This window comes from Ovis canadensis, chromosome Y, assembly GCF_042477335.2.
Source record: "Ovis canadensis isolate MfBH-ARS-UI-01 breed Bighorn chromosome Y, ARS-UI_OviCan_v2, whole genome shotgun sequence".
NCBI classification, from domain to species: Eukaryota; Metazoa; Chordata; class Mammalia; order Artiodactyla; family Bovidae; genus Ovis; species Ovis canadensis.
Genome location: NC_091271.1, coordinates 9,300,710 through 9,444,888, shown reverse-complemented (window position 1 = coordinate 9,444,888; position 144,179 = coordinate 9,300,710). Strand labels below are relative to the sequence as shown.

Sequence of the window (144,179 nt, the reverse complement as noted above, 5' to 3'; positions counted from 1 at the left end):
AGAAGTGTCGACATTCTTTGGCATTGCCTTTCTTTGGGATTGGAATGAAAACTGACTTTTTTCAGTCCTGTAGCAACTGCTGAGTTTTCCAAATTTGCTGGCATATTGAGTGCAGCACCTTCACAGTATCATCTTTATCATCTCTTGAAATAGCTCAACTGGAATTCCATCACCTCCACTAGCTTTCTTCATTGTGATGCTTCCTAAGGCCCATTTGACTTCACACTCCAGGATGTCTGGCTCTAGGTGAGTGATCACACCATTGTGATTATGTCGGTCATGAAGATCTGTTTTTGTATAGTTCTTCTGGTATTCTTGCCACCTCTTCTTAATAATCTTTTGCTTCTGTTAGGTCCATACCATTTTTGTCCTTTATTGAGCCCATCTTTGCTTGAAATATTCCCTTGGTATCTCTAATTTTCTTGAAGAGATCTCTAGTCTTCCCCATTCTATTGTTTTCCTCTATTCCTTTGCATTGATCACTGAGGAAGGCTTTCTTATCTCTCCTAGCTATTCTTAGAAATCTGCATTCAAATGGGTATATCTCCTTTCCCCTTCGTTTTTCACTTCCCTTCTTTACACAGATATTTGTAAGGCCTCCTCAGACAGCCATTTTCCTTTTTTGCATTTCTTTTTTCCTGGGAATGATCTTAATTCTTATCTCCTGTACAATGCCATGAACCTCTGTCCATAGTTCATCAGGGACTCTGTCTATCAGATCTAGTCCCTTAAATCTATTTCTCACTTCCACTGTATAGTCATAAAGGATTTGATTTAGGTCGTACCTGAGTCGTCTAGTGGTTTTCCCCACTTTCTTCAATTTCAGTCTGAATTTGGCAATAAGGAGTTCATGACCTGAGCCACAGTCAGCTCCCAGCCTTGTTTATGCTGACTGTATAGAGCTTCTCCATCTTTGGCTGCAAAGAATATAATCGATCTGATTTTGGTGTCAACCACCCGATCATGTGTAGAGTCTTCTCTTGTGTTGTTGGAAGAGGGTGTTTGCTATGAGCAGTGTGTTGTCTTGGCAGAACCATATTAGCCTTTGCCTGCTTCATTCTGTACTCCAAGGTGTTTGGAGTGCAAACACCTTGCTACTCCAGGTGTTTCCTGACTTCCTACTTTCACATTCCAGTCCCCTATAATGAAAAGAATATCTTTCTCGGGTGTTAGTTCTAGACGGCCTTGTAGATCTTCATAGAACTGTTCAACCTCAGGTTTTTCGGCATTACTGGTCAGGGCATAGAATTGGATTACTGGGATACTGAATGGTTTTCCTTGGAAATGAAGAGATCATTCTGTCATTTTTGAGACTGCATCCAAGTACTGCCTTTCATATTCTTTTGTTGACTATGATGGCTACTTCATTTCTTCTAAGGGATTCCTGCCCACAGTAGTAGATACAATGGTCACCTGAGTTAAATTCACCCATCCCAGTCTATGTTAGTTAGAGGATTCCTAGGATGTCGATGTTCACTCTTGTCATCTCCTGTTTGACCACTTCCAATCTGCCTAGATTCATGGACCTAGCATTCCAGGTTCCCAAGAAATATTGCTCTTTACAGCATCGAACCTTGCTTCTATCTCCAGTCCCATCCACAACTGGGTGTTGTTTTTGCTTTGGCTCCATCCCTTCTTTCTTTCTGGAGTGGTTTCTCTACCAATCTCCAGTAGTATATTGTGTATCTACCGACCTGAAGGAGTTCATCCTTCAGTGTCGTAAATTTTTGCCTTTTCATACCGTCATGGGGTTCTCAAGGCAAGAATACTGAAGTGATTTGCCATACCCTTTTCCATTCAGGAGGGATACATGACAAATCCCTGACAAGCAGGGTTGGGGTTTCATAGCTTACTTATGTGGATCATAATTCACCCTGTATCTACCTCTCTGGCACAGTGCTGCCAAATTCAGGGTGCTGGAAGTAGGAAGAAGGAGGATGGCTGTTGGACAGGTAACAGCTTTAGTCAGTGGTTGCGTTTTCTGGTGAAGAATATGCAGTCAAATTTTTTCTCTGGAGTCACAATTTCTATGTGCCCCAGTCTCCTCATTTGTAAAACAAGATAGACATAGCATACAGCAAGTATTGGGTGCATTTTACAGACAAGCAGCAAAGAAAATCACCCAAGGTTACCTAGCTAATAAAGGTAGAACAGAGCTTTGAGAAGGGCACTCTTAAATATTTAACCTTCACTCTATGGCAGTGTTTCACAAATTTCTCCTTTCACATGAGTGATTTATTTCCATAATCAACATAGTAATTTTTACACCAATTAAAACTTCTGCTGTATCTGCATGCTGCCTGTACTATCATCTACTTTATGTGTCCCTTTAAGTCAACGCATTTATGTTTAAAATGAAAAGCTTCACTGCATGACAATAACACAGAGCAGGCATCACCTGATGTAAAGAAGATAAAAACAGCCTCTGGGACCAGACCTATCTGTCCACATGGATATTAGTGAGTGTTAAGGAGGGGTTGAAGGCACAGTAGCATCTAGCCAAGACTTTCTATCTGAAATGTCATGATTGAGAACACATTTTAAGATGGAATAGCTTTCCTGCTGTGTGATTTGATGCCATGTTAGTGCACTGCTTCCCTGGAGGCTCAAATGGTAAAGAATCCTTCTCCAGTGCTGGAGACTCAGGCTCTATCCCTGGGTCGGGAAGATCCCCTTGGAATAGGAAATCACTACCCACACCAGTGTCCTTGCCTGGAGAAGTCCATGGACAGAGGCGTATGACAGGATATAGTCCATGGAGTTGCAAAGAGTCAGACACAACTGAGTGACTAACACTTTCACTTTCAGCACACCAGAACATTCAGCACACGGTGGCTGCAATGGAAGGGAAAGGGGTCAGTCAGTCCCCATGTTGGACAGTGCAGGATAAGCTATCAGAACAGGCTCAGAAGGAGACTTCCCTGGTGGTCCAGGGACTAAGACTCCACACTCCCAATACAGGGGGCACAGGTTCCGTTGCTGTTGGGGAACAAAGATTCCCCCGTGCCACTGGGCAAAGGCCAAAAAGAAAAAAATAATAAAAATTTTAAAAAGCTTCCAAAGAAACAGAAAGGATGACCAGAACAGTAGGTACTGACCACATGGGGATTCCAGCATGATGTTTTGAGTTGGTGACTTCTCCTAAGTGTCTCACCACAGGCACCGGATCCAGGGAGTCTGCAGGAGGTACCAGCACAGCTGTAACCACGTATCTGACGTTCTATGTTCCAGCACAACATGCCTTTCTGGAGGCTATCCTGCCGTGAGGACCTGAAGGTGCAGAGGCACTCCCTGGAGCAGGATTACTTATAGCAGCACCCACAGGTTCACCACCTCCCATCAGAGATGCCGCCCACCAGCCCAGGCCCCTGGTTTTCCTCACCTCCCCTAGCAGATGATGGACACTAAGCAAGGTCCCTCCAGCCAAGAGGTGTCTAGTGACCATCTCAGAAATTGTTCTTTGAGCCCCAACATGGGTCCTAAGAAACAGTGCACCCAGCAGTGATTTTAGAATATTTAACTTTGGGGAAGAGGGCTGGCTTGGAGTCGAGACATTTCTACAAGACTCACAGAAGAAAAGCAAGGAAATGCTGATCTGGGGGAGGGCTGGTTGATGAGAAGGGAACAGGCTTTGAGATTTTTGTTTTTGTCTTTTTCCTCTTTAATATATGGACTAATCTCATTACTCTGGTATCATGCTCTTGAAACTGTGTTGCTTTCCTTAGCTGTAGATTTTTTCTCAGCTGGCACGGGGGTGGTGCACAGTTCTAACTGAAGCCTCTCTGCTCCGAGTTGTGTTTTGGGGGGACTAGCAAGACAGGCAATTCAGGACTGTGGGGAAGACTGTTGCTTACTTTGCTTTTAAGGACCTAATCTGACATCATGTGAACAGTGCATGTGTCTTAGGCTGTCATCTTGTTTCCTGGGAAGAGAGGACTCTTGGGAGGAGGTGGTATTTTGCAACAGAAAGAGGCATTAAATAAAACCTTATTTACATTTTGAAATGGAGGAGGGTGTCACTACTTGATGGCTACCTTTGAGGCTTCTGAATATGTTGATCTTTTCCTCTTTCATTGCAGAAGTATAAAGTCCAACTAAAACTGGCTTAAGCAAAAAAAAAAAAAAAGTGTCTCCAGGACCTTTAGTTCACATATGTCTTTAGGCATAGCTGGATCCTTGTGATCAAGTGACTTTCTCCTGGGTGGTTTTACTTCTCAGGCAGGCTCGTCCCTGTTGTGCCAGAAATGGCTCCAACAATCTTTCAGCAAAACGACACCAGTAGAAAGAACTGCCTCTGCCTCGAGCTTCTAACAAGAGCCTCTGGATTGCATCTCATTGGCCAAACCTGAGTCCTGAGCTACACATGGAGCTGAATTTAGGGTTCATTCTCTCATGAGCAGAAAGTTGGAGACTGCTGGTTCCCCAAAGGAGGAATCAGTAAGCTACTACTAAGAGAACTTGGGGGCTTGTATAGAAATAGAACTAACTTCCATGCCAATGGTAGTAGTTTATTTTCTGGTGGATGAACGGAGAATTTGGTGTAAGAAACAGAAAGGGAGCAGTTCCAAGGACATCTTGAGCTCTGTTGTTTGCCCACAGAGTTGAAAGTAGAGCATGGATCCATTTGACTGGATGCTAAGCCTAAGTATAAGCTCCTCCCTCTATTCATATTGGTAAAATCCAGGGTCTTCAATGGGTTGGCATCCATGTCAGTGGAGATGGAAAAATGACCTAATGATTGGAACCTCAGAGCTAGAATCTGAAAATAGAAAGCCACCACCAATTGTGAGAGAGACTCCTCGCTAGGCTCTGAGCTCCCTGGGGGCAGGTGCTATTTATTTCATCTGTGTTTCCCCCAAAATCAAGCATGGAATGATAGTCTTGGAATCAATCCACAGAGTGGATACTACCACAAATTGGAATCCCATTATAGATGAGGTTCCTAGGACAAACCTACAAAGTATATTAAAAACATTACTTTGCCAACAAAGGTCCACTGAGCCAAACCTGTGGTTCTTCCAGTAGTCATATATGGATGTGAGAGTGAAAGGTTAATTTTAAATCACGTGAAGACACCAGGATTCTTGGCCCCCAGAGGAGAAGAATTCAATCCGGGGCCAGAGATGAGGCTTGATCACTCAGAGCTTTTGTGTAATAAAGTTTTATTCAAGTATAAAGGAGATAGAGAAAGCTTCTGACATAGGCATCAGAAGGGAGCAGAAAGAGTACCCCCTTGCGAGTGTTAGCAATGAAGTTATGTACTCTCTAATGAATCCAAAGAATGTCTGGAGGTTGTAAAGACCTCACCAGACCTACTCCCATAATTTACATTTTAAAATAACAGAATTAGCCAGAAGGTTTAATCAGAGACTGTCCTCAGGCAGGATACATTAGTGTTATATAATCCTAACGAATGTAAAGAAGGGGGAAAAAATTTGTCCTTTCTTCCTCCTTGAGAATTCCAGAACCCTCTCTCCTTGGGGGCCCCTAGACTTCTTATCAACGAGCCCAGGAAATGACCCTCTCAAGAGTTGGACCATGAAGAAAGCTGAGCACCGAGAATTGATGGCTCTGAACTGTGGTGTTGGAGAGGACTCTTAAGAGGCCCTTGGACTGCAAGGAGATCGAACCACTCAATGCTAAACGAAATCAGTCCTGAATCTTCATTTGAAGGACTGAGGCTGAACCTCCAATACTTTAGCCACCTGATGCAAAGGACTGGCCCACTGGAAAAGACCTTGATGATTGGAAAGGTTGAAGGCAGGAGGAGAAGGGGATGACAGAGGATTAGATGGTCGGATGGCATCGCCAACTCAATGGATATGAGTTTAAGCAAGATCCAGGAGCTGGTGATGCACAGTGAAGCCTGGAATGCTGCAGACCATGGGGTCACAGAGTTGGACACAACTGAGCGACTGAACTGAACTATAGATGAGATAAAAGGATGATGGAAGTATCACTGAAATCAGAGTCAGTAAGGTAATTGGTTAGGCGAATGGGATATTTGTAAAAATGATGAATAGATGTTTAAAGATTGGGTAGGTTCATGTCTGTTTAGGCGATTGGAGAATGGGTGGATAAATGGCTGCATAACTCTTAGGATGAATAGATAGATGGTTATATAGATTATGAGTGGTTGGATGATTTAATAGATAACTGAATTGATGACCAAATGGTGATATGATGAGATGGATGGATGAATAAATGCTTGTCTGGATGAGCGAATGGTTGCTTGGTGAGATGGAAAGCTGGATAGATGGTTAAGTGGGTGAATGAGTGGCTAAATGGGTGGGTGGGTAATCAAGTGAGTAGTTGGATAGAATGACTAATGGTTGATGAGAGGTTGATAGTAATACTGTGATGGTTGGATATGTAGTTGCAAGAATGGTAAAACAGTTAGATGGACAGATGGTTAAACGAAGGTAAAGAATCCCTAGGATTAGCTGCCAGAAACATGGGTCCACCTCACTATAATCTGCCGAATTAGGTTTCTTCTAATGTGTGGAAGAGTTGTACTGGATGAATTGACATCTGGCTAGAGAAGAAAAAGAGACTGGAGCAGAGCCACCCAGGGAATCAGTGATGTGAATGCTCCTGAATCCTCCCTGTTTTCTCAATTGTTTGGTACCCTAGCCACTTAGGTACCCACTTGAAATCACGTGCTATCCACCCTTCCCTTCCAGCCACCATCACAACCTGCTCTCAGATAGACAACAGAGTTGTGGTTGCCAAGGATGGAGGGGAGAGGGGTGGGCTGGGAATATGGGGTTGGTTGATGCAAACTACTACATTTACAGTGGATAAACAACAAGGTTCTAACGTATAGTACAGGGGACAATATTAAATACCCTATGATAAACCATAATGGAAAATAATGTAAAAAAAGAATGTGTACATGTGTATAAACGAGACACTCTGCTGATTTGCAGACTGGGATAGCACTGTAAATCAACTATATATATGTATATAAACTATATATATATATATTTAATTTTTATTTTTACTTTATTTTACTTTACAATATGTTGAATCCGCCACGAGTGTACGTGAGTTCCCAATCCTGAACCCCCCTCCCACCTCCCACCCCATATCATCTCTTTGGATCATCCTTATGCACCAGCCCCAAGCATGCTGTATCCTGTATTGAACATAGACTGGCGATTTGTTTCTTACATGATAGTATACATGTTTCAGTGCCATTCTCCCAAATCACCCCATCCTCATCCTCTCCCTAGGAGTCCAAAAGTCCGTTCTATACATCTGTGTCTCTTGCAATCTCGCATACAGGGTCATCATTACCATCTTTCTAAATTCCATATATATGTGTTAGTATACTGTGTTGGTGTTTTTCTATCTGGCTTACTTCACTCTGTATAATTGGCTCAAGTTTCATCCACCTCATTAGAACTGATTCAAACGAATTCTTTTTAATGGCTGAGTAATACTCCATTGTGTATATGTACCACAGCTTGCTTATCCATTCATCTGCTGATGGACATCTAGGTTGTTTCCGTGTCCTGGCTATTATAAACAGTGTTGCGATGAACATTGGGGTACACGTGTCTCTTTCAATTCTGGTTTCCTCGGTGTGTATGCCCAGAAGTGGGATTGCTGGGTCATAAGGCAGTTCTATTTGCAGTTTTTTAAGGAATCTCCACACTGTTCTCCATAGTGGCTGTACTAGTTTGCATTCCCACCAACAGTGTAAGAGGGTTCTTCCCTTTTCTCCACACCCTCTCCAGCATTTATTCCTTGCAGACTTTTGGATCACAGCCATTCTGACTGGTGTGACATGGTACCTCATTGTGGTCTTGATTTGCATTTCTCTGATAATGAGTGATGTTGAGCATCTTTTCATGTGTTTGTGAACCATCCGTATTTCTTCTTTGGAGAAATGTGTATTTTGTCCCATTTTTTGATTCGGTTGTTTATTTTTCTGGAATTGAGCTTCATAAGTTGCTTGTATATTTTTAAGATTAGTTGCTTGTCAGTTGCTTCATTTGCTATTATTTTCTCCCATTCAGAAGACTATCTTTTCACCTTGCTTATACTTTCCTTTGTTGTGCAGAAGCTTTTAATTTTAATTAGATCCCATTTGTTTGTTTTTGCTTTTATTTCCAGTATTCCGGGAGGTGGATCATAGAGGATCCTGCTGTGATTTATGTTGGAGAGTGTTTTGCCTATGTACTCCTCTAGTTTTATAGTTTCTGGTCTTACATTTATATCTTTAATCCATTTTGAGTTTATTTTTGTGTGTGGTGTTAGAAAGTGATCTAGTTTCACTCTTTTACAAGTGGTTGACCAGTTTTCCCAGCACCACTTGTTGAAGAGATTGTCTTTACTCCACTGTATATTCTTGCCACCTTTGTCGAAGATATGGTGTCTATAGGTGTGTGGATTTATCTCTGGATTTTCTATTTTGTTCCATTGATTATTTCTGTCTTTGTGCCAGTACCATACTGTCTTGATGACTGTGGCTTTATAGTAGAGCTTGAAGTCAGGCAGGTTGATTCCTCCAGTTCCATTCTGCTTTCTCAAGATTGCTTTGGCTATTTGAGGTTGTCTGCATTTCCATACAAATCGTGAAATTATTGGTTCTAGCTCTGTGAAAACTACCGCTGGTAGCTTGATTGGGATTTCATTGAATCTGTAGACTGCTTTCGGTACTATCCTCATTTTCACTATATTGATTCTTCCATGAACATGGATCTCCATCTATTAGTGTCCTCTTTGATTTCTTTCATCAGTGTTTTATAGTTATATATATATAGGTCTTTAGTTTCTTTAGGTAGATATATTCCCAAGTATTTTATTCTTTTCGTTGCAATGGTGAATGGAATTGTTTCCTTAATTTCTCTCTCTACTTTCTCATCATTAGTGCATAGGAATGCAAGGAATTTCTGTGTGTTGATTTTATATTCTGCAACTTTACTATATTCATTGATTAGCTCTATTAATTTTCTGGTGGAGTCTTTAGGGTTTTCTATGTAGAGGATCATGTAATCTGCAGACAGTGAGAGTTTCACTTCTTTTCCAATTTGGATTCCGTTTATTTCTTTTTCTGCTCTGATTGCTGTGGCCAAAACTTCCAGAACTATGTTGAATAGTAGCGGTGAAAGTGGACACCCTTGTCTTGTTCCTGACTTTAGGGGAGATGCTTTCAATTTTTCACCATTGAGGATAATGTTTGCTGTGGGTTTGTCATATATAGCTTTTATTATGTTGAGGTATGCTCCTTCTATTCCTGCTTCCTAGAGAGTTTTTTTTTTTATCATAAATGGATGTTGAATTTTGTCAAAGGCCTTCTCTGCATCTATTGAGATAATCATATGGCTTTTACTTTTCAATTTGTTACTGTGGTGAATTACATTGATTGATTTGCGGCTATTGAAGAATCTTTGCATCCCTGGGATAAAGCCCACTTGGTCATGGTGTATGATCTTTTTAATGTGTTGTTGGATTCTGATTGCTAGAATTTGTTGAGGATTTTTGCATCTATGTTCATCAGTGATATTGGCCTGCAGTTTTCTTTTTTTATGGCATCTTTGTCAGGTTTGGGTATTAGGGTGGTGGTGGCCTCATAGAATGAGTTTGGAAGTTTACCTTCCTCTGCTATTTCCTGGAAGAGTTTGAGTAGGATGGGTATTAGCTCTTCTCGAAATTTTTGGTAGAATTCAGCTGTGAAGCCGTTTGGACCTGGGCTTTCGTTTGCTGGAAGATTTCTGATTACAGTTTCAATTTCCATGCTTGTGATGGGTCTGTTAAGATTTTCTATTTCTTCCTGGTTCAGTTTTGGAAAATTGTACTTTTTCTAAGAATTTGTCCATTTCTTCCACGTTGTCCATTTTATTGGCATATAATTGCTGATAGTAGTCTGTTATGATACTTTGTATTTCTGTGTTGTCTGTTGTGATCGCTCCATTTTCATTTCTAATTTTATTGATTTGATTTTTCTCTCTTTGTTTCTTGATGAGTCTGGCTAATGGTCAATTTTATTTATCCTTTCAAAGAACCAGGTTTTGGCTTTGTTGATTTTTGCTATGGTCTCCTTTGTTTCTTTTGCATTTATTTCTGCCCTAATTTTTAAGATTTCTTTCCTTCTACTAACTCTGGGGCTCTCCATTTCTTCCTTTTCTAGTTGCTTTAGGTGTAGAGTTAGGTTATTTACTTGACTTTTTTCTTGTTTCTTGAGGTTAGCCTGTATTGCTATGAACTTTCCTCTTAGCACTGCTTTTATAGTGTCCCACAGGTTTTGGGTTGTTGTGTTTTCATTTTCATTAGTTTCTATACATATTTTGATTTCTTTTTTGATTTCTTCTGTGATTTGTTGGTTATTCAGAAGCGTGTTGTTAAGCTTCCATATGCTGGAATTTTTAATAGTTTTTCTCCTGTAATTGAGATCTATTCTTAAAGCATTATGGTCAGAAAAGATGCTTGGAATGATATCGATTGTTTTGAATGTATCAAGGCTAGATTCATGGCCCAGGATGTGATCTATCCTGGAGAAGGTTCTGTGCGCACTTGAGAAAAAGGTGAAATTCATTGTTTTGGGGTGAAATGTCCTATAGATGTCAATTAGGTCTAACTGGTCTAATGTATCATTTAAAGTTTGCGTTTCTTTGTTAATTTTCTGTTTAGTTGATCTGTCCATAGGTGTGAGTGGGGTATTAAAGTCTCCCACTATTATTGTGTTACTGTTAATTTCCCCTTTCATACTTGTTAGCATTTGTCTTACATACTGCAGTTCTCCTATGTTGGGTGCATATATATTCATAATTGTTATATCTTCTTCTTGGATTGATCCTTTGATCATTATGAAGTGGCCTTATTTGTCTCTTTTCACAGCCTTTGTTTTAAAGTCTATTTTATTGGACATGAGTATTGCTACTCCTGCTTTATTTTGGTCCCCATTTGTGTGGAATATCTTTTTCCAGCCCTTCACTTTCAGTCTGTACGTGTCCCTTGTTTTGAGGTGGGTCTCTTGTAGGCAGCATATATAGGGATCTTGTTTTTGTATCCATTCAGCCAGTCTTTGCCTTTTGGTTGGGGCATTCAACGTTTAAGGTAATTACGTTTAAGGTAATTATTGATAAGTGTGATCCCATTGCCATTTACTTTAGTGTTTTGGGTTTTGGTTTATATGCCCTTTTTGTGTTTCCTGTCTAGAGCATATCCTTTAGCATCTGTTGGAGAGCTGGTTTGGTGGTGCTGAATCCTCTCAGCTTTTGCTTGTCTGTAAAGCTTTTGATTTATCCTTCATATTTGAATGAGATCCTCGCTGGGTACAGTAATCTGGACTGTAGGTTATTTTCTTTCATCACTTTAAGTATGTCTTGCCATTCCCTCCTGGCCTGGAGAGTTTCTATTGAAAGATCTGCAGTTATCCTTATGGGAATCCCCTTGTGTGTTATTTGTTGTTTTTCCCTTGCTGCTTGTAATATTTGTTTTCTGTGTTTGATCTTTGTTAATTTGATTAATATGTGTCTTGGGGTGTTTCTCCTTGGGTTTATCCTATTTGGAACCCTTTGGGTTTCTTGGACTTGGGAGATTATTTCCTTCCCCATTTTAGGGATGGTTTCAACTATTATCTCCTCAAGGATTTTCTCATGGTCTTTCTTTTTGTCTTCTTCCTCTGTGACTCCTATAATTCGAATATTGGAGCATTTCATATTTTCCTGGAGGTCTCTGAAATTGTCCTTATTTCTTTTAATTCGTTTTTCTTTTTTTCTCTGTGATTCATTTATTTCTACCATTCTATCTTCTGTTTCACTAATCCTATCTTCTGCCTCCGTTATTCTACTATTTGTTGCCTCCAGAGTGTTTCTGATCTCATTTATTGCATTATTCGTTATATATTGACTCTTTTTAAATTTCTTCTAGGTCTTTGTTAAACCTTTCTTGCATCTTCTCAATCCTTGTCTCCAGGCTATTTTTCTGATTCCATTCTGATTTCAAGATTTTGGATCATTTTCACTATCAATATTCAGAATTCTTTCTCAGGTAGATTCCTTATCTCTTCCTCTTTGGTTTGGTTTGGTGGGCAACTCTTCTGTTCCTTTACCTGCTGGGTATTCCTCTGTCTCTTCATCTTGGTTATATTGTTGCATTTGGGGTGGCCTTTCAATATTCTGGGAAGTTGTGGAGTTCTCTTTATTGTGGAGTTTCCTCACTGTGGGTGGGGTTGAATCAGTGGCTTGTCAAGGTTTCTTGGTTAGGGAGGCTTGTGTTGGAGTGCTGGTGGGTGGAGCTGGATTTCTTCTCTCTGGAGTGCAATGAAGTGACCAGTAATGGGTTATGATACGTCAATGGTTTTGGAGTAACTTTGAGCTGCCTGTATATTGAAGCTCAGGGGTGTGTACCTGTGTTGCTGGCGAATTTGCATGGTATGTCTTGCTCTGGAACTTGTTGGCCCTTGGTGGTGCTTGGTTTAAGTGTAGGTATGGAGGCATTTGATGAGCTACTATCGATTAATGTTCCCTGGATTCAGGAGTTCTCTGATGTTCTCAGGATTTGGACTTAAGCCTCCTTCTTCTGGTTTTCAGTTTTATTTTTACAGTAGCCTCAAGACTTCTCCATCTATACAGCACTGATGATAAAACATGTTGGTTAAAGACAAAGAGTTTCTCCACATTGAGGGACACCCAGAGTGGTCCATTGAGTTACATGGAGAAGAGAAGAGGAAGAGGGTAGTTAGAGGTGACTGGAATGAGATGAGGTGGGATCAAAAGAGGAGAGAGCAAGCTAATCAGTAGTCACTTCCTTATGTGCACGCCTCAGTCTGGACCACTCAGAGGTGTTTACGGAGTTATACAGGGAAGAAGAGAGGGAGGAAGTAGACAGAGGTGGCCAGGAGGATAAAAGAGGGAAATGAAAAGGAGAGAGACAGATCTAGCCAGTAACCAGTTCCCTAAGTGTTCTCCACTGTTTGGAACACATAGGGATTCACAGAGTTGGGTAGAGAAGAGAAGGGGGAGGGAAGAGACAGAGGTCACCCGGTGGAGAAAAAGGAGAGTCCAAAGGAGGAGAGAGTGGTCAGCCAGTAATCTCACTCTCAGGTAAAACGGTACTGAAGATTGGGTTTTTAAATGTACAAAATTGACAACAACTACCAAAAATAAAGATAAAAAATCTAGAGTAGAGGTTGGATTTTCAAAAATACAATATTAAAGAAAAGAAGAAGAAGGAGAAGAAAGAAAAAAAAGCCACAAGAATTATTTTAAAACAACAACAACAACCACAAAGTGTATATACAGCGCTTGCTTTAAAACTAGGGTCTTTTTTTTTTTTTGAAAAGTAATAGTAGGTTATAAAAATAAAAATTAAAGGAGAAATGTAGGATTAAAAAATTTAAAGAGGTTAAAAAAAGAGGAAAAAGAAAAGAAAAAGCAATCACACAACAATATAAAAAAATGATCACAAAAATAGTAAAGATATATCTAGCCCTTTCTCTGGTGTTGTGGGCAGTGTGGGGTCACTTCCAAGGTGGTTCCCTCTGTTTTATTTCTTCTCTTTGCTTGTCTCTTCAGTGTCTGATTTCTACTTTGTCACGGGGAGCGGGGGCAGTGGTGGACAGGTTTTTTCCTTTTTTTAGGCTTACTTGTTCAGTCGTGCTGTGGGGAGGGAGGGATGATGCAAACAAGTAACACTGGCATGTGCTTGCAGTGTCTCAGCCCCGCGGGGCCTGCCCCTGCTCATGGTGCACACCGCTCAGGCTCTACGTTGCTCTGCTGGGAACCATCTGAGGCTGGCCCTAGGCTGCATGCACCTCCCCGGTCTAAGCCGCTCAGGTTTGGTGTTCAGATAGCCCTCAGAGGTGCAGATTTGGTTGGGCCTGCATTTTGTGCCCTTCCCACATCCGAGTAGCTCAGGTGTTTGGCGAGCGCAGTCGCTGCAACTTATTGCCTTTCCCATCTCTGCTGCTCAGTTTTCTGGGTGTATCGCTGGCATCCCTTCTCCGGTGGCTGATGACTGTCTAGAACCCAAAGAAGTCTTAGTTAGCAAAGAAGCCTGCTTGCATTTTGGTAGGTAATGTCTCTCTTGGCCTGCGATTGCCCCCTTCCAGCACTTATGGCTCTGGCTGCCTGTCACAGGAGGGGGATGGTCTGCAGCCGGCTATTTCTGTTCCATCCTTTGTTCTGTGCACAGTCCTGGCGGTGTCTTATGTTCGAGCTTTTCACGTGGTAGCTATCCCACAGTCTGCTTTACTAGCCCAAGTTAGTTCTCTCTGGCTACGCGCGGGGTGTTCCAGCCCAAATCTTACAAAGCACTGCAGCCCACGCCTCCCGTGCCTCTCTGCCCAGCCCGCACTTGCTAGTAGTGGATGCAGGCATTTGCGCTGCTTTTCCACTGGGGGAGTTACTGTTAGGCTCACAATCTGTTGGTTTTAATTATTTATTTATTTTTCCTTCCTGTTATGTTGCCCTCTGTGCTTCTAAGGCTTGCCACAGACTTGGCAGCAAGAGTGTTTCCTGGTGTTTGGAAACCTCTCTTCTTAAGATTCTCTTCCTGGGATGGAGCTCCCTCCCTACCTCCTTTGTTTCCTTTTTTGTCTTTTATATTTTTTCCTACCCATTTTTGAAGACAATGATCTGCTTTTCTGGGTGTCGGATGTCCTCTGCCAGCATTCAGAAGTTGTTTTGTGGAATTTACTCAGCGTTGAAATGTTCTTTTGATGAATTTGTGAGAGAGAAAGTGGTCTCCTCTTCCTATTCCTCTGACATCTTAGGACCGCCCCTCCAAGAAATTTTATGTTTAAAAGGCTTCCATTAGTCGCACTAGTAGTGGATTCTTCCAGCTGTCCACAAAGAAAGAGGTTTGGGGTGAAACAGACTTGTTCCTTAATCCTGAAATTAACTACCCAGGTGGTCAACTACTTTTCTATTGTGATGACTGAAGGTTGAAGGCTGGTGCTGATAGTCCAGTCTGTAAATGTTTCATTCTGAATTCTGGATGACTCAGAGCTCTCCGTGGGTAAAGATACTATCTTTCTCATTCTGTAAGAGAGAGCAACTAATACATTTTGGATGATAGATCCATGGATGAATGGATGGTGGATGGACTGGTGGATGGTGGGTAGATGGATGGATAAATGGATGCGTGGATGGATGGGTAATTAAGATTCATTTGTCCCAGGCTTCTTGCTTTCACTGTTTATCCAAAAGTATCTTGCAGACCTCTGGAACCCTCTTAGAAGTAGAGTAGCTGGACTATGAAATACTCCCAAAGAAAAACCCTTTGGCCTTCTAGGAGTCTGAGCATGACACCAGAACTTCCTGGGCAGCTCAGGAGAAGGATAGAAAATCAAAGAAGTCTTCAGGTCAACCTCCAGGGCTGATGGTATTTGTTTCACAAGGGACTTAGAAGTTACAGAACTAACATGGGAATTTGTCAGTTGCAAATAGCATAAATACCACCAAAATGGCTTATAAGGAAAAAAAAAAAGATATTTGGCCTACTTGACTGAAAGGTTCAGAAATGAGTGATCTCCCACCCCATGACCACCAACACCCCAGGTTCAGAATTCAACAAATATCTTTAAATTCAGTCTCTGTCTCTATCCCTGCATATTGTTTCCTCTAACTTGGCTTCATTTGTAGACAATAATCCATATGGGGTAAAAAAATATGGCAGGAGTGATTCAACAAAGATTTCTATTGATTGAACATTGGTTAATTCTTAGAAGGATAATTGCTTAGAAAGATTGGTTAAATTTATCATGTGAGATTAAAATGTCCTTATGGTTGAAATATCTTGAGTTCCTTCTTCCTTAGTTATTTGCAGCCAAAAGCATCTCAGCATATATAGCACATAATAAACCATAGTCATGGTATTATACCACGTGGACTCAGATATCTACTCAGGAAATCAATCATTCAAGTGGAATGGATATTTTTTCCATCAGATATTACTTGAGCATCTATCATGAACTGACAGTGTCCCAGGCACAAGACACATATTTGAATAAGACATGGTGCTTGCGAAACAAACAAGCAAACAAACACACAAATAAGAAACTTGACCACCTTAAAGAACTTACTAAAAAACATAAGTAAGTCTTCCCTGGTGGCTCAGTGGTAAAGAAGCTGCCTGCCAATGCAGGAAATGCCAGTTCAATACCTGGTTTAGGAAGTTATTACCCGTCCAGGGGCAACTAGACCCATGCACTACAACTTACTGATCCTGTGTTCAGAGCCCAGGAGCCCCAACTACTGAAGCCCACTTGCCCTACAGCCTGTGATCCACAAGAAAAGCCACTGCAGTGATAAGACCGTGCAACACAACTAGAGAGGAGGCCCACTCTCCACAACTAGAGATAAGCCCTGGCAGCAATGAAGACCCAGTACAGCCATAAATAGATACTTATTATAAAAATTAAAACATGAGACAAAAGTCAAATTGAAGTTCAAATCACAGACAACAGTAAGTGTTAATCCCTCTTGATATATAAAAACCTCTTAGAAATAAATAATAGACCAACAACACAAATAAAAACGATCAAAGGGCATGAACAGACATCTTAATATATACATTTTTAAGTGCAACTGGTTCTTAAACATATACAAAAATGTTTAAGTTCCCTCATAGTAAGAGAAATGATATATTGAGATATCACTTTTCGCATCAGATTGACAAAAGCTTGAAAGTTTTAGGACTCACAGTGCTGGTGGAGCTGTGGAGCTTCATGCATTACTTGTGAAGGCTGAAATTGGCACAGCGCCTAAGGAGAGAAAGTGGGCAATATTTACCCAATTTGTAAGTTTGACTCAATAATTCCACTTCTGAGAATCTATCTACAGATATATTTATGTAAGCATGCATGTTTTGTATAGAGTTATTTTTTACAATACTGTCTGTAATAGCAAAGAATGAAAACAAACAGAATATCCATCAGCAGAGGGCTGATATTTACTGGCTGTGGGACTTTTTATTCCATTGGATGTTGCATCTTATTCAAAATCCAGTGAGAAGATGCCAAACAGTTTAAAGCAGGAGAAGGGCATAATCTGACTTCTATTTTTAAGAATTATGCTGATCTGGGCGATGGGTACCCAAGTATAATCATCTGTAAGAAAATATCATGATGCACATTTGAGCTTTGTTCAGTAAACTGTGTGTAGGTTATGAAATGAGAAAATACATTCACGATCATGAGAATGCCCATGATCAGCTGTTTTGGACCAGACACCCTGCCTCCATCCCTCCAGCTGGAAACTGTTCTCCCCGAAGCAGATGAGGAGGGACAGCGTCCCTCCTAAAGGGAGGTCCCCTAAAGGGCCCCTCGTGGTCCTTCCTCTCCTCTCCCCAGCCTTCCACCTCTCTCCTGATTTTGGTCCCCTCAGATCTCCAAGCTCCTATAAATGGACCCACACAGAATGCAGCTTGGCCCCTTTATGCACAAGGATTTGGGGAGACAAACAGTTCGTTCCGGGCAAAGGGAAATCTGCGTTCAGAGCGCTCAGGCGTTCTTTCACTGCGTATACAGCACCGACGGTGTTGCGGGCTCAGCACCCGTGAAGCTGTGCTCACCAGTGACTACCTGAGGGCAGTGCGACACTGCCATTGGCCCGAACCTACAGGAATTCAGTTCAGTTCAGTAGCTCAGGCCAGTGTGATTCTTTGCGACCCCAAGAACTGCAGCACGCCAGGGCTGCCTGTCCATCACCAGCTCCAGAGTCCACCCAAACCCATGTCCATTGAGTTGGTGGTGCCAAGCATCTCATCCTCTGCCGTCCCCTTCTGCTGCCCTCAATCTTTCCGAGCATCGGGGTCTTTTCCAATGAGTCAGCTCTCCGCATCAGGTGGCCAAAGTGTTGGAGTTTCAGCTTCAACATCAGTCTTTCCAATGAACACCCAGGACTGATCTCTAGGATGGACTGGTTGGATTTCCTAGCAGTCCAAGCGACTAGCGTCTATTAATTTCATGGCTGCCGTCACCATTTGCAGTGATTTTAGAGCCCATAAAAAAGAGTCTGACACTGTTTCCCCATCTAATTGCTGTGAAGTGACGGGACCAGATTCCATGATCTTAATTTCCTGAATGTTGAGCTTTGAGCCAACTTTTCCACACTCCTCTTTCACTTTCATCAAGAGGCTCTCTAGTTCTTCTTCACTTTCTGCCATAAGGGTGATGTCATCTGCATGTCTGAAGTTATTGATATTTCTCTCGGCAATCTTGATTCCATCTTGTGCTTCCTCCAGCCCAGTGTTTCTCATGATGTACTCTGCATAGAAGTTAAATAAGCAGGGTGACAATATACAGCCTTGACATACTCCTTTTCCTATTTGGAACCAGTCTGTTGTTCCATGTCCAGTTCTAACTGTTGCTTCCTGACCTGCATACAGGCTTCACAAGAGGAAGGTCAGGTGGTCTGGTATTCCCATCTCTTGAAGAATTCCCCACAGTTTATTGTGGTTCACACAGTCAAAGGCTTTGGCATAGTCAATAAAGCAGAAGTCGATGTTTTTCTGGAACTCTTTTGCTTTTTCCATGACCCAGTGGATGTTGGCAATTTGATCTCTGGTTCCTCTGCCTTTTCTAAAACCAGCTTGAACAACTGAAAGTTCACCATTCAGGTATTGCTGAAGACTGGCTTGGAGAATTTTGAGCATTACTTTTCTAGCATGTGAGATGAGTGCAATTGTGCAGTACTTTGAGCTTTCTTTGGTATTGCCTTTCTTTGGGATTGGAATGAAAACTGACCTTTTCCAGTCCTGTGGCCACTGCTGAGTTTTCCAAATTTGCTGGCATATTGAATGTAGCACTTTGAGGCCTGGGGTCAGAGCCCAGCTATTTCTTTTCCCGTTTGTGGGGAACTTCAGCTTTCTCACCTGCAAAATGGGATTGAAGAGAAAAGCCACCTCACAGACAAGTTTCCATCATTGAATGCATTCAGACATGAACAACACTTTGTTTGAAAGCTTCCTTTTCAGTCTCTCTGTATAAGAAATGCCTATTCCATCAAGACCCAGCTTAACACAGATATATGTGTGTATGCATATTATGTGTGTAAAACTAAAATATGTTCCACAAAGCAATGCTGACCTATAATACTATGACACATCCTCTTATTTTCCATCCTGTCCTGTTTTCTATTTGAAAGACGCAGGTTGACTCCATGACCCACTGTTTAGAAAAGATTAGTTTAGTAAAAGGCTCTGCAGACCATGTCGTTCTCAGAAGTCCCATTTTACAGCAGGGGAAACTGAGGCCCAGACAGTGTCATTTGCTTGTCTGTGAGCCCCACCTGCTGGAAGGTAGCAGAACTCAGACCCCCAACCAGGATCACTGATGCCTAAATTAAGGCTCTTCTACACAAGATGCAAACTGGCAGCTCACAGGCCAGAACTGACCCATAGAGAAGTCTGACTAATTTTTACAATATGTTTGCAAATTTATTACAACTATATAAAACATAGTTGGAAGACATAACACAAAATATGAATTTTCAACTTATCATTAAAAGTGGGCAATCTGGCAACACAGGCACCTAAGTATGCACCTGACCAGGAGGTGCCACACCAGAGCTGCCACTTTGAGCTGCTCTCCAGGTTCATTAGTTTGCCCCAGTCCCCAACGTGCATGGACAGAGGAGCCTGGTAAGTTACAGACTCAGAGTCAGACATGAATCTCAGAGTTGGGTCTCAGAGTCAGACACGACTTAGCAACTAAAAAATAACAATCACCATGCCATTTTGTGACCCAGACATGGAAACAAACCATCAATTCCCATAGTCTGTGCTTTTTTCAGAACGGATAAATATTTTCAGAATGGAGGGGAAAAAAGGGAAAACAGGACTTAAGAATCTGCCTGTCAATATAGGGGACACAGGTTTGATCACCAATCTGGGAAGATTCCACATGCTCTGGGACAACTAAGCCTGTGAAAACTACTGAACTTGCATTCTAGAGCTCATACTCTGGAACAAGAGAAGCTGCCACAAGGAGAAGCCCATGCACTGCAACTAGAGAAAGCTCTCTCATGGCAACAAAGATCCAGCACAGCCCAAAATAAATATATTTTTCAAAAAGGCAAAACAAAAACTAAGGCAAGGGAAATATTTTTTATTACAAAAAAATAGATGCACAGATCTTTTCCCACATACTGAAATACAAAGAAAACACAGCTATATCAGCTTAAGCCCAAATCTGTTTCACTTGTTCTATTCCCTGACTTGTTTAGAGTTTACAACCCCCATTTTAACCAATACCCTTTATCAATCTCCACGTGTTTTGCCCACCATCATGTCCCCAGCACCTGAAACTGCTCAGCCAAGAAAAAATGCTTAATTAAGAATGAGTGGCTTTTATACAAAAGCTTCTCCCAATATTAGCAGATATACAGTAATGGTGAAGAGCAGGCATTCTTTGGTCAACAGGATAGCTCCAGTCCAGCTTCTGCCAGAAGTAGCTGTGTGACCTCAGGCAGCTTCCTCAGGCTCTCTTGGCCTGATGCGTCCTCAGCTGCAAGAGGTAGGTCATGAGGCACCATGTACCTAAGTGACCAGGAATGTGAAAAATGCTGGATAAATGAAGTTCCCTTCTCCTCCTTCATTTCATCAAGGTGAACCAAGGTCTGTAGTTGATCATGTTAACAAGTCATCTGGTAATCAGTTAGCCTGGCCTTGGGTTATCTGCAGGGCTAGAGGAGGCAACTGTCTCCTGTTAACATCAGGGCATGTAAAGGAAGCCCTGGGCCAGATGGCAACATCAAAGATTCGATCCTCAGGCACATCTTTGGGTGAGAACTGGCTTTTCAACATCCAAGCATTCCTCTTGCTGCTCACCTCTTGAACTGAAGAGGCCAGAGAGCTGAAAATTCCATTTCCCAGACTCCCTTGCAGCCAGGGATCTGAAGCCTTTAAGGGCCCACTCATCAGCTGTGTCCACGAGACACCTGTACTTATGCAGAGTTAACAAAGGGAAAAGGGCTGGGCAAACGACACTGGCCTACAAATGAGGAGGGCCTGCTGATCCTGTGGCAGTAGTCCCTTGGGGCCCAGTCCTACAGTGTGGCTTCCTCAGCCCTCCTGTGATTCTGTAAATACTCATATTTTTATCAGTCATATCCCAGGAAATTTGAACAAACTCAGGGACAAAGTGGAGGAGAGAGCAGGCTGAGGTGCTGCAGTCCACTTGATTGCAAAGAATTGAAAAGACTTGGTGACTGAAGGTGGAGAAGGCAATGGCACCCCACTCCAGTACACTTGCCTGGAAAATCCCATGGACAGAGGAGCCTGGTAGGCTGCAGTCCATGGGATCGCTAAGAGTCAGACACAACTGAGTGACTTCACTTTCATTTTTCGCTTTTATGCATTGGAGACGGAAATGGCAACCCACTCCAGTGTTCTTGCCTGGAGAATCCCAGGGACAGGGGAGCCTGGTGGGCTGCCGTCTATGGGATCACAGAGAGTCAGACATGACTGAAGCGACTTAGCAGCGGCAGCAGTGACTGAAGGACAATCAGTCTCACGCAATCAGGGAAGCAGCTAGATCCAGCCCATGTGTTTGGGGTATGGTATTAGTGATGAAGAAGCTGCGTGCAGAAGATGCAAAAGATGCGAGTTCAATCCCTGTGTGGAGAAGATTTCCTGGAGGAGGATAGACATGGCAACCCACTGCAGTATTCTTTCCTGAAGAATCCTATGGCCAGAGGAAGCTTGGTGGGCTACAGTCCATAGGGGCGCACAGAGTCGAACATGACTGAAGCGACTTAGGACACACACATGCATGCACAATTTATTATGGGAATTATTAATAGGCCTCATAGGTCAGCTGTGGGAGGAGGTTGAGAAGTGAGGCCTGAAAAGGGAGCCACCAACCAGGTAAACTGAGAGGCCATAGGGTCTAACTAGTCACCAAAGTGAAGCTGCCGAGGGCCAACAGTAGAGAAATGGATAGGGAACCACTGCCTCTGCAGCCAAGCATCCAGTGACAGACCAGGTGCTGATGCCCAGGAGTCAGGAGGAACTTTTGGATGCATCCCAGAGGACAGTAAGGACATGCCAGAACCTGTAGGCATGTCTGCAGCTACTTGTCACCACACAGAAACCTTGCAAGAGGAGAGACTGCTGCTCCCTTTCCACTTTCAAACTCTCTCCCAAGTTACCCTTTTGGTCAGTTCTACCTCGGAACTTTTTCATACTTTTCAGGGGGTTCTCAAGGCAAGAATACTGTAGTAGTTTGCAGTTCCCTTCTCCAGCAGAGATCACATTTTGTAGAACCTCATGAACGGTATGAAAAGGCAAATAATAATAGTAGGACAGTGAACTATGAACTCCCCAGGTCACTAGGTGCCCAACCTGCTACTAGAAATCAGTGGAGAAATTATTCCAAAAGAATGAAAGGAAGAAGCCAAAGTGAATACAACACCCAGTTGTGGATGTGACTGATGATGGAAGCAATGTCCAATGTTGTAAAGAGCAATATTGTGTAGGAGTCTGGAACATTAGGTCCACCAGTCAAGGCAAATAGGAAATGGTCAAACAGGAGATGCAAGAGTGAGCACTGACACTTTGGGAGTCAGAAAACTAAAATGGACCTGAATGGGTGAATTTAACTCAGATGACCATTATATCTACTACTGTGGGCGAGAATCCCTTAGAAAAAATGGAGCAGCCATCATAGTCAACAAAGGAGTCCAAAATGCAGTACTAGGATGCAGTCTCTGAAAGGACCAATAGATCTGTTCGTTTAATAGATATTAAACTATTTAATATCATGATAATCCGAGTCTGTGCCCCAACCAATAACGCTGAAGAAGCTGAAGTTGAACAGTTCTATGAAGACCTACAAGACCTTCTAGAATTAACACTCTCAAAAGATGTCTTTTTCATTATAGGGGACTGGAATGGAAAACTAGGAGGTCAAGAAGTCCGTGGAGTAACAGGCAAAGTTGGCCTTAGAGTACAGAATGAAGCAGGGCAAAGGCTCATCGAGTCTTGCCAGAAGATTGCACTGGTCATAGCAGATACCCTCTTACAGCAACACAAGAGAAGACTCTACACTACAGATAGTTAATAGCGAAATCAGATTGATTATATTCTTTGCAGCCAAAGAGGGAGAAGCTTTATATAGTCAACAGAAACAAGACCTGGAGCTGACTGTGACTCAGATCATGAATTCCTTATTACCAAATTCAGACTTAAATTGAAGAAAGTAGGGAAACCACTACACCATTCAGGTATGACCTAAATCAAATTCCTTATTATTATACAGTGGAAGTGAAAAATAGTTTCAAATGATTAGATCTGACAGACAGCCTGTAAAACTATGAACAGGGATTCATGACATTGTACAGGAGGTAGCAATCGAGACCATCCCCAATAAAAAGAAATGCAAAAAAGCAAAATGGTTGTCTGAGGAGGCCTTACAAATAGCTATGAAAGGCAAAGTAGGAAAGGAAAGATGTACTCATTTGAATGCAGAGTTCTAAAGAATAACAAGGAGAGATAAGAAAGCCTTCCTCAGGGATCAATGCAAAGATAGTGGACAACAATAGAATGGGAAAGACTAAAGTTTTCTTCAAGAAAATTAGAGATAGCAACTTTGCATGCAGGAACTTTTCATGCAAATATGGGCACAATAAAGGACAGAAACAGCATGGACCTAACAGAATCAGAGGATTCTAAGAAGAAGTGGCAAGAATACACAGAATAATACCCAAAAGATCTTCATGACCCAGATAATCATGATGTTGTGATCACTCACCTAGACTCAGTCATCCTGGAATGTGAGGTCGAGTGGGCCTTAGGAAGCATCACTAAAAACAAAGCTAGTGGAGGTGATGGAATTCTAGTTGAATTATTTCAGATCCTAAGAGATGATGCTGTGAACGTGCTGTACTCAGTAGGCCAGCAAATTTTTCCACAGGACTGGAAAAGATCAGATTTCATTCCAGTCCCAAAGAAGGGCAATGCCAAAGAATGTTCAAAGTACTGCACAACGGTACTCATCTCTCATGCTAGTAAAGTAATGTTCAAAATTCTCCAAGCCAGGCAACAGTATGTGAGCCATGAACTTCCAGATGTTAAGCTGGATTTTTAAAAGGCAGAAGAACGAGATCAAATTTCCAACATCCACTGGATCATCGAAAAAGCAAGAGAGTTGCAGAAAAACATCTGCTTCGCTTTATTGACTATGCCAAAGCCTTTGTGTGGATCACAACAAACTGTGGAAAATAATTCAAGAGAGAGGAATACCAGACCAGCTGGCCTGCCTCCTGGGAAACCTATGCAGGTCAAGAAGGAACAGTTAGAACATGGAACTGGAACAATTAGAACTGGTCATGGAACAACAGGCTGGTTCCAAATAGGAAAAGGAGTACATTAAGGCTGTATATTGACGCCCCGCTTATTTAACGTATATGCAGAGTACATCATGAGAAACACTGGCCTGGGTGAAGCACAACCTGGATCAAGATTTCCAGGAGAAATATCAATGAGCTCCGATATTCAGATGACACCACCCTTATGGCAGAAAGCAAGAACAAAAGAGCATCTTGATGAAAGTGAAAGAGGAGATTGAAAAAAGTTGGCTTAAAACTCAACATTCAGAAAATGAAGATTATGGTATCTGGTCGCATCACTTCATGACGAATAGATGGGGAAACAACAGGAACAGTGACAAATTATAGTTTGGGCACAAAAATCAATGCAGAGCATGACAGCAGCCCTGAAATTAAAAGATCTTGCCCCTTGGAATAAACCTTATGAGCTGCCTAGACAGCTTATTAAAAAGCAGAGACATTACTTTGCCAACCAAAGTCCACCTAGTCAAAGCTTTGGTTTCTCCAGTAGTTATGTGTGGATGCCAGAGCTGGAGTATAAAGAAAGCTGAACACCAAAGAATCGATGCTTCTGAACTGTGGTGTTGGAGAAGACTCTCAAGAGTCCCTTGGATTGCAAGGAGATCCAACCAGTCCATCCTAAAGAACATCGGTCCTGAATATTCATTGGAAGGACTGATGCTGAAGTTGAAACTTCAATACTTTGGCCACCTGATGCGAAAGACTGACTGATTAGAGAAGACCCTGAAGCTGGGAAAGATTGAAGGTGGGAAGAGAAGAGGACAGCAGAGCGTGAGATGGTTGGATGGCATCTCGACTCAATGGAAATGAGTGTGAGTAAACTCTGGGTGTTGGTGACGGATAGGGAGGCCTGACTTGCAGCAGTCCATGGGGTTGCAAAGAATTGGACACAACGAAGCCACTGAGCAGACTGGCTGAACTCGAAATCAAAGAAAGGGGTTCTGGGAAATGTAGTCCCAGCCTAGCCAAATTAACACAGCGGAGCACAGACCACTTGACTTTCTAAACCCTTCTGCTTTCATTAGTAGAGTGAATTTAGCTTTGGAAAACTGACCTGACTGATAAACAGACTTTGGACAAGTCTGCAGTGAGTAGTGCATTGGGGCTTCCCTGGTAGCTTAGAGGATAAAGCGTCTGCCTGCAATGCAGGAGACCCGGAAGACTTTTTAGTCAGTGGTTTAATTTTTCATCTTATGAACCTGCACTAGAAACAGCCTGAATCTCGTTTTTCCAAGCTCCCTTGCAGTCAGAATGTAACCATGTGACCTAGGCTCAACCAATTAGATGCACCTAGATGGTACTTAAGACTCAATTACCTACAACCACATGAAATGTAGGCTTAGCCAGTGGATACACCTACTGGCTTAAGAAAAGGCAGAGGAACCAGAGATCAAATTCCCAACATCTGCTGGATCATTGACAAAGCAAGAGCGTTCTAGAAAAACATCTATTTCTTCTTTATTGACTATGCCAAAGCCTTTGACTGTGTGGATCACAATAAACTGTGGAAAATTCCGAGAGAGATCAGAATACCAGACCACTTGACCTGCCTCTTGAGAAACCTATATGCAGGTCAGGAAACAACAGTTAGAACTGGACATGGAAAAGCAGACTGGTCCCAAATAGGAAAAGGAATACCTCAAGGCTGTATATTGTCACTCTGCTTATTTACCATCTACGCAGAATACATCATGAGAAACGTGGGGCTGGAAGAGGCACAAGCTGAAATTAAGTTTGCCGGGAGAAATATCAATAACCTCAGATATGCAGATGACACCACCCTTATGGCAGAAAGTGAAAAGGAGCTGACAAGCCTCTTGATGGAAGTGAAAGACGAGAGTGGAAAAGTTGGCTTCAAGCTCAACATTGAGGAAATGAAGATCATGGCATCTGGTCCCATCAATTCATGGGAAATAGATGGGGAAACAGTGGAAACAGTGTCAGACTTTATTTTGAGGGGCTCCAAAATCACTGCAGATGGTGATTGCAGCCATGAAATTAAAAGACGTTTACTCCTTGGAAGACAAGTTATGACCAACCGAGATAGCATATTGACAAGCAGAGACATTACTTTGCCAACAAAGTTCCGTCTAGTCAAGGCGATGGTTTTTCCAGTGGTCATGTATGTGAGAGTTGGACTGTCAAGAAAGCTGAGTGCTAAAGAATTGATGCTTTTGAACTGTGGTAATGGAGAAGACTCTTCAGAGTCCCTTGGACTGTAAGGATATCCAACCAGTCCATTCTAAAGGAGATCATCTCTGGGTGTTCTTTGGAAAGAATGATGCTGAAGCTGAAACCCAGTACTATGGCCGCCTCGTGCGAAGATTTGACTCATTGGAAAAGACTCGGATGCTGGGAGGGATTAGGGGCAGGAGTAAAAGAGGGAGACAGAGGATGAGATGGCTGGATGGCATCACCTACTCGATGCAGGTGAGTTTGAGTGAACTCCAGGAGATGGTGATACAGGGAGGCGTGGTGTGCTGTGATTCATGGGGTCACAGAGTCAGTCATGACTGAGCCACTAAACTGACTGACTGACCGATGGCAGTTATATTTCCAGTGTTTTGTTTTGTTTGTTTGTTTGTTTTGAAGGAACCTCCAAATGATCTCCATAGTGGCTGTACTAATTTGCATTCCCAGCAACAGTGTAAGACGGTTCCCTTTTCTCCACACCCTCTCCAGCATTTATTGTTTTTAGAGTTTTGGATAGCAGCCATCTGAACAGCATGAGATGGTACCTCATTGTAGTTTTCATTTGCATTTTTCTGACAATGAGAGATGTTGAGCAATTTTCATGTGTTTGTTAGCCATCTGTATGTCTATTTTGGAAAAATGTCTGTTTAGTTGTTTGGCCCACTTTTTGATTGGGTCATTTATTTTTCTGGAATTGAACTGCAGGTGTTGCTTGTGTATTTTTGAGATTAATTCTTCATCAGTTGCTTCATTTGCTATTATTTTCTCCCACTCTGATGGCTGTCTTCTTCACTTTGCTTGTAGTTTCCCTCGTTCTGCAAAAGCTTTAAAGTTTAATGAGGTCCCATTTGTTTATTTTTGGTTTTATTTCCCCTACTCTGAGAGGCGGGTCATGGAGGATCCTGCTGTGACTTACATCAGAGGGTGTTTTGCCTATATTTTCCTTTAAGAGTTTAATAATTTATGGTCTTACATTTAGATCTTTATTTCATTTTGAGTTTATTTTTGTGTATGGTGTTAGACAGTGTTCTAGTTTCATTCTTTTATGAGTGGTTGAGCAGTTTTCCCAGCACCACTTTTTAAAGGCATTGTGATTTCTCCATTTATATTGTTGTCTCCTTTGTGAAAGGTAAGGTGTCCATAGTTGCATGGATTTATCTCTGGGCTCTCTATTTTGTTCCACTGATCTATGTTTCTGTCTTTGTGCCCGTTCCATACTGTTTTGATGACTGTAGCTTTTGAGATATAGCCTGAAGTCAGGCAGGTTGATAGCTCCAGTTCCATTCTTCTTTCTCAAGAATTCTTTGGTTATTAGAGGTTTTTTTATTTCCATACAAATTGTGAAATTATTGGTTCTAGTTCTCTGAAAAATACCGTTGGTAGCTTGATAGGGATTGTATTGACTCTATAGATTGTTTTGGGTAGTATCCTCATTTTCACTATATTGATTCTTCCAATCCATGAACATGGTATATTTCTCCATCTATTTGTGTCCTCTCTGATTTCCTTCATCAGTGTTTTATTGTTTCCTATGTACAGGTCTTTTGTTCCTTAAGGGAGATATATTCCTAAGTATTTTATTCTTTTTGCTGCAAGGATGAATGGAACTGTTTCCTTAATTTCTCTTTCTTTTTTCTCATTGTTAGTGTATAGGAATGCAAGGGATTTGGGGGTAATAATTTTATACCTGCAAATTTGCTATATTAATTGATTAGCTCTAGTAATTTTCTGGTGGAGTCTTTAGGGTTTTCTATGTAGAGGATCATGTCATCTGCAAACTGAGAGTTCTATTTCTTTTCCAACCTGGATTCTTTTTAGTTCTTTTTCTGCTCTGATTGCTGTCACCAAAACTTCCATAACTATGTTTAATAGCAGTGTTGAGAGTGGGCACCCTTGTCTTATTCTACTTTAAGGGAAATGCTTTCAAGGTTTCACCACTGAGGAAAATGTTGCTGTGGGTTTGTCATATATAGCTTTTACTATGCTGAGGTATGTTCCTTCTATTCCTGCTTTCTGGAGGGTTTTTTAAAAATCATAAATGGATGTTCAGTTTTGTCAAAGGCTTTTTATGCATCTATTGAGATAATCATATGGGTTTTATTCTTCAATTTGTTACTATGCTGTATTACGTTCATTGATTTGTGCATATCGAAGAAGCCTTGCCTCCCTGGGATAAGGCCCACCTGCTCATGATGCGTGATCTTTTTAATATGTTGTTGGATTCTGTTGGCTAGAATTTTGTTAAGGATTTTTGCATCTATATTCATCAGTGATATTGGCCTATAGTTTTCTATTTTTTGTGGCATCTTTGTCTGATTTTGGTATCAGGGTGATGGTGGCCTCATAGAATGAGTTTGGAAGTTTACCTTCCTCTGTAATTTTCTGGAAATGTTTGAGGAGGATAGGAGTTATCTCTTGTCTACATTTTTGATAGAATTCAGCTGTGAAGCCGTCTGGTCCTGGGCTTTTGTGTGCTGGAAGATTTATGATTACAGTTTCAATTTCCGTGTTTGTGAAGGGTCTTTCAAGATTTTCTATTTCTTCCTGGTTCAGTTTTGGAAAGCTGTACTTTTCTAAGAATTTGTTCATTTCTTCCAAGTTATCCTTTTTATTGGCATATAGTTGCTGATAGTAGTCTCTTTTCTTCCTTTGTATTTCTGTGTTGTCCATTGATTTTTCTCCAATTTCATTTCTAATTTTGTGGACTTGAATATTCTCCCTTTTTTTCATGATGAGTCTGGCTAATGGTTTGTCAGTTTTATTTATCTTCTCAAAGAACCACCTTTTAGCTTTGTTGATTTTTGCTATGGTCTCGTCTGTTCTTTTTGCATTTATTTTTGCCCTAATTTTTAAGATTTCGTACCTTCGCCTAACCCTGGGGTTCTTCATTTCTTCATTTTCTAGTTGTTTTATGTGTAAAGTTAGGTTATTTATTTGACTTTTTTCTTGTTTCTTGAGGTAACCCTGTATTGCTATGAACCTTCCCCCTAGCATTACTTTTACAGCATCCCATAGGTTTTTTAGGCTGTTGTGTTTTCATTTTCATTCACTTCTACACATATTTTGATTTCTTTTAAAATTTCTTCTGTGATTTGTTGGTTATTCAGAAGCGTGTTGTTCAGCCTCCATAGGTTGGAATTTTTAATAGTTTTTCTCCTTAATTGACATAGAATCTTACTGCATTGTGGTCAGAAAAGATGCTTGGAATGATTTCAATCTTTTTTAATTTACCAAGGCTAGATTTATGGCCCGGGATGTGATCTCTCCTGGAGAACGTTCCATGTCCAATTGAGAAAAAGATGAAATGCATTGTTTTGGGGGTGAAATATCCTATAGATATCAGCTAGGTCTAACTGGTCCATTATATCATTTAAAGTTTGTGTTTCCTTGTTAATTTTCTGTTTCATTGAACTATTCATAGATATGAGTGGGATATTAAAGTCTCCCACTGTTATTGTGCTATTGCTACCTTTCCCTTTCATACTTGTTAGCATTTGCTTTACATACGGTGGTGCTCCTATAGTGGGTGCATATATATTTATAATTGTTATATCTTCTCATCGATGCTTTGATCATCGTGTAGTGATATTGTCTCTTTTCACGGCCTTGTTATTGTGCTATTGTTAATTTTCCCTTTCATACTTGTTAGCATTTGCTTTACATATGGTGGTGCCCCTATGGTGGGTGCATATATATTTATAGTTGTTATATCTTCTTCTCACATCAATCCTTTGATCATCGTGTAGTGACATTCTTTTTTCTCTTTTCATGGCTTAGATTTTAAGGTCTATATTTATCTGAGTATTGCTACTCCTGCTTTCTTTTGGTCTCTATTGGCACGGAATATTTTTTCCAGCCCTTCACTTTCAGTCTGTATTAGTCCGTTGTTTTGAGGTGGGTCTCTTGTAGAGAGCATGTATAGGGGTCTAGTTTTTGTATCTGTTCGGCAGGCCTTTGTCTTTTGATTGGGGCATTCAACCCACTTCCATTTAAGTTAATTATTGATAAGTATGATCCCATTGCCATTTACTTTGTTGTTTTGGGTTTATACACCCTTTCTGTGTTTCCTGTCTAGAGAAGATCCTTAGCGATTGTTGAAGAGCTGGTTTGGTGGTGCTGAATTCTCTCAACCCACTTCCATTTAAGTTAATTATTGATAAGTATGATCCCATTGCCATTTACTTTGTTGTTTTGGGTTTATACACCCTTTCTGTGTTTCCTGTCTAGAGAAGATCCTTAGCGATTGTTGAAGAGCTGGTTTGGTGGTGCTGAATTCTCTCAGCTTTTGCTTGTCTGTAAAGTTTTTGATTTCTCTTTCATATTTGAATGAGATCCTTGCTGGGTACAGTAATTCAGGTTGTAGGTTTTTCTCTTTCATCACTTTAAGCATGTCCTGCCATTCCCTTCTGGCCTGAAGAGTTTCTAGTGAAAGATCAGCTGGTTTCCTTATGGAAATCCCCTTGTGTGTTATTTCTTGGTTTTCTCTTGCTGCTTTTAATATTTATATTTTTTTGTCTTTGATCGTGTTAATTTGATTAATGTATGCTTTGGTGTGTCTCACCTTGGGTGTATCCTGTTTGGGACTTTCTGGGTTTCTTGGACTTCAGTGACTATTTCCCTCCCCATTTTAGGAAAGTTATCCTATTATCTCCTCAAGAATTTTCTCATGGCCTTTCTTTTGTCTTCTTCTTCTGGGACTCCTTTCATTTGAATGCTGGGGCATTTAGCAGTGTCCCAGAGTTCTCTGAAGTTGTCCTCATTTTTTTCAATTCTTTTTTTTTTCCTTTTTCTTCTCTACTTCGTTTCTATCATTTTGTCTTTGACGTCACTTATCCTATCTTTTGCCTCCTTTGTTATAATGTTGGTTCCCTCCACAGTGTGTTTGATCTCATTGATTGCATTATTCATTATTGACTGATTCCTTTTTATGTCTTCTAGGTCCTTGTTAAACATTTTTTACCTCTTCTCAATCCTTGTCGCCAGGCTATTTATCTGTAACTCCATTTTATTTTCAAGATTCTTTATTATTTCTGAGTTATTTTTCAGGTGGACTCCCTATCTCCTCTTTTGTCTGGTTTGATGGGCATTTATCATGTTCCTTTACCTGCTGATTTACATGTTTTAAACCCAGCTTTGACTAATGTCAGTGAATCACACACTTAAAAACTGATGAAAGGGACAATTTTTGATACATCCCATTTATCACATTAAAAACAAAATAGAAACTACCCGAAACAATTATACCCTTTAAATACTATCTCAATACAGGTTTTTTAAAATGCCAACCATCCTGGCTTCCCAGTTCCTTCGGATCATAATTCGACCCCCATACCCCTCGACTGCTCTTCATTCTCTGATCTCATCAGCCCCATCTCCAATGCTAAATCACTCATTCTGGCCTCAGTAGCCTTTCTCCTCTTCTTTGAAGATCCAGAAGCCCCCTCATGTCTTTTTTATTTGTTCTCCCTTCTACCTGGGACATTCTTCCAATCAGGGTACAGGCTCTGAGATCTAGCTGCCCAGCAGAATCACCCGATGAGTTTATGGATGCTCCAGCCCCACCTCAGAGAGTCGGATGCCCTTATTTGGGGAGAGAGGGTGGCACCTGGACATTTATTGTTGATTTAAAACTAGCCAGGTGCTTCTAACATTCATCCAGCATTAGAAATCACTGCCTAAGACATCATGCTCAGTCCCCACCATCTTTAGGTTTCAGTTCAAAGGCCAGTTCTGCACGAGGCTGTCTCCAATCACACCATCTACCTCCCTTCCATCCTCTACTTATTTGATTCTATCCCATCTAGGATTCTATCATATACAGATCTGCTTCCCAGTGAGAATGTCAGATGGATGGAGGCAGAGGCTGTGTCCTCAGTGCTCAGCTCACAAAGATGCTCAACACACAGCTGTTGCCTGAATCAACCTCCACTGGTGCCCTCCTGGGTCTAGCTCCAGCTTTAAGGGCTGGAGTTCTCCATGAAGACCATGAGGTGGCGATAGTGCCTGGCTGCATTAAAGGTCATCCCTAGACCCACCCCTGTGCAGGGCTGGGTCGGGGGGCCAAGGTGGGAGAGCAGGGAGTAGTGCTATCAGGTAGATGTGGGTGCCCATCCTGCCCTGCACCCAGCCATTGTTCAGGGATAGGAGCAAGTACCATGGCAGACAGCATAGCGGCCTCCCTCTTCTCCTCATTTCTAGACTCTGAGCCACTGAGCCCTGAAAACACCCAACTCAGACCAAATTCAGAGGGAGAAAGTCCTGCCCCACAGTCTGGAACCTCCAAGCCCTTCCCCTCTTACCTGGCAAGTCCCTGAGCCCTAGAAATAACCTCCTGGGATGAATCCCACAGACCCCTCACCTAGCTCATGACTTGCACACAAGGCTGGTATGGTGGCTGTCGCTGGTGTCTGTAGGCAACTTGAATATCCATCATCCGGGGGCTATGACACGACCTGTCAGCTTCCACGTGGCAGGCTCCCATACACAGAAAGGAACAGGGAAGCTCTTGTAAAGTCCTCTCTCAATCAGTCCCATTCCATGCCTTTCATAGCACTAGCCAGGGGTGGCCTGAGGGGCCTATGCCCTGCTTTTGTCCAGCCATGGAGCTGAAGAGTGTTCACATGTTTAAATGATTGAAAAAAAAAAAGCAAAACACTTTGACCTATGAAGATGAAATGACAAGGGTGTGCCTGGGCAGAGTCAAGGTCACATGTTTCCCACAGAGCTCCTTTTAGCCCAGGCTGCCATCTTGGCCACTGAGAGACAAATTCACTCCCTCCCAGTGTTCTTCTGAGACTGACCCAGGATTTCCCTTCTGTCTCCATCTCCGTCAGTAAATCCCTAAGAACTGGACTTCCCAGGAAAGCTCCCAGTGGGGGCCGTTATTTATAAAGTGGAGGAAAATGTTCCTGACCTCATGTGGCCCCGTCTCCATCTTTGGTCCAAACCTGATACAGCCATCCCGACCAAATGGAGAACTGCAAATTCGAAGATGACCAAGGCACTTTTTTCTAAAACAGTTTAATTTAAATAAGGTGAAGAATCTGAAAAAATTAGGGCGTGGAGAGAACCTGAAAGAGCATACCACGTGAATCCACTGGTTCAGTCACAAAGAAATACCATCATCAAAAAAGATATTTTAGTTTAATACAAATGTTATATAAAGAAAATAAATGCTAAAAGCAATTACGCTTCACAAATAAGGCCAGCTAGGCTAGTTTTTTTGTTTGTTTGTTTTTTGGTTCTTTTGACAACTGTAGTTGACAGATGTTCTTTCCTGTTTCCTCCTAGTACTTTCTTTTCTTAATTTCTTTTCTAATATGAATAACTAGCTGGAAACTGTAGAGTTCACATCCTCTTATGAATAATGAAGAGAAAGGAAACAAAACTAAAATGTACAGGAATGATATTGTACAATTTTCTCATATACATACATCACCCTTTTGTTTTGTTCAATGCTTCTTGTTTTACACAACACACAAAATGGTACTACAGCACATGTAATGTAATAGCACAGTGGTGGTCTCCTTCTTGTCAAACTACCTTTATTTCATGCCGACATGAAACCATAAAATTCCACCATATAAATATTACATACATGCTTCATCTCAGGCTCAAATGTCCTCTGCATGTGTCTCGCCTTTGACTTCTCACTTCTGTGAAGCATGGTCATCTCTTACCAAGAATTTGTGAGTGTCTTTAAAGGAGCCATAAAGCAAAGAAAAACTGTTTCACAGCTTCTGACTTGAATACTTTCTAAGGTCTTCTCTTCTGCAAATTGAGCTGAGTGGGGCTTGCTTCTAGTTAATCATCTGTAAACAAGGACATGAGTGTTTTTGTTTTTTCTTTTTTCCCTTTTATTGGAGTGCAGTCATCATAGAAATCACATCAAATTAATGAGCTCCTCCATGTACCCTTCCGGTGCAGAGAGCTTCCCTTTTATAGCATGGTAACATAGTATTTCAAAGGGGCCAGTGGGTACATGTGATATGTCCATAGCAGCACTGAACTCTATGCTGGAAATTCATGATCCTAATATGCTGTGTACAGCCATACAGATGGAAACAGCTCATGGGGCATCACAGAGGAGGAGTGACCCTGGTGCCCTCTCGGTACCCCTGTGACAGACGGCTGGATGGCCATCCTTTCTCCAGCATCCAAACGTTCTTTTTGTTATTGGGTGTGTTTTTTGTTTTTTATTCTCTCTTTCTCTCTCTTTTATAAGTTAAAGTTAATACAAATGTGAAAAGTGGAAAGTACTCTAGGCTCGATGACATTCACTAATTATAAATTTATTTAGTTAGCTTAGTTTAGTTTACTCACTCATTGTGTCTGACTCTTTGCGACCCTGTGAATCGCAGCACACCAGGCCTCCCTGTTCATCACCATCTCCCAGAGTTCACTCCGACTCACGTCCATCGAGTCCATGATACCACCCAGCCATCTCATCCTTGGTCATTCCCTTCTCCTCCTGACCCCAATACCTCCCAGCATGAGAGTCTTTTCCAATGAGTCAACTCTTCTCATGAGGTGGTCAAAGTACTGGAGTTTCAGCTTTAGCATCATTCCTTCCAAAGAAATCCCAGGGTGGATCTCCTTTAGAATGGACTGATTGGATCTCCTTGCAGTCCAAGGGACTCTCAAGAGTCTTCTCCAGCACCAGAGTTCAAAAGCATCAATTTGTCGGTGCTCAGCTTTCTTCACAGTCCAACTCTCACATCCATACATACATCCCGTCAATTTTGTATTTCCTCCCCATTTATGCCACCATAGAGCAGTTGAGTCCCATTCTTCTTTTACTTTTCTCAAAACATGGTAGTTTTAAAAATTTAACTGGGGGTTAATTACAATACAATATCGTGATGGTTTCTGTCATGCATCAACATTAATAAGCCATAAGTGCACAGGTGTCCCACCCATCCTGGAGCCGCTCCCACATCCCTTCCTACGCTATTCTTCTGGGTTGTTCCAGACCCCTTGCTTCGCATGCCCTGCTTCGTGCAGATGAAAACGTGGATGATGATTTTTCTACACAAAATATGTAATTTTCTCTATTCACATGTGAGAAAATGGGTGCAGATGTTTCTACCTGAAATAGGAAATTGGCATTTCACGTTTGAAAATCTACTTGTTTAATTTTCTTCGTCATATATGGAATCTTGTCTGTTTCCCAGAGGTACATCTGTGCACATGTTTTCCTACATGAATGGGGAATTCTATATATTTTAGATATGAAAAGTTGAGCATATACTTCCCTTCTTGAATTCTGAAACTGTATACATTTCCTATATGAAAATCTCAATGAAATTTTACTGACATGAAGTGTGTAATTAAGATCTGGGGAAGCAATATGGAATTGAAATTTTCTCTATTTCATAAACGACATTCTGGGCACCACCGTTTCCTTGTGAAATACTTAATCCTTTGTATTTCTAATGTATAAAACAAGGACTGTCCACCATGATATATGGAGTTCTTTACATTTCCTGTATCAAAACCTAGGCATTATTCTCCTTCATGAAAGTTGGACGTCTCTATATTTCATATCTGAAGACCAGAACGAACATTTTCCTGTGAGAAATAAAGAAATCTATGCATTTCATGCAAACCACTGGTTCTTCAGTCTCTGAAACACCTGTTTGCATTTGTGTCTCTGTGTGTTGCACGCGTGTGTGTACATGTGTGTACTTGTGTCACCTGTTTGTGTGTGTGGGTCTGCGAGTGTGTCAGGCCTAAGGTAGGTGCTCAGTGTGAAACACCAGACATCCTAGGAGACCGAGTGTGAGCAGTGGAAACTGTCCAGGCACTTAACCTGAGTGTGCCCACGTTAGCTATGGGGCCGGGAGGTAGGAGTAACTAATGGTCAGGAGGGGCACTTTGGGCCACGTGAAACACTTACAGGAATAGCTCTGTTCCTCTGGGAAGTGCATCCCCAGGCGCACATCCTTAACTATCCAGGTGCCTCCTCTAAGCCGCAGGCCTGGGGTAAATGCCAAGAGCTGACAGACAGTAGGCCAGGGGCTCCAGGGGGGCTAGGCTAGGGGCTGCACTGTGGGGCTCAGACAGCTAGCCAAGGAAAGTGCACTGCTTCTTCCTCAGAGGATGGCTGCATTCTTGACACTGCTCAAGCCTAAGGCACAAGTTTAGGGATGACTCTAAAGCACGTGCACATTGGTGAGATTGGCATAAGCCCTCCCCCAACCCGCCCACCTTCCCCCACCGCCTCCACCGTGCACTCCCCTCCCAACCCCTCAACCCTGCCCCCTTCCCTCCTACTCCCCCCATCCCCAACCCGTGGCTTGCAGTTTGGATCCAAAGTGAGCAACTCTGAACCTGAGGTACCCAGGAAACCTGTCTGACCTGTGTGGATCCCTGAGCACACGGAGTCGCCCACTGCCCCAGGGGCAATTTCAAGCTTGAGGAGGATTGCAGCGGCAGGTGGCCTGGCTCTCCCAGTCGCTCCTTATGCACTGCTACATTGTTAGGCAAACGGCTTGCGAGGACACACCCCCTTTGCACTGGACAGGGTTTGGCGGATCTTCACCTGCTGCCAGAAGGCCCAGAATTCCAAGGGGCATGTCCAAAGAGCTAACGCCTTTAGGCTCCATTTGATTGGTTCTGTGATGAGGTCTGGAGGTCAGGGTGGAGAGTTCAACCCCTTCCCGCCGCCATATTAGATGGTGGCACAGAGTTCTGCACATGCATCTCTCCCTTTCCCTGTTCGTTGGCTGTGGGCAAGTAACCCGTTGGAGTACCACGGTGGGTGGGCGGACTGTGTGGGCTATCGGCTGTGGTCTAGTGTCCAGCTCGTTTGCAGCTTGGCGCAATGGCGAAAACAGCATGGAGAGTGAGACGGGGCCAGAGGAAGGCGGCAACATGCAGGATCCTGGATCTTAGTTGTGAGCCTGGGTCTTCAGGAGGGAGGGGCCCTGGGGCCTACCAGCCTGGTGGGGGCAGAGAGGCGATGCAGGCCCCAGGTGGTGCACCAGGAAAGGAGGCCGCCCTTTTCTGGGTGTAGGAAGTTGCGGCCCTGGAGGAGGGAGACGTGGTAGGAATCGGGCAGGAATTAGACAGGATTCGCCGGTGTTAGACATGATGGAGGACGCGGAGGTGGTGGTCTACCAGGAGCAGGAACAGGTGGCCTCGGAGGAGCAAGGCCAGGAACATCCAAGGCCCCAAGCCCCGAGGGACAGGCCTGCACTGGAGGCACTGGTGGCCCTGCAGCTGGGGTTGGATCCCGTGAATAAGAAAGAGTATGGTGCACATAGGTATTGAAATGTGGGCGAGGGAGCATTTGTAGCAGTCTTGCTCAAAGGCACATCGAACCTAGTTCAGTGCAGCCAGTGCGATTCGGATTGGGAGTGTTTCCTATGGGGACTGACCAAGGACAGGAAACACCGTCGTTCAGAGTCAGGGAGAGAGTTGTGACCTAGCATGGTAAGTAGGTGGTTTGATATGGCCGGAGAGTCACACAGAGGCTCAGCAGTGTTGGCCGAAACCTTGAACCTGGGTAGGACCCATCCTAGGTCAGTACATAGACGATGAAGTGGAATCAGGAATGTTTGTCAGGGCATGACCAAAGGCAGGGTCCAACCTGCGTGAGTTTTGGGATTGAGATCTGGGCTCAAGTTGTTGGTCAGGGCATGGAACCAGTTCAGGACCCAGCAGAATTCAGTTCAGAGACCACGATGTGGGCCCAGGAGCCATTTTCTGAGGATTGAAGAAAGCCAGGAGCAAGTCTGGAGCAAAAGAGGGACAGAAATGTGGGCTCCGGAATATTTGTCAAAGGGTGCTCAAGTACAGGGCCCAGATTGGTTCAGTGCAGGGACCATATGCTGGGAATGACCCAGCCTGGTCCGGGTACGCACCCAAAAGAGCCTCAGGAGTATTTGTCAGGGGGAAGTAGGGCAGGACTTAGCCTGGTTTGGTGCAGCAACTGTGAGGGTGGCTCGGGAGCCTTTGAAAAGGTCTTGCACAAGGCCTGGATCCAGCCTGGGTCAATGCAGGTCCTAGATGTCAATTCTGGAGTATCCGTTGAGGCTTTAAGAGGGCAGAAATTAGCCTGGTTCAGTAGAGTGACTGGAATGCGGGCTCAGGGGTATTTTGTGGTCGTGAACAAGGGCAGTTCCAAGCATGGTCCGCGTAGGTATGAAATGTGGAATCGGGTGCGTTTGTTGGGATCTGGCACAAAGGCCTTTGATTCTGGTTCAGTGCTGCGAGTGTGATGCCAGATAGGAGTGTTTCCTATGGGGACTGACCAAAGGCAGAACACACCCTAGTTCAGAGCCAGGGAGCAAATTGTGGGCTCAAATTGTAGGTCGGTGGTTTGAATATGGCCAGAAGTAGTCAGAGAGTCAGAGAGACACTCAGCAGTGTTGGTTGGCACCTTGAACAAGGGCAGGACCCATCCTAGGTCAGTGCAGAGATGACTTAGGGGGCTCAGGAATGTTTGCTGGGGCATGACTAAAGGCACGGTCCAACCTGCATGAGTTCTGGGAGTGAGATATGGGCTCAAGTTGTTGGTCAGGGCATGGAACCAGTTCACCACCCAGCAGAATTCAGTTCAGGGACCATGATGTGGGCCCAGGTGTGATTGTCTGGGGCTTGAAGAAGGGCAGAACACAGTCTGGCTCAGAAAAGGGACCGAAATGTGGGTTCTGGATTATTTGTCGAGGGCTTTGTCAAGTACAGGGCCCAGATTGGTTCCGTGTATGGGGCATATGTGGCCTCACCCGTGTCTCTCGGGTCTGAGCAAGCACAGGACCAGCCTGGGTCAGCAAAGGGACCTAATGTGGGCTCAGGAATCGTTTTCAGGGGCTTGAGCAAGCACAGGGTCCAGCTTTGTTCTGCTCAGTGCCAAAGATATGCACTAAGGGGTGTTGTAGATGTCATGCACAAGGGCGGGACCCAGCCTGATTCAGTACACAGACCAGGAGGTGGAGCCAGGAATATTTTTCGGAAGCTTGGACAACAGATGTGTGCTGGGGAGTGTTTGCTGAAGGCTTTACCAATGCAAGATTCAGCCTGAATCTAGTTCGAGAGACTAGTCCGAGAAACTGGTCCATCCTTTATTGTTCCGAAGGCTTTTTATACCTCTGATTATACATAGAAATCAATGGGTAATACAAAATTATGCAGTGTCAACCGCCCTGACTCTTATCAAGACCAGGCTTTATCTCTGCATACCTAGTTGTATACAAAAGTCTTAGGTGATTTATATCATCTCCTGGCCAGAAGGCCAATTAACATTTTATGGCCCTTTCCTGATAAGGGTTTGTCAACCAGAAGACTTATTTGTCTTAAAAATGTTGCTCTCCCCAAAGTCTGGTGCCACTCTCAGAAAGCACTAAATAAAGTGACATTCTTACATAGCAAGGATACAACATTTTATAACAAGAAAGTGGAGTACAGTGATTTATAACAAAGAGAAAATTAATTAACTCAAAAATCTAGTATTGCTAACATCAAAACTACTATATTCCTATTTCTGCATCATGTTTACATTGATTAATATCCCCGCAGCTGCCTAAAAGATGAAGGATATGGAGGCCTGGCAGCAAACATTAACTTAACAAACTCTTCACCAAAGTAATTCTTAGCTCCAAAAGGCTCTATATCTTGAAGATGTTTTAAGCTTTGTGCCTCTCACGGTTGGGGCCTGAAAACAATCCACAAGTTGTAAAACAGACCTGTCAGATAAGTTAGAAAGCCATCAAAGGGGTTTCAAGCCGAGACATTCTTTTTACATACAGGAGACTGTTAACTGGAGCTCTGAATTAACTCTTTCCAGAGAAAAGGTGGTAATGTCAGAAGAGTACAGTATAGCAGACAGTAAACAGACAGGTTTTGGTTTCGGGGTAGATGCTCAGACAGAGGACCCCTTGATACCTGACTCGTCTTGCCCATCAGGCCTCTCCGCATGACCTTGTCATGGGTGGGATCTCCCGTGCTGGCTCCCGGCACACCCCTCTTTTTTGGCCAAGTTAATATTTTCACTTGCTACCTGATCAAGTCAGTGCCCTCTTTTACTTCTATGATATATCCTGGAAAGTGAATGGGATTTGCTCATAAGGGTGATTGACATGCAAAGAGGTTAGCAGGGTTCGAAGTCCTCACTGTGGACAGCTGAGTGACATATGCCTGTGTTCTCTACTTCCGTTGCCTTGGACTGGTTCACAGTGCCAATCAGGTTGGTGTGATTCCATTCCCTGTGCTTTCCTTCCAGAAACGACATAGAAATAGCAGGGGACTTTGAACTTGAAATTGCTCATGCACCCCTTTTCCCTGGGACAAGAATTCCGTAACAACTTTCTCTTTACAGAAAGGCAAGACCCAGTTCCTCTCGCCTGGGTGATGATTTACTGACAATCATGAAGAAATTCTGCATGGGTAATGTCAGTTTAATGATCAATGTAAGAATACATTCGTAGGGGTAAAAGTCAATGTATTTCAATCCTTCAGTAGTGTTTATAGAACACTTAACCAGTCAAATCTTTCCCAACACATAAAAAATTTCCTGACAGATGCATTCCTGAAATATCTTTGCCCTCTGTGATACTAATCAATATTCTCACTTCAGCAAGTAATATTGCCCATCAGGCATTACTGTAAGTGTATGGGTATTCTTGTTTCCACGTGTGGGTCACTGTTAACTATTCCTGTTGTAAACATTAATTTCTATGCACAAATATCATGGAACTCTTTTTAAAAAAAGTCAAAATTCAAGATGTTGGAAGCACTTGATTCAGGAATTCATACGCAATCTAACAATGATAAACAAACTTAAAAAAAATGAGTGAATACGAGCAACACAATGCATGTGTGTTGAATAGGGATGTGCAAGAACTCAGACAGCTATGGCAGCAGAGCTGTGCATAATGGCAAAGCATGTGTGCATCATGAAAGAAGACAGGAGGCATACACAGATCCACAGGAAGAAACATCAACTCACATTCATGGGCAAACACAATGGAGACATCCAGGCTTCATTCTATACAGAGAAAACAGGAACACATCCAGAGAATAGGAAGCAAATGCAGCTCTGGGTGATTGAGCCAGAATGCTCATTAATTCATCACTAATCTGCAGAGTTTCACATGCATTGATATTCAGTGGAAAAATACCTTACACAACACAGTCAAGTGTGCACTCAAATCTAATAGCACCTAGACTTTAGGGCCCAAGTGAAAGCCATAAAGAGACTGGGACACAAGTCATGGCAAGTTTCCAGAAAATGACCATCCAGCCAACCATCCACAGTTCAGTTTACTAACTGATTCATGACTATCTCTGCACTCTGCACTCCAGGACAGCTTAGAGCTAAAGCCATCCCTGGTCCTGAAGCACTGGTAGGAAATATTAGGCATTGGGGGACACTGTCCTAAACTTTTTTTTGTCTTATTTGCAATGCCTTGCTAAAATTTTTAATGTCAATAAATGCCGTGCAGTCCCTATAACGAGCCCAGTCTAAGATCCTGAAAGCCATGCCCCAATGTGCCATCTCGCACCTACTGCAGAGTTATTACACCATAGTTTCAGCTTTGTTTTGTTTTGAACTAGCGCTGAGAAGGACATGTACCAGCCTGACAGGGCCTCGAGGGTTCTTGGAAGTTTATAGATTAAAAAAGTAAGAAAACATGTTTCCAGTGTCTCCTGGGCTGGTTGTTCAGAAATCACCCAGAGAAGGCCAAGCCTTGCCTTCTAGAGCTGTAGATGCTTCTCTGTAGAAAGGGCAAACTGGAGTATAGATGTTCAAATGGAAAAGCTGGCCCTGAGCAGGAGATCTCATTCAGGGTATCTAGAAGGGAAATCCATAAGCCATGAACTTTCACATTCAACATTTACCGTTTGTCCTCCAAAGAGATGCTGTTTCAGGGAGAAAAGTTGTAGAGTGAGAACTTCACGCAGGACACAACTTCATGTGGGTCATCGCCCTCAGGCATGTCCACGTTGGAACCGTGGTCTCTGGGATGAGAGGCCAACACTGGAGGGACAGGTGTTGAACTCTCCCTACCCCATTTGTGCCAGTCTGTCCTTTGCCCAATCCAGAGGTGGACGGAATTCTGGAAAGCAGTCATCTACTTCAGAAGGACCACCCTAAGTGCTGACCAGTCCCTCAGTGAGCTCCATATACTCCAGGAGTTCCCATTAGCCCTTGAACAGAGTAGCGACATAGCCCTAGATAAAGGACAGGTCCGTCATGGTTGAAAATATTCTGTGCTAAGCCATTCAGCAAGGAAGAGACACTGTCACCAGAGGGTTCATGATAAAAATGTTATTTCTACATCTTGGCCAGATAGAGGGCCTTGGGCAAAGAGGTTAAGCCTTTCTGGAAAAAGAGATATTAACCACTGAGACATAGCAGCAGCAGCAGCAACAGCATGGGACAGAGAGCACATGGCTGGGTAGGTTGGCCCCTCACTTCTGCCCCTGCACACTCTGTACCTAAATTGAGTTCCTGGAAAAAAAAATAACAAAGTTCACATGAGCTCAAACATCTATGACGGGATGTGTTTTCCTTTGTTTATCAGTTTCCTGGCAATTTATCTTTTCCCTGGTAATTTTTGTCAGAAACTAATATTCTCAAGGCCTTCCCACCCCTGACTTTCTCCCTAGGCCACAGCCTCCTTCCATATACCTTATTCCCTCCCCCCTAAAATGTTACCAGGAAATCTAGCTCTAAGAAATGGATCTCAGCAAAGCTGACCATGCAATCATATACACACTCTTATATGTATGGCCTTCTAGGTTCATATTGAGTTGAATGTTAAGGCTTTCTCCTTGTTATGTACTCTTTAAGTCTGATGATATGCAACAGAGAAGATACCTGTTGGGAGGGGCACCACCTCCCAACAAAATGGCATTCCATTCTTTCAATCTCGGGCCATTGTTCACCAGACCCTTTCCATGAACATCCACATTTCCCTTGTAAAAATGCCAGACACACAGTTGATGAGCCCCTCATCTTCCTTCTCCATCCTCCCCAACCACCACCCCAGAGGAAGAACTGTGTCCCCTGACACAACCCCAACACATGACTTAACCCCCTCTACAAATCTCCGTGGACTGGTAATTCCCACGTGGTAAACTGAGAATCCTACATGCAGCTGAAGTGTTTGTTCTGAGGACCTGCCCAAAAATATGCAGACACATGCTAGATGCTTCTTATTTAGCTTTCAAAATTATTTCAGGTTTATTTGTGTCTCCCTGTTGATCCGTTTCACCACCAGAACACTCTACATTGCTTTCCAATCCAAGAGAACTATGCTGGCCATTGATCTTCATGTGAAGCAGCTTCTTTGGTTTTCTATTTTAGGTAAAGGGGGACACTCCATCATACGTTCCTCAAAATCGGGGGGAAGGGGGTTCCTTTCCAAACAGAGACAGAAACAGATATGTAAACCTACCCTCTTTGAAAACATTAAAGACAGCTTTAATCTTTCAAGTTAGTCTCCAGAGAAGAGAGTCTGTGAACTTTTACATTTTCTCTAAGCACATACTGAAAAACACACGTCCCAATCTTCCTCGTAGAACTATTTACAGTAGCTAGGACATGGAAGCTACCTATATGTCCATTGGTAGATGAAGGGATAAGGAAGTTGGTGTACAGATACACCAGAGTATGTTACTCAGCTCTAAAAATGAACACATCGAGGTCAGTTCTAATGAGATGGAATGAACATGGAGCCTATTATACTGAGTGTAGTAAGTCAGAAAGAGAAGAACAAACACTGTATGTTCACACAAATGTATGGAATTGAGGACCTTGTAGGTGGTACTGAACATCCAACATGCAGGGCAGCAAATAAGACACAGACATATAAAGAACAGACTTTGGTCTCAGGGGGAGATGGTGATGGTGGGTTAATTTGAGAAAATAGCTCTAAAACATTTACATTACCTCATGTAAAACAGATGACCAGTACAAGTTTAATGCACAAAGCAAGGCAACCAAAGTCATGTTGTGGCACTACCCAGAAAGACAAGAAGGGGAGGGCGGTGGGTGGTGGGTTTAGCATTTGTGAGAATACATGTATACGTACGGGTGACTAATGTTGGTCAATCTGGAGCAAAACCTGTCACGGTATTAGAAAGTAATTATCCTCCATTTAAAATAAATAAAAGATTATTCTCCATAATCCTGCACAGTGGTCAGTATTCTCAGAATGAGGGTACCAGGTGAAAAAGATATAAAATAATATAAAAAACATGTGATGATCAAAATGGAATCAAATAATGGGTCAGTGGGGGAACCGCCTTGCACAAAGGAGACTCACAGACCTTTTTGGAAAGGAGACTTCATGAGGAATAGTAGGTGGGCCCCAATTTAAGAGGAGCCTGAGGGAGGACTTGTTGGCCATGGAATGACAGTTCAGAGATGTGCAACTGACTTAGATGTAAATTGGAGTGACTTTGGCCTGGACAGGCCACTTCATCTATCTCAAGCTTCTCTAGTTAGAACCTGATTTTCACTACAGTTCTCTACCCTTGCTGTCTGTTGCTGATTCCCTCATGCCCTTGTGTCACTCTGTTCCATGGAGTCTCACTTTATCCACAAGAGAAATACATGACCCAAGTCCCTGGACAACATTTATGCCAGTGCTCAGCCCCTGGGCACACCTCACCTCTTGTCCTCCCAGTACCTCTCGTGGTACAGCCTTCCTCTTCACATAGTACTGCAAAGGATTGGGCCACAGGTCCTTTATGATGATCTGCCAGGGAAATGAGCAAGGTCAGCACAGGGATGGCCAGACCATGAGCCCTCCCATGGAACACCAACAGCTCCACCATAAATCACCAGTTCTGGCCCAGTGGCCACATGGGACCCCAAGTCAGCAATCCAGTCAGATCCTGTGATGTTTTGATCAAAGAACAAGTTGAAGAAGTTAATGCTGCTGTTGTGTTGCCTGCGGCTGTATGCTTTACGTTCAAACCCCTGGTACCACTGAACTGGAGTGGAATGAGATGCTCAGTATCGTGCAGGAAAAGGTGTATGGGAGAAAGACCTAAATCGCTTTCCAATTCAACCTCCACTTTTCTCCCCCAACCATCCAAATCCAGGGAGCTGACTCTTACCAGTGACACTAGTCAGATACTCCTTAACAGTCATTTCATTCTTGAAGTATCTATTCCTCTGAAAGGACAATGTGATCTTGCAGTGATGAGTGGGATGCCTGTATTCCTCCACCTGCCAGGACAAAGTGTCAGGGGGTGGGTGGTTGCCCAGGGATGAAATCTGTTTACAAAAGAGCTGTCCTTTCTTGTTTTCACGGATAAACCATGTTATCTTCCTTCCCCAGTCACCTCCCTTCCACAATCATCAGTGTCCCCTGCCTGACCTTCAAGATGGTCATGAAGTGAATCATGTCTGCATCTTGGTTCCTCATCATAACTGACATTTGGGGTGGTTCATAAACTGCTGTAGGTCAAGGAGCCTCTAGATGCTAGAGGGAAAAGTGCTGGAAGAACAAAGCTAGCCTAAAGGGTAAGGACATCACACCTAATATAAGTATGCAACAGCAAGGACATCACACCTAATAGAGACAGATATGCAGGACAGAAACCATTACCCATCATCTCAAAAGGTAAATTTTGTACCAGAACTGCCAGATCTGTAACCTGCTCCTGCAATAGACCATGTTAAAAAAAAAATTTCACAAGCACCACACCAAGGGATACAACTTCGACCCAGAAGCCAGGGATTCCCTGGATGACGGTGCTTCCTTGTTGTAGATGCAGCTTCAGCCTCTAACAGTTCTTATGTTTCAGGAGAGCATGCGCCCTTTGGGCTTTTATTCATGGGATCCAACTCCAGCTGCAGGGCCACCAGCACCTCCAGTGCAGAGCAGTCACTCGGGGCTCTCGGCCTTGGATGTTCCTGGCCCTGATCCTCCAAGGACACCTGTTCCTGATCCTCATACACCACCAACTCCACCTCCTCCATGAGTCTAACACCAGCAGCTGGAACTCCTGCCCGATTCCCACCACCTCTCCCTTCTCCAGGGTCGCACCTTGCTCAATTACCTCCACCCAGAAGAGGGTGGACTCCTCGCCTGGTGCTCCACCTGGGGCCTGCATCACCTCTGCCGCCCCCACCAGGCTGGTAGGCCCCAGGGCCCCTCCCTCGTGAAGACCCGGTCTCACAACTAAGATCCAGGATCCTGGGGTGCTGCCGCCTTCCTCTGGCCCCGTCTCACTCTCCATGCTGTTCTCCCCATAGCCCTGGGCTGCAAACAAGCTGGACACGAGAGCACAGCAGACAGCCAGCACAGCCCACCCCCTGCCCTCAGTTTACGTGGTACTAAGAACAGGTTACTTGCCCACAGCCAATGAGCAGGGAAAGCGAAGCCTGCAAGCGCAGAACCCTGCGCCACCACGCAAGCCTAGTATGGTGGCGGGAAGGGGCTGAACTCTCCACCCTGACCTCCAGACCTCATCAAGTAACCAATCGAATGGAGTCTAAAGGCGTTGGCTCCTGGGACACGCCCCTTAGAATTCTGGGCCTTCTGGCCCCTGGTGACCCTGTGGCCAAACACGTCCCAGTGCAAAGTGGACGGGTCCACGCAAGCCATTTGCCTGATGAACAGTGCGGCAGTGCCTGACCAGCGACTGGGAGAGCCAGGCCACCTGACGCTGCAATCATCCTCAAGCTTGAAATTGCCTCTGGGGCAGCTGGCAATTCCATGTGCTCAGAGATCCACACAGGTGAGATAGGGTTCCTGGGTACCTCAGGGATAGAGGTGCTCACCTCGGATACAAAGTGAATGCCACGGGCAGGGGGTGGGGATGAGGAGGGAGGGGGCAGGGTAGGGGCCAGCTTACACCGATGTCACTGCCGTTCACCTGCTGCAGAATCATCCCTAAACTTGTGCCTTGGGCTTGAGTAGTGGCAGGAATGCAGGCATGCTCAGAGGAAGAAGCAGAGCACTTTCCTCTTCTGGCTTTCCGGGGCGGACAATGCAGCCCCATGAAAACCACCCTGGAGCCCCTGGCCTATGGTCTCCCCACGGCCTGCAGCTTAGAGCAGGCACCCGGGTGGCTAAGGTTGTGCGCACGTGATGCACTTCCCAGAGGAACAGAGCTCCTCCCAGACACACACACACACACACACACACACACACACAAACACACACAAACAGGTGACACAAGTACACACGTGTACACACCCGTGTGCAATGCACAGAGAAACAAATGCAAACAGGTGATTCAGAGACTGAGGAACTAGTGTTTCACATGAAATGCATAGATTTCTTTATTTCTCACAGGAAAATGTTCATTCTGTGAAATATAAAGAAGTTCAAATTTCATGAAGGAGAATGATGCCTAGATTTTGATACAGGCAATATAGAGAACTCCATATTTCATGGTAGACAGTCCTTATTTTATACATTAGAAATACAAAGAATTAAGTATTTCAACAAGAAACAGTGGTGCCCAAAATTTCACTTATGAAGCAGAGATAATTCCAAGTCCATATTCGTTCCCCAGGTATTAATTACATACTTCATGTTGGTAAACTATCATTGAGATTTTTATTTTATTTTTATTTTTACTTTATTTTACTTTACAATACTGTATTGGTTTTGCCAAACATTGACATGACTCCACCACGGGTGTACATGCAATCCCAAACCTGAACCCCCCCCTCCCACCTCCCTCCCCACAATATCCCTCTGGGTCATCCCTGTGCAACAGCCCCAAGCATGCTGTATCCTGCATCGGACATAGACTGGCGATTCGATTCTTACATGATAGTATACGTGTTTCAATGCCATTCTCCCAAAGCATCCCACCCTCTCCCTCTCCCTCTGAGTCCAAAAGTCCACTATACACATCTGTGTCTTTTTTGCTGTCTTGCATACAGGGTCATCATTGCCATCTTTCTAAATTCCATATATATGTGTTAGTATGCTGTATTGGTGTTTTTCTTTCTGGCTTACTTCACTCTGTATAATCGGCTCCAGTTTCATCCATCTCATTAGAACTGACTCAAATGTATTCTTTTTAATGGCTGAGTAATACTCCATTGTGTATATGTACCACAGTTCTCTTATCCATTCATCTGCTGATGGACATCTAGGTTGTTTCCATCCCACTCACTGAGATTTTCATATAGGAAATGTATACAATTCAAGCAGGGAAGTGTATGCTCAAAGTTTCATATCTGAAATATTTAGAATACCCCATTCGTGTAGGAAAACATGTCCACAGATATCCATATGTGAAACAGGCAAGATTCCATACATGATGAGGCAAAGTATACAAGTAGATTTTCAAACATGAAATAAAGGTTTTCTATTTCAGGTAGAAATATCTGCACCCATGTTTTCACATGGGAAATAGAGAAAATTACATATTTCGTGCAGAAAAATCATGTTTCAGGTTTTCATCTGCACTAAGCAGGGCATATGAAGGAAGTGCTGTAGAACAACCCAGAAGAATAGCGTAAAAAGGGATTTGAGAGACGCTCCAGGATGGATAGAATCCATATATACTTATGGCTTATTAATGTTGATGCATGGCAGAAACCATCACAATACTGTATAAGAATTAACCCCCAGTTATAAAAACAAACAAACAAACAAAACCTTCATTTTGAGAAAAGTAAAAGAACAAGGGGACTCGACTCTGCTCTGTGGTGACCTAAATGGGGAGGAAATCCAAAATTGATGGGATGTATGTATACGTAAAATTGTGTCTTCTCTTTACTCTGTTTTCAGGCTGAATTCCCATCTGGGGTGTGGAGGCTCGCTATGTATACTTACTTGTCCCAGCTTCTAAGATCCATGAGAGAGGGAGCCCAAGGCGGGGCACTATCCAATATTCAAATGGATGCCAGTGGCCTAACATAGATGGTGCAAGCTCCTTGTCTGGAACCTTATTGGCTTTCCACATAAACCAAGTTATTCAGCCTCTTTTCTCCACTTAATTTTCCTACTACATTATTCCTTCCTAATCGAATCTTATATTTATAAATAAATAAGTTTTTTCCCTCACCAATGCAGTCTCTGCTTCGAATTCCCTAGATCCACTGGGGCTGGACCCCTACATTCCCTTTCTTTCTAATTTGAGCTCCAGACCAGGTTGACAAAGAATGAAGTCTCTGGGTAAATGAGCTGATCTCCCCATCTTTATCACCATATTCTCTGTGAGGATCAGCACCACTCTATGTTACAAACCCATGCTAATCTGGACCTGAAATTCCAAGCAAAGTGTTGTTGAGGTTGAAAATAGTGTAATCTTTGACCTTGGAGGATCCACAATGATGCTGAGCTTCATGGAAACCAACCATCTGGCTGGAGTAGTGCATTTTCCATATTGAAAGTAGGTGATAGTTCAGTAGAAACCGGCCAAAAGTTCTCTCAGCCTCTTATGTCCAAGTCAGCCTAGGCAGTCAAGTAGATAATATTGTTGGGATAAACGATGGAGGTATTTAAAGTTTTTTCCTCCTGAACGCAAGAACGTGTTTTCTAGAAGAAGCCAAGTGATGAGTGTTATTCGCTATTTCCCTCCAGTGCCTGATCTCACAAGAGTGTGGTGGTGTCTTCAAGATCAAAGCAAGGCTAAGATGAACCTGATGGAGGTGAGTGAGCCTGTCCAGCAGCAGTCTGCTCCTTTTTCTTCTCCTCTCTCCCAAGGGGCAGATTCACAGCAGATTCCAGCCAAATCTCGACAAGATATAGAGAGTTGCAAAGCACAGTGAGGTGTGTGTCTTGGGTCCTTGCAGGCAGCTGGTCTAGGTCCTCGTTTTGTCATTGTTATTAAGGATTTACGGAGGACTTCCTATGCCCCTTGAACTGTGTGTAGATTGTCCTGGAAGGTTGATACTATTATCACACCCATTATCCAGGGGAAGGGACAGAGGCTTAGACAGGTAGTTCACTCATTCAGGGTCACACAACTAGTAGAAGCAGAGAAGCAGGATCTGAATTCACCTACTTTGGGCTCCAGTATCCAAGCATGTGTGGCCACGCTTGTCATTCTGTTGGCCAACCTTTAGTTACTAATTGCACCAGCCCTGAGATCCAGAAATTAAACCCAATTTGGTTTTTAGATTCTTTCCGTTTGAGTCTTGGAGGAGGTGGATATCATTCACTCCTGATCCTGCTGGGCTGTTGGTGGTTCTTACCCTTTTATGATTTTCTCTTCTGTGATCCCACTCAGGGTAACCATTGCTCTAGAATGAAGACAATACAGAGCTGATGGGGATTTCGTCTTTTCAAAATTGTCGGGTATCAGATTATTTACCTACAGATGGATGAGACTCACTACCAGGAGCAGAAAACATAAATGGGTTAAATGAAATTCTTGTTAGAAAAGAGATTTTCCCATTTTTGCTTGTATATGTAGGAAACTCCTGCTGTTTTATCATTTTTCCTTTTGCTTGAGGCATGGAAATGGGTGACTTTCCTCTGGACTCAATTACAAATAGAAAAACAGTTGGATGTGCTGCAGTCATGGGATCTCAAGGAGTTGGACACTACTGAGCAACTGAACTGAACTGAACTGAACTGAAAATGTTCAGTTAAATGTTAAATGAGTTTTAACAACTCCTGTGTATCATTTGCTTCCATGCCTCCCATTCTCTGTGTCCTGGTGTGTTACATATGCGGGCAAGATTGAGCTCTGGATAAATCAGAAATTCATGTTGTTTGGTCCCTTGTCATCTCTGAATGTCAGTAAATGATGCTCTGCCAGCAAGTTCCATTTGTTCCCTGTAGTCAGCTGCAACTTAAGTCTACTGCTAACCCCACCAGGCCAGTGTGATGCCTTGTATATTCCTTTTTATTCCAGCAGTGAGCATGGAAAATATTTGTGGGGTTTTGGTCCTGCTCTTTATTCTATGACTACACTACATGCTGGGTTTGCTTGTTTGTTTCAGGTTTATCTGTTCGTTTGCTTAGGCATACATGAAATCTCAGCAGATGTTTATATGCCTGTCGACCATAGCAGTTCAGGGGATTCTGAGAAGTCAGATAGTAGTTGAAATGACTCTATGAATGATGAGGAGCAAAGGTCCAAGAAAGAGCCAGAAGATGCTGAAGAAAAGAGGGGGCTCAGATGTACAAAAAGCCATGTGCTGTCAAGAAAAAAGGCCAAATTGCTGAACCCAGTGGAGATGGAAGAGGAGCTGAAAGCATGTCACCAGCCAGTGAGAAAGTGGACCCAAGAGCAGTCTAGGAGAAGATGAGCCCCCAGCTTGAGAAGGACTTTTCAGACAAAGCAAAACCCTTGCCTCATCCCACAAAGGATATGCTGAAGGGAAAAGGTGAAGTGGAATCCCCAACAGTGCATTTGGGCCTGGACTCCGATTCAAAGAGTGGACTTGACATAGATTTAGGAAAACACCATTCTGCATAGGAGGGTCAAAAATATAGGAAGGAAGCCAGAGAACCTTCTCCCAAGGAGGAGGGTGAGTGACTGTACCAGTTTCTGGTTTCTTGATTTGGTCTGAGGATGTCACCTTGCCATTTGTAGTGTTGCATGTCGTGTCACCCTCTGACATCAGAAAGTGTGGCACAACAAAGCTTGGATTAGCTCCTGGTCACATAGCTAGTTACTGAGCAGGACAAGGACTTAAGCTGGGCCTGCTCACCTTTTACCTTTTTGATATCCAATGTGGTTGACCTTGAGCACCGGAAAAGAAGTCTGTTAGAAAGGAACGGTTGCTTCTAGCAGTCAAGTCATTTTGAACCTAAGCAGTTTCTTTTTCCAGTATGTTCACAAATATACCTAAAATGTTTGTCAATGTTAAGACCCTGGACAAGACTGACACTGTTGAAAGTGTTCAGGTCAAAGACCTTGATGAATTTATTCTACCTTACCTCCCCTCACGCTGCCCAGGCATCTCAAAATACATTTTCTTACTAGACTATAAGCCCTTTCGGGTCGGTGGGACCAGACTGCTGAGTTCTTCTTTAGGCCTCTAGAAATCCAAGGGGCATTGTATGATATGCACCTGTGCCTGTGGTCTGCCATATTTGCATGTAACTGACATGGGCCTGATGTTTTGCAACCTTGGTGCTATTGACTTTTTATTCTAGATAATTCTTTGTCCTGAGTATTGAAGGATGTTTAGCGGTATCTCTGGCCTTTACCAACTGGATATAAGTAGCATCTATCCAGTGGTGTCCTGCAAAAGTGTCTTGACAAAGCGAAATCTCCCCTAGTTGTGAACTGCTGCCTGAGTGTTAGCAGGTCTTAACAGCTGCTGCTGTTAGGGACTGAACCAGCAGTGGCTGCTCTCAAACCTGCCACACCCCAGGCATGCAGGCAGACACCCTACAGAACATAGGAATATTTGAAGGATATTTGTCCCATTGGCAAAGCAGTCAGAGAATTTCTCAGCTGGCTTGGCAAGTGGGAGATGGTATGCCCGAGAAAGAGAAGAATTAATTAAGGACCCAAAGGGACATGGCTTAAGGACAAATTGGAGATGATAGCCACAAAACCTCTTGTACTTTGTGAGTTACATACAGGGATCAGTTCAGTTCAGTCGCTCAGTCGTGTCTGACTGTTTGCGACCCAATGAATTGCAGCATGCAACACCTCCCTGTCCATCACCAACTCCCAGAATTCACTCAGACTCACATACAGGGATAGTCAGGTTTCATTATGTGGCTCAGTGGTAAAGACTCCATCTGCCAATGCAGGAGACACGAATTTGATCCTTGGATCAGCAAGATCTCCTGGAGAAGGAAATGGTAACCTACTCCAGTGGTGTTGCCTGGAGAATTCCGTGACAGAGGAGTCTGGTGGGCTTTATAGTCCCTGGGGTCACCAAAGAGCTGGACATGACTTAGTGACTAAACAGACAACACACAGCTTTTGACAGGAGCTATCATCTCAGTTTTGTGTCCCCTGGGGCTTTCCTAGTCTGGCTGCTTAAAGCAGGAGCGGGGAAGTGTTCTGAGCAGTTTTTCCTCTGTGTTTGCATCATTGTGAACTGTTCCGGAACCTCAGTTTGGCAGTTCATTGAAAGAGGAGGGACTGTCTCTCAGTGACACAGGGCAGCAAGAGAGAGAGGCAGTTGAGTCAGTCAGGAAGGATGGATCACCACCCCATCCCTTAAAATTATGAATGGCATCTGAAACATCCAACTCTATGTGGATTGGGGTTTGAGGGACCACATCTGATGTTGTAGAAAGCAAAAGGGGTGGCATTTATTCCATGAAGTTTGTGGAATTGTTGTGTCCCAAAGGCAATGGAGACCCACTCCCGTACTCTTGCCTGGAAAATCCCATGGACGGAGCAGCCTGGTAGGCTGCAGTCCTAAGGTCACTACGAGTCGGACATGACTGAGCAACTTTACTTTCACTTTCATGCACTGGAGAAGGAAATGGCTACCTGCTCCAGGAGTCTTGCTTGGAGAATCCCAGAGACGGAGTAGCCTGGTGGGCTGCTGTCTATGGGGTCACACAGAGTCGGACACAACTGACACAACTAAGCGGCAGCAGCAGCAGCAGCCTGTGACAGTGTTCCTATGAATGATACATTTATACTATTCCTCTCTTTCTCAAATAGGTGTTTTGTTTGGTGGTTGTTTTCACCCCTTCCAGGAAGGATTTGCGATATACTGATAGAATGGAAATCAAGACAGTGAGAAAGATGAAAATAGAATAGTGAGAGATCTGGGGGAATGTTTGTACATGAAAATAACTATTTCAGCCTTCAGAAGTAGCAACGTCAGGCTTCCATTTGGCTCTGAGCTTCCTGTCAGTCAAAGTGAAAATGGAAAAACATATGAGTGCATGAAAAGAGCTTGTGTTTCACACCCTAAATAAAAAAGTACTCCAGTTGATAAAATGAAGCTGAGCTTTTCCTTTCACTGGTGTCTGACTGAATTTTCTCTAGAATCCTCCGAGTGTGTGGGGCTTTTAAGCAATGGATGATTGTGAAACAATAATTCAGTTAGAGGAACTTCGCACAGGTTGAAATCCAGAGCCACCTGAGTATGAGTGCAGTCTTGAAGAATCGACTTCACATCAGAATGCAGTTGAGCATCTTTTCAAAGGTATGCTTTAACTCATAAGTTTATTTAGTGATGGGTGTTTTTGAGAGTGCTTGGTAACCTCCAACCAATCTTCAGTTAGGAGTTCAGCTTATACACAGAATCTGAGTGTGTGGGGCTTTTAAGCAATGGATGATTGTGAAACAATAATTCAGTTAGAGGAACTTTGCACAGGTTGAAATCCAGAGCCACCCGAGTATGAGTGCAGTCTTGAAGAATCGACTTCACATCAGAATGCAGTTGAGCATCTTTTCAAAGGTATGCTTTAACTCATAAGTTTAAGTGATGGGTGTTTTTGAGAGTGCTTGGTAACCTCCAACCAATCTTCAGTTAGGAGTTCAACTTATACACAGAATCTGAATCCTCTGGCTTTTCTTGCTAGAGATCCTGGAGCAGAGGCTAAGTGAGCTCACTTCAGGACCATGACTACACTTAACCTGTATCACATCTGTCATTTCCAGCCTTCTCTTTAAAAGCCCTTTATTAATGTACAAGACAGTGACCTAAGTCTGATATAAGTAGGCTAGCTGGGTGGGATCACTTTGGAGTGTTGACATTTAAGAAGTTCTCTTCTCTATGAGACTACAGGTGATTATATATTCCTAAAGTTTTAGGACAAATGAAACTTTCCATGGCCTTTCCTCCATCGCCAGCACTGCCCCCATTAAACCATTAGTATCCTTTAGAAATTAAAATATTTTAGTGTTTAAATTAAAACTGCCCAAGGGTGTGTCAAGCCTGGAATGTTTTCAGATTGCATACTTCTGTTTCTGTTGTTTTTGTTTGTTTGTTTGTTTTAATTGGAAAGAGCTCCACTGGGACTCTATCAGAGTGGTAAACATGCCAGAAAGCCAGCTATTTGCTTTTGCAAGATGAGAGAGGAAAAGGATCTTTTCCTGGTTGCCCTTTGCCTATGGACCTATTGGGCTAGCATAATGACAAAGACAGAATATTTTTTAATCACATGGCTGAAATGAGAGGCACTAAAGTTGCTTTTGCAGATTAGAAGCCTTGCCTGTGGGAGCTCTGCCTTTTAGAAGGGCCAAGCTCAAAGCCAATTCTGCCCCTACAAGGGGAAGGGGCAGTGGCTGTGACTGATATCCAAAAGATTGTCCTAGGCAAGGATGGGGGCTCCTCACTCTAGGTAGAGATCTGCTCCCAGCACCACCCTGTGTTCCTACCTAGGACTTTGGCTGAATTCTTCCCCAGAGGAGCAAAAGGGCGAGTCAGTTGTGTAATGACCAAGACACCCCCACCCCCAGGCAGAAAAATCAGCCTGTCAGCACACTTTTTCTTTCACACTCCTTGGTTGTCACAGACCCACAGTTAACTGAAACTTTCCCCTAGAATAATTAAGAACTCCTGTCTTTTTAGGGTGATAGAAATCTAAAAATGACAGGCATGGAGTCATGCAGCAGAAGCATGCTGGGCCCTAAAAGAAGTGTTGTCATTAAGGGCTTCCTTGGTGGCTCAGATAGTAAAGGATGTGTGTGCAGTCCTGGAGGCCCAGATTTCTTTCCTGGGTCGGGAAGGTCCCCTGGGAAGGAAATGGCAACTCACTCCAGCATTCTTGCCTGGAATCTCCCATAGACAGAGGAGCCTGGCAGGCTATAGTCCATGAGGTTGGAAAAGAGTTGGACAAGACTTAGTGACTTCACGTTCAGTCCTTTTTAAAAATGTGTGACGATGTGTCCAGGCACATCGTCTGAGATCAAGAATGCTGACTTACACCAGTTTTGATGTTGTTGTGGGTTGTTTTTGTGTGTGTGTGTGTGTGAACATGAGAGAATCCTCTCTGGGGATGCATGTTCATCTCTCCAGTTCCTGGAGCCCCTGCAGTCAGAGGTGGCCCCCTTCCCCTCACAGATGAATATTCTTGTGGTCACCCCTTCTCCGCTGCTCAATGCTTCTGGCTCTAACCTGCATTCTGGCCAGTCCTTCTCCCTGTCTGTCCTTGTTCACCAAAATTCTGCCTATTCCTGGGCATGTCTTGTCTAAAACAGTTCTCCTCCAAATTTGCCCTGTTGCCTATTGAAATCCTGCCCTCCACACTCATAGCCCAGTTCCTCCCAGTAGATACATTCTGAAGGGCAGTGTTTTTCAAACTCTAGTCACTTGTATTTACTATTTTTGGCATTCCCAAGACCTGATCATACAATTACTGCCTTAATATATTTTTTATCTGAAGCAGCAGCTCTTTTAGAAAAAAAAGAAAAAAACAAAACCTGATTTCAATTTTGGACATAAACTTGACTACCAGACAGTAGGTTAAGATGGTATTTTTGCTCGGAATAAAAGATGCAATGTGGATAACTGCAGTCAAAACAAAAGCAACTCTTCTAAATTCTCCATAAATACCATTTTGCTGGGGATTGTTCTGTTCCTGGTGTGAGTTGCCTTGAGTGTTAGGTGTCAAGGTGCCAGGACCATGCTGAGACTATTCTGGAACGAATTAAAAGAGATGAGAACAATACCCACTTTTCTCAGTGATTGTTCTTCAGTGCTTTGGCCATTGGGAGGCTGTCAATTTCCTTGGGGTACATGCTCTGTAGGTTTCCTGGCCAAGGAAAGCGTTCTTGTTATTATCCAGATGGACTTTGGTTAGTCTTTCTCAGTGCTTACTGAACTCTAATTTTGTAAAACAAGGTACTTTCAATGATTCTGTTCATCCACTGGGTTATCGGCTGGCAGGTGGGCAACTCCAGGCCAGGGGCTGGGTCAGTTGGCCTCAGAACCTCAAAGGTTTTGGCAAGTATCTCAGATGTGAACAAGCACCTGATCCAAGGAAGCTGATGTTTTAAGCTAGAACATGCTGCAGAAGAGGCCTAAGAATATAAAGTGAGAATGTTCTCATTCATGTGGAAGTCTTTGGCATGGCAGCCTGGGATGGTCACATAGAACTCAGTGGCACGGCGACCCTGCAGGTCAGTCTGAGTCCCATCTACTTTCTGTTTTGTTTTTTCATGCATTGGCTTCAGTGGTAGTAAAGCTCCACCAGCCACAACAGCGGGCAGCCAGTTGCCCCTGAAATGCTGGTCCTCATCCATTCATCCTCCCAAACTCCCACGGCTAGGGTCACGGCCACTGCCATCACCACCTGCACGGTCACGGCCCAGCCGCCGGTGCTGCCACCAGCACCATGGGGAGCCCGGTGCAAAGGCTGAGGCCGCTTTTACCAAAGAAGACTGCCCTGGCCATGCAGCAGGTTGACTGGAACTCATCAAGCAGGTTTCAAACGCCCTCCTAAAAGTGGCATATGCAGAAGATACAGCGCCAGCAGCAGCAGCAGCCTCAGTCTTCACAGGGGACAAGATATCCGAAGAGACAGGCTGTGAAAGGTACCGAGCCTCCCCGCTCTGTTTTCCATGGTACCCTCTCCTTTTTTGCCACATGGACAGGAGGAAAATAGTCCTTGTTTTATTTGCTTACTTTCCCTTCTTTTCATGGCCACTGTATCCTGGAGGCCTAACACATTCCATTTGGCATTATTATTATTTTTTTTTAGTTTTTTATTTTTTTAATTTTAAAATCTTTAATTCTTACATGCGTTCCCAAACATGAACCCCCCCTCCCACCTCCCTCCCCAAAACATCTCTCTGGGTCATCCCCATGCACCAGCCCCAAGCATGCTGAATCCTGCGTCAGACATAGACTAGCGATTCAATTCTTACATGATAGTATACATGTTAGAATGCCATTCTCCCAAATCATCCCACCCTTCCCTCTCCCTCTGAGACCAAAAGTCCGTTATACACATCTGTGTCTTTTTTCCTGTCTTGCATACAGGGTCGTCATTGCCATCTTCCTAAATTCCATATATATGTGTTAGCATACTGTATTGGTGTTTTTCTTTCTGGCTTACTTCACTCTGTATAATCGGCTCCAGTTTCATCCATCTCATCAGAACTGATTCAAATGAATTCTTTTTAACGGCTGAGTAATACTCCATTGTGTATATGTACCACAGCTTCCTTATCCATTCATCTGCTGATGGACATCTAGGTTGTTTCCATGTCCTGGCTATTATAAACAGTGCTGCGATGAACATTGGGGTACATGTGTCTCTTTCAATTCTGGTTTCCTTGGTGTGTATGCCCAGCGGTGGGATTGCTGGGTCATAAGGTAGTTCTATTTGCAATTTTTTAAGGAATCTCTGCACTGTTCTCCATAGTGGCAGTACTACATTTCTCCAAAGAAGACATACGGATGGCGAACACACACATGAAAAGATGCTCAACATCACTCATTATTAGAGAAATGCAAATCAAAACCACAATGAGGTACCACTTCACACCAGTCAGATTGGCTGCGATCCAAAAATCTGCAAGCAATAAATGCTGGAGAGGGTGTGGAGAAAAGGGAACCCTCCTACACTGTTGGTGGGAATGCAAACTAGTACAGCCATTTGGCATTATTTTTAAAAATTATTTGGCAGCTTGCTTTTTTTCTTTTTCAATTTCATTTCATATACAGTGTATACACATCTTCTTAAAACGGGGTGAAATGGATGCCTAGACACATAACAATCTGTTGTCTTTATTGACTCTCTGTTTCTTTCTGCACCCTTTCTCAGAGGTATTGTTAACCATGAGATCTTTCTCTAATTCATGTATCACATATATTTATCTACGTGTGTTTATATATACATAAATGACTTCATAAAGTTATTACTTTTTTTTCCTCTTTGAACACATAAAAATTGTACTATCCTTACCTTTTTCTCCCCCTACCCATCAGCATGTTTTGGAGAGCAATCCATGTCAGTGCATATGGCTCTCTTTTTCTTTTGGACTGGTGTGTAATATTCCACAGTTTATTTAATAAAATATTTGCATCCTGATAGACATTTCAGTTGCTTCCAGTTTTTATCTGTTGTAAGCATTGCTACAATAAATATCTTTGTATAAGTATCTTTGTGCATGTTGATGAACCCCTGGGCATTATTTTTGAAAGAGTAGAGTGTGTGAAGTGGATGATAAAGGATACCTTAATACCAAGGGATTAGCACCTGCCACCCAGTGCAAGAAGAGCCAGTGTCAAGAACCATTGCCAAAGTGCTGAATGACAGCTCCCAGCTGGAGTCTCTTTCTGGGATGATGAAAGCGGAACAAAGTGCTGATCTGATGGGGACTAGTTTGTCTGGTTCTCATGAGGACTGATACTGGTCTTGTTTCATGAGGAAACCTGCATTGAGATCCTTCATTATTGGGCTCTTGGATTGGAACTCTCACATACTGAGTGCACCATGAGGAGGAGAACTGGTAAGAGTTGCAGCACGTTGTGAAATAAAAGAGTAGCCAGATATGGAACTGGCCCCCAGTGAAACTCTTCAAAGCTTGGGGTGGAGGAAGACCCAAAGATTGAACACAGAGTATGGGAGTACAGCCAGATTGATACTGCTGTCCGAAATTTTGCTATGGCCGAACCAGGTCTGGGATCTTTCAAGTTGGGATGGGCAGTTCCAGGCTCCTGAATTCATAACAGTTAAGTATAATGAGCATTCCAGGGGAACTTGGGAGCTGGCAAGAAGGAGCTCACTGATGGTATGGTTCCTAATTCCCAGATTGTGCTGTTAAACATAAACAAAACTGTTCAAAACTAGTTGAGGTAGTTAGGATAGATTTTAATCTGCTATTTACTATCGCAGTAGGGCAAAATGTCCAGCATGAACTGACATCAACCCAAATGTGTACACAGGGGACTGGGGTTTTAAAGGGAGAATCTGGGAATAGGCAGGGGGAATCATGGGAACTCTATAGAGTTGGAAAGTGACACTTTTACACAAAGTGGGAAGGGGGTATTGGTCCATGTGAAATATCTGGGTTTGGTAACTCTGGTACCTCTTAAAGGTAGGCTTCTGCCCTCCCATAGAGACTGGGCAATGGGCCCTATCCTTAAGTGTTGACTGGAGCAAATAGTCAATTTTATTGGCAGCCTTGAGTTTTCTTAGGTGGGGACTTTAAAGGCGTTGAGGGGGGGGGGTCATCCTAGTATGCAGCCTTGAGCTGCTGGAAACTTAAAGACCCAGGTGGAGGACTTACTGAGAAAGGGCTCCTTGGAGCCTTGCTCAAATTTGGCCAATGTGACAATCTCTGTTCTTTGAAAAAGAGAAACTCAAAGAGTGTGGATTGGACCCTGCTCCCACCACAGCTTCCAGATGGGACAGGCTTCCCCAGGCTGTGGGTGACCAAGAACGTTTGCTTTTTCAGGTGTCCAGCAGAAAGAGATCACACAGAACCCATCCACCTCCACAATCACCCTGGTGACCAGCACCTATTTGTGGCCCCTGGTGACCAGCTCAGTTACCATGAGCACCCTTGCATCTTCAGTCAGCACGCCCATCACTACTGCTTCAGCTGATGTCGCTGCAGACACTGCCAAGTATACTAGCAATGTGAGTGCCAGTGGTTGGATAGGGGAGGGCCAACCTTGGATCTTTCTAGGAATTAAAGGGGACCGGGAAGTGGTGGAATCCCTCTCCAACTTGCCTGTTCTCTTAGCATGGTCCTTGTTAGGGATGTGGTGGGCAGGCTTACCTGCTCTATGTTCACTTGTGAGCACACTCTCCATTTAGGTTCTGTCTTCTGTCTTTTAAAATTTATTTTATTGAAGTATAGGTGATGTACAGTGTTGTATTAATTTCGACTATATAAGAAAATGATTCAGTTATATACACACATAGTTTTTCATATTCCTTTCCATTATGGTTTATCACAGGATATTGATTGTAGTTCCCTGTGCTATACAGAAGGACCTTGCTGTTTGTCTACACATCATAGTTTGCATCTGCTAATCCCAGATTCCCAAAGTGTCCCATCCGCCACCCCAGCCCTCCTCTCTACTTGTCTCTTATTTGCCAAGTGCTTTTATGCTCACTGTTTAATCTGGGCAAGCACACACACACACACGCATCCACACACACAAGAATTCTGAAAAGAAACTTGCAGACATGCGGAACTATTGGTTTATTTATTCAGTATAATGGACTTTGGTAAGGACCACTCTCTTTTTGGCCCCGGTTAATTTTTCACTCGCTAGTTGATCATGTCAGTGTCCTCTTCTACTTCTATGATATATTCGGGAAGGTGAATGGGATCTGCTAATGATGGGGACTGACATGCAAGGAGGTGGCAGGGTTGGAAACCCTCACTGTGGACAGCTGAGTGACCTGTCCCTGTGTTCTCTACTCCTGTCACTGTGGACTGGTTCACAGTGCCAATCAGGTTGGTGTGTTCCATTCCCCGTGCTTTCCTTCTAGAAACGACACAGAAATAGCATGGGACTTTGAACTTGAAATTGATCATGCACGGCTTTTCCCTGGGACAAGAATTCCTTAACAACTTTCTCTTTACAGAAAGGCAAGCCCCAATTCCTCTCACGTGGGTGATGATTTACTGACAATCATGAAGAAATTCTGCGTGGGTAATGTCAGTTTAACGATCAAGGCAAGAATACATGGGTAGGGGTAAAAGTCAATGTATTTCAGTCCTGCAGTAGTGTTTTTAGAACACTTAACAAGTCAACCCCAAATCTTTCCTGACAGATAAAAAATTTCCTGACAGATGCATTCCTGCAACATCTTTGCCCTCTGCGATCCTAATTAATATTCTCACTTCAACGAGTGATATTCTTGCCCATCAGGCATTACTGTAAGTGTATGGGTATTCTTGTTTCCACATGTGGGTCACAGTTAACTATTCCTGTGATAAAGCATTGCTTGATGTGCGCAAATATCATGGAAGTCTTTTAAAAAGTCACAATTCAAGATGTTGGAAGCATTTGATCCAGGAATGAAAGAATAGGTCAAATTCACATGCAGTCTAACAAAGATACACAAACTTAAAAAAAGAAGGAGTAAACACAAGCAGTACATGTATGTTGAATAGGGACATGCAAGACAGATATGACAGCAGAGCTGTGCATAATGGCACAAGCAGGGGTGCAACATGAAAGAAGACAGGAGGCACAGGCAGACTCACAGGAAGAAATATCAACTCACAATCATGGGCAAACACAACGGACACACCCAGTCTTCATTCTAAACATAGGAAAACATGAACACATCCAGGGCACAGGAAGCAAATGCAGCTCAGGATGATTGAGCCAGAATGCTCATGAATTCATCACTAATCCACTGAGTCTCACACGCATTGATATTCAGTGGAAGAAAACCTTACACAACACATCCGAGTGTGCAGTCAAATCTAATACTACCTAGACTTTAGGGCCCAAGAGAAAGCCCTGAAGAGTCTGGGGCACAAGTCATGGCAAGTTTCCAGAGAATGACCATCCAGTCAACCATCCACAGTTTAGATTTACTAACCGATCCATGACTATCTCTACACTTCACTGCAGGACAGGTTGGAGCTAAAGCCACCCCTGGTCCTGAAGCACTGGTAGGAAATATTAGGTGTCGGGGGACACTGTCCTAAACTTTTCTTGTCTTTATCTTCTTTGCAATGCTTAAAACTTCTGAATGTGGATGAATGCCATGCAGTCCCTAGAATGACCCAGTATAAGGTCCCGAAAACCATGCCCCATTATGCTATCTCACACCTGCTGTAGTTATCACAGCATAGTTTCTGCTTTAACTAGCACTAGGGGCTGCTTGTTCAGAAAGCACCCAGAGAAGGCCAAGCCTTCTCGAGCTGTAGTTGCATCTCTGTAGGAGCAAAGCTGGGGTGTAGATAGTCAAATGGAAAAGCTGGATCGCAGCCATTCTGACTGGTGTGAAGTGGTACCTCATTGTGGTTTTGATTTGCATTTCTCTGATAATGAGTGATGTTGAGCATCTTTTCATGTGTTTGTTAGCCATCCGTATGTCTTCTTTGGAGAAATGTCTATTTAGTTCTTTGGCCCATTTTTTGATTGGGTCATTATTTTTCTGGAATTGAGCTGCATACGTTGCTTGTATATTTTTGAGATTAGTTGTTTGTCAGTTGCTTCATTTGCTATTATTTTCTCCCATTCAGAAGGCTGTCTTTTCACCTTGCTTATATTTTCCTTTGTTGTGCAGAAGCTTTTAATGCTGGAGAGGGTGTGGGGAAAAGGGAACCCTCCTACACTGTTGGTGGGAATGCAAACCAGTACAGCCACTATGGAGAACAGTGTGGAGATTCCTTAACAAATTGCAAATAGAACTACCTTATGACCCAGTAATCCCACTGCTGGGCATACACACTGAGGAAACCAGAATTGAAAGAGACACATGTACCCCAATGTTCATCGCAGCACTGTTTATAATAGCCAGGACATGGAAACAACCTAGATGTCCATCAGCAGATGAATGGATAAGGAAGCTGTGGTACATATACACAATGGAGTATTACTCAGCCGTTAAAAAGAATTCATTTGAATCAGTTCTGATGAGATGGATGAAACTGGAGCCGATTATACAGAGTGTAGTAAGCCAGAAAGAAAAACACCAATGCAGTATACTAACACATATATATGGAATTTAGAAAGATGGCAATGATGACCCTGTATGCAAGACAGGAAAAAAGACACAGATGTGTATAACGGACTTTTGGACTCAGAGGGAGAGGGAGAGGGTGGGATGATTTGGGAGAATGGCATTCTAACATGTATACTATCATGTAAGAACTGAATCGCCAGTCTATGTCTGACGCAGGATTCAGCATGCTTGGGGCTGGTGCATGGGGATGACCCACAGAGATGTTATGGGGAGGGAGGGGGGAGGGGTGTTCACATCTGGGAACACATGTAAGAATTAAAGATTTTAAAATTAAAAAAATAAACAACAACAACAATGGAAAAGCTGGCCCTAAGCAGGAGATCTCATTCAGGACATCTTGAAGGGGACATCCATAAACCCGTGAACTTTGACATTCAACATTTACCCTTTGCCGTCAAGAGATGCTGCTTCAGGAAGGAAAGTCGTAGAGTGAGAATTTCATGTGGGACAGAACTTCATGTGGGACATCACCCTCAGGCATGCCCACGTTGGAGCCATTCTATCTGGGATGAGAGGACAACACTTGGGTTAAATAGACGTTGAACTCCCTACCCCATTTGTGCCAGTCTATCCTTTGCCCAATCCAGAGGTGGATTTGATTCCAGAAAGCAGTCATCTACTTGGGGAGGACCACCCTAAGTGTTGACCAGTCTTTCAGTGAGCTCCATACGCTCCAGGTGTTCCCATTGGCCCTTGAACAGACTAGCGACATAGCCCTAGATAAAGGACAGGTCCGTTGTGGTTGAAAACATTCTGTGCTGAGCCATTCAGCAAGGAAGAGAAACTGTCACCAGGGGGCTCGTGAGAAAAATGTTATTTCTACACCTTGGCCTGATAGAGGCGCTTCGGCAAAGAGCTTAAGCCTTCCTTGAAAAAGGAATATTTACCACTGAGCCATAGCAGCAGCAGCAGCATGGGACACGGAGCACATGGCTGGGTAGGTTGGTCCGAACATCCTCATTCCCCTCACCGCTGCCCTTGCACACTTTGTACCTACCTGAGTTCCTGGAAAAAAACAAGAGTTCACATGACCTCAAACATCTATGATGGGAGTTGTTTTCCTTTATCTGACTTCTTGCAATTTATCTTTCCCTCTGGTCACTTTTACCAGACACTAATATCCTCACTGCCTTCCCACCCCTCACTTTCTCCCTAGGCCACAGCCCCTCGCCATATACTTTATACCTGATTCCCTAAGATGTTACCTGGAAACCTAGCTCTGGGAAGCACTCTCAGCAAAGCTGACTGTGCACTCATATACATGCTCATATACATATGGCCTTCTAGGTTCATAGTGAGTTGAATGTGAAGGCCTTTTCTTTGTCCTGTACTCTTAAAATGTCTGATGATATGCGACAGAGAAGATACCTGGGGCACCACCTTCCAACAAAATTTTGTGTTCCACTGTTTCAATCTCTGGTCCTTGTTCACCAGACCCTCTCCATGAACATCCACATTTCTCTTGTAAAACTTCCATACACACAGTTAATGGGCCCTTCATCTTCTTTCTCCATCCTCCCCAACCCCCTCCCCATAGGAAGAACTGCGTCCCTGACACAACCCCAACATATGACTTAACCCTCTTTACAAATCTCCATGGATGGTAATTCACGCGCAGTAAACTGAGAATCCTACATGCAGCTGAAGTGTTTGTCCTGAAATCCTGCCCAAACAATGAGACACAGGCAGTAGATGCTTTTTATTTATCCTTCACAATTATTGCAGGTTTATTTGTGTCTCCCGCTCAATCCATTTCAGCACCAGACCACTCTTCATTAATTTCCCATCCGAGAACTATGCTGGCCATTGATCTTCATGTGAAGCAGCTTCTTCGGTTTTCTTTTTTGGGTAAATGGGGACACTCCATCATAAGTTTCTCAACATCTAGGGGGAGGGGGTTCCTTTCAAAACAGAGAGAGAAAGAAATATGTAAACCTACCTTCTCTAAAAACACCAAAGACAGCTTGAATTTTTCAAGTCAGTTCCTAGGAGAGAGTGTCTGTGCACTTTTACATTACTTCTAAGCACATAGTAAAAAACACGTATCCCAGTCTTCTCCATAGAACTATTTACAATAGCTAGGACATGGAAGCAACCTATATGTCCATCGGTAGATGAAGGGATAAGTTGGAGTACAGATACACAATAATATGTTACTCAGCTCTAAAAAGGAACACATCTAGGTCAGTTCTAAGGAGAAGGAATGAATGTGGAGCCTATTATACTGAGTGTAGCAAGTCAGAAAGAGAAAAACAAACACGACATTAACACAAATACACGGAGTTGAGGACCTTGTAGGTGGTACTGAACATCCAACATGCAGGGCAGCAAATAAGACAGAGACATATAAAGATCAGACTTTGGACTCAGCAGGAGATGGGGATGGTAGGTTACTGTGAGAAAACAGCCCTAAAACATTTACATTAGCTTATGTAAAATAGATGACCAGTGTGAGTTTGATGCATGAAGCAAGGCAACCAAAGTCATGTTGTGGGACAACCCAGGAAGATAGGCAGGGGAGGTCAGTGGGTGGTGGGTTCAGCATTTGGAGGGACACATGTTGGCCAATGTAGAGCAAAACCTGTCTCGGTATTATAAAGTAATTATCCTCCAGTTAAAATAAATAAATAGACTGTTCTCCATAATCCTGCACAGTGGTCACTATTCTCAGAATGAGGGTAGCAGGTGAAAAAGATGCAAAAGAAAATTTAAAAACAAAACAAGTGTGATGATCAAAATCGAATCAAATGCTGGGTCACTGGGGGAACCGCCTTGCACAAAGGAGACTCACAGACCTTTTTTGAAAGGGGACTTCATGAGGAATAGTAGGTGGGTTCCAATTTAAGAGGAGCCTGTGGGTGGACTTTTTGGCCATGGAATGAGAGTTGAGAGATGTGCAGCTGACTTAGATATAAATTGGAGTGACTTTGGCCTGGCCAGGCCACTTCATCTGCCTCAAGCTTCTCTAATTAGAACCTGTTCTTCACTACATTTCTGTACCCTTGCTGTCTCTTGCTGATTCCCTCATGCCCTGGTGTCACTCTGTATTCCACAGAGTCCCACTTTCTCCACAAGTGAAATAAATGACCCAAGTTCCTGGACAACACTTATCCCAGTGCTCAAACCCTGGGTACCTCACCTCTTGTCCTCCCGGTATCTCTCGTGGTGGAGCCTTCCTCTTCACATAGTACTGCAAAGGATTGGGCCACAGATCCTTTATGATGATCTGCCAGGGAAATGAGCAAGGTCAGCACAGGGCTGGCCAGACCACAAGCCCTCCCGTGTATCACCAAAAGCTCCAACATATATCACCAGTTCTGGCCCATTGGCTGTGTGGGACCCCACCTCAGCAATCCGGTCAGATCCAGTGAAGTTGTGGTCAAAGAACCAGTTGAAGAAATTAACGCTGCTGTCATGGTGCCTGCGGCTGTATGCCTTACGTTCAAACCCCTGGTACCACTGAACTGGAGTCGAACAAGATGCTTGGTATCCTGCAGGAAAAGTCGCATGGGAGAAAGACCTAAATCGCTTTCCAGTTCAACCTACACTTTTCTGCCCCCACCTCCCAAATCCAGGGAGCTGCTTCTTACCAGTGACGTTAATCAGATACTCCTTAACAATCACTTCATTCTGGAAATACCTATTCCTCCGAAAGGACAATGTGATCTTGCAGTGATGAGTGGGATGCCTGAATTCCTCCACCTGCCAGGACAAAGTGTGGGGAGCTGGGGGTGGGGTAGGTGTGAACCTTTTACAGAAGAGCTGTCCTTTCATGTTTTAAGGATAAACAATGCCCCCGCCCAGTCACCTCTCCCCCACAATCATCAGTGTCCCCTGCCTGACCTTCAAGTTGGTCATGAAGTGAAGCATGTCTTCATCTTGGTTGCTCATCAAAACTGACATTTGGGGGTGGTTCATAAACTGCTTTAAGTCAAGGAGCCTCTAGATGCTAGAGGGAAAAGTGCTGGAAAAACAAAGCTAGCCTAAAGAGTAGAATGGCACTGTTTGACTTCAACTTGCTACCAGTTAACTCGTCACATTTCTGTTGACCCAAACTGTATGAATGCTGAATAAGGTCCAAGGCTGTGCCTATGCATGCAGTATCAGGAGGTTCTCTTCCTAAGAGCATAAGCTTCATCACAGCCCCTTGAAAGTTAGCTTACTCTGGAAAACAAGCACTCCTAGCTAGAACCAGTATGACCACTTACACATCACAACATCACCCCCAAATTCACTCAGCTTTTCGGAGAAGAACTGGATTCCAGACTACCCTTTTCTCTGAAGAGTCCCTGGTGCTAATGACAATTCTGACTGAGACCTCTGCAAATAAAGTCCAAGTTATCACTTTGAGCTAACCAGAACGCTAGGACATCACACCTGCTTTCAGGAACAGATATGCAGGAATGGATATGCAATACACATCATCCAAAAAAGTAAATTTTGTACCAGATCTGTAAACTGCTCCTGCAATACCCCAGGTTAAAAAAAAAAAATCACAAGCACCACACCAAGGGATACAACTTCGACCCAGAAGCCAGGGATTCCCTGGATGATGGCACTTCTGTGTTCTAAATGCACCCTCCGCCTCTGGCAGTTCTTATGCTTCAGGCGAGCATGCGCCCTTTGGGCTTTCTTATTCACGGGATCCAACTCCAGCTGCAGGGCCACCAGCGCCTCCAGTGCAGGCTGGTCACTCGGGGCTCTGGGCCTTGGATGTTCCTGGCCCTGATCCTCCGAGAACACCTGCTCCTGCTCTTCGTACACCACCACTTCCACCTCCTCCATGACGTCTAACACCAGCAGCTGGAACTCCTGCCCGATTCCCGCCACCTCTCCCTCCTCCAGGGCCGCACCTTCTTCCACTGCCTCCACCCAGAAGAGGGCGGCCTCCTCTCCTGACTCACCACCTGGGGCCTGCATCGCCTCTGCCTCCCCCATCAGGCTGGTAGGCCCCAGGGCCCCTCCCTCGTGAAGGCCCGGGCTCACAGCTAAGATCCAGGATCCTGGAGTGCTGCCACCTTCCTCTGGCCCCGTCTCACTCTCCATGCTGTTTTCGCCGTAGCCCCGAGCTGCAAACAAACTGGACACTAGAGCACAGCCGACAGCCCTCACAGTCCGCCCATCCGCCGCAGTACACGTGGTACTTCAACGGGTTACTTGCCCACAGCCAACGAACAGGGAAAGGGAGAGATGCAGGCGCAGAACCCTGTGCCACCGCGCACGTCTAATATGGCGGCGGGAAGGGGTTGAACTCTCCACCCTGACCTCCAGACCTCATCACAGAACCAATCAAATGGAGTCTAAAGGCGTTAGCTCTTTGGACACACCCCTCGGAGGTCTGGGCCGTCTGGCAGTAGGTGAAGATCCGCCAAACCCAACCCAGCGCAAAGTGGGCGTGTCCTCGCAAGCTATTTGCCTGCCTAACAATGTAACAGTGCCTGAGGAGCGACTGGGAGAGCCAGGGCACCTGCCGCTGCAATCATCCTCAAGCTTGAAATTGCCCCTGGGGCAGTGGGCGACTCCGCATGCTCAGGGATCCACACAGTTGTGACAGGTTTCCTGAGTACCTCAGGTTCAGAATTGCTCACTTCCGAATCAAACTGCAAGCCACGGGTTGGGGGTGGGTGGAGTAGGACGGAAGCGGGCAGGGTTGGGGGGTTGGGAGGGGAGTGCACGGTGGAGGGGGTGGGGGAAGGTGGGCGGGTTGGGGGAAGGTGGGCGGGTTGGGGGAAGGTGGGCGGGTTGGGGGAAGGTGGGCGGGTTGGGGGAAGGTGGGCGGGTTGGGGGAAGGTGGGCGGGTTGGGGGAAGGTGGGCGGGTTGGGGGAGGGCTTATGCCGACCTCACGGATGTGCACGTGCTTTAGAGTCATCTGTAAACTTGTGCCTTAGGCTTGAGCAGTGTCAAGAATGCAGCCATCCTCTGAGGAAGAAGCAGAGCACTTTCCTCGGCTAGCTGTCCAAGCTCCACAGTGCTGCCCCTAGCCAACCCCCACTGAACCCCTGGCCTACACTCGGTCAGCTCTTGGCACATCCCCCAGGCCTGTGGCTTAGAGCAGGCACCTGGGTAGTTAAGGATGTGCGCCTGCGGATGCACTTCCCAGAGGAACAGAGGTATTCCTGTAAGTGTTTCAAGTGGCCCAAAGTGCTCCTCCTGACCATTAGTTACTCCTACCTCCCGGCCCCATAGTTAAGGTGAGCACACTCAGGTTAAGTGCCTGGACAGTTTCCACTGCTCACACTCTTGTCTCCTAGGATGTCTGGTGTTTCACACTGAGCACCTATCTTAGGCCTGACACACACACACAGACACACACACACAAACAGGTGACACAAGTTCACACTTGTACACGTGTGCAACACGCATAGACACAAATGCAAACAGGTGTTTCAGAGACTGAAGAACCAGTGGTTAGCATGACTGCATAGATTTCTTTATTTCTCACAGGAAAATGTTTATTCTGATCTTCAGATATGATATATAGAGAAATCCAACTTTCATGAAGGAGAATAATGCCTAGATTTTGATACAGGAAATATAGAGAACTCCACATTTCATGGTGGACAGTCCTTGTTTTATACATTAGAAATAAAAAGGGTTAAGTATTTCACAAAGAAACGGTGGTGCCCAGAATTTCATTTATGAAATAGAGATAATTTAAATTCCATATTGGTTCCCCAGATCTTAATTACAAACTTCATGTCAGTAAAATTTCATAGAGATTTTCATATAGGAAATGTGATTTCCTATTCCAGTTTCAGAATCCAAGAAGGGAAGTGTATGCTCAACTTTTCATATCTAAAATGTATAGAATTCCCCATTCATGTAGGAAAACTCATGCACAGATACACATCTGTGAAACAGACAAGATTCCGCATATGATCAAGAAAATTATGCAAGATTTTCTAACGTGAAATACCAATTTCCTGTTTCAGGTAGAAACATATGCACTCATTTTCTCACATGTGAAATGGAGAAAATTACATATTTTATGCAGAAAAATCATCTTTCAGGTTTTCATCTGCACAAAGCAGGGCATGCAAAGCAAGTGGTCTGGAACAACCCAGAAGAATAGCGTAGGAAGGGACGTGGGAGCGGCTCCAGGATGGGTGGGACACCTGTGCACTTATGGCTTATTAATGTTGTTGCATGACAGAAACCATCACAATATTGTATGGTAATTAACGACCAGTTAAATTTAAAAAACTATTACGTTTTGAGAAAAGTAAAAGAAGAGAGGGGCTCAACTGCTCTATGGTGGCATAAATAGGAAGGAAATCCAGAATTGACAGGATGTAGATATGGACGTGAGAGTTGGACTGTGAAGGAGGCTGAGCGCCGAAGAATTAATACTTTTGAACTATGCTGTTGGAGAATACGCTTGAGAGTCCCTTGGACTGCAAGGAGATCCAGCCAGACCATTCTAAAGGAGATCAGCCCTGGGATTTCTTTGGAAGGAATGATACTAAAGCTGAAACTCCAGTACTTTGGCCACCTCATGCGAAGAATTGACTCATTGGAAAAGACTTTGATGCTGGGAGGGATTGGGGGTAGGAGGAGAAGGGGACAACAGAGGATGAGATGGCTGGATGGCATCCCTACTTGATGGACATGAGTGTGAGTGAACTCCAGAAGTTGGTGATGGACAGGGAGGCCTGGCATGCTGCAATTCGTGGGGTCACAGAGTCAGACACGACTGACTGACAGAACTGAACTGACCTGATGTACACGTAAAATTGATTCAGTGTGACATACGTACAGCAGAAACTAAAGCAACACTGTTATGCAACTGCAGTCCAAATATGACTGTTGGAAATACAGTACATGTCAACTATAATTCCAGCAATGAATAAATAAATGGTAGCTCCGTTTGCAGTATATGTCCTTGAGGATGTTATGCTAAGTTAAATACTTCAATTAGAGGCAGACAAAAGCTTTTACATCACATAACATTGTAAAGTTCAAATCCCTGTGTTATAGAAACAGAATAGAATGTGGTCATCAGGCTAGTGGAAATGGCCCATGATGGCCCAAGTTACCAACTTTTACTCACAGGTTCAATAAGCCCATCAAGGAAGATACTGCAATAGAGGCAGGATGGAAAACAGAGCTGCAGGCCTCAGCCCAAAACCATTAGGGAAATTAGAAAACCCCACACCACCAACAGAAAGCCTCTCAGCAGAATGAACTGAAAGATATATTACAGACTTCCCACAGGGCCCTCCAGGCCCTTAGGCCTTGGGCTGGGTAATGAACTGTGGAGCTTGGACAAGCTTGAAGACAGGCTTTGTCTTGCAGAGTCCCGGAGCCCTTGCTGGATCCACTCACTGGCCTGGCTCAGGTTTCAAAGCAATGGCCAACATGTCCCATCGCCATCTTCATGTCCGATTGGTCATGGCAGTCTCCATGGGTCACAGTATACAGGACCCAGCTCCCCATTTGGGTAGACTGAGGGTGCTGAGGGTCAGCAGCATGCTGGTTACCTAGTTCCCTCATTGAAGGTGGCTGGGCAGTGTGTGTGGGCCTTGGTAAGGGAAGGGCGCAGAGAACTGAGATCTGCGTCTTCCAACTGGGACTGGGAACTGCTGGAATTAACAAGATTGGTGCTAGATGGATGCTCTCAGACAGGATAACCAGGCTATACAGGGACCCCATCCTTGCAGCCAGGACCTTGGAAGGTAAAAGTCGATCTTCGAAATCTGCTTTCAGGGAATAGGGAATAATAATTGTTTCCCTTGAGGATTACAGGACACAGGACACAGTCCACCACCTTACCTCAAGAACACAAGATCTGACAGCAAGAATTTTGCAACAGCTAATCACACCCCGCTCCCCGCCACCCCCCCCCCCCCCCCCGCCGACCTCACATTTCCTATACGTGGCCTTTGCTGAAAGCTTTGAGGGAGTTTGCAATTTTTCTTTCCATTGACTTAGCATTTTATTCTTTTTTAGTACAAGCATTTATAATTATAAGCACTTTTAGATATGCATCTCACGAATTCTGATATGCTGTGGTTTTATTCTCAGCTACAATATGTTTTTAATTTTTCTTTAATACCTATTTTTAAAATTTTATTTTAATTGGAGGTTAATTACTTTACATTATTGTGGTGGTCTTGGCCATAATTTCACGTGAATCACATGCACTCCCCATCCTGATTCTCCCTCCCACCTGTCCCCCATCCCATCTCTCAGGGTCATCCCCGTGCACCAGCCCTGAGCACCGTGTCTCATGCATTGAACTGGGACTGGCGATATCTGTTTCATATAGGATAATATACATGTTTCAATGCTATTCTCTCAAACCATCACACCCTTGCCTTCTCCCACAGAATCCTAAAGTCTGTTCTTTACATCTGTGTCTCTTTTGCTGTCTCGCATATAGGGTCATTGTTACCATCTTTCTAAATTCCATATATATGGGTTAATTTTTCTTTCTGACTTACTTTTCTCTGCATAATAGGCTCCAGTTTCATCCGCCTCATTAGAGCTGATCAAATGCATTCTTTTTGATAGCTGAGTAATATCCTACTGTCTATATGTACCACAAATTTCGTCTCCATTTGTCTGCCAATGGACATCTAGGTTGCTTCTATGTCCTGTCTGTTGTAAACAGAGCTGCAATGAACACGGGGGCACACATGTGTTGTAATTCTGGTTTCTTCGGTGTGTATGACCAGCAGAGGAATTGTAGTTACAATTCCAGGGTTTTGAGGAATCTTTATGTTGTTCTCCATTGTGACTGTACTAGTTTCAGTTCACACCGACAGTGTGAGAGGGTTCCTTTTTCTCCCCACCCTCTCAAACATTTATTGTTTGAGAACTTTTGGATAGCAGCCTTTCTGACCGGCCTGATGTGGCACCTCATTGTAGTTTTGATTTGCATTTCTCTGATAATAAGTTATTTTGAGCATCTTTTCATGTGTTTGATAGCCATCTGTATATGTTTCTTGGAGAAATGTCTGTTTAGTTCTTTGGCCCATTTTTTGATTGGGTCGCTTACTCTTCTGGAATTGAGTGCAGGAATTGGTTGTATATTTTTCAGATTAGTTATTACTGTTGCTTCATTTGCTATTGTTTTTTTCCCATTCTGAATGCTGTCTTTTCACCTTGCTTATAGTTTGCTTCGTTGTGCAAAAGCTTTTAAGTTTAATTAGATCACATTTGTTTTATTTTTGCTATTATTCCCGTTATTCTGGGAGATGGGTCCTAGAGGATCCTACTGTGATTTACATCAGAGAGTGTTTTGCCTATGTTTTCCTGTAGGAGTGTTATAGTTTGTGGTCTTACATTTAGACCTTCAATCATTTTGAGTTTATTTTTTGTGTATGGTGTTGGAAAGTGTTCTAGTTTCAGTCTTTTATGAGTGGCTGACCAGTTTTCCCAGCATCAGTTGTTGAAGAGATTGTCTTCCCTCCATTGTATATTCTTGCCTCCTTTGTCAAAGATAAGGTGTCCATAGGTGCGTGGATTTTCTCTTTCTCTTTTGTTCCATAGATCTATGTTTTTGTCTTTGTGCCAGTACAATACTGTCTTGATGACTGTTGCTTTGTAGTATAGTCTGAAATCAGGCAGGCTGATTCCTGCAGTTCCATTCTTCCTTCTCAAGATTGCTTTGGCTATTGGAGGTTTTTTTGTATTTCCATACAAATTGTGAAATTATTGATTCTAGTTCTCTGAAAAATACCCTTGGCATCTTAGTAGGGATTGCATTCAAGCTATAGATTGCTGTGGGTAGTATATTCATTTTCACTACAGTAGTCCTTCCATTCCATGAACACTGTCTATTTCTCCATCTATTTTTGTCATTCATCAGTGTTTTATAGTTTTCTATATGTAGGTCTTTTGTTTCTGTAGGTAGATTGTGATTTTTAAAGGCATAAACCATCCATCTCCTTGCATGTCTCTGCAACAAAGCATATCTCTGCTTTAAACTCTAGTGTTTCAATATTGCTTGGCCTAAGGATGTTGGTTGCATGAGTATTTTGTTAATAGTAATGAGTTACCTCTCAAGTCTATAGAGGGTAACAGACTGTCTGAGAGAATGACTCAGTTCAAAACCACATACACTCAGAAAAGTATGAGCAGTTTTTCCTTCTGTATAAAGCAAATTAGCAGAGACTGATAGCTCCCCCAGTTACCAGGTGAATTTAGGATCAAGTGTGACAAAGGCTGTCATCCGGTCTTACTCAAGGACTGCTTACTATTTTGAAAATTTTGTAATGAGCTGATTTTCTAGGATGCACATGTAGAGTATATCTTTGTCTTGTCAGTCTTTTAGTAGTTTGCTTATAGAGTGTACATCAAATTATAGTTTGACACTTACTCCAAGATAGAAATGCTTTCCTTCCATTATGTCTTTGAGGAGAGGATTTCTAGATTGGTTATAAATTCTGAAATTTGTCTTCATCTGTATTACCCCTGGACAATCCTTTTTTTTAACCAGTTGTTTTCTGTGTTGTGGAGACCTACTTCATAGGGTGAACTCTGGGAGATAGATAGAGCAATACCAAGTGGAAAGAAGAAACTCGATATTATGGAATAAATTGTGTTCTCTCAGAATGTGTATGTTGAAGGTCTAACAGTCTGTACTTTATGTATAGTCAGACTGCATAAATTATAATTTATTTCTGACCCGTTTTGGAAATAGGGTCTCTATATAGGTAGTTGGGTTAATACGGCTGGCACTTTATAAGAGCAGGAGATCAGTCACAATCAACACAGAGACATTACTATGTGAAGACAAAGGCAAAGAATGGCCAGTCAGAATCCAAAAGAGACGTCAGAAAAAGACAAATCTGCTGACCCTTTGATTACTGAATTGATCCCCAGGATTTGGAGAAGACATTTACTGAAGCTACCTGGTATGGGCCACTTTGTTATGGCAACACTAGCAAACCAGTACATGCACTTTCTCTGGAAAATAAGCCGTCAGTTCCAAAACAGGCATCCTTTATTACTTTTTAAATTCTTCACTTTAATTGGAGGTTAATTACTTTACAATATTGTATTGGCCCTGTCATGCATATATTTTTAGGGAATGGAAAATGCTAAAGAGCTCTTTTTCCCATCAACTGATAATCCTCATGGATACCTCATGCTCCCTAAGAGCTTTCACTGTCTCTTTAGAGATTCAGCTGGGCTAGAACGTACTCCTCTTTCATGGATCAAGTTGATCTATTAGAGTGAGCATAATTCACAGGCAGTGGTAGTTGAAAATAAGCACATCAGGAAGGCAGTCTGACCTCATTAAAAAGACACAGTCCTCTCCTTTTAAATCCGAGGAGGCGAATGGTAGTGACCAAGGCATCGCTGCCCATTGCTGTAGTGAAATCACACAGTTGTGATGTCATGGTCACCATGACATCATGGTAAGGAGGGAGGTCTAGGCGTCCCTAAACCTCCCCTCACCAAGACTCTAGGCTGCCATGAGGCAGCCTAGAGGATCTCAAGCCCTCTCAAACCATTGGAGCTGCCTGGGCCTGCCCCCCACACAGTTGGCCAGGTGGGTGTGTTGGTGTCAGCTTGTCCACAGCAGAGTTTGTTGTCTATGGCTGCCACGCCTCTCTCCAGTCCTCTGGATTCCTGAGACCCCAAAGAGGCCACCATTCTAGCTTCCTAACTACATCTCTGGAAAATAAAAAAAGAAAACAGGAATACAATCCACTCCAGGCTGAAGGGCCCCCAACCCATGGAGAGGTACATGGTCCTCAACCCCAACAAGGGCCACTGTGGGCAGCAAAACCACAGCTCCAGGCAAGCTTAATATTAACACTTTCAGCCATGCCAGGGACACATCCCCAGGATTGATAGAGTATAGACTTCAAGTCCTCTACCAGCTCGAGAAACTGTGCTAGCAAGACCTCTCCACCATCCATGTTAGCCACACCTGGAAGAGTCTCTACTGCAGCCCATCATGACCAAGGCATGCTCAAATGAGAATATTGGAGGTAACAGTACAGGTACAGTAGGCCTTGGAGAAGTCGAACAGCCAAAGTGAAACCAATAGATGCCTTTAATTCCAGTTTTGGAGAGAAAATGCTCATCTCCCAGATGATCAGATCAATAGGATTCAAATCACTAACAACACTCAGCTTAGCTAAAAGGAAGTGCAGGTTCCCTTTATGGAACTTAATTAATCTCAGTGCAGGCCTGCCTTCAGCCTCTCATTTCCATTCCTCAAATGTTGCCACTCAGTCAGCAGGCAGCTCAAAATATGGACAATGGATGGGCACTCATGGAATTCAGTGAAGACTCTAAGAACAGAGAATCTTTCCCAGGCCAGGGACAGAAAATGCTACAGGTAGGTGATATGCTGGAGGAAGTTGGAAAGGAGAATGAAGGGGAGATTTCTGAGCTACGATCTGACTTCCTGAGGTGGTGGGAGCTGCTTCAGACATATCTGGAGGCCTTGGGGGCTTACGGTCAAATTTAATAAAGAAAGGTGGCCACTGCCCTCCGAGCTTTTACGGTGTTAGTGCCTCAGCATATCAGACTCAATGGACGTGAGTCCGAATGAACTCTGGGAGTTGGTGATGGACAGGGAGGCCTGGCGTGCTGTGTTTCATGGGGTCGCAAAGAGTCAGACATGACTGAGTGACTGAACTGAACTGACCTGATACCAGACTAGACTAAGTGCAGTATCACCAGTTAGAAATTCAGGACATATTTCTGTTTGCCTTTCTTTTCAGCATGAAGTAATGGGACTGGATGCCATGAGCTTAGTTTTTGAAGGTTGAGTTCTAAGCCAGCTTTTTCACTGTCTACTTTCACTTTCATCAGTACAGACTCTTCAGTTCCTCCTCGCTTTCTGACAAAGGGTGGTGTCATCTACATAGCTGAAGTTGTCATATGAACATCTGAAATATGCAGGTATTTCTGGGGTTGTTGGAACTTCCTGGAGACTTGCTGTATCAGACTTGTTCCAACACCTTGAATACTTCATAGAGCTGGAGCCAGGACTCAGCTATAGTGGACGGTTCTCATAAGCATTATTCAGTTCAGTTGAGTCGCTCAGTCGTGACCGACTCTTTGTGACCTCATGGACTACAGCACACCAAGCTTCCCTGTTCCTCACCATCTCCCCTTAGCTTGCTCAGCCTTGTGTACATTGAGTCAGTGATGCCATCCAACCATCTCATCCTGTGTCATCCCCTTGTCCTCCTGCTTTCAGTCTTTCCCAGGGTTAACATCTTTTCCAGTGCGTCAGTTCTTCACATCAGGTAGCCACACTGTTGGAGCTTCAGCATCAGTCCGGCCAATGACTATTCAGGACTGATTTTCTTTAGGATTGACTGGCTGATCTTCTGGAAATTCAGGGGACTCTCAAGAGTCTTTTCCAACACCACAATTCAAAAGCGTCAACCCATTCTTTGGCTTTCAATTTCTTTATGGTCCAGTTCTCACACCCATCCATAACTATGGGAAAAGCCATAGCTTTGTTGGATGGACCCTTGTCAATAGATTAATGTCTCTGCTTTTTAATGTGCTCTCTGGGTTTGTCATAGGTTTTCTTCCAAGGAGCAAGTTCCTTGAATTCCATGGCTGCATTCAGAATCTGGAGTGATTTTGGAGTTGAGGAAAGTAAAGTCTGTCAGTATTTCCACTGTTTGCTTTTCTATTCAGCATAAAGTGATGGGACCAGATACCATGATCTTCGTTTTTTGAATGTTGAGTTCTAAGCCAGATTTTTCACTGTCCACTTTGACTTTCATCAGTACAGACTCTTCAGTTCCTCCTCGCTTTCTGAGAGGCGGTGGTGTCATCTGCATATCTGAGGTTGTCGTCTGCACATTTGAAATATGCATATCTGCATACCTGAGGTTGGTGTTTCTCCCGGCTATCTTGATTTCAGCTTGAGCTTCATGGAATCCTACCTTTCCTTTGATGTACTCTGCGTAGAAGTTAAATAAGCAAAGTGGCAATAGACAGCCTTGACGTACTCCTTTCCTCCAGTTTGGGACCAGTCCATTGTTCCATGTCCGATTCTAACTGTTGATTCTTGACCTCCATAGAGATTTCTCAGTTGTTCTGTGTTGATGTTTCGTTAAACATTTTCCAGTTTGTTGTGATCCACACAGTCCGAGGCTCTAGCATACTCAGTGAAGCAGAACTGCATGTTTTTCTCTAATTCTCTTGCTTTTTCTATGATCCAGCGGTTGTTGGCAATATACTCTCTGGATCCTCTGCCTTTTCTACATCCCTCTTGATCATCTAGAAGTTCTTGGTTCACTTGCTGTTGAAGACTTGGAGACTGACCATTCCTCTGCTAGTGTGTGAGATGAATGCCGTTGTTGGTAGTTGGAACATTCTTTGACATGCCGTTTCTTTGGGATAGGAATGAAAACTGACCTTTTCCAATACTGTGGCCACTGCTGAGTTTTCCAAGTTTGCTGGCCTATTGAGTACAGCACTTTCATAGCCTCATCATTTAGGATTTGTCATAGTTCCACCGGAATTCCATCACCTCCTCTAGCTTTGTTCATAGTGGTGGTTTCTAAGGCCCAACTGACTTCTTGCTCCAGGAAGTCTGGCTTTAGGTGAGTGAGCACACCATCGTGGTTATCTCAGTCATTTCAGTAGTTCTTCTGTGTATTCTTGGCACCTCTTCTTAGTATTGTCTGCTTCTGTTAGGTCCATATTGTTTTTGTCCTTTATTGTGCCATTAGGTCCATATTGTTTTTGTCCTTTATTGTGCCCTTCTTTGCATGAAATTTTCCCTTGGTATGTCTAGTTTTCTCTAAGAGATCTCTATTCTTTCTCAGTCTATTGTTGTCCTCTGTTTCTTTGCACTGAATGCTTAGGAAGGCTATCTTCTCTCTCCTTGCTATGCCTCAGAACTCTGCATTCAGCTGGATATATCTTTCCTTTTCTCCTTTGCTTTTTACTTTTCTTCTTCACTCAGCTATTTGAAAGGCCTTCTCAGACCACCATTTGCCTTTTTTGCAGTTCTTCTTGGGGATGGTTTTCATCACTTCCTCCCATACAGTGTTACAAACCTCTGTCTGTAGTTCCAGGCATATTTCACACCTAGTGACCTGTGGAATGCAGTGAGCCAGCCAGCAGTCTCCATCACAGCAGCAGGTGATGGGGCTGTAACTGCCACCCTACCTAATCCCAGGCCTTACCCTCTACTCTTTATTACTGATGTCATCATTTTATTTAATCCTCCAACCCCTTCCCCCGCAACTTGGGTACCATTCTAGGTTCGATGCATGAGACAGGGTGTTTGGGGCTGGTGCACTGGGATGACCTAGAGGGATGGAATGGGCAATGAGGTGGCAGGGTGGCTCAGAATGGGGAACACATGCAACACCACTACAATATTGTAAAGTAATTAGCCTCCGATTAACAAAAAGTTATAAAAGGAGATCAGTCCTGTGTGTTCATTGGAAGGACTGATGTTGAAGCTGAAACTCCAATACTTTGGCCACCTGATTCGAAGAGCTGACACATTAAAGAGACCGTGATGTTGGGGAAGATTGAAGACAGGATGAGAAGGGGACAACAGAGGATGAGATGGTTAGATGGCATCACCGACTCAATGGACATAAGTTTAGGTACACTCCAGGAGTTGGTGATGGACTGGGAGGCCTGGTGTTCTGTGGTTCGTGGGTCTCAAAGAGTCAGACATGACTGAGCAACTGAACTGGACTGAAGTCTCTTATGTGTGAACCTTCAAGTTGGCAATTTTGAAAGACGTGAATGTTTGCATGTCTAATCATGTAAATTAGTTCACATCTCTTTTAAATGGCTTTTACTGGAGCATCTGTTAGAAAAGATGGAGCATTTGTATTTGTTTTTCTTAAGCAGACTTTCTCATGAATTTGAATTAACTTACTGGCAACCATCTGGGGGAGGCCAGGAGAGACCAGGCTTCCCACCCTTTGACTCAGCACATGACATTAACCCCATAGTGATAGCTGGAGCTTCCGAGCCCTATTTATTGGCAACAGGCACCCAGATGCACTTTGTAAGTCTTTCTGTCTCCCTACAGCTCCACAGAGCTACAAAATCTCCAGTGGCTGTACCAACAGTTCTCGGACATGAAACTTGGGTAAGTGCTGCTGACCTGGCCTGCACTGACAAAGGTTCTGGATAGGAACTTCTTGGCATGTCTAGAGTTGGGCCCAGATGTGAACTGAGTCAAAAGTAGGCTGGGGCTACTTACCACTCCTAGGGAGAACACAGCATCCTGGGGAGTCTAACCTGGAGAAACTGTGTATGAAGCAAGAGGTGGCAGGAACCCCTTTTCCTCTCTTCCAAATACCAACATCAGCAACAAATGTAACACAACAGCTGTGGTAGCTGCTCCTGCTTGTGAGCTCCGACCTGTTGTAAAATTGAACAGTAGTCTGAACAGTTTGATAATTGTCCTTTCAGCCTAAAGATCCATCCTGATGCCCTGTCTGACAGATTAGATCTGCTGCTGCTAAACACTTCAAGAAGGAAGTATATCTAAGTTGTTGTCCCAGCTCTGTTCATCTTAGCTGTGTGCCTCAGTTTCCTCATCTGCGAAATGGGTATTATAATAGTATTCACCTCCTTAAGATTAGAGTAAGGATTAAAAGAGTTCCTCTTTATAAAGTGTTTACAACAGTGCCTACCAATCACGGGTGCTGTATAAGTATTTGATAGAGAAAAAAGCCTATACAAATGGTACATTTTGAAGTGAATTGAGTGGAAATTTTTCTGAGGATTTATGTGAGCACTTCCTGCAGAATCACCACAGGGCCCCATTGTCAGTATCCTCAGGACCTGACATTCATGATCGTGCTGACATTCATGGTCAGCAGGGTGGACATCCATTTTACAGATGAAGACATTGGAGTTTGGGAAAGCTTAGTGACTCTCTGCACTGGCTCACATGACCAGGGCATCCGCGACCCTGGGGTTCCCCCCGTTAGGATTCACCTTCTGACCTGGTGTGAACAATCCCATGGCCTGTGATGGGGATGAAGTTGGCATCCTCTTTCTCCCCGCCTCTGGCAGAGCTGACCATGCAGAGATGTGTCTGAGCCTCAAGCAGGAGCAGGACCAGCTCATTGCTGAGGTGAAGAAGCAACTGGAGCTGGAGAAGTGGCGGGCAGTGGATGAGACCGAGACGTAGCAGAGGTGTGCCAACTGCAAGAAGGAGGCCATTTCCTACTGCTGCTGGAACACCAGCTGCTGTGACTACCCCTGCCAGCAGGCCCACTGGCCCGAGCACATGAAGTCTTGCACCCAGTCATGTAGGGCCTTAGGAGTGCCCCCTGGCCCAGACTGTGGTGGATGGGCCCTTGGCTCCCCTTGGACCGCAGAGCACTTGCCACACTTACTGACCACCAGTGACTCCTACATACATGAGAACAGCAGGCAGACACATAGCCAAGTCTCCAGGCACCATTGTCTCCACCCTCTGGTTTCCTTGGCAGCATTCACTTGTGTGAATGGAGCTTGTAATGATAGCCCAGATGACTTTAGTTTCATGTGGTTTGCTGTGGTTCTCTACTGGGGACAGTATTTGTTTCTGCCCAAACCAGTGTTGGCATTCCTTGGTAGAGAATCTGCCTGCAGTGCAGGAGACCTGGGTTCAATCCCTAGGTTGAGAAGATCCCATGAAGAAGGAAATGGCAACCCTTTCCAGCATTCTTGCCTGGAGAATCCCACAGGCAGAGGAGCCTGGCAGGCCGTAATTCATGGGGTTGCAAAGAATCAGACATGACTGAGTGACTAAGCAGACACAGACACGCGCGCGCGCACACACACACACACACACACACACACACACACTAAATGCATCTTCTACCCCATTCTACAATGCACACTGTACAGTGCATAAGCCGTAGAGCTCATCTTGGACTCAAGGCTATAAACAATCACCAGTTCTTTTGTGAAGGATAAAGTGTTGATTTGGAACTAATCTGTCTTTAAAATCTCTTTCTAATGAACAGCAAGCAGATCCCAGGCCAGGAAACTCTAGCTGGAAACAACATTTAGTTGGAATTTATTAATAATATGCATTATTAATATTTTATAGTTAGTGCCTATTTATGGCCAATATTAGATTTCTGTTTTTAGAAGTAAAAGTATCCACTTCAAATAATTTATTTAAATACAAATAACATAAATAATGTGACAAGGGAATGTGTAAATAGATTGCCACATTTTTCAAAGGTGGTAGATGAATGACCCAAGTTTGAGAAGCTCTAGGCTGGGGTTGGTAAGCTTTTTTTATAAAGGCCCAGAGAATGAATGTTTTAGGATTTGTGGTCCATGTGGTCTGTCAAAACCTCTCAATTATGTTGTTACAGGGTGAAAGCAAGTGCATTGGGGTGAACAGTGGCCTAAAATTGGAAATTATGAAATTGGAACAGCCATACTGTTTGCTTCAGGAACATTCTTTTCTCTCCAGAATGATTTAATAAAACTTAAATCACAGTTTGTTAAAAATGAACATATCTTCACACACAGTCTGGAATTCCTGTGTCTGGGAAGGCTTTGATCCTACTATTCTGGGCCCTCGCTGTAACCTTGGTGGGGCTGTGTGTCATCTCTTAACACGTGGTTTGCACAGAGCAGGGTTCCCTACAGTCCTGGGAGCTATTATGCTCGGCTTATATGTGGCTTCTGTCCCCCTCTGCACTCAGCCACCACCCGTCAGCAGGACATAGACCCTGAGGTGAACACAGAAACACTGAATAAGTCATCCCAGGGCACCTCCTCCAATACTCAGGCAGCAACCCTTGGAAACCAGAGCCTTGAATGAGAAGGGGACACCAGCTGAGAGAAGCAAGGACAGTGGCCCAGTGAGGATCCATCCCACACACCTTGGGGCCAAGCAGAATCTCAGACCTGTACCCCTCCCAGCTCCATGGCGGTTCCTATGGTGTGGGAGGTTGTCTGTCTTCAGGCTGCAGGTAGAGGTGACAGAGTCTCTGCAGGTCTTCTTCTCCCCAGGTGTGTGTTGAGGGCAAGTGTCCAATAGGACCTTCTGTGATGATGGAAATGTTCTACATCTCCTCTGCCCATTGTGGGGCCACCAACTGGCCTCTTTTGGCACTTGAACTGTGAGCCTTTGAACTGGGGCTAGTGTGACCCAGAACCTGGATTTCAGATGGTATTAAATTGATTTAATAAATTAATTTAAATACAATAGCCATGGGTGGCTGGTGACTGCCATATTGGACACAGAGATCGAATCTCTTATATTCTGAGGGTGTGGTATACGGATAGTATGCAGACATTATTTTAGAGGATGCATTGGTCATGTTTGACTTTTGTAGTCATTATGATTTTACTTCATGTGTGTTGGAAAAACATTAAGTCATCCCAGAAGTCAAACGTCTTTGACTTCATTGATACCATTGCCTAGGAAGAGGTTATTGTGAAATAAATCAATGTAATATGATATATAGACAGGATTCGCTATCCATGGATTTCTCACCTGTAGAGGCAACCAGCCAAATTTCCCTCTGTGGTTGAATCCGTGAATGTGAAACCCTCAGATACAAAGGCACAGTTGTGTTCATCCTTCTAGGCCATTTTATAGAAGGAATTTGGATTTTAGTATCCTTGGGGGCTCCTGGAACCATTCCACCTTGGGTACTAGGGGATGGCCGCACTTCCTTTTGAGATAAAGTAGAAATCCAGAGAAGCAGTAGGTAAGAGAGGGGGGAGTTGAGGAACAGTGTTCTTGAAGATGAGGCTCTATGGTTGAGTAAGGGGCCTCCCTAGTTTTGTGTCCAGGCAGACAGAGCAAAAAGGGGCACAGGGTTAAGGCCACCCTGGCTGGCCTGGCCTTCCCTCCCTGAGCATTCCAAGCAGGGGGCATGGCAGTGTCATTGGAGCCGTGTCCATGGATGCCTGGACCTCCCTGGGTTGGGCAGTGGGCAGGGGGGTAGGGGGGTTGAGGGGAGAGGGTGGCTCTGTTTCCCACAGTGCCTTGCCTCCATCTCTCTCTTTCTGTATTTCTAGACCCTTGACCTCTCTGGCTCCAGGGAGATGCCCTCTCCTTTCTCTTAGACTCCAATCTAGGCTCTGGTATGTTGCCCCCTAATGGGTGAATGTGCTCTTATGTTTTGCCAGGGTAGAGGGGAGCCATGTCCTCAGGGAAAGCCTGAAGGTTTAAGGTCAGTGGTTTTCAAACTGTGGCTCCCTAGGAATCATTCGGGGCACCCTGGGTCAGTCAGTAGAGGTGACAGATGGCTGGGCAAGCAGCTTTGTGGCATTTCTCCAAAGGGATCAGTATTTACCTTATTTGAATTTTTTTTTTTTGAGTTTTGAATCAAAGGAGACAGATTCTTTGCTGACCTTGGGTGAGGTAGAAGATACATTTGGTTTGGGCAGTGCTTCTGCCCTCAGAAATGACTGTAGTGAATGAAACTGGGTGAAACTGTCCCTGAGGTCCCAGCACCCACATTCCTTGGAGGCCTTCAGAGGAAAAAAGCATTTCTAGGTAAGTGATCTTTCTGTAAAAATCTTTCCTCTCAAGGGATAACCTGGCAGCCTGTTTCGGGTGGCGCTAACTTTTCTAGTTTTCATCTTCTGTGGAGTTTATGCTGTCTTCTTTCCTAGCCCAATGGGCTTTCCCTTGCATGCTCTCACACCAGTCTTAGGGCATTCCAAAACAGTTCATCCTCAGAATTCTGCGTTTTTCAGGGTCCTTCAGCTCCAGTATCTTTCTCTTTCACAGATCATTTTCTTCCGCTGAAAACCAAACTTTTTTTTTTCCACTTCTGCATATTGAATACATGGAGGAAGAAAGGGTGTCCCTTGTTAGGGTGGCTGGAGGTTTCCCAGTGGCACTGGAACTGGGGTTTAGGTTCAGGAGACATGAAGGGAGAGTGGCATGAGCTGACTTTAGGAGGAATATGAATAGGAATAGGCATGGAATTATGACTGAATTGCCTGTCAATTCCCTTCTCACTCTCACTAGGGTCTTGTGATTGCGTCTTGAGCACACGTTGATTTTGGAGCTGAGGCATCTTCCTCATCCCTTCTTCTAGCTTCTCTTTTTGACAAAGGCAGAGCAGACCTGAGACTTCAGCAGCAGCGTAGCACCCACCTCAAGTTTCCTGCTACAGTTTGGTTTTCATTATGTTGATTTGTAGAGTCGCTGTCTGTGTGTGGCAGGTATTGTGCTTTCCTGCTTTTGGTGATGACTTGAGTTTCTGATTGCTTTAAGTGCAAAGTGACTTTATAATCATCAGCTGAGGCATACATAGGGGGATTTTGGATGCTCAAAGCCACGGAGGTGGTTGACCTGGGGAAGGGTTCAAGTTGGGAAAACACTGCTGCAGGCAGGGAGCCCTGTTGAAGTTTTGGATTATCAAAGTGATGCCATCACATGGGAAGATGAGGATTGGTGGTGCTGTTGGGTTTGGAATCTGGTGGGACAAGGAGGCTTGCAAGTAGGAACGTGGTTGGGAGATACAGCATCCCCCAGTTGTGAGGTGCATGAATGTCACGGTCTTCATAGACAGGGACTGGGGGCTGGAGTTGACAAGAAGAGGGACACAGGGGACGCAAGTCTCAAGTGAAACAAGGATACTTTATTTGCAGAAATGCATGTTTATATATCGTCAAAAAAAATGATTACTCAGCCATTAAAAAGAATGGAATTCCACCCGTTGCAACAAAATGGATCAGTTCAGTCGCTCAGTCGTATCCGACTCTTTGCAACCCCATGAATCGCAGCATGCCAAGGCTCCCTGTCCATCACCAACTCCCGGAGTCCACTCAGACTCACGTCCATTGAGTCAGTGATGCCATCCAGCCATGTCATCCTCTGTTGTCCCCTTCTCCTCCTGCCCCCAATCCCTGCCAGCATAAAAGTCTTTTCCAAAAGTCAACTCTTTGCATGAGGTGGCCAAAGTACTGGAGTTTCAGCTTCAGCATCATTCCTTTCAAAGAAATCCCAGGGCTGATCTCCTTCAGAATGGATTGATTGGATCTCCTTGCAGTCCCAGGGACTCTCAAGAGTCATCTCCAACACCACAGTTCAAAATGGATAGTCATTTAAATAAAAGGTCACTGAAGAGAGTCACTGAAGGGAATCCCAGCAGGTGCTCTTTTCCCATGATCTCAGTCCTGAGAACTGCATGCAGCCCTGCTCATTCCGGTTTTCCAGGAACTGATAAGGAACAGATAGTCCTTGAGAAATGGCACACAAAGCAAGAAAACATACTGGATCCCTTAAAGTTGAACATCCCCTGACAATTCCCCCTTTTCTTAGTTTCTCATAATTGGGGGTGACTGTGTAGGAAAGATATAAGCATCTGAATGCAGAGTTCCAAAGAATAGCAAGAAGAGATAAGAAAGCCTTCTTTAGCGATCAAGGCAAAGAAAGTGGAAAAGAACAGAATGGGAAAGACTAGAGGTCTCTTCAAGAAAATTAGAGATGCCAAGGGAACATTTCTTGCAAAGATGGGCTCGATAAAGGACAGAAATGGTATGGACCTAACAGAAGCAGAAGATATTAAGAAGAGGTGGCAAAAAATACACAAAATAACTGTACAAAAAAGATCTTCCTGACCTGGATAATGACGATGATGTGATCACTCACCTAGAGCCAGACATCCTGGAATGTGAAGTCAAGTGGGCCTTAGAAAACATCACTATGAACAAAGCTAGTGGAGGTGATGGAATCCTATTGAGCTATATCAAATCCTAAAAAAACAATGCTGTGAAAGTGCTGCACTCAATATGCCAGCAAATTTGGAAAACTCAGTAGTGGCCACAGGACTGGAAAAGGTCAGTTTTCATTCCAATCCCAAAGAAAGGCAATGCCAAAGAATGCTCAAACTACTGCACAATTGCACTTATCTCACACGCTAGTAAAGTAATGCTCAAAATTCTCCAAGACACGCTTCAGCAATACGTGAACCATGAACTCCCTGATGTTCAAGCTGGTTTTAGAAAAGGCAGAGGAACCAGAGATCAAAGTGCCAACATCCGCTGGATCATGGAAAAAGCAAGAGAATTCCAGACAAACATCTATTTCTGCTTTATTGACGATTCCAAAGCCTTTGACTGTGGATCACAATAAACTGTGGAAAATTCTGAGAAAGATGGGAATACCAGACCACCTGACCTACCTCTTGAGAAATCTGTATGCAGGTCAGGAAGCAACAGTTAGAACTGGACATGGAACAACAGACTGGTTCCAAATAGGAAAAGGAGTACATCAAGGCTGTATATTGTCACCCTGCTTATTTAACTTCAATGCAGCGTACATCATGAGAAACGCTGGGCTGGAAGAAGCACAAGCTGGAATTAGGATTGCTGGGAGAAATATCAATCACCTCAGATATGCAGATGACACCACCCTTATGGCAGAAAGGGAAGAGGAACTAAAGCGCCTCTTGATGAAAGTGAAAGTGGAGAGTGAAAAAGTTGGCTTAAAGCTCAACATTCAGGAAACAAAGATCATGGCATCCGGTCCCATCACTTCATGGGAAATAGATGGCGAAACAGTGGAAACAGTGTCAGACTTTATTTCTTGTGCTCCAAAATCACTGCAGATGGTGACTGCAGCCATGAAATTAAAAAATGCTTACCCCTTGGAAGAAAAGTTATGACCAACCTAGATAGCATATTCAAAAGCAGAGACATTACTTTGCTGACTAAGGCCCGTCTAGTTAAGACGATGGTTTTTCCAGTAGTCATGTACGGATGTGAGAGTTGGACTGTGAAGATGGCACAGTGCTGAAGAATTGATGCGTTTGAACTGTGGTGTTGGAGAAGACTCTTGAGAGTGCCTTGGACTGCAAGGAGATCCAACCAGTCCATTCTGAAGGAGATCAGCCCTGGAATTTCTTTAGAAGGAATGGTGCTGAAGCTGAAACTCCAGTACTTTGGCCACCTCATGCGAAGAGTTGCCTCATTGGAAAAGACTTATGCTGGCAGGAATTGGGGGCAGGAGGAGAAGGGGACATCAGAGGATGAGATGGCTGGATGGCATCACTGACTCGATGGACGTGAGTCTGAGTGGACTCCAGGAGTTGGTGGTGTACGGGGAGGCCTGGCGTGCAGCAATTCATGTGGTCGCAAAGAGTCGGACACGGCTGAGTGACTGAACTGAACTGACCTGTAGATACTTTCGTGAAAAAGGCCCTGACCAATTGAGTTTGTTTAGTTTGAATAATTTTAGTTGAAAGGCATCAGTATAGTGCAACTATAATCACCAGGATAATTATCAGCATTATAGCTCCAGATAAAATACTATATATAATTCTTTGAAACCATCTTTGGGGTCTAGCCCAGATAATTGATCAGCTAGCAGTTTGGCTAAGGTTTCCAAATTGTTGGAAGAGGGTAGACTCTTAGAGAAAGTTTCAAAGATTTTCATTTGCAAAAAGTGTACTTCTAAGGAAGGATTATTATGTATATCTTGTAAATGAAATTTGATTTGTTCCTAATTATAAGCACTGTGGTTGAACCCAACAGGAACAATTGGAAAATTGTCTAGAATTCCAATGACGTTTTAATAATACTTGTTTTTATAAATCTATTAATTGATCTCCGACCCATTGGATGGCTGTTTCTAATTTCTTTATTTTACCCTGAACTTTCTCATCTATCGGAGCCTGGGTGGCCCACATAGGATGAGCATCTTTAGTCCAATTTTTAATAAAATTTTGTGTTTGAAATGAAGTTTGTAAAGCGACCCCTGCAACAGCAGCAGTGGTGCAAATGGCTGTTAGTCCCCAAATGCCAAGAATTTACCATCCAATGAATTGCTTATATCGTCAGAGTAATTTAGTGAGTAACTGGGAGGCAGGCCCTTCCATGGGACCTTCTTCCCAGGGTCGTTGGAGATCCACTGGCAACCACAGACTATGTTGAGATCAAAGAATCAAAAGGGATTTGTTTTTTAGAGAAATAGAGGAATTAAGGCAAGTAAACAATTTGCAATCTGTACAAGTCACAGACCGTAAAGTCTTATTAAATTGTAAGTTTCCTATGGCTATAACAAAAGGAAGGGGAACACAAGCTTGTATAAAATATGAATGATTATAACGGAAGGAATAGTTACTATGACTAGGACTGGTCTCTGTGAAATATCCAGTCCAAGTTCCAAGTTTTTCAGTACTTGCAACAAGTTTCCAGGTGTCCCATTGGTTAGGCCCAATTCACTTATTGAGGACAATTTGAGGGCAAGGAGGTGCCATTCTGCTATCAAGCCAGCCAAGGAGTCCTTTGTCATGGAAGTGTTCCATTGAACTGTTGGTAATCTTCCATGTTACTTAAGTAACATAATCACACATAGTACTATTAATATCATCTGAGCAGTTAGATAGCCACATACCATGGAGTCGCCAATCAACAATGGTGTAATTGGCCACAAACATTAATTTTCCTGATTTAGCTTGACATCTACCCCAATAGACAGGAGTATATTTAAAGTCCTTATAAGTAAACCTCTTAAGTTCCAACTTTTCTCTTTTTCTTGGAGTTTTGGTAGTGTTGACGTGGTTTGCATAAAAGGACAGGGCAGTAAACAGTCCAAGCAATGTGTGGAAGTTATTTTTTGGAGGCAAGACAAAAGCCCACGTTTGTCGACTAACATTAATACATAATTCTGCTGGGTCCATGCATAAAGGAAGGATTTTATAGCCTAGAAAAATGTTAATTAGTCTTCCTTCTTCCTCAGGATGAGAGGGCCCCTCCAAGCTCCAAGGAGGAGGCATATATACTGAGTCATTAGTGGCTATGATCGGTCCTATATCTGTCCATTCTACAACCTGCGATAAAGGGGGGTTAGGTGTATAAGCCCAATAAGTGTGATTAATCAAGTCAGCCTGAGCAGGGGAAGCAAAAGCAAGCATAGTGACAAAAATATTCTCAGGATTCCATGGCGTTTCCTGTTGAGAAATCAGATTTTCAGCTTAATTAGTAAGTAGGGAGATCATGAGTTTAGCGTTTCTTGGAAATCTTTACAGCTGTCATGGCTTGTACTGGAAACACCTCCTCCCAGGGATTTTGCCTTTTCCTCTGTGCCTTGAACATTGGTGGCTCCCCGGGGGTGGATCTTCCGAAGAGGGAGCCAACTGACTTGGTTGGATCCATCTGGAGAAATACAAGCATACCCCTTTCCCTGTAATATTAATTTTCCAGATTTCCATGATTTAGTCAGCCCATCTTACTACCAAATGGGTAGAGGAAGAGAAGTGTCCTTCAGTTTCTTGAAATGTTTTTCTGCTTTTGTCAAAATATCTCCTTGCGGTAAATTTAAAAAATTTAAAACAAACAAAGCTTTATTAACAGTAGTTATAGGATTAGAGAATATATTGCATTGGAATCTAGTAAATCCTGCTCTGGATAAGGAAGATTCTAATGTTCCTGTATATTTCCTCTTTTTAATTTTTTTTTTATTTGTAGTCTCAGTATATGATGTGCTCGTTCAACAATGTCTTGTACTTGTGGATTATAAGGAATGTTTGTAATAGGTTTACTAGAAAATGATTGGAGGAGTAGTTTGAATTATCTAGAAATACAGGCAGGGCCACTGTCTGTTTTAAAAGAATTAAGTGTTTTCACTATAGCAAAAGAAGCTAACAGGTGGGTTATAACATGTTGTGTAACCCTTGAAGAGGTGTGGCCCATATAAAAGAGGAATTTGTATCGACTGAGACATGTAAGAAGGAAAAGGGAGAAAATTCAGGACAATGAGTTACATCCACTTGCCATAGTTTATTAGGTTGTAATCTTTGAGGGTTAATACCTTATTTAATAATTCAAAGACATAAAGGCCTACAACGAAGGCAATTATTAATGACATTTTTTAGCATGGCAGTATGGAATTTTCCAAATTTGGTGTAATGAACCAGCATTATTGTGTAATAGAGCATGTTGCTTTGCAGGAGTAGTAGTAAAAGAGACAAGTGTATCAGCTTGTTCATTGTCGTAAGACATAGGGCCAGGAAGACAAGAATGTGCGTGAAAATGGGTAATATAAATGGGGGAAGTGTGGTTTTTAATAAGAGATTGTAGTCTGAGAAAAAGTTGTTGAATAATAGACTGATTGGAATTTGTGTATTTTATAAATTTTATGAATTTTATCTATCATAATACAAAAACTGAATATAAAGAATCAGAAACTATGTTAATAAGTTCAGGATGTAGGTGAATAACCTGGATGAGAGTATATAACTTATTTTGTTGGGCAGAGTGAGATTTAAGTATTAAAAAACTTTATATTCTTTGAGAGACCATAACAAGGCTTTAACATTTTTTGTCCCATCTATGTAAAAAACATCAGCTTGAGGAATAGGTTGTGATGTGACAATGTGAGAGATAGTAAATTTAGTGTTTTTGAAGAAATTTCGAAGTTTGTTCCAAGGATAAGGAAATGAAAAATTTTCGAACTGTTTTAAAAAGGCTATTTGGAAGTCAGTAGAAGTTTGTATTTCACATTGAGGTTTACTATAATTTTATGAGGATCAGAGCCAATTAGAGCTCTAGTTTTGTTTTTTATTGTTGATAATTATTAGAGCAATCAAATCAAGATAGGGTGTAAGTGACCTTTCTCTCTAAAACTGGGTATATATCCATTTCATTGGGTGTTTTTGTAGGGCAAGAAGTCTTGTAGGGGAATGGAGAGAGGGGAGTATAAATAACTCTAGAGGTAAGAAAGTGAAGTCACTTGGTCGTGTCCGACTCTTTGAGACCTCATGGACTGTAGCCCACCAGGCTCCTCCATTCGTGGAATTTTCTAGGCAAGAGTACTGGAGTGGGTTGCCATTTCCTTCTCCCAAAACAAAGACACTGCAAATAGCAGAGGATAAGAAATTGTTTTTGCAATTTATTTTGTACTAAGCAGAGTTTTTTCTCGTGTCTCTTAGGAGAGTGAACGAGGGCTATTTAAATCAGGATCTCCTTTTAAAGTGTTAAATAAGTCAGCTCTTAACTTGTAATGTCCAAAGTAGTTCTAATCCAGTTTATATCGCCTAAAAGTTTTTGAAAATCATTTAAGGTTGATAACTTATCAACACGAATCTGTCAGTTGGGGAGTGATCTGTTTTCTATTAACAATAAATCTCAGGTAATGGTAAGGTGTAGAGGTTTGAATCGTTTTAGGGGCAATGGTTAATCTATACTCTTTTAAGTATTGTTGAGCTACGTCAAACATCTGTTGAGTTTTTAAAATAGAAGGAGCTGAAAACAATACATCATCTATATGCTGAATAACAAGAAGGTTAGGAAATTGCTTATTCACAGGTTTAAGAGCTTTGGTTACATAATATTGACACATGGTGAGAGAATTCATCATTTTTTGAGGCAATATAGTCTATTGTTATCGTTTGCAAGGCATGATATGTTTAGGATAAGGGAGAAAGCAAATCTCTCTCGGTCTAGAGGATTTAATGGTATAGTAAAAAAGCAATCTTGTAAATCTATACTAATAATATGTCAGTTTTGAGGAATAGTGGTAGGTGATGAAATTTTTGGTTATAACGTACCTATAGGTTTTATGGATGTATTAACCTTTTGAAGGTCTGTTAAAAGACACCATTTGTTAGACTTCTTTAAATCACAAAAATGGGAGAATTTTAAGGGGAACAGAATTTTTAAATATGTTTTTTAATTTGAATTGTGTATCTATAAGTTTTTTGGTAGCCTTTAATTTTTCTTTTGTAAGGGGACACCGCCCTGTCCAAATAGGCTCATCATTTTTTCAAATTATTTTAATAATTGTATAATTTATTAAATGAGCAGTGGCCCCTAGGAAAAGTGTGGAATATATATTTGAGTTTGTCATTGTGTAAGTAAATTTCTTTCTATTAAATTAAGGGGTGTATCAATCACAAAAGGTTGTAATGTTGTAGGCTGGCCTTTTGCCTCTCATATGGATATATTTGGACACTTTGGTAAACCTCTTGTACTTTGGTTTGAGATAGTTTTGCATTTTGGCAAGAAATTTTTTGTAAAGGCCAAGATTTGGGTCATAAATATTTGGAAATACTGGTAGTATCAGAGCTAGAATCAAGAAGACCAGAAAGTCTTTTGTCATTAATCTTGTTATTTATATTTGGTCGTGTATATTTAGATATTATTGATGTTCATAAAGATTGTTTTTATCTGTATTACCAAATCCACCCGTCTGTATATCATTAGAGGAGTTAGTAGAAATGCAATGTAAAAGAAGTAATTGAGCAATTTTGTCCCCCTTTTTGAATTGTCATAGTATCTGAGATGACACAATAATTTGAATTTTTTTCATATAATCTGAAACAATTATTTTAGGATGAATAGTAATTTTCTTAGAAGTCAGACTAGATCAGCCAAGTATACGGCTGAAGATTTGTGGGGGTAAGGGTCTATAAAGTCTGGTAGGTATTTTATTTTATTTTTATTTTTTTAATTTTTTTTTTACTTTACAATACTGTATTGCATTTGCCATACATTGACATGAATCCACCACAGGTGTACATGAGTTCCCAACTCTGAACCCCCCTCCCACCACCCTCCTCATATCATCTCTCTGGGTTATCCCCGTGCACCAGCCCTAAGCATCCTGCATCCTGTATCGAACCTAGACTAGCGATTCATTTCTTACCTGATAGTATACATGTTTCAATGCCATCCTCCCAAATCATCCCACCCTCTCCCTCTCCCTCAGAGTCCAAAAGTCTGTTCTTTACATCTGTGTCTCTTTTGCTGTCTCACATACAGGGTTATCATTACCATCTTTCTAAATTCCATATATATGTGTTAGTATACTGTATTGGTGTTTTTTTTTTTTGTTTTTCTGGCTTACTTCACTCTGTATAATCAGCTCCAGTTTCATCTACCTCATTAGAACTGATTCAGATGTATTCTTTTTAATGGCTGAGTAATACTCCATTGTGTATATGTACCACAGCTTTCTTATCCATTCATCTGCTGGTGGACATCTAGGTTGCTTCCATGTCCTGCCTGTTATAAACAGTGCTGCGATGAACACTGGGGTACACATGTCTCTTTCAATTCTTGTTTCCTCGGTGTGTATGCCCAGCAGTGGGATTTCTGGGTCATAAGGCAGTTCTATTTCTAGTTTTTTAAGGAATCTCCACACTGTTCTCCATAGTGGCTGCACTAGTTTGCATTCCCACCAACAGTGTAAGAGGGTTCCCTTTTCTCCACACCCTCTCCAGCATTTATTGCTTGTGGACTTTTGGATCACAGCCATTCTGACTGGTGTGAAATGGTACCTCATTGTGGTCTTGATTTGCATTTCTCTGATAATGAGTGATGTTGAGCATCTTTTCATGTTTTTGTTAGCCATCCATTTGTCTTCTTTGGAGAAATGTCTATTTAGCTCTTTGGCCCATTTTTTGATTGGGTCATTTATTTTTCTGTACTTGAGCTGCATAAGTTGCGTGTATGTTTTTGAGATTAATTGCTTGTCAGTTGCTTGATTTGCTATTATTTTCTCCCATTCTGAAGGCCGGTAGATATTTTACAAGGGACTGTTTGAAGAAAAAGAAGAACATCATTTAGGGCTGGTATATCAATGGCAGCACTGCCGGATGTTGAAGATTTGAGGGAAAAGATGGAGTTTGTCCCTGGTTTTTGTTGATGGGGACCTGGGGAGTCCCCATCTTTGACTTTTTCAAAATAGGGTTCCTTTCAACATCATATTTCGATTGACATTTTTTAGCCCAATGTATCTCTTTATGACATCGCAGGCAGAGTCTTGGAGGTTTTGTAGTAGTTATAATGTGTGTGTGTGTATGTGTGTGTCTGTGTTAGGGCAATTTTTTTTTAATGGCTCTTATTCCCACAAACAAAACTTCTTTCATTTTCCTTTTCAAAGACAGTAGCCACTGTTTTAGCTAACATTTGTATTTTTTGAGTTTCTGATCCTAAGCTGTGACAAGCCTACAAATAATCAATAACATTTCTGGTCTCACTAATCAGAGCGATGGCTCTCTGACATTTTTGATTTTCATTTTTATATGCAAGCTTTTTTTTTTTTTAAATTGCACTCTGGCCTCTTCTGACAACACTCCGGGAGATAGCAACTCTCAGTCCAGCTAAAAAATCAGCATAGGCTTTATTAGGCCCTTGTAATATCTTTGTGTAGCTACCTTTAGGTTTCTCTTGAGGAGTAATTTGATCCCAAGCTTCAAGGGCAAATTTTTTCAATTGTTCATGTAACAACGGAGCCATTGTATCTGTCTTCACTGAATCAAATTGTCCTGTACTGGTTAGCATTTTAAAAGTAATTTGGTTTGGGGGAGCGCCAGCTCAAATATTAGAATTGTCATGATCTCGGGCCATATCATGAAACCAGATTAACTATTGAAGATTATTTTTTTGGTTTAAGAAGAGCTTTTATCAAAATTGGCCAATCATAAGGAATAACATTTTCAATAGAAGATGTCATAGCATTGAGAAGTTTTTTTTTTTGTTTGTTTGTTTGTTTTTTAGTAAAAGGTGAATGAGGGCCTTACATAGTTATAGACTTTTTCATCTGAGACATGTGAGAAAAATCAATGTCTTCGTATTGAAGTATTAGTTGTCCTTGAACATTAACTTTTTTTTTATCACAGGAAATGCAAAAAGATCATAAGCCTCAGAGACTTGAGATTGTAAAGCCAGTAAATCAGAAAGTCTTCGTTGTGAAGGAGAATGAGCGTATTGTCTGTTTTCATAAATATGAGTGCTTGTTAGGGGCTTATCACTGTCATCAAAAAAAAGTATTGGTGGCTTTAATGTCACAGACAGCATCAGAAGAATCATCATCAGATTCATCTTGTCCTTGAATCGAGGGGACCTGTGGTTTCGTGTCCATTACAAGAGGAGGAGGAGCACTTGGGACAGCCGGAGCAGGGATAGTGGGAAAGTTTTGAAACATTTTATGCTGTTTCAATCCGGCCTTTTGTAAAGTCTTATCATCTAATTTATATTTGTATAATAAAATACAAATTGTATAGTGATATACAAATATGTGCTTGTTGACAAATATCACAGGGGCTAGAATTGCCTTGAAATGGCAAGAACACAGCCTTAATGAGGGCCCACAGGTGCGAAAAATCTATTGGAATATTTTCTCTCCATCTGTGGCTTGTTTAACATTTTTTTTTAAATTGAGTTCCAAATTTCTAAATCGAAACTGTCTTCATCAGGGAACCAGGGATTATATTCAACCACTGTTTGGAGACAAGCCTGTATTCGCTGATGTGAAACCAAAAGTCCTTGAACCTTAAATAAATATTGAAGTAAAGTGGAAAAGTGGTGGGGCTTTCCAGCCATTTGTCACATAATCCTGCACTTACCGACCTCCATAGGTCCCAATTGTCACTCCGTCTGCTTGCCAAGGGCATTCCCCAGGTCCCTGTTTGGGGGCCAGTTGTGAAGGTCTTCATAGTCCAGGACCTGGGGACTGGAGTTGATGAGAAGAAGGACGCAGGAGACCCCAGTCTCGAGTGAAACAAGGGTACTTTATTTGTAGAAACTCATGCTTCTATATCTTCAATAAAATGATTACTCAGCCATTAAAAATGAAATTCCACGCGTTGCAACAAAATGGATAGTCCTTTAAGTAAAAGGTCACTGAAGGAAGTCACTGACGGGAGTCACTGAAGGGAATCTAAGCAGGAGCTCTTTCCCATGATCGCAGTCCTGAGAACTGTGTGCAGCTCTGCTCATTCCAGTTTTCCAGGAATGGATAAGAAACAGAGAGTCCTTGAGAAATGGCACACAAAGTAAGAAAACATATTGGCTCCCTTAAAGTTAAACATCCCCTGACAGATGACAGGTGTTTCCTGGCCCAGGAGTTGGTGGACCACACAGTCTTTATCAGAACTGCCGTTGTCAGTTGAAAGCAGCCACAGATGGCACATAAACAGATGCTCCTGTGCTACAGTGAACTTGCACTTGGAAAAGCAGGCATTGGGCTGCATTTGGCCTGTGGGCCATCATTACTTCACCCCCAGCCTGAAGCACCATGGTGTGCAAGGGAATAGAAAGGGAGGGTGGAGAGAGCAGGTAGGGATCTAGAGTTGCTGGTGAATTGGTGCAGAGGGTGGAGTGGGGAGAAGAACATCCCAAGGAACCTGATGACTGGGGTGGGGGCCACCGGGGAGGGAAAGATCCTGAATTGTCAGCATTTATTAGGGAGTGCTTCAGTATTACTCTAGAGTGTGAGCTGAGCTGGAGGTCCCTCGAGGCCTGACCAGGACTGTGAACTCAAGCCTTTTCATTTTCCCCCTGTTTACACTCCACAGCCATCTGGCTGAAGGGTTGTGTCAAAGAAGACAGACCAGCTCATTTTCTGATTCCTCATATGCCTCATGGCTTCTGTTAGTGCTCAGTGCTTGCTGACAGTGTAGGTGGAAGCTGGAGGAAAGTGGACTGTACAAACATGGAGGTTCCTGTGCTCTTTATCAGATTCTGGAACCAGGCTGGTTAAGATGAAGGTCTAGTTGAGAGGGAGAAAGGTTAAATAGGAGCTTCCTTGGGGTGGGCATGAGCCTCTCCTGTTCCCTTGTCTCTTCATTTTAAAATTTTAAAGTGATACATGCATGTCGAGTTGACCCGTGAACAACACGGGTTAGAACTGTGCAGGTTGACATCTGTGTGGATTTTTTTTTCTTCGTAATGAATACAGTTCTACACAGTCTGTAGCTGGTTGAATCTGTGGATATGGCTATGGAGGGCTGACCATGAGACTTAAGTTTGCATGGAATCTGGTATCCATGGTGGGTGCTGGGATGAACCCCCTGTTCCATCCCTGATGGGATGACTGTAGTCAGAGAAAATAAAATCATACACAGAAAAACTATCCCTCATCCCAGTCTCCATGGTTATCACTTTGCATCTGGTACTTATTTATAAATAATGTGTTTCCCCATATCTCTGTTTCTCGACTCTATCTAGACATTGCTTGTTGACTTCTGGCTTTAGTAGATGAGAATCCGGGGTACTTATCACTTCTCTTCTCCCCTCTCTCCCAGACCACTCTGTCACTGTTTGACATGCTCTTTGGGCTTCCTTGGTCCAAGATAACACTGATTCCTTAGTCCTTGTTCTCCCAGCTGGAGGAAACTGTCTCTGGATCCCACTCTTGGTGCTCCATCTCCTCCCTCATCTCTCCTCCATTGTCATATTCAGACTTTTCCATCTTGCTGCTCTGATTCCCCATCATCAAGGTGGAGAACATGTGCATTCTATTCTATAACTGCAGTTGGTCCTTCTCAGTTCTGGCTGTTGGCTGAGTCATAAATGTTGGCAGGTGACCATCTGTGTTTCCATCATTATGGTCATGCTGTTTGTCGCAGAGTCAACTAGGGCACTGTGATTATATTTCCATCTCTGTATAGCCTTACTTTTCCTTGGAGGTATTTTCTCCCCCCTTACCCCATATCATATCTTCAATAACCTCCCTGCCAAATTCTTCCCCATGACAGATGTTTTATTGAGACACGTTTCCTGTCACACATTTTGGGCTCTTCCATTTCAAATAATTATGTGTTTGTGTCCTACCATCATGGCTTAGGAGCGGTCCACTGAAATCTCACCTGTGGCTCCTCCCTGAACTCTTCTCACTACATGCACCTCCATCACACTCTCTTTCCTGATCTGCCGTCAGCCTTGGCAGTAGATTCATGATTACACTTGCCCGAAATAATCTGGGTTCCTTCGATGGAGCCTTGCCACCTAAGTGGTGGAGCCAGCACTTCCCATTTCCCTGGATGTATTAAGCTCTCAGCAGAGCCAGTGGTTATGAGAGAAATTTGCTTTCAAAATTCTGGGAATTTGTGGCTTCACAAAGTTGATTTTATGTCATTGTAACCTAAATAGAATATTGACAAGTAGAGACATTACTATGCCAACAAAGATCCGTCTAGTCAAGGCTATGGTTTTTCCTGTGGTGATGTATGAATGTGAGAGTTGGACTGTGAAGAAAGCTGAGTGCTAAAGAATTGATACTTTTGAACCGTGGCGTTGGAGAAGACTCTTGAGAGTGCCTTGGGCTGCAAGGAGATCCAACCAGTCCATTCTGAAGGAGATCAGCCCTGGGATTTCTTTGGAAGGAACGGAGCTAAACCTGAAACTCCAGTACTTTGGCCACCTCATGTGAAGTGTTGACTCATTGGAAAAGACTGATGTTGGGAGGGATTTGGGGCAGGAGGAGAAGGGGACGACAGAGGATGACATGGCTGGTTGGAATCACTGACTTGATGGACATGAGTCTGGGTGAACTCCAGGAGTTGGTGATGGACAGGGAGGCCTGGTGTGCTGCGATTCATGGGGTCACAGAGAATCGGACATAACTGAGTGACTGAACTGAACTGAACTGATGCCTTATTTCCACCTGTAATCTTGTGCAGTGTCCAGTGATCTTGTTCATGGTTTAGTATGCATTTTAAAAAGTGTTAGTCTTCTTTGAATGCCTTAAGTTGATCCACCAGTTCTCCAGTGCTAAGATCAGCAGCCTATTGGAGACCAGGATAGCAAGCTGGTGGGGTTGCACATACTCAAGCTGTCTTCCAGACTGTAGCTCTCTGCCAGTCTCTGAAGGTGCTGTGCTATCTCTTCAGTTAGCAACAGGTGTGACAAAGAACATGCCTCTGCCCCAAGCACCATGGACGACCCGCCTCAACCAATCTACCCAGCCTAGAAGTATAAGTATGAACCCACCTCATGGCAGCCAACAGGGAACTTTTCCCAGCAGCCAAAGAGCTCACCTTGTGAGTGTCTGTGTGTGTGTGTTTTCTTCGTGGGTGTGTCTTTTCCTGAGTGATGGGTCTTGGCTTTGCCTGGTTTCTTCCTCGCTGTGCCTCTCATGGCCACTGGAAACTGCAGTAGAAAATGAGAGAGTGAGGATGGATGGTCTGGTTTCTCTCTCTCTCTCTGCCTCTCTCTCTTTCTCTTTCTCTCTCTCTCTCTCTCTCTCTCTCTCTCTCTCTCTCTCTCTTTCTCTTTCTCTCTCTCTCTCTCTCTCTCTCTCTCTCTCTCTGTCTCTCTGTCTCTCTGTCTCTCTGTCTCTCTCTCTCTCTCGACCACGCTCAGCAGCTCATGGGATCTTAGTTCCCCACGCATAGATTGAACCTGTAAACCTGCACCCTTGACAGTGGAAGCACCAAATCCTAAACAGGACTTGCACCTGGTGGAAAGCACCAAGTCCAAACCAGCACCAATTCCCCTAACCAGGGAATTCCTGATCTGGCTTCTTGAAGGAGCTCCATCCTTGCTCTTTTCATGATGTGCCCTGGAGTAACACCCATTGTCCTCTACAGTGACTGGCTGAACCAGCCAGCGTGCCCTGTCCTGTCCATGGGAGAGGTCAGGCTCTTCAATTACTCAGGTGGCCAGCCTGGCTCTGGGATGTGGCTTCTGTGCTAAGCAAGCTAAGCCCTGCTGCCTAGCTGGTCTCTCTGCCTTCAACCGAGCTGGGGAGACTGAATGTAACTTCACTGCATTTTTGTCAGAGTTTCCATATCATGATGACCAGCTGCATCACTGACCTTCCAGAGGACTAACAGTGTGGGTGTCATGAGTCGGGAGGAATGCGTAAGAAGAGATGGACAAGAACCATAAGAGAGCTTGACTGCGGACCCCAGCTCTGCCCTCCACAATAACACCTGCTTTGGGTCCCAGATGGCGGTGATGAGGAAGCGTTCTCTCCTGAGTGAATATATAACTTGGGAGGTCCTTATCACTGTCTTTGCTTCTTCTCTTCCAGAACCAGAGCTCAGGAAATCACCATGCCTGCCTATCACTAGGTGATGATAAGAGTAGTCACCCTTCTAGGTGATGGTCTGGTCCCTTGCTGCCTCACTCTGATTCTGTCTCTAAGCTTCACAGTTCAGTCAGTTCAGTTCAGTTCAGTTCAGTGGCTCAGACATGTCCGACTGTCTGTGACCCCATGAATTGCAGCACGCCAGGCCTCCCTGTCCATCACCAACTCCTGGAGTTCACTCAGACTCACGTCCATCGAGTCAGTGATGCCATCCAGCCATCTCATCCTCGGTCTTCCCCTTCTCCTCCTGCCCCCAATCCCTCCCATCATCAGAGTCTTTTCCAGTGAGTCAACCCTTCGCATGAGGTGGCCAAAGGACTGGAGTTTCAGCTTTAGCATCATTGCCTCCAGAGAAATCCCACAGCTGATCTCCTTTAAAATGGACTGGTTGGATCTCCATATTTGTCTCTGATATTATTTGTGATGTCCTTGCTGTTGCATACTTATATTAGGTGTGATGTCCTTACCCTTTAGGCTAGCTTTGTTCTTCCAGCACTTTTCCCTCTAGCATCTAGAGGCTCCTTGACCTACAGCAGTTTATGAACCACCCCAAATGTCAGTTATGATGAGGAACCAAGATGCAGACATGATTCACTTCTTGGCCAACTGGAAGGTCAGGCAGGGGACACTGATGATTGTGGAAGGGAGGTGACTGGGGAGGGAAGAGAGCATGGTTTATCCATGAAAACAGGAAAGGACAGCTCTTTTGTGAACAGATTTCATCCCTGGGCAACCACCCACCCCCTGACACTTTGTCCTGGCATGTGGAGGAGTTCAGGCATCCCACTCATCACTGCAAGATCACATTGTCCTTTCAGAGGAATAGATATTTTACGAATGAAATGATTGTTAAGGAGTATCTGATTAGTGTCACTGGTAAGAGTCAGCTCCCTGGATTTGGATGGTTGGGGGAGAAAAGTGGAGGTTGAATTGGGAAACGATTTAGGTCTTTCTCTCATACACCTTTTCCTGCATGATACTGAGCATCTCATTCCACTCCAGTTCAGTGGTACCAGGGGTTTGAACGTAAAGCATACAGCCGCAGGCAACACAACAGCAGCGTTAACTTCTTCAACTTGTTCTTTGATCAAAACATCACAGGATCTGACTGGATTGCTGACTTGGGGTCCCATGTGGCTACTGGGCCAGAACTGGTGATTTATGGTGGAGCTGTTGGTGGTCCATGGGAGGGCTCATGGTCTGGCCATCCCTGTGCTGACCTTGCTCATTTCCCTGGCAGATCATCATAAAGGACCTGTGGCCCAATCCTTTGCAGTACTATGTGAAGAGGAAGGCTGTACCACGAGAGGTACTGGGAGGACAAGAGGTGAGGTGTGCCCAGGGACTGAGCACTGGCATAAATGTTGTCCAGGGACTTGGGCTGTTTATTTCTCTTGTGGATAAAGTGAGACTCCATGGAACAGAGTGACACAAGGGCATGAGGGAATCAGCAACAGACAGCAAGGGTAGAGAACTGTAGTGAAAATCAGGTTCTAACTAGAGAAGCTTGAGATAGATGAAGTGGCCTGTCCAGGCCAAAGTCACTCCAATTTACATCTAAGTCAGTTGCACATCTCTGAACTGTCATTCCATGGCCAATAAGTCCACCCTCAGGCTCCTCTTAAATTGGGGCCCACCTACTATTCCTCATGAAGTCTCCTTTCCAAAAAGGTCTGTGAGTATCCTTTGTGCAAGTCTGTTCCCCCACTGACCCATCATCTGATTCCATTTTGATCATCACACTTGTTCTTCTTTTTTTAAATTTTCTTTTACATCTTTTTCACCTGGTACCCTCATTCTGAGAATACTGACCACTGTGCAGGATTATGGAGAATAATCTTTTATTTATTTTAAATGGAGGATAATTACGTTTTAATACCGTGACAGGTTTTGCTCCAGATTGACCAACATTAGTCACCTGTATGTATCCATGTATTCTCACAAATGCTAAACCCACCACCCACCGCCCTCCCCTTCTTGTCTTTCTGGGTAGTGCCACAACATGACTTTGGTTGCCTTGCTTTGTGCATTAAACTTGTACTGGTCATCTGTTTTACATGAGGTAATGTAAATGTTTTAGAGCTATTTTCTCAAACTAACTCACCATCACCATCTCCCCCTGAGACCAAAGTCTGTTCTTTATATGTCTGTGTCTTATTTGCTGCCCAGCATGTTGGATGTTCAGTACCACCTACAAGGTCCTCAATTCCATATATTTGTGTGAACATACAGTGTTTGTTCTTCTCTTTCTGACTTACTGCACTCAGTATAATAGCCTCCACGTTCATTCCATCTCATTAGAATTGGCCTCGATGCGTTCCTTTTTAGAGCTGAGTAACATATCATTGTGTATCTGTACACCAACTTCCTTATCCCTTCATCTACCAATGGACATATAGGTAGCTTCCATGTCCTAGCTACTGTAAATAGTTCTATGGTGAAGACTGGGACGTGTGTTTCTTAATATGTGCTTAGAGAAAATGTAAAAGTTCACAGACTCTCTCCTCTGGAAACTAACTTGAAAGATTAAAGCTGTCTTTAATATTTTCAGAGAGGGTAGGTTTACATATCTGTTTCTGTGTCTGTTTGGAAAGGAACCCCTTTCCTCCCGATTTTGAGGAATGTATGATGGAGTGTCCCTCTTTACCTAAAATAGAAAACCTAAGAAGCTGCTTCACATGAAGATCAATGGCCAGCATAGTTCTCTGGATTGGAAAGCAATTTAGAGTGTTCTGGTGGTGAAACGGATCAACAGGGAGACACAAATAAACCTGAAATAATTTTGAAAGCTAAATAAGAAGCATCTAGCATGTGTCTGCATATTTTTGGGCAAATCCTCAGAACAAACACTTCAGCTGCATGTAGGATTCTCAGTTTACCACGTGGGAATTACCAGTCCATGGAGATTTGTAGAGGGGGTTAAGTCATATGCTGTGGTTGTGTCAGAGGACACAGTTCTTCCTCTGGGGTGGGAGTTGGGGAGGATGGAGAAAGAAGATGAGGGGCTCATCCACTGTGTGTCTGGCATTTTTATAAGGGAAATGTGGATGTTCATGGAAAGGGTCTGGTGAACAATGGCCAGAGATTGAAAGAGTGGAATGCCATTTTGTTGGAAGGTGGTGCCCCAGGTATCTTCTCTGTTGCATATCGTCAGACTTAAAGAGTACATAACAAGGAGAAAGCCTTAATATTCAACTCACTATGAACCTAGGCCATAGGTATAAAAGTGTGTATATGAGTACATGGTCAGCTTTGCTGAGATCCGCTTTCTAGAGCTAGATTTCCAGGTAACATTTTAGGGAATGGGGGAATAAGGTATATGGAAGAGGGCTGTGGCCTAGGGAGAAAGTGAAGGGTGGGAAGGCCTTGAGAATATTAGTTTCTGACAAAAATGACCAGGGAAAAGATAAATTGCCAGGGAACAGATAAACGAAGGAAAACACATCCCATCATAGATGTTTGAGCTCATGTGAACTTTGTTATTTTTTTTCCAGGAACTCAGTTTAAGTACAAAGTGTGCAGGGGCAGAAGTGAGGGGAATGAGCATGTTACGGCCAACCTATCCAGCCATGTGCTGTGTCCCATGCTGCTGCTGTTGCTGCTGCAATGGCGCAGTGGTTAATATCTCTTTTTCCAGAAAGGCTTAACCTCTTTGCCCAAGGCCCTCTATCTGGCCAAGATGTAGAAATAACATTTTTATCATGAACCCTCTGGTGACAGTGTCTCTTCCTTGCTGAATGGCTCAGCAAAGAATGTTTTCAACCACGACGGATCTGTCCTTTATCTAGGGCTATGTCACTACTCTGAGGGCCAATGGGAACACCTGGAGCATATGGAGCTCACTGAGGGACTGATCAGCACTTAGGGTGGTCCTTCTGAAGTAGATGACTGCTTTCCAGTATTGCATCCACCTCTGGATTGGGCAAAGGACAGACTGGCACAAATGGGGTAGGGAGAGTTCAACATCTGTCCCTCCAGTGTTGGCCTCTCATCCCAGAGACCACGGTTCCAACGTGGACATGCCTGAGGGTGATGATCCACATGAAGTTCTGTCCCACATGAAGTTCTCACACTACAACATTTCTCCCTGAAGCAGCATCTCTTTGGAGGGCAAAGGATAAATTTTGAACGTGAAAGTTCATGGGTTTATGGATTTCCCTTCTAGATACCCTGAATGAGATCTCCTGCTCAGGGCCAGCTTTTCCATTTGAACATCTATACCCTAGTTTGCCAAGGCGTGGCTTTCTCTGGGGGGTTTCTGAACAACCACCCAGGAAACACTGGAAACATGTTTTCTTACTTTTTTAATCTATAAACTTCCAAGAACCCTCAAGGCCCTGTCAGATGGGTACCTGTCATTCTCAGCACTAGTTCAAAACAAAACAAAGCCAAAACTATGGTGTAATAACTCTGCAGAGGTTCTGAGATGGCATATTGAGGCATGGCTTTCAGGATCTTAGACTGGGCTCATTCTAGGGACTGCATGGCATTTATCCACATTCAGAAGTCTTAGCAAGGCATTGCAAAGAAGTTAAAGACAAAAAGTTTAGGACAGTCTCCCCCAATGCCTAATATTTCCTACCGGTGCTTCAGGACTAGGGGTGGCTTTAGCTCTAACCCGTCCTTGAGTGAAGAGTGCAGAGTAGTCATGAATCAGTTAGTAAACTGAACTGTGGATGGTTGGCTGGATGGTCATTATCTGGAAACTTGCCATGACTTGTGTCCCAGTCTCTTTATGGCTTTCACTTGGGTGCCGGGGGCCAGCATGAGGAATTCCGCCCACGGCAAAGGTCATGAGGAACGAGGCTTGGCATACGCAAAGGCATGATCAAGCCTCAGGAAACCCCCTGTTCCCGAGCATCAACCCCAAAATCAGAGTCTGTTTTATGCTCCCACCTACACCTCTGACTTTATGGGGGGCTCTCCCCCATAACCGTTTCTCTCAGAGAAGGAGTAAACGTGCAGCTCCAAGGGAATAAAAATTCCTGGGCGTGACAAGAGTGTTTCAGCTTACAGACTCCTCTGAAGGTTATCTAGCCCACCTGTATAGGTTTGTCCAGCCACATGTGATTGTTTACAGCCTCCCAATCTGAGAGGCACGAGATGTTTTAGACTTACTAAAGGCAAATTATTTTGGGGAGTAAGAAATTATTAGTATAGTGTGTTGGTTAGGAATTATATTGGTGAAGGGTTCTTCATTTGTTGTGTCAATAATTGCTGCTAATTCCCTGCCCTGGGTGGGACAAGGATGTCTCAGGTCAAACCTCTCTGCTGACAGACTAGCTTGTGTGACAGGATTATCCATACTGCTGCCACTAGGCACATGATTGTTTACTACCTCTTAACCATAAACAGCACAGAGAGTTTTGGAGTATTTTGAAAGTCTTAATTAGCATAGGACTTTTTCTTCTTGTTGAGTCAATGATTGCAGCCAGGCCTCCATATCCTTAGGCACCTGGGAATATATTAATCAATGTATTTGGAATATAGCGAAGGAAATATAGTAGTTTTTAAGGTTAGCAATACTAGACTTTCTGAGTTAATGGATTTTCTCTTTTGTAATAGATCACTGTACTTTGTTTTAAATCACTGTGTCCTTGTTATGTAAAAATGTAACTTTATCATATCTTAAGACTAAATAGATCTTAAGGGGAGCATTGGTGAAAAGATTTTCATTTGTTGGGCTGATGTTTGCTGCTAAATCTCCATGTTCCCTACTCTGATAATGAATATAACTAGCATATAGGAAGAAATAAGTATTAACCTTTAAGCATATAGGAGAAATAAGTATTAACCTTTAAGACTAATTATGTTAACCTTGGGTTAAATAAATTCCTTTCTTGATTGTAACTCACTGCACCCTCACCCTATAGGAATGTAACTTTATTTGGAGGGTGGTGCCTGGTTTAAGAAAAAACACCCTTGGAAGAAATAAGTTTTTTGGTTATCAGAAAGAAAGGATCATAAAATGTCAGCAGGTCTCACTCATGGCCAGAAGATGATGTAATATCTCTAAGACCTTTTTTTTTTTATATACATTTATGTGAAGCACCTGATTTTGATAAAGGTCAGGACTGCTGACCCCCCCGTGACTCTGTATTCATCCCTATGTGTAACAAAAGGTATATAAGCAAACCCCAAAATAAAGAAATTGGATCAGTTTCCGGAAAGACTGATTCCCCCATGTCGCTTCTTTCTTGCTCCCGTTTTTCTGGCTGAATTCCCATCTGGAGCATGGAAGCTATTCCACATAATCCAAGTTATTCAGCCTCCTTTTCTCCACTAATCTTCCTACTACACTATCCATTTCTAATCTCTCTATATCTGTGATTAAATATGTATTTTTCCAAAGACGCTGACTCCGTCCCCACCTTCGAATCACCCTGGATCCACCGGGGCTGGACCCCGGCACTTGGGCCCTAAAGTCTAGGTGCTATTAGATTTGAGTGCACACTTGGATGTGTTGTTTAAGGTTTTCTTCCACTGAATATCAATGCGTGTGAAACTTTACAGATTAGTGATGAATTCATGAGCATTCTGGCTCAATCACCCTGAGCTGCATTTGCTTCCTGTTCCCTGGATGTGTTCATGTTTTCTCTGTATAGAATGAAGTCTGGGTGTCTCCATTGTGTTTGCCCATGAATGTGAGTTAATGTTTCTTCCTGTGGATCTGTGTACGCCTCCTGTCTTCTTTCATGATGCACACATGCTTTGCCATTATGCACAGCTCTGCTGCCATAGCTGTCTGAGTTCTTGCATGTTCCTATTCAACACACATGCATTGTGTTGCTCATATTCACTCATTTTTAAAAAAGTTTGTTGATCTTTGTTAGATTGCATGTGAATTCTTGAATCAAGTGCTTCCAACATCTTGAATTGGACTTTTTAAAAGAGTTCCATGACATTTGCGCACAGCAAGGAATGCTTTACAACAGGAATAGTTAACAGTGACCCACATGTGGAAACAAGAATACCCATACACTTACAGTAATGCCTGATGGGCAAGAATATTACTTGCTGAAGTGAAAATATTGATTAGTATCACGGAGGGCAAAAATGTTGCAGGAATGCATCTGTCAGGAAATTTTTTATCTGTCAGGAAAGATTTGGGTTTGACTGGTTAAGTGTTCTATAAACACTACTGAAGGATTGAAATACATTGGCTTATACACCTACAAATGTATTCTTGCATTGATCATTAAACTGTCATTCAGATCAGTTCAGTTTAGTCACTCAGTCGTGTCCAACTCTTTGCGACCCCATGAATCACAGCATGCCAGGCCTCCCTGTCCATCATTACCCATGCAGAATTTCTTCATGATTGTCAGTAAATCGTCACCCAGGTGAGAGGAATTGGGTCTTGCCTTTCTGTAAAGAGAAAGTTGTTAAGGAATTCTTGTCCCAGGGAAAAGGGGTGCATGAGCAATTTCAAGTTCAAAGCCCCTGCTATTTCTGTGTCATTTCTGGGAGGAAAGCACAGGGAATGGAATCACACCAACCTGATTGGCACCGTGAACCAGTCCAAGGAGACAGAAGTAGAGAACACAGGCACAGGTCACTCAGCTGTCCACAGTGAGTACTTTGAATCCTGCTAACCTCTTTGCATGTCAATCACCCTTATGAGCAAATCCCATTCACCTTCCAGGATATATCATAGAAGTAGAAGAGGGCACTGTCTTCATCAGGTAGTGAGTGAAAAAATTAAGTGGACGAAAAAGAGGGGTGCTTACAAAAATCCATAATACTGGACAAGTAAACCAATGTTTCCCCATGTGTGCAAGTTTCGTTTCAGAATTGTGTGTGTGTGTGTGTGTGTGTGCATGCACAAACGTGCACTGGAAAAAATGCGCGTGTGAGCTCTCTGAACTGGCCTGGCTGGGAGATGGAAGAATGGATACTGAACACATGAAAGAGCTTGTGTAAGGTACAAAGATCTTGGGGCAGTAGAAGCACTGACATCCTGGAAAATAGCCCAGGGATCTCACCAGTGGAGCAAGCTGTACGTGTTAACAGGCATGTAAGTGTAAACATGGATCCCTGAGCAGAAAGGTGAGGCAGGCAAAAAGCACCTTGTGGAAGTCTGGGAGGATGCCAAGGCTCAGAGATATAGAGTGGGCCAGATTCCCAGGCACAGAAGAGGGGCTATGCACAGCCCCTAAGACACCTGGCTTTTGTTTTGAACGCAGTTATCCATATTGCATCTTTTATGCAGAGCAATAAATATTATCTATTGTCTGGTGGGTCAGCTGCTATAGAATCTGTCTGCAATGCGGGAGACCTGGGTTTGATCCCGGGGCTCCGGAAAATCTGGAGCAACTCCACTTCACTTCACTTTAGTTTTTTTTTTTTTTTGTATTTGAAATATTTGAAATGTATTTTTAATATTAAGACAACAGAGAATTATCAAACATTTGCTAACAGTTATACACACTTTAAATAACATGTTCATGACATTACAGTTTCTGAGTGATCACAGGAAGTCTTAGATCTAGGATCAGAAAACTTTTCAAGTTATTTTATACACATTTCTTATCCTATTTTTCAGTTTTTCTTGGAAGTTTGAAATGGTATTTCTTTGCAGCCCAAGTTTATCTCTTTACATAGCAATGGTGAAGTTTTGAAACTGTTTTAGAATCTCAAAATAATTTCAAATATTTCCATTTTTATGTTAAAAGCTACTTAGATTTCTCTGTTTTGTTGTTGTTGTTGTTGTTGCCTTTTTTTTTTTTTTTTACTTTACAATACTGTATTGGTTTTGCCATACATCAACGTGAATCCACCATGGGTGTACATGAGTTCCCCATCCTGAACCCACCTCCCACCTCCCTCCACATACCATCTCTCTGAGGCATCCCCGTGCACCAGCCCCAAGAATCCTGTATCCTGCATCAAACCTAGACTGGCGATTCATTTCTTACATGATCTTATACATGTTTCAATGCCATTCTCCCAAATCATCCCACCCTTTCCCTCTCCCACAGAGTCCAAAATCTGTTCTATACATCTGTGTCTCTTTCGCTGTCTCACATACAGGGTTATTGTTACCATCTTTCTAAATTCCATATATATGTGTTAGTATATTTTATTGGTGTTTTTCTTTCTGGCTTACTTCACTCTGTATAATTGGCTCCAGTTTCATCCACCTCATTAGAACTGATTCAAATGTATTCTTTTCAATGGCTGAGTAATGCTCCATTGTATATATGTACCACAGCTTTCTTATCCATTCATCAGCAGATGGACATCTAGGTTGCTTCCATGTCCTCGCTATTATAAACAGTGCTGTGATGAACATTGGGGTACACATGTCTCTTTCAATTCTGGTTTCCTCGGTGTGTATGCCCAGTAGTGGGATTTCTGTGTCAGAAGGCAGTTCTATTTCCAGTTTTTAAAGGAATCTCCACACTGTTCTCCATAGTGGCTGTACTAGTTTGCATTCCCATCAACAGTGCAAGAGGGGTCCCTTTTCTCCACACCCTCTCCAGCATTAATTGTTTGTAGACTTTTGGATAGCAGCCATTCTGACTGGTGTGAATGGCACAAAGACAGAAATACAGATCAGTGGAACAAAATAGAAAGCCCAGAGATAAATCCACACACCTATGGACAACTTATCTTCACTTTAGATTATAAAGAGGCATCTCTGTCAGCTCACTAAGGGAGGGTGACCTAGACTAGGAGACTCTAGTTCTTGAAGAAGAACGAGTGACTGTGAAAAATTCTAGGGGTGTGACTTTTGACTATTGTCATGATAAGGGGTCACTACACATCGGGGAGAAGGCAATGGCACTGCACTCCAGTGCTCTTGCCTGGAAAACCCCATGGACAGAGGAGCCTGGTAGGCTGCAGTCCATGGGGTGGCTGAGAGTCGGATACAACTGAGTGATTCATTTTCACTTTTCACTTTCATTCATTGGAGAAAGAAATGGCAACCCACTCCAGTGTTCTTGCCTGGAGAATCCCAGGGATGGCACAGTCTGGTGGGCTGCCATCTATGGGCTCACACAGAGTCTGACGCGACTAAAGTGACTTAGCAACACACATGGAGGAGGGGGCCTGCTTCATCTCATACCTTAGGCTTGAATGATTTTCAAATGTTCTGTCAGATAGTTAAGTAACTACAAACCTATTCATAATAACCTGAGTGGAGACCCTTATCTGCACATTGTCACATAAATTTAATAAAAGTTTTCCAGGGCTGGAATTATTGTGTAAATTGGAGAAGTCTATATTTCGTTTTATTCAGAGGCTAACCATGGGTTCTTTTGCAGTTTGGGCAATCACATGGTGACCACAGTACCTCGATGGTCTTTGTGAGTGGCTGAGACTGCACACTTGTGTCCTCCTGCATTTTGCCAGGATGAATCCTCAGTGATGGCATATTTGGGTGCAAGGCTGTGTGCTCAAACATTTACCTACTGGAGCACGTGCTACTGTGAATATAAATACATGTGTGCTCAGTCGTGTCCAACTCTTTGTTACCCTATAGACCCAACACTTCTCTGTCCATGGGATTCTCCAGCCAAGAATACCAGAGTGCGTTGCCATGGCCTCCTTCAGGGGAGCTTCCTGACCCAGGGACTGAACCTGTGAATCTTACATCTCATGGATTAGCATGTGGATTCTTTAGCACTGCCGCCACCGAGGGACCCTTGAGTAAAAATGAACTTTTCTTATTTCTTAAAAAAAAAAAAAATTAATCTGGACCATTTCTTTTTTCTTACTGTTGTTGTTTTTATTGTCTTACTCTTATTTTTTGCAACATAGTTTTATTTTTTATAAATTTATTCATTTTAATTGGGGGCTAATTATTTTACAGTATTGTAGTGGTTTTGCCATATATTGACAGGAATCAGCCATTGGTGTACATGTCTTCCCATCCCAAACACCCCTCCCACATCCCTCCCCATCCCATCTCTCTGAGTCATCCCAGTGCACCAGCCCCAAGCACCCTGTCTCATGCATGGAACCTGGACTGTCTGTCTGTTTCACATATGATAATATACATGCTATTTCCATGTGCTAGTCTCACAAACCAACCCACCTTGCATTCTCCCACAGAGTAAAAAAGACTGTTCTATACATCTGTGTCTCTTCTGCTGTCTTGCACATAGGGTTATCGTTACTACCTTTCTAAATCCCATATATATGCATTAGTATACTGTATTGATGTTTTTCTTTCTGACTTACTTCACTCGGTTTAATAGGCTCCAGTTTCATCCACCTCATTAGAGCTGATTCAAATGTATTCTTTTGAATGGCTGCATAATAGTCGACTGTGTATATATACCCCAGCTTTCTTATGCATTCATCTGCTGATGGACATCTAGGTTGCTTCCATTTTTGAGCTCTTTATTGAATTTGTTATCATATTACTTCTGTTTTATGTTTTGGTCTTGAGAAACATGGGCTCTTAGCACCCTGTAGATAGAAGCTGCACCTCCTGCATTGGAAGGTGAAGTCTTAATCACTGGACCACCAGGGAATTCACTCCCTATTTCTTTTTGTGTTCCTAGATGTTGATATCCAGGACAGTTTTTTTTTTTTCTGACTGAAAATTTTCCTGGGGCAGGACATTTTGGTTTTAAGGAGGTTTTGTTATCCATCAGTATTTCATTTCAGGATAATAAATGATCATTTCAAAACGTCTGCTACACCACCTTAAGAAACCCCCTTTAACATAAGAAGGCAAGTGAATAGTAGTGACAGCTTCATGGACTCCTCTGTCATCTTCCAGGTGGGAATGAGAGGGCATGTAGTGGGGTGCCCATGACCAGAGTCCTAAGCAGGTTCTCAACCTAACTTTGATAGAAGCAAAGTTTATTTTGTTCACTGTCACATGCTCAGGGCAGAGGTTCTTCTCAATTAGACCTGTACATGGAAAAGGGGCTCAAGACTCCCCCTCCCATCCCAACAGAGGGCTTCAGGTAGGCTCACCAGAGACCAGCTCTTGACCTGGCACACCAGTTCTGGATTCATGTGATAATTCATGAGGTTCACACCAGTTTGGTCAAATAATGATGTATCACCCCTATTAGTCAGTTCACTAGCTCAGTGGTGTCTGACTCTTTGAGACTCCATGGAGTGTAGCACACTAGGCTTCCCTGTCCATCACCAAATCCTGGAGCTTACTCAAATGCATGTCCATTGAGTCAGTAATGCCATCCACCATCTCATCCTCTGTCATCCCCTTGTCCTCCTGCCTTCAATCTTTCCCAGCACCAGAGTCCTTTCCAATGAGTCACTTCTTTCCATCAGGTGGCCTAGGTATCCAGGTTTCAGCATCATTCCTTCTAATGAATATCCAGGACTGATTTCCTTTAGAATGGACTGGCTGGATCTCCTTGCAGTCCAAGGGACTCTCAAGAGTCTTCTCCAGCACCGCGGTTCAAAAGCATCAATTCTTCGGCACTCAGCTTTTCTCATGGTCACCCTTATAACTCTTATTAATGTTGTCTCCTCTAAATTGAATGAATGCCTGCCATGTGGCATGTGGGATCTCAGCTCCCCAACCAGGGATCAAACCTGTGCCCCTGCATTGGGGCCAGTGTTAAGGACAACCAGATAACAAATTCCCTCTAAATCAATTCATTTTGGAAGTTAAAGGAATCTGCTTTAAAAAGAAGTGCTTGGACTAAAAGTTGGAGTCCCTCTGAAGGCCCCAGGTATTTCCATAGCTGCACTGCCCCCACCCACCCTGCCCTTTGCTTTGTGCATCCCTGTGGGCACTTTGGCTCTCCACAGGAGCTCCCAAAGGCCCCAAAGGCCTTGGGACCTTTGAACTCTTTGGTTCCTCTCCCAAAATTCCCTCCCTCTGGTGCTCAGTTGGCTTACTTCTTCTCCTCCCACCTTTGTTCTGCTGTCACCTTGAAACCAGGCAGATCTTGATGGTGATCAAGCCTGCCCACCCCTAGAGCCTGCCCACCCCTAGAGCCTGCTCTGTTCTCCATTCTCCACTTTATTTTCCCCCAAAGCTCTGGCGGTCACCTGACACACTTGATACACATAGGTGCTGACTGCTTGTCCCCAGGCTGTCCACAGCTGAGTGAGGGGTGAGATGGCCTGTGTGTTTTGCTCACTGCCTGTGCACAGCAATTGTGTAAGAGAGGCCAGCACACAGTAGGTGCTTAGCTAATGGAGCTCACACTCCACGTGGAGGGTCGGTGATGATGCCATGTGCCTCAAAGGTAACTCTGTTGACAGGATAACGCCTTGGAGAAGGAATATGGAGAGCTGGGGGAGGGACATGCAGGCAGGCCTGACTAGTTGGAACATGGGAGTGTGAGCTGGGAGGGAATCCATCCTCTGGAGTGAGGCTAAGGCTGGAAAAGGATGAGTCCAAAGAGCGGTGCAAGAGGGGGAGCCTTCCAGGATGCTGAGATGATATATGCAAAACTTTCTAGCTTTCCCTCTCAGGAACCCCTTCCTCAGGACCCTCCATCTTCTCGTGGCTTTCATTCACTGAGACCCTAAACTTTTTGCATTTCCTTAGAACCTGTTTCTGTGGCAGGAAGGGGGAAAACAGGTTCCTCAAATTAAACTCTGGGACATTAACAATCCAGTTCCAAGCTCGCTGGGTGGGGCAGGGGTAAGGGGGGTTAGTAGGTTCTCTGGGATGGTGCAGACAGGTCCAGACCTAGGACTTTACCAGCTCCTTATTTTCCAAGCATAGAGCTGTGGCCATCATAAAACCCCCTGCAGTGAGAAGCCCTTGCCTCACAACTCCAGAGTTGTGACCATGACTACACTTAATCTGTGTCACATCAGTCATTTCCAGCCTTCTCTTAAAAAGTCCTTTTTTAACGTACCAGACAGTGACCTAAGTCTGATATAAGTAGGCTACTTGGGCGGGGTCGCTTTTGGAGTGTTGACCTTTAAGAAAGTCACTTCTTTTTGAGAATACAGGTGATTATATACTCCCAAAGTTTTAGGACAAATACAATTTTCCTTGGCCTTTCCTCCCCCTGCTCCCAAGTAAACTATCAGTACTCTTTAGAAATTAAAATGTTTTAGTGTCTAAATTAAGACCCCCCCAAGACTGTGTCAAGCCTGGAATGTTTTCAGATTGCATACTTCTGTTTTTGTTGTTGTTTTCTTGTTTGTTTAATTTGGAAAATAGCTCCAGTGGGAATCTATGAGAGCAGTAACAATAGTACAAAACCAGGTATTTGCTTTTGCAAGATGAGAGAGAGAAAGGACATTTTTGTGGTTGACCTTTGCACAAGGAGCTATCTGGCTAGCTAATCAACAAGGACAGTATATTTTTTATTCACATGGCAGAAAAGAGAGGCACCGAAGTTGCTTTTGCATGTTAGATCTTGCCTGTGGGCTCTCTGTCTTTTGGAAGGGACAAGCTCAAAGCCACTTCTGTCTCTGCAAGGGGAAGGGACAGTGGCTGTGATTAATATCTGAAAACTTGTCCTAGGCAAGGATGGAGGCTCCTCATTCTAGGTAGAGGAGCCTAGGACTTGTGTCAGCCTGTGTTCCTGCCCAGGACTTTGGCTGAATTCTTCCCTAGAGGAGCAAGAGGGCCAGTCAGTTGTGTAATGACCAAGACACCCCCACCCCCAGGCAGAAAAATCAGCCTGTCAGCACACTTTTCCTTTCTCACTTCTTGGTTGCAACAGACTCACAGTTAACTGATACTTGTCCTAGAATAATCAAGAACTCCTGTCTTTTCTGGGTAACAAAAATCTAAAAATGACAGGCATGGAGTCATGCAGCAGAAGCATGCTGGGCCCTAAAAGAGGTGTTGTCATTAAGGGCTTCCTTGGTGGCTCAGATAGTAAAGGATGCGAGTGCAGTCCTGGAGGCCCAGGTTTCTTTCCTGGGTCGGGAAGATCCCCTGGGAAGGAAGTGGCAACCCACTCCAGCATGCTTGCCTAGGAAATCCCATGGACAGAGGAGCCTGGTGGGCTGTAGTCCATGAGGTTGCAAAATAGTTGGACATGACTGAGTGACTTCATTTTCACTCCTTTTTAAAAGTGTGTGATGATGTGTCAAGGCACATCGTCTGAGGTCAAGGATGCTGACTTGCACCTGTGTGTTTTGTGTGAACACGAGAGGATCCTCTCTAGAGGTGCATGTTCATCTCTCCAGTTCCTGGGGCCCCTGCAGTCAGAGGTGGCCCCCTTCCCTTCACAGATGAATCCTCTTGTGGCCACCCCCTCTCCACTGCTCAGCATTTCTGGCTCTAATCTGCATTCCAGCCAGTGCTTCTCACTTCCTGCCCTCACTCACCAAAATTGTGCTTATTCCTGGGCATGTCTTGACTAAAACTGTTCTCCTCCAAATTTACCCTGCTGTCTGTTGAAATCCTGCCATCCACACTCGTAGACCAGTTCCTTCAGGTAGATACATTCCGAAAGGCAGGGTTATTCAAACTCTAGTCACTTGTATTCAATTTTTTTTCTCATTCCCAACCTGCTAGTACAATTACTGCCTTAATATATGCTTTATCTGAAGCAGCAGCTCTTTAAAGAAAAATTGATTTCAATTTTGGAATTAAACTTGACCACAAGACATTAGGTAAAACTGTATTTTGTGCTCTGCATAAAAGATGCATGATAGATAACTGCAGTCAAAAGAGAAACAATGCTTGTAAATTCTCCATAAATACCATTGTGCTAGGGATGGTTCTATCCTTGGTGTGGAGTTCCCTTGAGTGTTATGTGTCAAGGTGCCAGGCCATGCTGAGACTATTCTGGAAGGAATTAGAAGAGATGAAACACAATACTCTCCATTCTCGGTGATTCATTGTTATTCAGTGCTTTGGCCTTTGGGAGGCTGTCTCATTCCTGTAGGTTTCCTGGCCAAAGAAAGTGTTCCTGTTAATGTCCAGATGGACTTTGGCTAAGTCTTTCTCAAATTGCTTAGTGAACTCTAACTTTGTAAAACAAGGTACTTGCAAGATTCTGTTCATCCACTGGTTCATCGACTAGCAGGTGGGAAACTCCAGGCCAGGGACTGGGTCATGTTGGCCTCAGTCACCCAGAGGCCTTGGTAAGTATCTCAAATGTGAGGAAGCATGTAACCCAAGGAGGCTGATGTTTTAAGCTAGAACATGCTGCAGAATTGGCCTACATATATAAAGAGAATGTGCTAATTATCAGGGAGGTCCTTGGCATGGTATCCTGGGATGGTGACCTAGAACTCACTGGCCTGGAGACCCTGCAGGTCAGCCTGAGTCTCGTCTAATTTCTGTTTTTTGTTTTTTTTTTTTCATGTGTTGGCTTCAGTTGTAGGTAAAGTTCCACCATCCATAACAGTGGGCAGCCAGTCTCCCGCCGAAATGCCGGTCCTCAACCGTTCATCCCCCCAAAGTCCCAGGGCTGGGGTCACAGCCACCTCCATCACCACCTGCACGGCAGCCATCACTACCACCAGCACCATGGGAAACCCAGTGAAAAAGCAGAGGCCGCTTTTGCCAAAGGAGACTGCCCTGGCCATGCGACAGATTGTGTGGAACTCATCAGGGAAGTTTCAAACGCCCTCGTAGCAGGTTGTGTTTAACTCATCAGGGAAGTTTCAAACACCCTCCTGAGAGTGGCACATGCAGAAGATGCAGTGTCTGCAGCAGCAGCAGCAGAGCCAGCAGCAGCCTCAGTCTTCCCAGGGGATGAGATATCAGAACAGACAGGCTGTGAAAGGTACCGAGCCTCCCCGCTCTGTTCTCCATGGCACCCGGTCCTTCTTTGCCACATGGACAGGAGAAAAATCGTTCTTGGTTTCTTTCTTTAGTTCCTGTGGTTGCCTGCCCGCTGTATCCTGGAGGCCTGACACGTATCATTTGGTATTATTCTTAAAAATTATTTTCCAGCTTTGTTTTGAACTTTTCTTTTTTCCTGTTCTTTTTATAAACAGTATGTACATGTCTTCTTAGAACGGGCTGAAATGGATGTCTAGACAACAAAAATCTGTTGTCATTATTGACTTTCTATTTCATACTCCACCCTTTCTCAAAAGTATCGTTAACCATAAGGTCTTTTTCTAATTCATATATGCATATATGTTTATCTACGTATATATATATGACTTCATACAGGTTATTTTTTTTTTCTATTTGAAAACATCAAAATGGTAAATTGCTTGCCTTTTTCTCCCCCCACCTTTCAGCATGTTTTGGAGGTCAATCCATGTTAGTGCATATATCTCTCCCTTTTTCCTTTGCACTGGTGTACAATATCCCACAGTTTATTTAATAAAGAATTCGCCTACAGATAGACATTCAGGCTGCTTCCAGTTTTTACCAGTTGTAACCAGCACTGCAATGAATACCTTTGTGTAAGTTTCCTTGTGCATGTCCGTGAACCATTAGGCATAATTTTTGAAAGAGTACAGTATGAGAAGTGGATGGTAAAGGATACCTTAATAACTAGGGATTAGCACCCACCAGCCAGTGCAAGAAGAGCAAGCATCAAACCACTGCCAAAGTGCAGAATGACAGCTCCCAGAAGGAGTCTCTTTCAGGGCTGATGTAAGCCGAACAAAGTGCTCATCTGATGGGGACTAGTTTGTCTGGCTCTCATGAGGATTGATACTGGTCTTGTTTCATGGGGAAACCGGCACTGAGATTCTTCATTACTGGGCTCACTCTCACATACTGAGTGCACTATCGGGAGGAGAACTGGAAACAGTTGCAGCAGGTTGTGAAGTGAAAGATTAGCCAGATATGGAACTGGCCCCCAGTGAAACTCTTCAAAGATTGGGGTGGAGGAAGACCACAGGATTGAACATAGAGTATGGGAGTACAACCGGATTGATCCTACTGTCTGAAGCGTTGCGGTGGCAGAACCATGTCTGGGATCTTTCAGGCTGGATTGGGAGTTCCAGGCTGCTGAATCACAGCCCTTAAGTATAATGAGCTTCCAGGGGAACTTGGGAGCTGGCAAAAAGGAGCTCATTGTTGGTATGGTTCATAATTCCCAGATTGTCCTGTTAAAGATAACCAAAACGGGCCAGAACTAGTTCAAGTAGTTAGGATAGATTTTAATCTGCTATTTACTATTGCAAAAGGGCAAAACGTCCAGCATGAGCTGAAGTCAATTTCAATGTGTACATAGGGGACTGGGGTTTTACAAGGAGATTAGGGAATACAGAGGGGGAATCATGGGAATTCTATAGAGTCAGAAAACAACAATTTTACGCCAAGTGGGAAGGGGGTGTTGGTTCATGTGAAATATCTGAGGTTGCTAACTCAGTTACCTCTTAAAGGTAGGCTTCTGCCCTCTCATAGAGACAGGGCAAAGGGCCCTATCCTTAGGTATTGATGGGAGTAAATAGGCAATTCTATTGGCAGCCTTGAGTTTTCTTAGGTGGGACTTTAAACAGGTGTGGGTCATCCTAGGGATGTAGCCTTGAGCTGCTGGAAACTGTATTAGTCCTTAAAGACCTACATGGAGGCCTTGCTGAGAAAGGGCTCCTTGGAACTATGCTCAAGTTTGGCCAATGGGAGAATCATTGTCTCTTGAAAGCAGGGAAACTTGAGAGTGTGGATTGGCCCCTGCTCCCACCACAGCTTCGAACTGGGACAGCCTTCCTCAGGCAGTGGGGTGACCAAGAACCATTTGCTTTCACACCTGTCCAGCAGAAAGGGATCACACAGAACCCATCCACCTCCACCATCACCCTGGTGACCAGCTCCTAGTCGTCGCCCTTCGTCACCAGCTCAGGGTCCACGAGCACCCTTGCATCTTCATTCAGTCCTGCCCATCACCACCGCTTCCTCTGATGTGGCTGCAGACACTACCAAATACACTAGCCAAGTGAGTGTCAGTGGCGGGATAGTGGAGGGCCAGCCTTGGATTTTCCCAGGAATTAAAGGGGACCAGGAAGTGGTGGAGTCCCTCCCTGATTCGCCTGTCCTCATGGCATGGTCCTTGTTAGGGATGGGGCAGGCAGCCTTGCCTGCTCTGTGTTCACTTGTGGGAAAACTCTCCATTTAGTTTCTGTCTTCTGTCTTTTAAAATTTATTTTATTGAAGTATAAGTGGTATACAATATATTAATTTCTGCTGTAAAGGAAATGATTCAGTTATATACACATACACTTTTTCATATTCCTTTCCATTATGGTATATCACAGGATATTGATTGTAGTTCCCTGTGCTATTAAAGAGGGGCTTGTTGTTTATTCTATGTATAATAGTTTGCCTCTGCTAATCTCAGATTCCCAATGTGTCCCATCTGCCCACACCCCAGCCCTCCTCTCTACTTCTCTCTTAATTTGCCAAGTGCTTTTTTGCTCACCGTTGAGTCCGGGCAAGTAAAGTTGCAGATCTCCTTGCTGTCAGATGAGCATGCTCTGGAGTGATATGCAGTTCATATCGTAGAGCTGAGGGACTCAAAAGCCCCACCAGAATTGCAGGTCTCTGGGGAGTCCCTTCTGATCCCTGCTGGGACCTAGAACAGTAATTGCTACATAGTTGTTTAATGAAAGCAGGTTGCTGCCTCATGTCTCCTTGGGCTTCTCATCAGTAACTTTAAAAAAAAATGTGTACAATTTTTAAACTCTTTTTTGAGTTTGTTGAACTATTTCTTTATTTCCCTTCTTTGAAAATGTTTTGGGTTTTTTACTACAAGGCGTGTGGAATCTTATCTCCCTGGCTAGGGAATCAAAGCTGTACCCCCCCCCCCCACATCGGAAGGCAAGGTCTCAGCGACTGGACTTCCAGGGACATCCTCACACCCATTTTATAGATGAGCACACTGAGATCTGGCCAGGTGAAACAGCTTGTCCAGGGTCACAGAATCTGTGGATGTCTAATTGGCATTTGAATGGTAGCAGCCTGGATCTAGAATACCCTCTTGACCTGGCTTTGAGCTCACTTGTGAATTCACACCAGGCCTGCTGACTACAGCTCTCGGGTGTCCACAGACTGATTGTTCTTACATGTGACTTTTTAAACCAACCCCGCGGAAGAGTCAGTGTGGCTAAAGCAATAAAATCCAAGCCTTGGGCTTATGTCTCTTATTTAGTATATCTATCCTCTCATTTTGAATAAAAGGAGAATTTTTATCAAGTCTCTGAGTTTCAGAACAGGAAGGGTTCAACTATTAGGTGCGGTCACATCCTCAAGGGTTTTAGAATTGCCTCTGGGGCAGCTGGTGATTCCATGTACTCAGCGATCCACACAGCTGACACAGAGTTCCTGGTTACCTCAGTTACAGAGGTGCTCACCTTGGATCCAAAGTGCAAGCCACGGGCAGGGGTTGGATTTGGGGGGAGGGGTGGGGGAGGGGTATGCTTACCCCAGCCTCACAAATGTGCACCTTTTGCAGAGTCCATCCCTAAAGTTGTGCCTTAGGCTTGAGCAGTGTCAGGAATGCAGCCATGCTCTGAGCAAGAAGCAAAGCACTTTCCTCGGTTTGCAGTCTGGGCCCCCCACCGCAGCCCCATGCCAAACTACCCTACGGTGTGAGCTCTTGTCCTTTCCAACCCCACCCTCCACCCATCCGCCCTGGCCTGAGGCTTAGAGCAGACTCCTGAATGGCTAAGGTTGTGCACATGGGGATTCACTTCCCACAGGAACAGAGCTTCTCCCAGACACACACACACACACACACACACACACAAACAGATGACACAAGTACACACGTGTGCACACATGCATGTAATGCACAGAGACACAAATGCAAACAGGTGTTTCAGCGACTGAAGACCCAGTGGCTCACCTGAAATACATAGATGTCTTTATTTCTCACAGGAAAATGTTCATTCTGATTTCAGATGTGAAATATAGAGAAGTCCAACTTTCATGAAGGAGAATAATGCCTAGGTTTTGATACAGACAATATAGAGAACTCCATATATCACAGTGGACAGTCCTTGTTTTATATGTGAGAAATAGGGAATTAAGTATTTCACAAAGAAACAGTGGTGTCCAGAATTTCATTTATGAAAAAGAGATAATTCCAATTCCATATTGGTTCCCCAGATCTTAATTACTACTTCATGTCAGTAAAATAGCATTGAGATTCTCATATAGGAAATGAATACAATTTCAGAATTCAAGCAGGGAAGTGTATGCTCAAATTTTCATATCTGAAATATATAGGAGTCCCCATCATGTAGCAAGACGTGTGCACAGATATCCCTATGTGAAACAGACAAGATTTCATATATGATAAAGGAAATTATACCAGTAGTTTTTCAAACATGAAATACAGGTTTCCAGTTTTAGGTAGAAACTCTGCACCCATATTCTCACATGGAAAAAGAGAAAAATCATCTTTCAGGTTTTCATCTGCACAAAACAGTGCATGTAAAGCAAGTGCTCTGGAACAACCCAGAAGAATAGCATAGGAAGGGATATGGGAGTGGTTCCAGGATGGGTGGAACCACTATATACTTTTGGCTTATTAATGTTGATGCATGGCAGAAGCCATTACAATATTGTATAGGAATTAACTCCCAGTTAAAACAAAACAAAACTAAACTAAACTAAGTTTTGAGAAAAGTAAAAGAACAACGGGATTTGACTTTGCTCTGTGGTGACCTAAATCGGAAGGAAATCCAAAACTGATGGGATGTATGTACACTTAAAATTGATTCACTTTGACATACATACAGCAGAATCTAAAGCAACACTGTAATATGATTATAGTCCAAAAATAATTGTTGGAATACATTACATGTCAACTATAATTCCAGCAGTGAATAAATAAATTTTAGCCCTGTTTGCAATAGATGTCCTTGGGGACATTATGTTAAGTTAAATACTTCAGTTAGAGGAAGATGAAAGTTTTTACATCACATGACATTGTTAAGTTGAAATCCCTATGTTATAGACACAAGTAGAATTTGGTCATCAGGCTAGTGGAAATGGCCCATGATGGCCCAAGTTACCAACTTTGACTCACAGGTTCAGTAAGCTCACCAAGGAAGGTATTGTAATAGAGGCAGGATGAAAAATGGAGCTGCAGGCCTCAACCCAAGACCATTAGGGAAGTTAGAAAACTCAACACCACCAACAGAAAGCCTCTCAGCAGAATGTATGGAAAGGTATATTACAGACTTCCTGCAGAGCCCTCTAGGCCTTTAGGCCTTGGGCTGGGTAATAAACTGTGGAGCTTGGGCAACCTTGGGGACAGGCTGTGTCTTACAGAGTCCCGGATCCCTTGCTGAAGCCACTCACTGACCTGGCCCAGGTTTCAAAGCAATGGCCAATGTGTCCCATCCCCACCTCCATGTCCAAACAGTTGTGGCAGTCTCCATGGGTCACAGTGTACAGGATCCAGCTCCCCATTTGGGTAGACTGAGGAGGCTGAGAGCCAGCTTCATGCTGGGTACCTGGCTCCCTCATTGAAGGTGGCTGGGCAGGGTATGGGGGACCTGGCAAGAGAAGGGCACAGAAAACTGAGAACTGCCTCTTCCAGCTGGGACTGGGCACTTCTGGAAGTAACAAGCCTGGATGATCGATGAATGCTCCCAGACAGGATAATCAGGCTACACAGGGACCCCCTCCTCACAACCAGGACCTTGGAGGGTGATAGTCAATCTTGGGAATCTCCTTTCAGGGAATAGGGAATAATATTTGTTTCGCTTGAGGATTGCTGCTACTGCTAAGTCACGTCAGTCGTGTCCGACTCTGTGCGACCCCTTAGATGGCAGCCCACCAGGCTCCCAGGAATTCTCCAGGTAAGAATACTGTACTGGGTTGCCATTTCCTCCTCCAGAGGATTACAGGAACACAGTTGGCTGACCACCACCTTACCTCCAGAAAACAATATCTGACAGCAAAGAGTTTGCAACAGCTAATCACAACCCCTCCCTCACGTTTCCTATATATGGCTTTGCTGAAAGCTTTGGAGGAGTTTGTGATTCCCGACCCCCCGCCCCCCACCACACCATTGGCTTAGGCTTGCATTCTTTTTTAATACAAGCATTTAAAATTATAAGCACTTATAGACATGCATCTTACGAATTCTGACCATCTGTATGTTTATTATCACTCTGTTAAAATATTTTCTAATCTTTCTTTTTTATTTTTTACTTCTTCTTAAAATTTTTTATTTTAATTGGAGGTTAATTACTTTTCATTATTGTGGTGGTTTTTGCCATAGGATCACATGAATCAGCCGTGGGTGTACATGCGTTCCCATCCTGACCCTCCCTCCCACCTCCCTCCCCATTTCATCCCTCAGGGTCATCCCCGTGCACCAGCCCTGAGCACCGTGTCTCATGCATCGAACCTGGACTGGCAATCTGTTTCATATACAGTAATATACATCTTTCAATGCTATTCTCTTAAAGCATCTCACCCTTGCCTTCTCCCACAGAGTCCCACCCAAAGTCTGTTTGTTACATCTGCTTCTCTTTTGCTGTCTCGCATATAGGGTCATTGTTACTATCTTTCTAAATTCCATATATATGCGTTAATTTTTCTTTCTAACATACTTTGCTTGGCATAATAAGCTCCAGTTTCATCCTCCTCATTAGAACTTATTCAAATGCATTCTTTTTAATAGGTGAGTAATATTCCACTGTCTATATGTACCACAACTTTCATGTCCATTCACCAGCCAATGGACATCTAGGTTGCCTCCATGTCCTATCTATTGTAAACACTGCTGGGATGAACACTGGGGAACACATGTCTTGTAATTCTGGTTTCCTCTGTGTGTATGCCCAGCAGAGGGGTTGCTGGATCATATGGCAATTCTATTTCCAGATTTTTAAGGAATCTTTATGTTGTTCCCTGCTGGGGTCCAGCCCCAGTGGATCCAGTGAATTCGAAGCGGGGACAGAGTTGGCGTCTGGGAAAGGACTATTTAATTAGAAATATAAAGAGATTAGGAAAGAACATTGTAGTGGGAAATTTAGAGGAGGAAAGAGGCTGTATTCCTTGGTTTACATAAAGCCCCAAGACAAGGGACTTGAACGGTCTACATAGGGCCACAGGCACCCGCTTGAATAGCGGAGGGTGCCGTACCTTGTGCTTCCTCTCGCGTGGGTCTTAGAAACCTGGGCAAACTTATAGACATGGCTAGCCTCTATGCTCCAGATGGGAATCAGCCAGAAAATAGGGTAAGAAAGAAAAGAAGACATGGGGGAACCAGTCTTTCCAGGAACTGGCCCATCCTTTATTGTCCAGAAAACTTTTTATACTTTTGGTTGTACATAGAGATCAATAGATAATGCAAAGCTATGCAGCATCAGCAGCCCTGACTCTTCTTGAGACCAGGCTTTCTCTCTGCATACCTATCTGTATGCACAAGTCTTAGGTGATTTACATAATCTTCTGGGCAGGAGGCCTTTAGCATTTTATGGCCCTTTTCTGAGAAGGGTCCGTCAGCCAGAAAACTTATTTGCCTTAAAAGGGTTGTTCTTCCCAAAGTCTTGTGCCACTCTCAGAAAGCACTAATTAAGGTTACATTCTTACATAGCAAGGACACAACAATTTATAACAAGGAAAGAGGAGTACAGTGATTTATAATAAAGAGAAAGTTCACTAACTCAAGTCTAGTGTTGCTAACATCAAAACTACTATATTCCTTTTTCTATATCCCAATTACATTGATTAATATCCTCCAGGTAGCTAAAAGATAAAGAATATGGAGGCCTGGAAGCAATCATTGACTCAGCAGTGAAACCCATCATCAATATCATTTTTAGCTCTTTAGAAAAGACTCTATATCTTTAAGATGTTTTAAGCTTCGTGCCTCTCGCAGTTGGGGGGCTGTAAACAATCACAAGTTATAAAAGTCTCTAACTGTCATGCAATTTAGAGAGCCATCAGAGGGATTTGAGCTGAGACACTCCTTTCATATGCAGGAGACCAGTTGAAGCTCTAAGTTAACTTTTTCCAGAGAAAGGTGGTCAGGGATAGCCCCCTGTAATGTCAGAAGAGTATAGTATAACAGACAGTAAACAGACAGATTTTGTTTCAGGGTAGATGCTCAGGAAGAGAACCCCTTGAGACCTAACTCGCCTTGCCCAGTCAGGTGTCTCCGCATGATCTTGTCATGGGGGGATCTCCTGTGCTGGCTCCCAACAGTTCCTCATTGTGGCTGTACTAGTTTGAATTCACACTGAGAGGGTTCCTTTTTCTCCACACCTTTTCCAGCATTTATTGTTTGTAGACAATAAACAGATGGTACCTCATTGTAGTAATAAACAGATTTTTGGTAATACAAAATAAATAGGTGTTTGTGACAATAAATAGATGGTACCTCATTGCGGTTTTGATTTGCATTTCTCTGATAATGAGTGATATTGATCACCTTTCCAAGTGTTTGTTAGCCAAAGGTAATGTCTTTTTGGAGAAATGTCTGTTTAGTTCTTTGGCTGATTTTTTCCTGGGTAGCCTACTTTTAACTGCAGATGTTGTTTGCATATTCTTGAGACTAATTCTTTGTCTGTTGCTTCATTTGCTATTATTTTTTTCCTAATCTGAATGCTGTCTTTTCACTTTGCTTATAGTTACCTTTGTTGTCCAAAAGCTTTTAATATTAATTAGATCCCCACCCCCTTTTTTTAAGTTTTCCTTTATTCCCATTATTCTGGGAGGTGGGTTATAAAGGATCCTTCTGTGACTGACATCAGAGAATGTTTTGCCTATGTTTTCATATAGGAGTGTTATAATTTGTGGTCTTACATTTAGAGCTTCGATCCATTTTGAGTTTATTTTTTGTGCATGGTGTTGGAAAGTGTTCTAGTTTCATTCTTTTATGAGTGGTTGACCAGTTTTCCCAGCATCAATTTTTGAGGACATGGTCTTCCCTCCATTGTACATTTTTGCCTCCTTTGTCAAAAATAAGGTGTCCATAGCTGTGTGGATTTCTCTCTGGGCTTTCTATTTTGTTCCATAGATCTATATTTTTGTCTTTGTGCCAGTACTGTACTGTCTTGATGACCGTTGCTTTGTAGTATAGCCTGAAATCAGGCAGGCTGATTCCTGCAGTTCCATTCTTCCTTCTCAAGATTGCTTTGGCTATTGGAGGTTTTCTGGATTTCCATACAAATTGTGAAATTATTGGTTCTAGTTCTCTGAAAAATACCCTTGGTATCTTAATAGGGATTGCATTCAAGCTATAGATTGCTGTGGGTAGTATATTCATTTTCACTATATTAGTCCTTCCATTCCAAGATCACTGTCTATTTCTCCATCTATTTTTGTCATTCATCAGTGTTTTATAGTTTTCTATATGTAGGTCTTTTGTTTCTGTAGGTAGATTGTGATTTTTAAAGGCATAAGCCACCCATCTCCTTGCATGGCTCTGCAACAAAGCATATCTCTGCTTTAACTTCAGTGTTTCAATATTGCTTGGCCTAAAGGTGTTGGTTGCATGGGTATTTTGTTACAGTAGCAAGTTATCTTTCAAGTCTATGGATGGTAACAGACTCTCTGAGAGAATGACTCTGTTCAAAACCACATACACTCAGAAAAGTATGAGCAGTTTTTCCTTCTGTATAAAGCAAATTAGCAGAGACTGATAGCTCCCCCAATTACCAGGTGAATTTAGGACCAAGTGTGACAAAGGTTGTCATCCGGTCTTACTCAAGGGCTACTTATTATTTTGAAAATTTAGTAATGAGGTGATTTTCTAGGATGCATATGTAGAGTATATCTTTTTTCTTGTCAGTCTTTTAGTAGTTTGCTTATTGAGTGTGCATCAAATTATATTTTAACACTTACTCCAAGATAGAAATGCTTTCCTTCCATTATGTCTTTGAGGAGAGGATTTCTAGATTGGTTATAAATTCTGAATTTTGTCTTCATCTGTATTACCCCTGGACAATCCTTTTTTCTAACCAGATGTTTTCTGCGTTGTGGAGACATACTTCATAGGGTGAACAGAGAGAGAAAGATAGAGCAATACCAAGTGGAAAGAAGAAACTCAATATTATGGAATAAATTGTATTCTCTCAGAATGTATATCTTGAGGCTCTAACAGTCTGTACTTTACGTATAGTCAGACTGCATAAATCATAATTTATTTCTGACTCCTTTTGGAAACAGGGTCTCAATATAGGCGGCTGGGTTAATATGGCTGGCACTTTATAAGAGCAGGAGATCAGTCACAATCAATACAGAGACATTACTATGTGAAGACAAATGCAAAAAATGGCCAGTCAGAATCCAAAAGAGATGTCAGAAAAAGACAAATCTGCTGACCCTCTGATTACTGAATTGATCCCCAGGATTTGGAGAAGACATTTATTGAAGCTACCTGGATGGGCCACTTTGTTATGGCAACACTAGCAAACCGGTACATGCACTTTCTCTGGAAAATAAGCTGTCAGTTCCAAAACAGGCATCCTTTTCTTACTTTTTTTAAAAAATTTCTTTATTTTAATCAGAGGTTAATTAATTTACAATAGTCTATTGGCTTTGTCATACATATATTTTTAGGGAATGGATAATGCTAAAGAGCTCTTTTTCCCATCAACTGATAATCCTCACAGATACCTCATGCTCCCTAAGAGCTTTCACTGTCTTTTTAGAGATCCAGCTGGCCTAGAACTTACTCCTATTTCATGGGTGAAGTTGACCTAGGAAATATTAGAATAAGCATAATTCACAGGCAGTGGTAGAAGAAAATAAACACATCAGGAAGTCAGTCTGATCTCGTTAAAAAGATACAGTCCTGTCCTTTTATCCTTCCCATACATCTCTTTTTAAATCCGAGGAGGCAAATGGTAGTGACCAAGGCATTGCTGCCCATTGCTGTAATGAAATCACAAAGTTGTGATGACATGGTCACCATGACATCATGGTAAGGAGGGAGGTCTAGGCCTCCCTAAACCTCCCCTCACCAAGACTCTAGGCTGCAGTAGCCATGAGGCAGCCTAGAGGGTCACAAGGCCTCTCACACCATTGGAGCCACCTGGGCCTGCCCCCCACATGGTTGGCCATGTGGGTGTGTTGGTGTCAGCTTGTCCACAGCAGAGTTTGTTGTCTATGGCCACCACACCTCTCTCCAGTCCTCTGGATTCCCGAGACCCCAAAGAGGCCACCATTCTAGCTTCCTAACTACATATCTGAAAGAAAAAATAAACCAGGAATACAATCCACTCCAGACTGAAGGGCCCCAACCCATGGAGAGGTACATGGTCCTCAACCCCAACAAAGGCCACTATGAGCAGCAAAACCACAGGTCCAGGCAAGCTCACCATTAACACCTTCACCCATGCCAGGGGAACATCCCCAGGATTGATAAAGAGTATAGAGTTCAAGTCTTCTACCAGCTCGAGAAACTGTGCTAGCAAGACCTCTGCACCATCCACGTTAGCCACGTCTGGAAGAGCCTCTACTGCAGCACATCGGGACCAAGGCATGCTCAAGTAAGAACACTGGAGGTAACAGTAAGGTACAGTAGGCCTTGGAGAAGATGAACACCCAATGTGAAGCCATATAGAAGCCTTTAATGCCAGTGTTGGAGAGAAAATGCTCATCTTCCAGATGATCAGATCAATAGGATTCAAATCACTAACAACACTCAGCTTAGCTAAAAGGAAGTGCAGGTTCCCCCTATGGAACTTAATTAATCTCAGTGCAGGCCTGCCTTCAGCCTCTCATTTCCATTCCTCAAATGTTGCCAGATAGTCAGCAGGCAGCTCAAAATATGGACAATGGATGGGCACTCATGGAATTCAGTGAAGACTCTAAGAACAGAGAATCTTTCCCAGGCCAGGGACAGAAAATGCTACAGGTAGGTGATATGCTGGAGGAAGTTGGAAAGGAGAGTGAAGGGGAGATTTCTGAGCTACAATCTGACTTCCTGAGGTGGTGGGAGCTGCTTCAGACATGTCTGGAGGGCTTGGGGGCTTATTGCCAAACTTAATAAAAAGAAATATGGCCACTGCCCTCCGAGCTTTTATGGTGTTAGTGCCTCAGCATACCAGACTCGATGGATGTGACCCTTAGTGAACTCCAGGAGTTGGTGATGGACAGGGAAGCCTGGCGTGCTGTGATTCATGGGCTCGCAGAGTCGGACACAACTGAGCGACTGAACTGAACTGAACTGATGCCAGACTAAGTGCAGTATCACCAGTTAGAAATTCAGGACATATTTCTGTTTGCCTTTCTATTCAGCATGAAGTGATGGGACTGGATGCCATGAGCTTAGTTTTTGAAGGTTGAGTTCTAAGCCAGCTTTTTCACTGTCTACTTTCACTTTCATCAGTACAGACTCTTCAGTTCCTCCTCGCTTTCTGACAAAGGGCGGTGTCATCTGCATATCTGAGGTTGTCATATGAACATCTGAAATATGCAGGTATGTCTGGGGTTGTTGGAACTTCCTGGAGATTTGCGGTATCAGACTTGTTCCAACACCTTGAATATTTCATAGAGCTGGGGGCAGGACTCAGCTATAGTGGACGGTTCTCATAAGCATTATTCAGTTCAGTTGAGTCACTCAGTCATGACTCTTTGTGACCTCATGGACCACAGCACACCAAGCTTCCCTGTTCCTCACCATCTCCCCCTAGCTTGCTCAGCCTTGTGTACATTGAGTCAGTGATGCCATCCAACATCCTGTGTCATCCCCTTGTCTTCCTGCCTTCAGTCTTTTTCAGGTTTAGAATCTTTTCCAGTCCATCAGTTCTTCGCATCAAGTAGCCACACTGTTGGAGCTTCAGCACCAGTCCTTCCAATGAATATTCAGGACTGATTTTCTTTAGGATTGACTGGCTGATCTTCTGGAAATTCAGGGACTCTCAAGAGTCTTTTCCAACACCACTATTCAAAAGCATCAACCCATTTTTTGGCTTTCAGCTTTCTTTAGGTCCAGTTCTCACACCGATCCATGACTACGGGAAACGCCATAGCTTTGACTGGATGGACCTTTGTCAGTAGATTAATATCTCTGCTTTTTAATGTGTTCCCTCGGTTTGTCATAGCTTTTCTTCCAAGGAGCAAATGTCCTTGAATTCCATGGCTTCATTCAGCATCTGGAGTGACTTTGTAGTTGAGGAAAGTAAAGTCTGTCAGTGTTTCCACTGTGTTCCTTTCTATTCAGCATGAAGTGATGGGACCAGATGCCATGAGCTTCGTTTTTTGAATGTTGAGTTCTAAGCCAGATTTTTCACTATCCACTTTGACTTTCATCAGTACAGACTCTTCAGTTTCTCCTCGCTTTCTGACAAATGATGGTGTCATCTGCATATTTGAGGTGATTCCAGCTTGAGTTTCATTGAATGCGACCTTTCCTTTGATGTACTCTGCATAGAAGTTAAATAAGCAAAGTGACAGTAGACAGCCTTGACGTACTCCTTTCCTCCAATTTGGAACCAGTCCATTGTTCCACGTCCGATTCTAACCGTTGATTCTTGACCTGCATACAGATTTCTCAGGGGCAGGTAAGTTGTTCTGGTGGTGTTGTTTCCTTAAGCATTTTCCAGTTTGTTGTGATCCACAGAGTCCAATGCTCTAGCATACTCTGTGAAGCAGAACTGCATGTTTTTCTCGAATTCTTTTGCTTCTTCTGTGATCCAGCGGTTGTTGGCAATATACTCTCTGGATCCTCTGCCTTTTCTACATCCCTCTTGATCATCTAGAAGTTCTTGGTTCACTTGCTGTTGAAGACTTGGGAGACTTTGAGCATTCCTTTGCTAGTGTGTGAGATGAGTGCAATTGTTGGTAGTCTGAACATTCTTTGACATGCCTTTTCTTTGGGATAGGAATGAAAACTGACCTTTTTCAGTACTGTGGCCACTGCTGAGTTTTCCAAGTTTGCCAGGTATTGAGTACAGCACTTTCATAGCCTCACCATTTAGGATTTGACATAGTTCAGCCAGAATCCCATCACGTCTACTAGCTTTGTTCATAGTGGTAGTTCCTAATGCCCAACTGACTTCTTGCTCCAGGAAGTCTGGCTCTAACTGAGTGAGCACACCATCGTGGTTATCCCAGTCATTATCAATAGTTCTTCTGTGTACTCTTGGCACCTCTTCTTAGTATTGTCTGCTTCTGTTAGGTCCTTACCGCTTTTGTCCTTTATTGTGCTCCTCCTTGCATGAAATGTTCCCTTGGAATGTCTAACTTTCTTGAAGAGATCTCTAGTCTTTCTCAGTCTATGATTTTCCTCTATTTCTTTGCATTGAATGCTTAGGAAGGCTATCTTCTCTCTCCTTCCTATGCCTCAGAACTCTGCATTCATGTGGATATATCTTTCCTTTTCTCCTTTGCTTTTCACTTCTCTTCTTCACTCAGCTATTTGAAAGGCCTTCTCAGACCATCATTTGCCTTCTTGCAGTTCTTCTTGGGGATGGTTTTCATCACTTCCTCCCATACAGTGTTACAAACCTCTGTCTGTAGTTCCAAGCATATTTCTTACCTAGTGACCTGGGAAATGCAGCGAGCCAGCCAGCAGTCTCCATCACAGCAGCAGGTGGTGGGGCTGTTACTGACACCCTACCTAATCCCAGGCTTTACCCACTACTCTTTATTACTGATGTCATCATTTTATTTAATCCTCCAACCCCTTCCCCCAAATTTGGGTACCATTCCAGCTTTGAGGCAGCGTGCTCAGGGCTGGTGCACTGGAATGACCTAGAGAGTCAGACATGAGCTGGTCTGTCTGCTTTGACACAACCCCTCAGCCAGATGGCTGTGAAGTGAAAACAGGGAAAAATGAAAAGGCTTGAGCTCATAGTCCTGGTCAGGGCTCAAGGGACCTCCAGCCCAGCTCACACTCTAGAGTAATACTGAAGGACTCCCTAATACTGACAATTCAGGGTCTTTCCCTCCCCCACGTCCCCCACCCCAGTCATCAGGCTCCCTGGGATGTTCTTCTCCCAGCTCCACCTTCTGCACCATAACTGAGTGACTGAACTGAACTGATGACCTTATTTCCACCTGTAATCTTGTGCAGTGTCCAGTGATCCTGTTCATGGTTTAGTATGCATTTTTAAAAGCGTTAGTCTTATTTGAATGGCTTAAGTTAGAAAATGGCAACATTGACCCACCAGCTCTCCAGTGCTAAGATCAGTAGCCTATTAGAGACCAGGATAGCAAGCTGATGGTGTTGCAAGGACTCGAGCTCTCTTCCAGACTGTAGTTCTCTGACAGTCTCTGAGGATGCTGTGCTATCTCTTCAGTTAGCAAAAGGTGTGACACACAACGTACCTCTGCCCCAACCACTGTGGATGACCCGCCTCAACGAAACTACCCAGCCCAGAAGTATAAGAATGAACCCACCCCATGGCAGCCAACAGGGAACTTTTCCCAGCAGCCATAGAGCTCGCCTTGTGAGTGTCTGTGTGTAAGTGTCTGTTCTTTGTGGACGTGTATTCTCCTGAGTGATGGGTCTTGGCTGTGCCTGGTTTCTTCCTTGCTGTGCCTTTAATGGCCATTGGAAGCTGAAGTAGGAAATGAGAGAGTGAGGATGGATAGTCTGGCTTCTTTCTTTCTCTCTCTCTCTCTCTCATTTTTTTTTAAACAGACTAGACAGCTCATGGGATCTTAGTTCCCCACGCATAGATTGAACCTGTAAACCTGTACCATTGACAGTGAAAGCACCTAATCCTAACCAGAACTTGCACCTAGTTGAAAGCATCAAATCCAAACCAGCACCAATTCCCCTAACCAGGGAATTCCTGATCTGGCTTCTTGAAGGAGCTCTGTCCTTGCTCTTTTCATGATGCATCCTGGAGTAATACCCATTGTCCTCCACAGTGACTGGCTGAACCAGCCAGCGTGCCCTGTCCTGTCCATGGGAGAGGTCAGGCTCTTCAGTTACTCAGGTGGCCAGCCTGGCTCTGGGATGTGGCTTCTGTGCTAAGTAAGCTAAAGCCTGCTGCCCAGCTGGTCTCTGCCTTCAACAATGCTGGGGAGACTGAATGTAACTTCACTGCATTTTTGTCAGAGTTTCCATGTCGTGACGACCAGCTACATCACTGACCTTCCAGAGGACTAACAGTGTGGGTGTCATGAGTAGGGAGGAATGTGTAAGAAGAGATGGACAAGAACCATAAGAGAGCTTGACCATGGACCCCAGCTCTGCCCTCCACAATAACACCTGCTTTGGGTCCCAGATGGAAGTGATGAGGAAGTGTTCTCTCCTGAGTGAATGTATAACTTGGGAGGTCCTTATCACTGTCTTTGCTTCTTCTCTTCCAGAACCAGAGCTCAGGAAATCACCATGCCTGTCTATCACTAGGTGATGATAAGAGTAGTCACCCTTCTAGGTGATGGTCCCTTGCTGATTCTGTCTCTAAGCTTCACAGTTCAGTCAGTTCAGTTCAGTGGCTCAGACATGTCCGACTGTCTGTGACCCCATGAATTGCAGCACGCCAGGCCTCCCTGTCCATTACCAATTCCCGGAGTTCACTCAGACTCATGTCCATCGAGTCAGTGATGCATTCCAGCCATCTCATCGTCTGTCGTCCCCTTCTCCTCCTGACCCCAATCCCTCCCAGCATCAGAGCTTTTCCCAATGAGTCAACCCTTCGCATGAGGTGGCCAAAGTACTGGAGTTTCAGCTTTAGCATCATTCCTCCCAAAGAAATCCCAGGGGTGATCTTCAGAATGGACTAGTTGGATCCCCTTGCAGTCCAAGGCACACTCAAGCGTCTTCTCCAACACCAGAGTTTAAAAGAATCAATTCTTTGCTTCAGCTTTCTTCATAGTCCAGCTCTCACATCCATACATAACCACTGGAAAAACCAAACCCTTGACTAGATGGACCTTTGTTGGCAAAGTAATGTCTCCGTTTTTCAATATGCTATCTAGGTTGGTCATAACCTTTATTCTAAGAAGAAAGTGTCTTTTCATTTCATGGCTCCAGTCACCATCTGCAGTGATTTTGAAGCCCCCCAAAATAAAGTCTGACACTGATTCCACTGTTTCCTCTTCTACGTCCCAGGAAGTGATGGGACCAGATGCCATGATCTTCATTTTCTGAATGTTGAGCCTTAAGCCAACTTTTTCACTCACCTCTTTCACTTTCATCAAGAGGCTTTTTAGTTCCTCTTCACGTTCTGCCATAAGGGTGGTGTCATCTGCACATCTGCGGTTACTGATATTTCTCCTGGCAGTCCTGATTCCAGCTTGTGCTTCTTCCAGACCAGGGTTTCTCATGATGTACTCTGCATAGAAGTTAAATAAACAGGGTGACAATATACAGCTTTGACATACTAATTTTCCTCTTTGGAACTAGTCTGTTGTTCCATGTCCAGTTCTAACTGTTGCTTCCTGACCTGCAGACAGGTTTCTCAAGAGGCAGGTCAGGTGGTCTGGTATTCCCATCGCTTTCAGAATTTGCCACAGTTTATTGTGATCCACACAGTCAAAGGCTTTGGTATAGTCAATGAAGCCAACTTCTTTTGTTCAAATATTATCATCCCACCTCAAGAAGTTAAAAAATGTTTTGTCCCAATCTGTCTAAACTTGGTAAATGATCTAAAGTACAATGGGATCTTAGTGATGTGCTGATGGGTCTCAGAGTCAGCCACCTCACTGAGCCTGCAGGCTGGGCCGTCTCCCAGCTGGACGGAAAACTCGTTTGGCTCTTCCTTCAGTGTTGTCACATCTTACTCATCCACAGTGTAACTCCTTACAACGCACATGTCCTTGTAGCTCCCTTAGGTCTTACTCTGGTTCTTTCATCCTTCAGTTGGCCCCTTTAGCTTTTCCTTACTGGGAGCCAGTAGATCTTAACCATTAAACCAGCTGGGTTTAACCATTGTGGCCCTCCCTCCTTTTCCTTTGGCTGGTTTAGGTATAAGTCTGTTTTCAAGTTGCCTATACAATGATGAAACAAACTCCATTAACAGAAGTAAGAAGAGAACGCCAAATCTCAGTGCCTTTTTTAGTGCCCAAGTTTGAACATAATAAGGACCTGGGGTACTTGATATCTGCTCATGCAGCAAGGGTGCCTAAACCAAGTACTGCCTAAGAAACATCTTCCTCGATAAGTCAGTACCTTTCCCCACTAATCTTTATTTCCTCTGAGCATGATGCCCTTCTATTTTTTTCCAACCAGCTCTTGTTAAATCCTTAAAGACCCCAAAATTCAGGTCAGTAAATGGTGGCAGGATTTTTCCCCTGTGTGTTGGGGGGAGTCGGGAGAGGAAGGTGGCTTCCTGGCAGAGCAGGTGCAGACCAAGTAGAACCGGGTAGGCAGGAATGGCCAGGGATGGTCAGGAATGCTAACCACCCCCCTCCTTCCTCTTGGCTTCCCTCCTGCCCAGACCATTCCTGGAGCAGTAAACCCAGTTATTGGAGAGGCAGTGAGGAGAAGCAAGGGTCAGCCTGCTCTGAGCATAACACTGGTACCAGTTCAAAGAGACTCATTCCAAAAGAGTCCCATCTGGACACCTTCTGAGAGTCGGGACATGCTGGGACAAAAGCCACCCATCCTGCAGAGAGAAACAACCCAGACACCAGAGAAACTGGAACCTGCAAAAAGACATTAGACAAGAGGACCGCCACCCTCATACTTGGCCTCTGCACCTGGTATGCAGGGCAGGCCACACTGTCTCATGTCTGGCATTACCCTTGATGAATACTGTTCCACCCATATGGAACCTTTACTTTAATGTAAATAAATGCATAATTTGTGAATGTCATCAAGCCTAGAGTACCTTCCCCTTTTCACATTTGTATTAACTTTAACTTATAAAAATGACAGAGAGAGAGAGAGAGAGAAGAAGAAGAAGAAAAAAAAACACAACACACCCAACAACAAAAAGAATGTTTGGATGCTGAAGAAAGGATGGCCAGCCTGCCATCTGTCACAGGGGTACTGAGAGGGCACAAGGGTCACTTTGCAGTGCACAGCTCCTCCTCTATGATGCCCCATGAGCTGTTTCCATCTGTATGTCTGTACACAGCATATTGGGATCAGGAATTTCCAGCACAGAGTTCAGTGCTGCTATGGACACACCACATGTACCCATTGGCCCCTTTGAAATACTATGTCACCATGCTATAAAAGGGAAGCTCTCTGGACCAGAAGGGTATGTGGAGGAGCTCATTAATTTGATGTGATTTCTATGATGACTCCACTCAAATAAAGGGAAAAAAAGAAAAAAAAACAAAAACACTCCACATCCTTGTTTACAGATGATTTACTAGAAGCAAGCCCCACTCAGCTCAGTTTGCAGAAGAGAAGGCCGTAGAAAGTATTCAAGTCAGTAGCTCTGAAACAGTTTTCCTTTGCTTTGTGGTTTCTTTAAAGACACTCACAACTTCTTGGTAAGAGATGACCATGCTTCACGGAGGTGAGAAGTCAAAAGCAAGACACATGCGGAGGATATTTGAGATGAAGCATGTATGCAATATTTATACAGTGGGATTTTATGGTTTCAATGTTGGCATGAAACAAAGGCAGTTTGACAGGAAGGAGACTGCCACTGTGCTATTACATTACATGTGCTTTAGTACCATTTTGTGTGCTGTTTAAAACAAGAAGCATTGAACAAAGCAAAAGGGTGATGTAGGTATATGAGAAAAAATAATTGTATAATATCATTCCAGTATATTTTGTTGTACATTTTAGTTTTGTTTCCTTTCTCTACATTATTGATAAGAGGACGTGAATTCTACAGTTTCCAGGTAGTTACTCATATTAGAAAAGAAATTTTAAAAAGAAAGTACTAGGAGGAAACAGGAAAGAACACATGTCAACTGCAGTTGTCAAAAGAACCCAAACACAAAACAAACAAAAAACTAGCCTATCTGGCCTTATTTGTGAGCATAATTGCTTTTAGCATTTATTTTCTTCGTATAACATTTGTATTAAACTTAAATATCTTTTATGATGATGGTATTTCTTTGTGACTGAACCAGTGGGTTAATGTGGTATGCTCTTTCGGGTACTCCCCACGACCTAATATTTTCAGATTCTTCACATTATTTAAATTAAACTGTTTTAGGGAAAAAATGCCTTGGTCATCCTCAAATTTGAAGTTTTCCATTTGGTCGGGATGGCTGTATCAGGTTTAAACCAAAGATGGAGACGGGGCCACATGAGGTTGTGAACATTTTTCTCCACCTTATAAATAATGGTCCCCACTGGGAGCTTTCCTGGGAAGTCCAGTTCTTGGGGATTTACTGACAGAGATGGAGACAGAAGGGAAATCCTGGGTCAGTCTCAGAAGAACACTGGGAGAGAGTGAATTTGTCTTTCAGTGGCCAAGATGGCAGCCTGGGCTAAAAGGAGCTCTGTGGGCAATATGTTACCTTGACTCTGCCCAGGCACACCCTTGTCATTTCATCTTCATGGGTCACATAAGTGTTGTTGTTGTTGTTAGTTTTTTTCTTCTCAATCATTTAAACATGTGAACACTCCTCAGCTCCAAAAGCAGGGCATAGTCCCCTCATGCTATCCCTGGATGATGCTGTGAAAGGAATGGAATGGGACTGATTGAGAGAGGACTACAAGAGCTTCCTTGTTCTTCTTTCTGGCTATGGGAGCCTGCCATGTGAAAGGTGACAGGCCGTGTCACAGCCCCAGGAAGATGGATATTCAATTGGCCTGCAGACACCAGCCACAGCCAGCATACCAGCCTTGTGTGCAAGTCATGAGTTAGGTGAGGGGTCTGTGGGACTCATCTCAGGAGATTATTTCCAGGGCTCAGTGACTGGCCAGGTAAGAGAGGAAGGACTTGGAGGTTTCAGACTGCGGGGCACGGCCTTCTCCCTCTGACTTTAGTCTGAGTTGGGTGTTTTCAGGGCTCAGTGGCTCAGAGTCTGGAAATGAGCAGAAGAGGGAGGCCACCATGTTGTCTGCCACAGTACTTGCTCCTGTCCCGGAACAATGGCTGTGTGCAGGGCAGGATGGGCACCCACAACTCCCTGATGCCACCACTCCCCCCTCACCCACCTTGTCCCCACTACCCAGCCCAGCACAGGGGTGTGTCTAGGGATGACCTTTAATGCAGCCAGGCACTATCGCCACCTCATGGTCTTCATGGAGAACTCCAGCCCTTAAAGCTGGAGCTAGACCCAGGAGGGCACCAGTGGAGGTTGATTCAGGCAACAGCTGTGTGTTGAGCATCTTTGTGAGCCAAGCGCTGAGGACACAGCCGCTGCCTCCATCCATCTGACATTCTCACTGGGAAGCATATCTGTATATGATAGAATCCTAGCTGGGATAGAATCAAATAAGTAGAGAGTGGAAGGGAGGTAGATGGTGTGACTGGGGAGAGCCTCCTGTAGAACTGGCCTTTGAACTGAAACCTAAAGATGGTGGGGACTGAGCATGATGTCTTGTGCAGTGATTTCTAATGCTGGATGAATTTTAGAAGCACCTGGCAAGTTTTAAAACAACAATAAATGTCCAGGTGCCACCCTCTTTCCCCAAATAATGGCCTCTGACTCTCTGAGGTGGGGCTGGGGCACCCATAAACTCATCGGGTGATTCTGCTGGGCAGCTAGATCTCAGAGCCTGTACCCTGATTGGAAGAACGTCCCAGGTAGAAGGGAGAGCAAATAAAAGACCTGAGGGGGCGTCTGGACCTTCAAAAAGAGGAGAAGGGCTACAGAGGCCAGAATGAGGGATTTGGCATTGGAGATGGGGCTGATGAGATCAGAGAATGAAGAGCAGTTGAGGGGTATGGGGGCTGAATTATGATCCGAAGGAACTGGGAAGTCAGAGTGGTTGGCATTTTAAAAAATCTTTATTGAGATAGTATTTAAAGTGTATAATTGATTTGGGCAGTTTCCCTTTTATTTTTAATGTAATAAATAGGATGTATCAAAAATTGTCCCTTGCACCAGTTTTTAAGTGTGTGATTCACTGACATTAGTCAAAGCTGGGTTTAAAACATGTAAATCAGCAGGTAAAGGAACATGATAAATGCCCATCAAACCAAACAAAAGCGGAGATAGGGCATCCACCTGAAAAATAAGTCAGAAATAATTTTTAAAAATCTTGAAAATAAAATGGAGTTACAGATAAATAGCCTGGTGACAAGCATTGAGAAGAGGGGAAAAATGTTTAACAAGGACTTAGAAGACATAAAAAGGAATCAATCAATAATGAATAATGCAATCAATGAGATCAAACACACTCTGCAGGGAACCAACAGTATAATAAAGGAGGCAAAAGATAGGATAAGTGAGGTTGAAGGCAAAATGATAGAAATAAAGGAAGTAGAGAGGAAAAAAGAAAGAAAGAATTTTTAAAAATGAGGACAACATCAGAGAACTTTAGGACACTGCTAAATGCCCCAGCATTCAGATGAAAGGAGTCCCAGAAGAAGACAAAAGACAGGCCATGAGAAAATTCTTGAGGAGATAATAGTTGAAAACATCCCTAAAAAGGCGAGGGAACTAGTCACCGAAGTCCAAGAAACCCAGAGAGTCCCAAACAGGATAAACTCAAGGTGAGACATCCCAAAGAATATATTAATCAAATTAACAAGATCAAACACACAAAATACAAATATTAAAAGCAGCAAGAGAAAAACAAGAAATAACACACAAGGGGATTTCCATAAGGAAACCAGTTGATCTTTCACTAGAAACTTTTCAGGCCAGAAGGGAATGGCAGGACATGCTTAAAGTGATAAAAAAGAAAAACCTACAACCCGGATTACTGTACCCAGCAAGGATCTCATTCAAATATGAAGGAGAAATCAAAAGCTTTACAGACAGCAAAAGCTGAGAGAATTCAGCACCACCAAACCAGCTCTTCAACAAACGCTATAGGATCTTGTCTAGACAGGAAACACAAAGAGGGTGTATAAACTCAAACCCAAGATAACTAAGTAAATGGCAATGGGATCATACTTATCAATAATTAACTTAAATGGAAGTGGGTTGAATGCCCCAATTGAAAGACAAAGACTGCCTGAACGGATACAAAAACTAGACCCCTATAGATGTTGCCTACAAGAGACCCACCTCAAAATACTGGACACATACAGACTGAAAATGAAGGGCTGGAAAAAGATATTCCATGCCAATAGAGACCAAAAGAAAGCAGGAGTAGCAATACTCATATCAGATAAAATAGACCTTAAAATCAAGGCTGTGAAAAGAGACAAAGTATGTCACTACATAATGATCAAAGGATCGATCTGAGAAGATGTAACAATCATAAATATATATGCACCCACCATAGGTGGGCATTTAACAACACCGTATGTAAGGAAAATGCTAACAAGTATGAAAGAGAAAATTAACAATAGCACAATAACAGTGGGAGACTTAAATACCCCACTCACACCTATGAATAGTTCAATGAAACAGAAAATTAACAAGGAAACACAAACTTTAAATGATACAATGGACCAGTTAGACCTAGCTGATAGCTATAGGACATTTCACCCCCTAAACAATGTGCTTCATCTTTTTCTCAAGTGAACATGGAACCTTCTCCAGGAGAGATTACAACCAAGGCCATAAATCTAGCCTTGGTAAATTCAAAAGAATTGAAATCATTCCAAGCATCTTTTCTGATCACAATGCAGTAAGATTCTATGTCAATTATGGGAGAAAAACTATTAAAGATCCCAACAAATGGAGGCTGAACAACACGCTTCTGAATAACCAACAAATCACAGAAATTTTAAAAGAAATCAAAATATGTGTAGAAGTGAATGAAAATGAAAACACAACAGCCTAAAACCTATGGGACACTATAAAGGCAGTGCTAAGGGGAACATTCATAACTATACAGGCTTACCTCAAGAAACAAGAAAAACGTCAAATAAATAACCTAGCTCTACACCTAAAGCATCACTGACTCGATGGATGTGAGTCTGAGTGAACTCTGGGAGTTGGTGATGGACAGGGAGGCCTGGAGTGCTGAGATTCATAGGGTCGCAAAGAGTTGGACACGACTGAGCGACTGAAGTGAAGTGAAGCAACACCTAAAGCAACTAGAAAAGGAAGAAATGAAGAACCCCAGGGTTAGACAAAGGTACAAAATCTTAAAAATTAGTGCAGAAATAAATGCAAAAGGAACAGAAGAACAATAGCAAAAATCAACAAAGCTAAAAGCTGGTTCTATGAGAAGATAAATAAACCTGACAAACCGTTAGCCAGACTCATCAAGAAACAAAGGGAGAATATTCCAATCAACAAAATTAGAAATGAAATTGGAGAAAAATCAACGGACAACACAGAAATACAAATGATGAAAAGAGACTACTATCAGCAACTATATGCCAATGAAAAGGACAACTTGGAAGAAATGAACAAATTCTTAAAAAACTATAGCTCTCCAAAACTGAACCGGGAAGAAATAGAAAATCTTGAAAATCCCATCACGAACACGGAGATTGAAACTGTAATCAGAATCTTCCAGCAAACAAAAGCCCAGAACCAGACGGCTTCACAGCTGAATTCTACCAAAAATGTAGACAAGAGCTAACGCCTATCCTCCTGAAACATTTCCAGAAAATTACAGAGGAAGGTAAACTTCCAAACTCATTCTATGAGGCCACCATCACCCTGATCCAAAATCAGACAAAGATGCCACACAAAAAAGAAAATTACAGGCCAATATCACTGATGAACATAGATGCAAAATTCTTGACAAAATTCTAGCAAACAGAATCCAACAACATATTTAAAATCATGAGCAAGTGGGCCTTATCCCAGGGAGGCAAGGCTTCTTTGATATGTACAAATCAATCAATGTAATACAGCATAGTAACAAATTGAAGAATAAAACTCATATGATTATCTCAATAGATGCAAACAAAGCATTTGACAAAACTGAACATCCATTTATGATAAAAACCCTCCAGAAAGCAGGAATAGAAGGAACACACCTCAGCATAGTAAAAGCTATATGTGACAAACCCACAGCAAACATCCTCAGTGGTGAAACCTTGAAAGCATTTCCCTTAAAGTGGAACAAGATAAGGGTGCCCACTCTCAACACTACTATTCAGCATAGTTTTGGATGTTTTGGCCACAGCAGTCAGAGCAGAAAAAGAAATAAAAGGAATCCAAGTTGGAAAAGAAGAAGTAGAACCCTCAGTTTGCAGAAGACATGATCCTCTACAAAGAAAACCCTAAAGACTCCACCAGAAATTTACTAGAGCTAATCAATTAATATAGCAGATTTGCAGGGTATAAAATTAGCACCCAGAAACCCCTTGCAATCCTATACATTAACAATGAGAAAACAGAAAGATAAATTAAGGAAACAATTCCATTCAGCATTGCAGCGAAAAGAATAAAATACTTAGGAATATATATATATCCCGTAAGAAACAAAAGACTTATACATAGAAAACTATAAAACATTGATGAAGGAAATCAGAGAGGACACAAATAGATGGAGAAATATACTATGTTCGTGGGTTGGAAGAATCAGTATAGTGAAAATGAGTATACTACCCAAAGCAATCTATAGAGTCAATGCAATCCCTATCAAGCTACCAACGGTATTTTTCAGAGAACTAGAACCAATACTTTCACGATTTGTATGGAAATACAAAACACCTTGAATGACCAAAGAATTCTTGAGATCTACAAATGGAACTGGAGCAATCAACTGCCTGACTTCAGGCTATACCTCAAAGCTACAGTCATCAAGACAGTATGGTACTGGCACAAAGACAGAAACATAGATCAG

At 43.3% G+C, this 144,179-nt stretch overlaps 1 protein-coding gene and 1 pseudogene across 1 annotated transcript; one reads left to right on the top strand and one right to left on the bottom strand.

The window, feature by feature from the left end:
* Window positions 1-50,055: 50,055 nt before the first annotated feature.
* On the top strand, window positions 50,056-136,964 carry LOC138431536 (MYND-type zinc finger-containing chromatin reader ZMYND8-like; annotated as a pseudogene).
* LOC138431240 (testis-specific Y-encoded protein 3-like) lies at window positions 64,840-69,028 on the bottom strand. Its single transcript, XM_069573384.1, has 6 exons — window positions 68,501-69,028; window positions 67,826-67,903; window positions 67,573-67,684; window positions 67,328-67,473; window positions 67,117-67,208; window positions 64,840-64,987 (listed from the first exon to the last, which is right to left on the bottom strand). Exons 1-6 carry the CDS (start codon window positions 69,026-69,028, stop codon window positions 64,840-64,842), a joined length of 1,104 nt encoding a protein of 367 aa, XP_069429485.1.
* Window positions 136,965-144,179: the final 7,215 nt, after the last annotated feature.

Coding starts and splice junctions, on each gene's coding strand:
- LOC138431240 (XM_069573384.1), bottom strand. CDS start 69,028: ATGGAGAGTGAGACGGGGCCAGAGGAAGGTGGCAGCACTCCAGGATCC. Junction 67,474..67,572: donor GTATCTGATTAACGTCACTG/GTAAGAAGCAGC, acceptor CTTTTCCTGCAG/GATACCAAGCATCTTGTTCG. Junction 67,209..67,327: donor GATCTGACCGGATTGCTGAG/GTGGGGTCCCAC, acceptor TTTCCCTGGCAG/ATCATCATAAAGGATCTGTG.